At 39.2% G+C, this 144179-nt stretch overlaps 2 protein-coding genes and 1 long non-coding RNA gene across 5 annotated transcripts in view; 1 reads left to right on the forward strand and 2 right to left on the reverse strand.

The window, feature by feature from the left end:
* Positions 1-16155: 16155 nt before the first annotated feature.
* Positions 16156-37056, reverse strand: LOC131245697 (uncharacterized). Its single transcript, XM_058245320.1, has 8 exons — positions 34375-37056; positions 34203-34289; positions 19686-19838; positions 17908-18071; positions 17677-17824; positions 17407-17529; positions 17118-17205; positions 16156-16961 (listed from the first exon to the last, which is right to left on the reverse strand). Exons 1-8 carry the CDS (start codon positions 36964-36966, stop codon positions 16774-16776), a joined length of 3543 nt encoding a protein of 1180 aa, XP_058101303.1. The 5' UTR covers positions 36967-37056; the 3' UTR covers positions 16156-16773.
* Positions 37057-43461: 6405 nt separating this feature from the next.
* Positions 43462-100661, reverse strand: LOC131245699 (myosin-6-like). Its single transcript, XM_058245321.1, has 39 exons — positions 100264-100661; positions 98498-98626; positions 97889-98032; positions 97496-97641; positions 97251-97407; positions 97032-97090; positions 96766-96925; positions 95555-95704; positions 95321-95457; positions 95057-95203; positions 94404-94505; positions 85043-85100; positions 84835-84936; positions 74866-74903; positions 74586-74712; positions 74329-74499; positions 74108-74239; positions 73897-74006; positions 73745-73805; positions 72419-72596; positions 72072-72277; positions 71747-71866; positions 71010-71108; positions 69537-69749; positions 69241-69380; positions 68199-68313; positions 68054-68101; positions 67891-67971; positions 67598-67768; positions 54869-55030; positions 54515-54703; positions 53623-53751; positions 53478-53548; positions 53302-53404; positions 53123-53179; positions 46212-46268; positions 46025-46105; positions 44219-44301; positions 43462-44132 (listed from the first exon to the last, which is right to left on the reverse strand). Exons 1-39 carry the CDS (start codon positions 100264-100266, stop codon positions 44018-44020), a joined length of 4551 nt encoding a protein of 1516 aa, XP_058101304.1. The 5' UTR covers positions 100267-100661; the 3' UTR covers positions 43462-44017.
* A 35901-nt stretch (positions 100662-136562) lies between these two features.
* Positions 136563-144179, forward strand: part of LOC131245701 (uncharacterized) — a 14102-nt gene continuing 6485 nt past the window's right edge. For all 3 annotated transcript variants that reach the window (XR_009170955.1, XR_009170953.1, XR_009170954.1), the window contains exon 1: positions 136563-137029. This is a non-coding gene — a long non-coding RNA (uncharacterized LOC131245701). The remainder of the gene's footprint in view (positions 137030-144179) is intronic.

Here is a 144179-nt window from a genome sequence, read left to right on the forward strand (position 1 = left end):
CTTAAGCTTTGTATCTCTATCTCCATTTGCTCTCAAGCCCTAAAAGGGTAGCCCCGTAGACATGTGAGACTTGCCAACGTGGCCAATCTATGTCAGGTACCATATGGCCTATCGATGTAGCTGGGAGAGTCCCAGGTCCTCCAAGATGCATTAATTATACGAAAGACATGTACAATGCATGGCCTGATTTAGTAAAAGCACTTTTCGTTCGGGAAGCAGTATCCACGCGCGACTTGGCTGCGAAACCCGGAACCAGCGGTGTGGATGAAAACCTGACCGTAGGGCCCATCTCTATGTATTCATTCTATATCCACCGGCCATCTGTTTTACAGATTATTTTAGGATATGGTCTAACAAAATGAAGCAGATAGAAACTTTAGGTGGACCACACCACAGGAAACATGGGTCATTGAAAGCCTACATTTAAAACTTACTACCATCCACTGTAACCTTTATTGAACATCCAACTTGTTGGTAAAGTCACACAGATGAAATGAAAATGAATTATCAGCTTAATTCAAAACTTTGGTAGCCCGCGAAAGGTTTTTAATAGTCAATTAACTACTATAATTACTGTTTTCTGTAGTGTGGTCCACCTGAAATTTACATCTGCTTTATTTTTGAAAAAGTGGCCTAAAATAAGCTGAAAAAACAGATGAAGGGCGCGGATATACAGTGCATAGATCAAGGTGGGCCCTACGATCAGGGTCTCACTCACATTGCTTGTTGCAGCCAAGTCACGCACGTATGCACAACCGGGCCTTCGTTTCGCAATTTCACCGAGTAAAACAGAGCGTATTGCTAGTTGTGACACGTACCACTGATCTTAGTAGTGTGTTGACGTGGCAAAGTTTTGTGTGCCCACTATGATGCATGTGTTATATCCACCCCGTCCATCCATTTTGCGAGATCATTTCAGGGCATGAGCCCAACAATGAGACCGATACAAACCTCAGGTGCACCACACAACAGAAAGCAGTGGGGTCAATGGCACCCACCGTTGAAACCTTTTTAGGGCCCCACCATGATATTTATTTACCACCCAACGTGATTATAAAGTCACGCCGACATGGATGAATGGAAAACACAAATATCATCTTGGTTTAAAACACAAATATCATCTTGATAAGTTTTCAACTGCAAGTGTTCAATCCCCATTGCTTTCTAAGGTTAGGATCTGCCTTATTTTTTTGGCCCGTGCGTAACATGATCTCGCAAAATGAATGAACGGTGTTGGATATAACACATGCACGGGGTGAGGTTCACATAACTTTGCCACGTCAACACATACCTAAGTGGTGTGTGGCAACCACCCAATCCACTTTCAAATCAAAATCTTCTTTTTGGTGGGTCCCACTGCAGGATCATTGAATTCCCCGCATCCAAATATCTTTGCCATCTTATAATTGGCTTGCAAATGGATGAATAAATAAAATATAACTAAACATTCCATATGTAATGGCCCACCAACTGGTTGGCTGGGATTATTATTTCTAGGAAATTTTTGGTCCGTAACTCCAACTAGTGGGCCCTACCTTCTGAAGTCTTGTCAAAGTACAATTACATCTAATGTTCACGATTTAATTTAGGACCGTATGATTAGGAACGTGTGTGGGTGTGTACCTCCTATCTGCCATGTGGCCCAAAATGTGAATGGTTTGGATCATGATAATGAGGGCACAACATGGAAGGTTTGCTGGGCGGGACAGAAACTCTCATTTTCTCTTCTTCCCGCCAAAACTCAATGGTTGTTTACTCTGGGCATTTCGGTCATTTACAAGTAAAGCTATAAATTGGCCGGGCTAACGCGTCGGGTCCTCCGGGCTAGCCCGTCGTTGCCGGCTTATCGATCAGGCACAGACCAAGGTCGGGCATGGATATCTGGTTATGAAAATTTAGCCCGCTTGCTAATCGGGTTAGTTGTCTTGTGGAGTCCCGACCCGAATCCAGCCCCTTAAGATGGGACAGGGTGTTTTCGTAATTTGCTTTCTAGAATTAAAATACCTTTTATTTCTTCTGCAATGCGGGGGCCACCGTCCAATGGCACGCATGTCAGAGATCAAAACCGTTCATTAGTTAGTGTCTGTGTGCCACATGTACAATTTGTGGGTTCCAACCACCATAATCAGCCTAAGTTTCAAATCGAGTTCGTTTTGCTTGTAGCCACTTATATTGAGCATACGTGGCTACCCGCTGGGCCCCACCTGATGCGTTTTCCACTGATACGAGCTTTCTACCTCAATAAAACTAAGCCATTGTCCACTATCATGCTTAAGCAATGATCCTGGCTTCTTTTGATTTTTAGAGTTAAACCAGAGTCATCGAAAATTTTCTTCTCATTGCTCTAAATTCATCTGTAGATAATGATGGTCATGGTCATCATTACATCATGACTGTTCTATAGTGTGTGGCTCAAATTCAGTCATACATGATCCTTTGACCCCAGGCCTCAGGATAGACTTTGAAACCGTGAACTTGAGGGTAGGCCATCTATTCAACCATTTGTTGATTGAGATTAGGTGATTTGAAAAGGGGAGGGTTCATATTTTTATGAGGTTTTTTTTTTTTTTTTTCCTTTTCAATTAAAAGAGCTTTTCACAACAGCATTAACAAAGGTCGTTCATCAGTAATACAATAAAGATAAAAGTCTTAACAGATTAAAGAATAGAAATTGTATTAATAATGTTTATTGAGAAAATACTTACAAACAACTTGATGAGTGGCCGCCCAATAGTGATGAGGTCGGTAACAAAAATAACTATAACTAATACTCCTTGCGGTCTAACGACTGTGGCGTAGATGAATGAATCTAAATAGAATTAGTAATCTATGTTAATTAAGAGTAGCAATGTGCAAATGAGTGGTGGAGAATCAAACAACTAAACAACTATCCTTGCAATCTGACAGCGTGGTGTGAAAGAGGGGGCACTAATACTAACAGAAACTACAGAAAGCTAGGATCCATGCTGAGAGCACGGCACTGATTGAGCAATGAAAGGCTAAACTAATCTATGAGTAAGGGTCCCTAGGGACTGAGATAAGTTGCGTTACGTTGTTAAGTTGTGTTGGGTTGTATTAGTGAGGGCTTGGAGAACTTTGATCTTTCTCTTATTTATAGATAATTTGGGGTGGTTGCTAGAGAATCATCTTTGTAACCACTTTCTCACATCCTTTGATATGTAAATAATCATTTAGGCTATTATGCAATTGTGGCATATCACGTTCAGTCAAGTTAGAGAATGGTTTCTACTGGATGGTAATTTGTTGTTCGCACATCTTCAGGCTACTACGTGAGTTGTAACCTTCCATGCTTTACCATGTGTAGATGGTAGTTATCCTTTTTTCCGCTCAAGTGTGTGGCATTTGCCACTTGAATCGACCAACCTAGCTTTATCTTTATTTTACTCTCATGACTCTTTTTTGTTGAAAGCTTCAGTTGTAAAGGTCTCACCTGTGTTATGTTGTCACGTGTTCAAAGTGGTTATTCATTCTTATCTTCACGTTCATGCAGCACGTGCGACATGACCTTGGTTAATTGGACAACACTTTTATGAACCTCCCATAACCCTCCTACTTTTGGTCATACATATCACTTGACCTATGATGGTTGTGAAAATCTTGAATTTGTCTTATGTTAAGATTTTGCTGTCACGTGGCATCATCTGCATCATTTAATCTGGCATCATCATATTAGGTCTCAACCGATATATAGATAACATGATAGTTTGATCATTGGACCATCTCGGAATGTTAACCCAGTGGGGGGACATGCCGGATCTTAATTCACCTTGGAAGCAAAACGAACTCAATCAAAATATTTTGCGATTTCAACTGTTTTATGGCTTCTTTTTTGCATTTTTATTGGTTTATTTGGTTGAAAAGAAGCATGTAAATCAATATGCTTTTATTTGTATTTTCTTTTTTAATTTTAGGAATTTTACCGCAAAATTCCCTCGAAATTGATGTTTTACCAAATGATGCTCCCCAAGACTGAATTACTGCTATTTGGAGAGAGGAAATTACGAAAATGCCCTCATCTAATTTTTACTTTTAAAAGTAGTGAAAGTTAAGATTTAGGGGGCCACATTGTACATGTGAAACATCCAACCCATCCAATATATGGACCCCACCATTTGGTCACACAAACAAATAATATATCAATCCAATCATGTCATCAAATGGGCTACAATTGAATTTGAATGTTTTCAGTGGTGTGTGTATTGGATTAGCACACTTTAAGGTTGGATCTTCATTCTCAATCCCCACTTAAAGAAAATACAAGAAAGGGTGGTAGTGTAAATTCACCTCTAAAAATGCACTACCTGGTACTATCAATTTGTGGAGGCACAATTTGATAAAATTTCGTTGTGGGAGGAATTTTGCCGTAAAAATCACTTCAATTTTTTGGTAAATAGAGTTTAGTGATGGAGTAATTCAATTAATTCTTCTCCAAAGCTTATAGAATAAGCTTTTATACAATGTGCTGTCCCACCATAATGTGTTCATGACATCTATTCCGTCCATCTTGCCCCCTCCCAGTGAGGACCATCTTATGAATGGATTAGATGGCATATACAAAGTGTAGTCGTCCCACACAAACTAGAAGCTTTTAATGGTGACTTTGCCATGGTGTGACCCACCTTTGTCTTGGATTGACCTGACTTTATGGTATATGGGGTGAACTTGTAGGGGGCCACTTTGTGCATGGAGTGGACGTGGGCCTGTTGGCCTCACACACGACATTACATTGGAGATAAAAGGCAGTAAGCAACTGCGAACCAGCATGTCTATTTAATGATATCTTACTTAATGTTGATAATTATGTCACGTAATTAAGAAAGCAAGTGCCTGAAGACCGAAGGAGTGATCTTCTGGTCACTTTTCATAACATCTTCGTTCATCTTCAACCGCTAATGAGTCATTTTTATAGTTCTGTGGACACTCTTGTGGGCAGGATCACCCCATGCTCTCTTGATGGTATTTCTTAATTGCGCGTAGCTGAGAGTGTTTTGACTTAAGATGGTAGTATTGTTTAAGTTGAAGTCACTAGTACTAGCTGATGAAACTCGAAATTTATGGTTGGTTAGACATCGTAGAATTACTTTCATTTAGGGAATCAAAAACTCCTCTATTAAAATGATTCCTAATGATAGTTTGCAATTGGAAAATTTAAGTATGAACCTTGGTGATAGAATAGGTAGGAGTTAGGTATCCTTACTTGTTTGCACTCACGTGTAATCTTTACTTTATGGAGTTCTTAGAAGTTTTGAAGATTTTTAATTATGGGTTCGGGATTACCGTATTATAGTTGTTGCGGACAAGATCCAGAACTGATTAAAAAACTACTTTTTTAAAAACTCAAATCACTATCAAGGAAATCACGGTGTCTCAACTCCAATAGTGACTTGGAAAGATAATAGTTATAAAGAAAAGAAAAGAAAAATAAGCGAAGTAAAGCAGTAATGAGACTCCCCTATGGTTATGATAGTAGAAACTGTTGGATACGGTGGAGGATTTTGCAAATCCAAAACCGTGTGAAGGGTGCGTGTGCTAGCTGTGCATGCTAGCTGTAAGATTTTTTTTAGCTGTGAGATTTTTCTAAGTTTAGAATATTAGTTGGAGAAGATAAATAGTAGATTTTTCCTTTGGATTTTTTCTTTCTTTAGATGCCCCTAGGATGAATCTAGACAGGGATAAATTAGTAATTTCATAGTATAAGAAAGCCTATAAAGGCAGCAATGTAATTCGTTTCTATTCATAAGAAAATACAGCAGCAGTTCATATCTTTCTCTTTTCAGTCTTTTATTCTACGGTGGCTGCAGCCACACATCGGCAAGTAGTTGGGATACAAACCCAACAGCAATATCACGTAGGGACTTCCTATGAAAGACTATTCATAGGAAATCTTCTTTCACTAGCTTTTTCAAAAAAATCAAATTGCAGCCGTGAGAAAGAGGTTCTGCTGCCTGTTGCACTCCCTGTTTTTTCAAAAAAAATTCTGTTTTCAAAATCAGATCCTAAAGCTGTTTTTCAAAAGCCGTGAGAAGGAGGTTTGCAAATCTGTTTTTAAAAAAATCAGATTTCAAAAAAATCTGTTTTCAAAAATCAGATTGCAGCAGAGCAGAAAAATCTGTTTTAAAAAAAAAAAATCAGATTTCGAAAAATCTGTTTTTCCAAAAATCAGATTGCAGCAAACAATCTGTTTCAAAAAATCAGAGATTGAAAAAAAAAAAATTCAAAAAAATCAGATTTCAGCACAAAAAAAAAAACAAAATCTCTTCTTCTAGTCCATCCTCTTTTTTTTTTTTTTTTTTTATAAAAAGAAATAGAAAAAGATGGCTAGCACAATCTAGCCGCAGGTTCCTAAGTTGTCAAAGGACAACTATGAAAAATGGTGCATCCAAATGAAGGCATTGTTCGGGTCGCAAGAACTATGGGAGATCGTCATCGATGGGTATGAAGAACCCACTATGGAAGAAGAAACCGCCTTCACCAACGAAGAAAAGACTGCGCTCAAAAATCAAAGGAAGAGAGACAATAAGGCTTTGCTTCTCCTCTATCAAGGGTTGGATGAATCCACCTTCGAAAAGATTGCCGAAGCAACATCAAGCAAGCAAGCATGAGATACCCTTAGCACCATCTTCAAGGGTGTAAATCGAGTGAAGCGGGTTCGCCTTCAAACATCAAGAGCTGAGTTCGAAGCGACTCACATGAAGGAATGTGAGAATATTACTAATTATTTTTCGCGTTTGTTTGTAACTATCAATAATTTGAAAAGAAATGGTGAGAAGATTGAAGATGTCCAAGTTATTGAAAAGATACTTCGATCTCTCACAACCAAGTTTAAGTATGTGGTTGTGGCGATTGAAGAATCAAAAGATATTGAGAAACTCTCCATTGAGGAGTTGATGGGATCGTTGTAAGTTTATGAGCAACGAATGCAGAAGAATGTCAGTTCCATGCCGATGGAACAAGCTTTGGAGTCAAGATTGACTCTGAATGATAACAATGGTGGACGTGGAAGTTCACAACGGGGTGGACGTTTTACTAACAATCGCGCAAGAGGCAGAGGGCGCGGATACCAACAAAGTCATGGCCAAAACCAACAGAAGAATACCAATTTCCGTGGAAGAGGAAATGGTAGAGGTAGATCTATGTGTGGACGGGGAAGTACAAAGAACATCCAATGCTATAATTGCAACAAGCTTGGCCACTATGCATCTGATTGCTGGAGCAAGCCGGTAACTCAAGACAAGTTATCCAACTATGCTGAAGCATCAGGCCATGAACAAGAAAGCTCCACACTTCTCCTTGCACAAGAGAAAAGTAGTGATCAGCAGGATGTATGGTATCTCGACACGGGTGCAAGTAATCACATGTGCGGCGACAAGAAACTCTTTGTGGAACTCACAGAAGGAGTTCATGGCGATGTAACGTTTGGAGACTCATCAAAAACGCCAGTGAAAGGTAAAGGCAAAATCAAAATCTTTCAGAAGAATGGTGTTCCAAACTATATCTCTAATGTGTACTACGTGCCCAACATGAAAAGTAATATACTGAATCTCGGACAACTCCTCGAAAAAGGGTATGTCATACACATGGAGAACTCTTCTCTTTCCATAAGAGATATCCATGGACGTTTGATTGTAAAAGTCCAGATGGCGAAGAATCGTATGTTTCCTCTTCATATAAACACAATGCTTGAGAAGTGTTTTTATGGGAAAGCAAAGAATGATTCCTGGACGTGGCATCTTCGCTTTGGTCATCTAAACTTCAGTGGCTTGAAACTTCTGTCCTCATCAAGTATGGTGCATGGCTTGCCTGCCATTGAAGCTCCAGAACATGTGTGTGAGACGTGCACACTTGGGAAACAACAAAGAAACTCCTTTCCGAGTGGAGTATCCCGAAGAGCAAGAGAACCGTTGCAGTTGGTTCACACTGACATCTGTGGACCATTAGAGCCAATCTCTCTTGGAGGTAATAAATACTTTATTACCTTCATTGACGATTTCAGTAGAAAATTGTGGGTGTATGTAATTAAAGAGAAGTCTGCTGCTTTTACTATTTTTAAAAATTTTAAGGCCCTTGTTGAAAAAGAAAGTGGTCTTAAAATCAAAACTCTCCGATCTGACAGAGGTGGGGAGTACACCTCAAATGTTTTTCGAGAATATTGCAGGGAACATGGCATTAAGCAACAACACACTGCAGCATACACGCCACAACAAAATGGAATTGCAGAACGGAAGAACCGCACCATCCTCGACATGACGAGGACCATGCTAAAGGAGAAAAGTCTGCCAAAGAATTTCTGGGCAGAGGCAGTTGCATGTACTGCCTATCTGCTTAATAGGTGTCCGACCAAAAGTGTTAGATTCAAGACACCGCAAGAAGCATGGAGTGGATACAAGCCGAGCGTGGCGCACCTTAAGATCTTTGGGTGTGTCGCCTACGCTCAAGTTCCAGAAGCGAGAAGGAAAAAGCTTGATGATCGTGGCGAGAAATGCATCTTCATCGGTTACAGCGAAGAGTCAAAGGCATACAAGCTCTACAACCCACTAACCAATAAGCTGGTGGTGAGTAGAGATGTGGTATTTTGTGAGGAAGAAGCATGGAAATGGAACGAGGGAAACTCGGCCAAAGAAAAGCAGGTCGAGGTCGAAGAATATGAAGAAGAGAGACCTGAGATTCAAGAGCAGACATCACCCCCTTCGAATCGCCGAAGTCCAGGAGTACGCTCCATCTCTCCTGGAAGTACTTCATCAAATCAGAATTCATCCAGCACATCTTCATCCGATTCTTCTTCACCCTTGGCTCCTATTAAAATGAGAAGCCTCAACGACGTCTATGCAGAAACTGAGGAAGTAAATTTACTCTACCTGTATGCGGACCATAAGCCTCTCACATTCGAGGAGGCTGTGAATGAAGAATATTGGAGAAAGGCTATGGAAGAAGAGATTCATGCCATCGAGAAGAATCGAACATGGGTGTTAACCTCACTCCCCAAAAGCCAGAAGACCATTGGTCTCAAATGGGTGTACAAAATCAAGCGGAATGCCGATGGTAAGATCGAACGATATAAAGCAAGGCTCGTAGCAAAAGGTTACAAACAAAAATATGGCGTAGACTATGAAGAAGTTTTCGCCCCAGTTGCTCGCCTTGACACTGTAAGAATGATAAACTCTCTTGCAGCTCATCACAGTTGGATGATTTACCAAGTGGATGTGAAATCTGCATTCTTAAATGGGGTACTTGAAGAAGAAGTATACGTTGACCAGCCTGAAGGCTTTGTCATGCAAGGGGAGGAACACAAGGTGTATCGACTGAAGAAAGCCCTGTATGGGTTGAAGCAAGCTCCTCGTGCTTGGAATGCACGGATCGACAGTTATCTTCAAGAAAATAGTTTCGTCAAATGTCCATATGAGCATGCCGTCTACACAAAGAAGAATGCCCGTGGTGATATGTTTATCGCTTGTTTATATGTTGATGATCTGCTGTTCACTGGGAGCAGTCAGGCGATGTTTGAAGAATTCAAGCAGGCTATGTTCAAAGAGTTCGAGATGACTGATGGTGGATTGATGTCTTTCTTCTTGGGCATTGAGGTGAAGCAACAAGTCGGCGGCATTCACATATCCTAGAAGAAGTACACAAAGGAACTTCTTGAGAAGTTTCAGATGGTCGACTGTAAAGCCGTAAATACACCTGTTACAACAGGCCTGAAGCTCACGAAAGATGGAGAAGGAAGAAATGTCGACTCAACCCTATTCAAGAGCCTAATCGGAAGTTTAAGGTACCTCACAATCACTAGGCCAGATATAGTCTACAGTGTTGGGCTTCTAAGCCGGTATATGGAAACCCCAAAAGAGTCGCACTGGCTAGCTGCAAAACGAGTACTGAGGTATATCAAAGGGACTATTGAGTTTGGTCTCTTTTATCCGTACAATGATGATGCGATGTTGTATGGATACTTTGATAGTGATTGGGGTGGTGATCAAGATGAAAGAAAAAGCACCACAGACTATGTTTTCTATCTTGGGTCGACAGCATTCACATGAAATTCGAAGAAGCAGAGTGTGGTCGCCCTGTCCACATGTGAAGCAGAGTATGTGGCAGCATCGTCTACCGTCTGTGAGTGAATTTGGTTGAGAAATTTGCTAAAGGAGCTGAAGCATCCACAAGAAGAATCCACAGTCATATATGTGGATAACAAGTCGGCAATCGAACTAGCCAAAAATCCGGTGCAACATGGAAGAAGCAAACACATTGATACCCGATACCATTTTATGAGAGTTCATGTGAAGCAGAAAACCATGAAATTAGAGTATTGTCATACTACGGAACAGGTAGCGGATATTTTCACAAAGACATTGCCGACAGATGCATTCAAACGACTAAGAACGATGCTTGGAATGAAGCCGGTTTTGGTTTGAAGGGGAGTGTTGGATACGGTGGAGGATTTTGCAAATCCAAAACCGTGTGAAGGGTGCGTGTGCTAGCTGTGCATGCTAGCTGTAAGATTTTTTTAGCTGTGAGATTTTTCTAAGTTTAGAATATTAGTTGGAGAAGATAAACAGTAGACTTTTCCTTTGGATTTTTTCTTTCTTTAGATGCCCCTAGGATGAATCTAGACAGGGATAAATTAGTAATTTCATAGTATAAGAAAGCCTATAAAGGCAGCAATGTAATTCGTTTCTATTCATAAGAAAATACAGCAGCGGTTCATATCTTTCTCTTTTCGGTCTTTTATTCTACGGTGGCTGCAGCCACACATCGGCAAGTAGTTGGGATACAAACCCATCAGAAACAATTGTTTACATCAACCACAACTATTAAAATAAAGGCAAATGGACTAAATGACCTTAGGTTTTTTATGTATCAAGATCCGAAAACTCAACAAGGCACAGTGTATTCACCTAAGTATAGAGAAGGGAGGTGCAATATAATAAAAAGCAAAGAAAACTAATGGTTGATTGTCACCCATGTACATGGAGATATGAGATGAGAATTAAGAGTTACAACACTCTTTCTAAAAGAAGATGATTGTGGATTTCAAATACCAACCCTACTCCAACTGACTTGAACTGTTGAGATGTTTTGGATTGATGTTTAGACTAAGCTTGATGGTTAAGGTGGAATGGATGGGGTGGATGGCATGGGCAACCCTCTCTCTCTATCTCTCCCTCCTTGGTAGAGAAACTGTGTTGTGTGAAATGAGAGGAGACGGGGGATATTTATGTTGGAGTATGTGCCCTGAAAAACCAATGTGAGCTTTAATCCATTTACCATGTGGATGGGACATGATTGATCCCAACCGTACATCATGATGACCATGAGACCCTTGTGGACATTTTATATGCCTTAATGTATTTGATGTCACCTTGAACTCATGGATATAAATAGTTGAGGAGTAAGTCCTCTGGTAGTCCTAAGGAACTTAAGACTGGGTGTGACAATCATTGACCAAGGAGAGTAATGATCCATGGATCTCAGCACCCTGTTTTGACTACAACTGTCACACATACGTGGAACACATTTGTGGATATCGTTTCATGAGGATATACAATCATCTTGTGTGAGGGGACTGGCTTGGGTTAAAATGGACAATATCCACCATTGATAGCTAACTTGGTGTCAGTGTATGCCTTATATCCTCACCGTGTACATGAGTATGAGTGACTCATGAATAAAAGATTTAAGTTCGGGCTTTTGGCCACTCACATTGGCAGGTTGATATCAAGTTGATAATTTGGGAGCCAATTAGCTTGGACTATGATTATGATATGAAGACTTCTTAATGCATGAAAAATGATTTGATTCTTAGATATGAGGATGTGTAAGAATCTTGACTTGTTAGCTTTGACTCTTTTTATGAGGTCTATGGTGAGCTCAATAAAGTGGACATAGATACTTTTAAGAGCCGTTGATTCTTGTATGAGCCAATAAGAGATCTACTAGTTTGCATAGGAACGTGTTAATACTTTTGATCTGGATAAATTAGAGATATATCAAGTGATTTTTTCGCTATGCCCAATACTTAAAATGTTTTAAACAAGTTTTCAATTGTTAAAGTTTTGTTTTAACCATTAAAACTATTTTTAAAAAAATCATATTTAATGATTACCTAATGACCCAAATCTGATGGTCCACTTTTCATTGGTATGGTATATGATCATTAGTTGAGAGATTGAATAATGAGAATATGCATGGATAAAGTAGATTTACACACTTTTCTCACGATAGGTTATAAAGAAGCGCATAAGATGACAGAATACCATCCTAGGTACACCTTTAAAACCTTGGAATCCTCTTTTATATAAATCCTATCTCAGAGGAAAGGATAAAAGAAGCCTTGGACATCTTCCCCCTTGGGATGTTTTTTAGAGGAAAATGAAGAGACATTTAGAGAGAATACACATTGAGAGAGAGAGAGAGAGAGAGAGAGAGAGAGAGAGAGAGAGAGAGAGAGAGTGCAAATGGGCCTCACATTGCCAGGGAGATCTTTATCATATTCTCCTTCCTCGATCATCCTTGGGGGTGTGGTTCACTTAGGTGAATGGTGTGCTTTTTCTTTGGCACCTATCAAAGGAAAATGTTAGCTTCATCTAAACTCTACGTTATAGGAATAGATCGAGGAGAGACTTGCTATGTAAAGTCACCATTACATGTAAAATCTAACATTCTCAAATTAGATTTTATGTTCTAGAAATTACATACAAACGTAGAAAATTATATTATGCTAACCATCACTAATAAATCTCATCTATTATAGGTGAGTTAATGGCATTGGTGTAATAAGTGAGAACTTTAAAGGCTGTAAATGTCATGTGAAGATATTTGATTGGCTGAGAGACATGTGGCATCTATTGGTAGGCTTGATAAGTAATAAAACTTATAGTTTCACAACATTCTAATAGCAATTAATAATTCTATCCTTACACCCTTATCCATAGCTGAAGTGGTAAACTGAGTGAAAGATACCTCGTTTCAACACTGAGGTCTTGGTACCTATCCTTAGTGGGGGTGGCTAACAGTGAAGTGTGAACTGACAGTGGGGTGTACTAACAAGCTAACAAAAAATTAAGAAAAAAAGGTGGGGATGCCCATAGGTTCCAATAGGCCAAGCGTCCAATCGATGCCATTGAAGCATCTTCGGCCTTCATCTACTTCTCTTCCCTTGCTCTCCTCACACGGTCACACCATTCCTCCAAGTTCTTTTTCTTCCTCGCCCGCAGCCCTCTTGCGGCCCTCTCCCATTCCATTCTTCTACTCTCACCCCGAATTGGACGGCTGCCATCAGGATCAGGATGAGAGAAGAGAAGACACTTTGGAATGGTACACATGGCACATACCAACTCAAATTAAACTAACAAATTATGGAACTCACTGTTGTTAAGTTACTATCCAAAAATCAGATTGGTTGAACAATCCTGATCTCTGATCTGTGGACACTTGTTTGTTGTTGAAATAAGACCACTGGATATTTCTCACTTTAACTGTCCAATAAATGTCCCTCAATCTGATAGTCAGCTAATCAAATAAGCCTAACTTTTTTGTTCATGGTACATTGAAACTGGAACCCATAATTTGGATTGCTTTTAATTTGAATTACTTATATGCTACTTGCATGCAATTTCTGAGTAATTTCTAAGTGCCTGCGTATCATCCTCACACCCTGTTAAGAGTATCAAAGTTTTCCTCGATGGAAATGGTTGGATGGAATTACTGGATGCTTAATCTAGAGGATTGCTACGTTGCGTCCACAAATACGTGTAGGGGCGTGCGGGTAAGATTAGTACTTGCAGATTAAGAAATGCACAGGCCATTTATTGGACATTTTTAACTGTTCTTCTACTGGTGGCCTGTAAATGAACATATGATTGAAGAGGATCCCCGAATTGCACAGGTCACATTTGAAGTGTGCATGTGGCGCTTTTTCATTATGCCACATCAGGGGAACAAGTGATGGGGACATCATGCACACGTGTACACCCCCCACCCTACGCACATACTCAAGGAGGAAGAAGGCCCCACTATCGATCTAGATCGACGCGGACATCAATGGAGGATCTCTTAGTTAGGGGGATGTGCTATGGAGCATTGGAGTGGACCCGATCAGCAGGTGGATTTCACCATTGGATCTCATGATCGTGACCCACTACCCTAGATGATATAGGATTTTGAGTTTTGGTTTTGATTGCGTAAATTAGTTATTATTTTTGTTACTTCATCTCTAAGTATTAGTGTGCGCACATGGCAGGACTTTTGGGGTTTAGGGTTTTCTTATAAATAGTTAACCCCATATAAGTATTTTTGCATTGAAGTTTATGAATAAAATTATGTATTTTTTTCTTCTTTTCTATACCTTCGAGTTAAAGAAGCTAATTGGGTACGAAACTCTCCCTTCCTCGAAGGGCAAACTACCGTGGTGCGAAACCACAACCATCACAAATCATCCCACCTCCTATTTCCCACTTCCATCATCTTCCACAGCTCACTCATCTTCAGATTCACCCTTTTTTTTTTCATGACCAAGTTCTCCTCCACAGCAGATTTTCAGATTCTGGCTCACCAGAGGGGCTGAAATTTCGGCGAAGCACCACGCACACACCAGGTAGCGGATTGACACGAAATTCGATGTGAGAGTGGGCCTCCCCTGGCCGACCACACCCTAGGTGGCGCTTTCCAGTTCCGTGGGCCCCACACACGTGCGGATAGAGATTCACGCACGTGCGCCTAGGCCAAGTGGCTATCCACATGCGTGGATCATCTCAAGTTCTGGATTTCTTCTATTTCTCTCATCTCTTGCCTTAAATTCTCAACCCTAACTCTAGATAGTCCAAATTCTAAGTATTTTCAACTTTTGCAAACCCTAGATTTTTCCCTAATTGAAACATGGTGAATCTCTTAAATTAGGGAACAATCCTTTGCAAAAGTGGATGAATCTTGTACTCCTTTGGGCATTGTTTGGTTTATAAATTTTACTTGATCCAGCCCTAAATTTGTGTAGGCTTGGACCCACGTAGATTCCTCTTGATTGAATGTTTGATCGCATGTGGGATGTGAAATTTTATAATTGCTTAAAATTGATATGATCTAAAGTTTGAAATCTTGCATGTCATATTTAATTTCATGTTCTGCATCAACAAGTCCCCCTTTAAATAAGGTTATAGGTTATTGTATTGCAAATTGAAATAGGGGTTGAATCGTATCAAAATGGTATTGTAAATAGTAAGTTTTTCTTTATATATATATATATATATATATATATATATATATATATATATATATATATATATATATATATATATATATATGTTAAAAAATTCAAAATTTTAGAGAAAAAAAATTTAAAACTCATCAATCATCCTTTTACCATCAATGTACACCAAGTAATACCATGTCATTATAGTGTTAAAGGATTCTTATCTTTCCTTTATTTTATTTTTTTGTCTTTCAAGAAATTTTCCTTAAAAAATATGCAATGATCATTTAATAATTTATGTTCTTGTTACCTTTCTTGAATGTAGAATCACGTTGGAAAAGCAACATTTGATACTATGAGCAATGAAAAAAGATATTTTGATTTCTAAACATCATTCCACAATACATATAAGTTAAGATGATTGTAATCATCCATAAAAACATTCCAGGTAAGTCGTAGATCAATTTGGTATTTTGACCAGTTTAAGAAGTAAAAAATCATAGAAAAGCTCCATGATTTAATGTTGATGATAATACATATCATTTTAATCTTGTACGCGCACGCGCGCACACAGACACACTTTTTAAAAACAATTCTTAAAGTCCCCACCAATTTAAAAACATAAAATGAAAATTAATTGAATCTTAAAATAAATGAGAACAAGTATAATTTGAATTGTAAAAATCAAAATTGGAATTGTTTTGCTTAAGAATCAACTCAAGTCGTATATCATAAATCTCGAAACTGTAGGATTTTGACAACACTCGATACAGTAATTGGCATCCAGAGAGAACAGGCATGGCTGTGTTGAGCAGATAATGATCTGAAAACATTTGCACAGGGGACCACACCAGTGGACTGCAAATGAATGGTTAATGAAAAAACCGGTCACATTGGCTTTGTTTTGGGGCTAGAAATCAAATGGTTAGTGTTGTGTGATCAATGCCATTTTTGCATTGTGGACAACTGTCCTGAATACATCTAATTCCAAATAAATCCTGGATGGTGTACTGTGATCAAGATAATACACAAAAATGAGAACTGCAAAGGCACATGGAGAGATTAAAGAGGTGATTTTACTGCAGTTGTCTGAAAATAGGAGCCATTCATCAGGTGAGGGCCATGACAAGAATATGCTGTCCCAATAATCAGGCTGGCCCACTCATAAGCACGGAACATGAGAAAAATGGATAGTTAGAAATAATGACCAACAGTTAATAAACAATATTGCTTACCTGGTGAGTGCACTAGCCTGATTTATGGGCAGGGAAGACATATTGATGGTAGCTCCCCACCAGGTGAATGGCCCAATCTTGCATGTATGCGTCACATTGGCTTGTGCACCATGAATCACCTGTTCAATCTTTACATAGATTGGGGAAAAAATGAATTAGATTTATTAACAATCACAAGCAAGAAGAGTACAGATCTTATTCTCCTCTTTAAAGTTAGAACATTCCTCTCCACATCACCAGATGATTGTTGTTGTCGTGTCTCCCAGGAGCTCTATGTTCCCTCCATCATCAAATCCATCTTTGCTTTGATGCTGTGGAATTGCAAGAAAACAATAATCCTCATATGTTTGCTGGATCCTGTCTTTTGGCCAGAAGTTCCATGGACATCACACGCAGCCTGCTAGTTATATCAGAAAATGATGGGCGAGCCTCAGGATCGGGTGACCAACAGTCTTCCATTAGCTTTCTCCACTTGGGATCACAGCGCTTTGGAATTTGCGGCCGAAGATTATTGTTCACAATACCACCTTTCATCAAATCAAGTCGGTAACCAACACCCACACACATAATACTAATAATCAGGAAGTATAAAATGGATTAAATAGTCTTTATTTCTATAACATCAATGCACCATTTCCACATTTTTAATCAGATGTAAATTATGATTAGGCCAGCAAGCTTACCTATGATTGCACCACAATGCATATTGGCATAGGGTTCCTCCCCTGTGAGAATCTCCCAAATCGCAATGCCAAAGGAGAAAACATCAACCTATTGAAAAAACCAAAGAAACTTGTTTTACTGCTAATGGAACTAAGTACATGTTTCGATGCAAATTAAACCGAATCAAGAGCATGGCAAAATTACTTTCATGTTTTGTAGTATTTGTGAGTGAGAACCCAATTGCTGCAATTCAATCAAATAGTGCATCCAAACGCAGCCTAAAACACTTTGGTAGATTAATAGGCTTACCTTCTCAGAAACCCGGCTGCTGCTACCATTCAGTAATTCTGGTGCCATCCACGGTAGGGTCCCACGCACGCCACCCGAAACCATAGTATTGCGTTTAATTCTTGACAATCCGAAATCCCCAACCTGAGAAGGTAAATTCCCAACAAACAGAACCAAGTCATAAATGTAAAAAAAGGGAAAAGACTACCAAATTGAATCAGGAATTGGGTTTTTTTAGCAAGGTCAAGCAGCTATTCATTTCTAGAAAAGACGCTTTACTGTACACCTGACCTTGCATATGGGTCGTTGCGAATCCCTCATATTGACGAGCAAATTTTCGCATTTCAGATCAAAATGAACAATGTTCTTTGAATGTAAGTATTCCATGCCGAACGCTGCATCCATTGCAATTATAAGCCTCTTACGACGATCGAGAGCCCTGCAGAAATCAGACCCTGGTCTTAACAAACAGTTTGTAATTATTAGAAAAACAGAAGGGAGGGAAAGTGGACATAGACTCACTTTTCCTTCCTTACTAGGACATTTTTGAGTGACCCATTCACCATGAATTCGGTTACAGTGGCCAGTGTCCCGCCATCCCCATCCGGGACCACCCCATAAAAGGCTACAACATTCGGATGGTGAAGCTTAGAGAGGATCTGGGCTTCCCTCCAAAAGTCTTTGGTCTGAAAGGATAAAAGAGTAATTACATGCATGTGCAGATGACATGGATATACTCAATGGATGCTTAATATGATTTCCGAGGAATGCCAATATGAAACTTTTATGCAGTACCCTCCAGTGCATGTCACAAATATGCGGTGATCGGAACTAGTTTCTGATGGGTCATCATGCAGATAGGGCATATGCCAAAAATTGAGGGGAGCAACTGTCGCAGCCATCCGATATGCAATATGAATGGTTAGAGTGGTGGTCCACATTGAACCACTAAAACTCATGACTGGACAGGCAGAGCTATCCAATCACTGTGAGTTGGACCTATAGCCCATCCACACGGTAATACACCAGATCAACACTCCTAACCACCAAATGTTTGCCACATGCACTTTGAGGAGGCAACCGCATACAACTCCTGTGCAGTGCATGCTGCATACAAGCATTCTCATGATTTAATCCATTTATAAATGTTAAAGAGGTCATTTAATTCGTACTAAAGTGCAAATTTTAATTTTACCCACCAATCATTGTTTTCACAATGAGGTAATAAGATGCTGATAATAGAATTCAAGCTGGGCGGAAGTAGTAGAGATGTGCCTATGGAGTTTTATGTGGCCGTCGCATTCCAATCAAAGCGAAGCAGAAATTTTATAGAATGGTTATAAGACCTGCCATGATTTATGAGACAGAATGCTGGGAAGTTAAGGAACAACATCCTCATAGGATGGGCGTAGCTGAAATGAGGATGTTGAGATGGATGAGTGACAAGATGAGGAAGGATAGCACTAAACATGAATGCATCTATGGGAACTTAGTAGCACCACCTTATGCAACAGATGAGAGAAAGTAGGCTTAGATGGTATGGCCATGTGCAACAGAGTGAGAACTGTGCCAGTTAGGAGTGAGTGGGTTGAAGTTGAAGGCTCTAAAAGGGCATGGGAAAGGCCCAAAAGATCGTGGGTGGAGCCATGGAGGTACTAAGAAAAGACCTGACTAGTTCAACTGAGTACGGTCCTTGATAGAGTGGAATGACACAACGGGTTTCATGTAGCCGATCCCAATTGGTTGGGATAATAAGGCTTAGATGATGATAACAACGACACAATAATGGCAAATGTGGGGCCAACCTTTCTGCAACCTAAACCATTGATCTGGTCGCCCCATCATGGGATGGGATATTCCCTAATATCTCCCCAATCAGATGACTGTAGCCATCTGATAAATTTTGATTATTACAACCAATGGTCCACATTTAACAGGGGCTTGGTGCACTCTAACAGGATGATTTGATATTTCCGATTTGTCACAGGGCCCGCCACATAAACAGTTTGGATTACAAATAAGTGGGTCCCTCATGCAGTTTATGGGACCTAGTGGTAAATGTCCAAGCTAAAGTCGTGTATATTTCCTCTTTCAGGATAGATTGCAACAAAAAGGCATTTTTCATAGGTAAAGGAATATACTTAAAGGACATTAATATCCACTTATCTAAGATTCGAAGTATCAGAAACTGGTCTTCACCAGTCCTTTTCTTATTCCATAGATATAAAAGAAATATTGTGACGATGGTAAACAACCAAAAGCTACACTAAGTATGACTAATAGAAACCAAAACAACGCACCAGCCGCTCTTGCTCAGATGATCGTCCTGCAAAGCAGCTCTTTTTAATACGCTTAATAGCAACATCTGTTCCCCGCCACTTCCCATGATAAACAGTTCCAAATGTTCCAGATCCCAACTCTCGTAGTTCTTCAAGATCAGCATTCTTTATAATCTGTCCATCAGCATCTGAAAATTCAGCTGGAGATATAAATGGGAGTTTTCTAAAAGATGAATGGATATGAAGGGATGTCTCTCATGAAATATAGCAAAGGAGAGAAGCGGCTACAAATAGAAACTATGTTTTCATATCATTACCATCATGGAACCTGTTGCGTATCGGATTCAGACTTATCAGCCACCTGTTTCACAGTACAGGGGTAAAATGGACCCTAAAAACTGGTGACTGTATCAGGCTGTTTTGGCCTGAGACAGGAGGCCATTATTTTTTGCTTTTTCACTCTTTCTCGAAGTTTCCATATTATTTATTCATTCAAACATAGATGGAGGCTTAGAACTCATTTTCAACTAGATCTAGGCTCATTTTTGGAGGTCAAACACAAGATGTGAGCATGAATCAATGACAAATCAAAGCAGAGATGAACTCATTTGAGAGTCATGTTTATAGTGGCAATATATTAAGGGCATGTTTGATTTTGAGGATTCCATGGGAAAAGAAAATAGTTTCCTTTTGTTAACATATGAGAAATATTGGCTGTACAGCTGTATGGCTCACATCATGGCCCACCTAATGGATATGGATGTGGGCTGTAGAGCTGTACTGCCCACCTAGCACCTTCCCTTGTCTATTCTTTAGTTAAATTAGATTAGAAACTCTTGGTTGGGACTTGATGGGACTTTTTGCTTTCGTTACTTAAAGGTATTTGTCTTTTACACTTGCTTATTATTTATATATTAATATAAATAGGAGGAGAGGGGATGCCCAGCCCTGCAATCCTCTTTTCTTTTCTTTTCAAAACTCTCTCTCTCTCTCTCTCTCTCTCTCTCTCTCTCTCTCTTATTTCTTCTTCTTTCTTTTACTTCTAGTTTAAAAATCTTGATGGTATCAGAGCAATCTTGTTTATTATCTAATCCATCTTTCTCCCATCTACCCTATCCTCATTTACTTTCTTTCTTTTTTTGGCCTCGCATCCCTTTTGTGATGAAATTTTTTAAGAAACCTAGGGTTCCTTTTCTTTTGTTGTGCCGGGTCTTTGTAATGGTCCGTGCGTGAGAAGGGAATGAAGTGTTCATGAGCATTGCCTCTTGTGGAATGTGTGAATGTGTGGGCTGATTGCCTTCATTAAATGGTGTTTGTAATCATCAACCCTCATGATTGGTTGGAACGTGTGGATGTGTAGATTAGTTATTCTCTTCAAGTGTGGTGTCATACCGTGTGAAGCGTACAAGTTAAGGGGGTGTTTATTTTTTAAACCCTTCTGTAAATACTCGTAAATAGAAAATGATTAATTACATTTGTAATTCACGTAGCCTTCCCAATATGACATTGACAAGCACACTTTTTGAACGTAACCCGAGGCAGAAAATGGTAAAAAACTTATGGGGCCCATCATGATGTTCGTGACTTATCCACACCATCCATCCCTTTCACCAACTCATTTTAGGGCATGATAAAAAAAATGAGGCAAATCCAAAGCTCAGGTGGGCCACACCGCAGGAAACGGTGGGAACTGAACACATACTATTGAAAACTTATCGGGGCCCCAAAAGTTTTGGATCAAGCTAATATTTGTGTTTCCCCTTTATCCATGTCTCTATGACCCTATGAGCAAGTTGACAAACAAACATCAATGTGAGCCCTAGGAAGGAAACAACTTTCAACAGTGGACGTCCTTAGGACCACAGTTTCATATAGTGTGGTTCACTAGAGCTTTGAATCTCCCTCATTTTTTGGCTCATGTCCTAAAACGTCCTGGTAAAACAGATGGATAGTGTGGATAAGTCACATACTAATGAGGACATCCACGCACCGTCCGTTCGAGTGTATGTGAACACCGGTGTCCTTATGGTTGGATGACCCGTACATGGGGCCCGCTAGGCTTGGATCTTCATAAGCATATTCCTGAGGAGTATCAAGCCGTTGATCTTCATTGATATATCATTTTGGCCGTTTGATCACGATTGGGACCATCATCACCGTCAGATCGTGATCGTGACCACTTGTGGGGCCCAATCGATGATACATAGGCCATTCGATGGCATAGGTTTGATCTTAGAATTTATTTTATAGTTTGATTTATGTTTTGAAACATTTATAAGAAATGTATTATGTTTTTTTATTAGAATAGGGGTGATACATAGGCCATTTGCTTCCCTTTTGCTCTCACACCAAAACCCCTTTACCCCTTACCCTAAACCCTAATCCTAACCCTAGATTCCTTAATTTCCTATTTTTCCACAGGGATGATACATAGGCCATTTTGCCATGTTTTGTGATTTTGATTAATTAATTTAATTTGCTGAATGATCTCACCTCAATATTTAGCCCCATGCATTGGTCCTGCATCACATACATTATGGTCGGACCCACGATTTAAGTCAGCCCTTTTTGGACTGATTTTCGAGGAGAAAATGCTTGTTGATTTTGTCTCTCTAGCAAACATTGCGTAGAAGTAATAATGATCTATTTGCAAGTATTTACAAGAAATTGAAAAATCAAACACCCCCTAAATGTTTGTTGGTCGCAAAAGGTCAGCCCATGGTCATATAAGTTTGCAGTATATATTGTAGTCTGTTGTCTTAGATGGAAGTGAGAAGTGATTCAAGAATTGCATTCATAAATCCATCTGATTTTTTAGGGGTCTAGATAACCTCTATTAAATTAAATGGAACAAACTATCTCCAGTTGTCTAAGTCCTTTCAAGTATTTTTTGCGACAAAGGGAAAATTGAAATACTTAACCGTGAAGAAACCGGATGCAAGTTCTAATATATATGAACAATGGATCCAGGAGAATGCTCAAATTATGACATGACCGTGGAATACTATGGAGTCATCCATCAGTGCTAATGTTTTGTTTCTGGATACTACAAAGGAAGTGTGGGATGCGTTATGAGTAGTGTTCAAAGTATCGGTATTGCTATGAGTTTCGATGACCGGGGATACATAAGTAATATTGATATCGCTGATAATATTGTCAATAACTAGAAATGGGGAAACATGGGGAAAACAGTGGAATTTTTCAGTGAAACTTCGAGAGATGCTAAAATACACATATTTGCATATTTGGAAATTATAAAATTATAAAAAGGATGCATACATAATAAGCTTCCATTTAATTGGGGCCTAAAAGCGTCTGGTATCGTAAGAAACCAGTTCGACCATCCCATCCATCCAACCTTCAATCTAAACATCCGTCGATATTTCAGAATATTGAAAACACATGATATTTTGCTGAGAAATAGTCAACAATTGAAAAGGAAATAAAAGATTGTGGTCTTGATATCGTCCATGTTGCGACAATAATAATATGGTGATATGATCGATATTATCGTCGACAATTTGAACACCACATGCAACCATGTGCCCATAAAAAAATTGAAATGAAAATTTAAATATATTTTTGGCAATATTATCAAAATATCATTTATACACTGACGATACATGTGATACCTGGAATTTACACAGTCGAAAATATTGGCGATATCGATACATTGGTGATACAAGTGACACCTAGAATTTACATGGTAAAAAATATTGGCAAAACATTGTCAATACTTATAATTTCTAAGACCACCAGTGTTATTGGTATCACTAACAGTGTTATCGGCATCGCCAAGTTGGAGATACAAATAATATCAGGGATACTTCGAACAATGATTACGAGTGATTATTTATCTAACAAAAACAACTTTCATATGGACCAATTGTTTGAAGAGATATTGGGATTTCTACATGGAGATAAATCTCTAGGTGAATATCATTCAAAACTTAAAGGAATGTGGGAGGAAACCAACCTCCCATTACGGATTTGGAAAAACGATGCTAGCAACGTGAAGAGTTTGGGTTTGCTAAATTTTTATCTGGTTTAAAGACTTAGTTCGAGCCAGCTTGTGCATAGATTTTGGGTGGCAAGGATGTGTCATCTGTAAACGAGATATATACACGCCTACAATGTGTATCCCTAGGGTCTACAAGCGAAGTCAATAATAGCTCTACTCTTATATCATTTATTGAACGAGGTAGAGACAATGGCCACAATGGCAGAGCTAATCAAGGCAATTATGGTGAAGTAGGAGGAGGTCGTGGACTTAGGAAGTGTAATCATCATAGGCTTATGAATCATCAGTTGAAAAATGTTGGGATCTTCATGGAAAGCCAACATGGGCTAACCAAGCATCTCACATTGGAGAAATATTGGGTCTTATCCAGCTAAAGTTCCACTTCTGCAACACAACAACCCCGTGCACCTGGAGAGATGGTTACTCTCACTTACGAGTATTCCAAGTTGCTGAACAATATGTAGAATAGACCCATTCATGTTATTGTTACTGCTCCTTCTACTCCTCTGGCTACATTAGCGTCCTTAAGTATGACTTGTTCATTGTTCGGAGCATCCCCGATATTATCTGTATCTTTAGCTTGGCAATACCAATAACACTGGTAGCGATACTGATAACACTAATAGTATAAAAAAATCCAGGTATCGATGATATATCGATAAGTATCGCCAATGTATCGATGCTACCAATGCATTGCCAATATTTTCAATTGTGTAAAATTCTAAGTGTCTCTTGTATCTCCAATGTCTCAATGTCATCAATATTTTCAACTATGTAAATTCCAGTGTCGCTTATATCCCCAGTGTATCGGCTGATGATATTTCGATAATATCACCAATGTATTGCCAATGTATCGATATCGTCAAAATTTTATTTATTAAAAAGAAATTCATTTTAATTTTTTTATGGGTCCATGGTTGTACGATGAAATGCCTGTTTGCATGTGTGTATATGAATGCACGCATGGATGGATGGATGGTTAGATAGTTGAATGGATGGATGTGCGTGTGTGTGTGTGTTTGTGTATGACACATGCATAGATGGATCATGCATGTGTGTTTGTATGTATGTATGTGTAATGACCTAGATAAATTTTGACCCGTCCATCCAGTAACTCACGCATGCAAACCCTACCCAACCATCCATTGAACTACGTACAATCAAGCCGAATCTAACGGTCCATCCATCCATGCATGCACGTACCAAACCAAACCACACACACCATATACCCTTCCATGGCATATGCATGACACACATGCGAAAAGGAGAAGAAATAAATAAATATAAGTATTAAAAAAAGGAAAGAAACATTGGAAGCAATGTGGGAGGTCCAGCAACCCACGCTGTTTTAAATTTCAATTTATCGAGATTACGTTAGAAAGACACAACTAATGTTAGAACTCCACGCACTCCACCAATTTGGACCATTTGAATCTCATTGTACTCACCTTCATCAACTAGCCACTATATCCTCACATCAATCTAAACTGTCCAGAGAGTTCAGTCCCTAACCTATCTCAACATGTGATCCAACCAATCAAAACCATCTAGTGGCGAACCGCACTATCTGGACTATTGAGTTTGAATCTGCCATTTGGACTGCCTATCAAGAAATCTAAACAAGTCATCCTCTGAGCCATCTAAGCATACATCTAAGGAACGGTATTCTAACTACAGATCTTGCTTATGTGCAGAATATTTCAAGAAGGAATAAAGGTAGTAACGTGAGCCTCAGTATGAGATGTGCATACGTGAATGGGCTGGAACTTCTAGTGTTGGCATTGAATCTAGCATTGAAGTAAGGAGTTTTAGAATTTTTATTTTCTTCACACGTGAAGCACGAGCATTGAATTTTACATTAAAATCTCCCTTTGTGGTAAGGAGTCAGGACTCATATTTTTCTTTACATGTGAAGCATGTGAATGAAAATTTTATGGCAGTGGGCAAGTAATATAAATAGGGGTTCAGACATAAGTATAAACTATGAAGTTGAAGCGTAGATCCAAGTATAGTTTGAATGCGGGTCCAACCTTAGATCTGTAGGACATAGAGAGAGAGAGAGAGAGAGAGAGAGAGAGAGAGAGAGAGAGTAGTCAGTGTGTGCATGGTGCAGAGGTGCAAGTCGGACAAGATTCGATTTGTAGACATTGTGCACATCGAGCGTGTACGTTAGGTGCATACTGCATAAGGTTTGGTCCATCACTCCAGATTGAGTAGTTGATCTTACTTGGATTTGAAAATTTTTGGTTTGCTAAATTTTTTATTTGGTTCTTATTTGTTTGAATTATTGAATTAATTTCTAAAATTTTAGAACTAATTAATTTAAGTTAATTTTATCAAATTCATATCAAAATTTGAGTTGGATTCTGAATTTTACGATTAAGTGGATTAAATCAATTTTTATTAAATTTAGATTGAATAAATTTTGAATTTTAAAATTATTTGATCTAAATTAACGAAGTTAGATTCAGATTAATATCTAAACTAAATTCTGAATTTTTAGAATTTAATTGAGTTAAGATAATTATTAAATTCTAATTTGATTTGTAAAATGAATTTTTAAATTAATTGATGTAAATTAATGTAACACGATTTAAGTTATGAAATTTAAAAATAATTAATCAATTTTGATAAATTAGTTTATAATATGATTTTTTTCAATTTTTTTTTGAATTTATTTAATCCCACATTTGAAATTTTGGAATTTATTAGGTTAAAATAGTTCTACTAGATAATAATTATTGATTTAAATAAATTTTAAATTTTAATTCAATGTAATTCCTAAAACCTTGAATTTATTAGTTTAAATTGAATTGGTAAATTTAAATTTAAATCTTACTTAATTTCTGAATGGTAGAAATATAGGTTTAATATCAATTTAAGTTTAGATTGTGATTAAAATAAATTTCTTAATTTTAGAATTTATTAATTAAAACTAATAATAAATATTAAATTATGCCTAGATCAAATGATTATTTCTAAATCCTGAATTAATGGTAATTAATCTTCTCGCTTTTTAATTTTAGAAAGTGGAATATTATTAATTAATATCATTGGAAATTAGGTTATGTAATTTTTGAATCTTTAGATTTTCGTAAAACTATTTTATTCTGATTTAACTTTAGTGGATTAAATTGTGATAATATTAGGATTAGCGAAAACAATGTTAATGCAATACTTCGATGTCTGACTCTTCAATCCATGATAGAAGACGCGTTTAATACTTCTAACTCCAATTAAGGAATATGAGGAAATGGTCCATAGCATGTGCATGTTTACTTTTATTGCGAATTGAAATGTATATACGAGTGCACTACCCTAGGAAGGTCCCTAAAAGTATAAACAAGTATGGCGATTGTGTCCCCTAGGTGAAAGACCCTAAAGCCAATAAATAGGGGCAATCGTGTCCCTTGGGTGAAGGATCCTAAAGCCAGCAAGTAGGGCGATCGTATCCCTTAGGTGAAAAACTCTAAAGCTAGTATCGCAATCGTATCCCTTGGATGAAAGACCCTAAAACCCACTAGATCCTTTGGAGCCTCTTTTGTGTATGATGTATGAGTACAAGTGTGTGCGTGAACGTACATTAGAGGTACAGCTGGAGCAGTAGTCTGATGAGCTAATGTACGAATGGGTCCCTCACTATAAGGTACTAGTGCGTGGACATTAATGCAATGTGACCATCACTTGGGTACGGTGTTGTAAGAGATGATGTATATTTAATTTATTCATGGAAAATATCACATTTACGGCATATTTATGATTCCAGTACTTAAATTCATGTTCTTTTATTCTCCGTATTTAAATTTCATTATCTTCTCTTATTTATAAAATTTTAATATAATATGAACATTTCAAATTTTGGATAAGAAATGATCCTACTGAGCTTGTGTATGCTCACCCTACTTTGAACATTCCCTCAGGTGCAGAACTGGAGTACTTTGAATAAGCAGGTCTCTATTATTAAGGCTTCCTTTGATTTAGTAGATGTAGTTAGAAAGTTTAAAGTTCATGTTGTAATTGAATAATTATTTAAAGAGATATGGTTTTGAGTAGTAGATGTGGAATGATGATTCGTTGAGTTAATTTAAATTGTTGGTAAATTTTCATTTAGCCTATGCATAGATGTCTATGTGTTGAATGGCATGCATGACGTGATGAAAGCAAATATAATAGTTCGCGTTCTTGGGATTCAGGCCTTGAGTAACCCTACTCGGGTACCCGAATTTTAGGGCGTGACAATATGTGCATGTATGGATGGACAATTGGATGCATGGATGGATGCACCATGTTTCCACAATGTTTCCTTGACTCAACAATACATGCTCTAGGCCCCATTAAAGGAAAACTTATTATTTGATTCCGAAATATGCAAATATGTGTCTTTTTTGCTATTATTTGATTCTTAAATATGCATGTGTATTGAATAAACATCATGAATGGAAAAGCGTAGTTCAGTTCCCTTTTCTTTAGTATATTTAGATGTTTGGGGACCGGTCAAAATTTCCAATAAGTCAAGGCAGAAGTATTTTATTACATTTGTTGATGATTTTCGTGAATGACTTGAATTTACTTAATGAAAGATAGATATGAATTATTCACCATCTTTAAAACTTTTCAAATGAAAGTACATAACCAGTTTAACTTAAAAGTGTTTATGTTTCATTCACAAATAATGCCAAGGAATATATGTCCAATCCTTTAGTTAGTATTTTTCTAAAATAAGTACATTGCATCAAACGTAGAGTGCCCAGATCCCACAACAAAATGGTGTTGTAGAACAGAAAAAATCACCACCTACTTAAGGTGATTCATGCTTTATAATTCACATGAATGTTCCCCAAAGCTATTGGAGTGATGCAGTACTCACGGCGTGTTTTTTGATAAATCGAATGCCTTTGACTGTTTTAAGGGTAAATCACCTCATGAAATTGTACTGATAGATACTATATTATTTTCTTTGCTTACCAAAGTTTTTGAATGTATATGTTTTGTTCACCAATTGTAGTTAGGCTATGATAAATTCGATCTTAGAGCCATTAAATGTATTTTCCTTGGGTATTCATGGACATAAAGAGGTTTTTGTTAACACAATCATCCGCTTGAAAGACAATATGTGTGTACAAATGTTATATTTTTTTAGTCCATTACCTTCTTCTGAGATGACAACAAATCTCTTGATATGGAAGTTTTGCTTGTACATGTTGTGGTTGAAGAAGATATAACCCACTCGCCTCTTCCATTCCCACTAATCCTTGACTAGAAGTCTACTCATGACGAAAACAGACAGATAGTGAGACTAATCATGACGTGCTATTAACCATATCTTCTTCCAATCCTAGCGATTTAGTAACTTCTCTAAATAGGTCTGATATTCCTATTGCCTTGAGGAAAGGTATGTGTGTGTGTACCAATCATCCTATCTCCAAATGTCTCATTTCACTGCTTATCTCCAATGTTTCGAAATTTTGAGCTATCATTGTCCTCTCATTCTATTCCTATGTCATATCAAGAAACATTGTTTCATGAGGAGTGGAAGTAGGCAATGAAAGTAAGTTGTGGAAGAGAATATGGCTGCTCTTTATCAAAATAACATTGTCGGTAAATGTGTTGTTGTAGGCGAAGTTTTAAATATCGTTATCGCGTAATGTATCGCACCCTTGGATACGGATACATATCGGTTATCGCATGGGATATATCGGTTGCATCGCGTAATGTATCGTTGTTATTGCGAAACATGGGAATATTGGGAAATTGGTGGAATTTTTCAATGAAACTTCAGGGATTTTTAAAAAAGACATCAATACACACTTAGAAATCAAAAGATTACAAAAAATAATAATAATAATAATAAATTCCACATTAGGGGTTTCCTTTGCATGGGGTCCTAATATATGCGTTTTACAACTGAATTGATGCAAGTATATTCAAAGTCTATTAATATAATTTATAAACATAAGAAGAAATGTATGGAAAGTTGGAAACACAAGCAATTCATTCAAAAGCAAAAGAAGAATCATTAGATCAAGTTACATACATGTTTGATTTTGTGTTTGGATACAAAGATTGTAACTGATTTGTGAAAAATTGAGAAATTTTGATTTTTTCCAATTTTCTGCAACTTGGCCCATCTCCCTAAATATCGAAATCAAAGCTCCAAATACATGATTTTTCATGGAAAACATGAAGAATCATAGATTTGTAACCATTTGACACTGATTTAATGTGATTTACAACAAAAAATTGGATCAAAAATTGAAAATATTCACCAACTCAAATAGATGGGATATATCAACACTACCTGTGCGTTTCATATCGCACATGTGGGATACAAGATATATCATGGGATATATCAGTCAATATCGTCAATATTTAAAACACTGGTTGTAAGTGACTAAATATCATTAAGTTTTACCTTGATGGTACTATTGAACATTTGAAGGCTCACTTAGTTGCCAAGTTGAACTCTAGTCGTGTTATCCTTTCTGTGGTTGTTAATCATGGTTGGCCCCTCTTCAACTGGACATTAAAAATGCATTTCTACATGGTGGTCTCACAGAAGAGGTTTATATGGAGAAATCATCTAGATTCGTTGCTCAGGATGAGTTAGATAAGATTTATAAACTAAGAAAGGAGATCTATGGGTTAAAGCAGTCTCCACGTGCATGAATTGACAAATTAGTAAAGTTGTGAAGAACTAAGTCTTTGTTCGAAGTCATGCTGATCATTCCATCATTCTACAGAAAGGCACCTCAAGTCTTATTGTGTTAGTATTTAGTAATATATGCTGAAGATGTTATTGTTACAGGAAGTAATGATAGAGGGATTGAGGAGCTAAAGACGTATCTTCAGAGGAATTTTCTCACAACAGATCCGGATCACTTTCGATACTTTTTGGTTACAAAAGTTTTGAAATCAAAGGAAGGAATTAATTTGTCTCAATGGAAATATGTTTTGAATTTTCTCATAGAGACAGGTATTCTCGGTACCAAGTTGGTTGATAAACCAATGGATCCAAATTACAAACTTGTTGGTAATCAAGGAGATGTATTTGAAAACCCAAGGAGGTATAAAAGATTGGTTTGGAACTCATATGTTTAACTATCACTCGCCCTAACATATCTTATGTTGTAGTGTGGTGAGCCAATTTATGGGCTCTCCAAGAGTACCTCACATGGATGCAGTTGTTCGGATTTCGCAGTATCTTAAAGGAGCACTAGTTAGGGAATTCCATACATACAGAATAGTCATCTTCTGGTCATCGGGGATTCTGATGTGAACTGATCAGGTTCTTTGACAGAGAGACGGTCTACTATTGAGTGTTGTATGTTTGTGGGAGGAAATTTAGTCATGAGGAAGAATAAGAAGTAAAGTTTGTGACCCAATCAAGCGTTGGAGTAGAGTATAGAGCAATGGCTGACACTACTTGTGAACTGATATGGATCAAGAAACTATTGCAAGATGGGATTTTTGGTGAATCTACATATTTAGTTGTTTTGTGATAATCAAGCAGCATCCCACATTGCAAATTTGATCGAGGTCATAATCTATATAGGATTCCCTAATTTGTTAATAGAGATTCAAACACGAGGAATCAAGGAATTACATATCAATGTACAAAAAGGTTTTAATTATGTGAACCTAGGACTTAACATTACCATCACAACAATTGGCTAATACGATACATATGTTGCAAACCACAGCTGCCGCCCTCAACCCATGCCCTAGGGGTGGGGTTGGGGGTCATGGTATTGGACCTTTTAAAAATATATATATATTAGCAATACTAGATAATTTTATTAAAAGGAAGGCCAGAAGGCAACTACATTGCTAAAAGATTATAAACCACTTTCATCCAACAGAGAGAAAAGACAACCAAAGATAATGAAGAGAAGGAACCCAACGCCACCATCCAAGAACAAGCAAGACATTTGACATGAGATATATTGGCCGAAAAAGGAGCACTTTTGCCATCAAAAGTGTGATTGTTGCTTTTTTCCATATAGCCTAGAGGGTAGTGACAAAACAGAGATTTCACACCATTTTACACTTTGGAACTGGCGGGCCTAACCTCCAGGCCAACACCAATCGCTGAATCAATCACAGCATCAACCAGGCCATATGGAACTGTTGTAAACACCATTGCCATACAACAACTCCAAAGTTGCAATGGATGAAAAAATGGTTGTAGTATTCCGCACACTGAAGGCACATACAACACCCATTAACTAGAACCATATTCCTTCCATAAAGCCGATCGATGGTGACAATACGATCAGGGCCATTGCTGGCCATGGCCCTTGGAGGGGCCTTCAATTTCCAAATTCAACTAGTGGGAGCCTTAGGGAGGCCCTCCTCTACAAGCTTCCTATACATGGACTTGACAGTGAATTGGTAGGATGGAATTTGTATTCTTTTATTTTTTTAGCATTATTGGCAGATACCAACACCAAACCATAAGATCCCCTCTCAAGACATTGACATTCACTTGACCTAGGGAGTGGGCCTCACAAATTTGTCCTCTGGTTTGGAAAAATACCTTCTAAAATTTGGGGTCCACACACTGTCTAGGCACCTGTGAGCTTGACATAATCCCTGACTTCTGCCAATTAGCAGCTAGTACAAGGAGACTACTAAAAGAGAATTTCAGCGAAGAAGCCCCACATCACCAATCCTCCCAAAAACTAGTTGCCTGCCCATTCCCAACATCAAAGGCCAATCCTTGGAGCACCTTCAACTCTGTTGCCATAAGCGCCTCCGCAATAATAACGAAAAGGAAGGGGGAGAGAGATTCACCTTGCTGAGTTGGGATAACATGCATATAATTACTTCATGATATTCTTTATTGTAATCAAATATATTTTACTTATGGATAACCTGTGGTGAATACTGATTCTCATGATGTTCAATTAAAAATATGTAACAATATAAAATCAATTATAATAAAAATTAAAATTGAAAATCAACCAAAAAATTTTCTAAGTCCCATAACCTTTAACACCAATTTAGAGGTGAGAAACTAAAAAAATTAAGCTTTCAGCAGGTTTGCCAACAGAGAGAATTCTTATAAAAAAATGTTTGATAAACCATTGAATACAAGTCAAAAACACAAATAAGTGATAGATTCTTGTGTTTCCATTTTCTTCCTTCTTTCTGATATTTTTCCAAAAAAATTTGGCCAGAATAAAATTAAAAAATTTGCACCCTTACGGCCTGTATTGCATCAGTTTAAGGTCAGGTCCATACACCTCTAAACTGATTCCAAACCTTGGGAACAATGCAACACATTGATTACAAGTATAACGGGGTTTATTTGATCTACAACACCAGTGCTAATATTCTGCTTAGATATCCATCACTATCCAAGTATCAAAAAAAGAAAGAAAAAAAGATGTAAGAAGATGTTCCTGATTACACAGGGATCCCTTGTAAAAGAAACTGAGTTATTCCGGTAGTTTGGAGAAAATCACCAGCTCTAAACGTGAAGCCGAATGCATACAAGGCATCAAGAAGAAAACCATGTCTAGCTAGCGGAGGAGGGGTTATTCAGGATCATATCCAGAAGCTATTATTTGCATTTGCACATTTCTATGGTCTTTGCTTCTGATGCAATAGCCGACTTGTGTCAATTGTTGGATGGGGTAAGGTATTGCATTGCATGGGATCAGAATAATGTTTGGGTGGAGAGTGATTCTAAGGCTCTTATTAACATGTTAAAGGGGAAAACCCTTCATCTTTGGAAGGCTAGGTATTGGATGGAACTAAAGAAGTGTTGTTCGGAGTTATCAGTCTCTTTGGTCTTCTTTTTTTCATGAATGGAACAAAGTTGCTGATGCATTAGCAAATTGGGGCTTTGATTCAGAGAGGAACCATGTTCCAAGAATATCCTTCTCCCTCATGAGGCTGTTTGAGTTCATTTTTTTTTTATTCGACAGGTTTATTTGATATTAGACTTTGATTCTTACATAAAAATTGTTTTGGGGCAAGTTTTCATGTCCCCCCCACTTCCTGGTGTAATTCCTTCTCTTATTTGATGAGGCTTGGCACCGTCCACTTTTGCCAAACCAAAAAAAAAAAAATGCACCCTTGATATTTATCTTCCCAACATTTGATACCAATGGAAAGCACCCCTTTTTTGCTGGTTCAGGAAATCATGGTAGGAGATTAAGTCCATTAGGAAATGTCAAGTGCTCACCATTATTCATTGTGCTAATTAGATAAAGAAAAAAAGAAAAAAGGCTTCTGATGAACACAATTTAGGATTGGCAATAAAATGCCCATCGTTTTCATATGCAGTTGGATTCGCAAGCCATGTAAAGATAACACAGTTCACGTCGGCACAAATTCCTCTAAAAATCTTATACGAAAGGTAATTAATAAATAAATAAAATAAAAACATTGGTAACCAGGACAAACCAGAAAGAAAAAAAAAACTTGGCAACCATACCATATTAAACAAGGCATCTCCATGTTGAAAATATTTATCTAACTATGAATAACATAAGATAATAGTATCTAACCTGCAAACCGTAAATGCCAGCTTCCATTTCAGCCATTGCAGCATCACTGATAGATTCATCTCTCTCTCTATCGTCAGCTTTAGCATCCTAGAAAATGTGATGGTAACTCGAATCTACCAGAAAGAAACTCATACAAGAAAATGCTTTGAATCATATACCAAAATAATATTACCTCAGATTCGGACTCATTAGTAATGCTTTCTGCATCTGTCACATCCATCACATAAGGAACAACTTCTGGGTCAGAGTGGATGCCTGAAGGAATATTATCAGTTACATCTTCGACAATAACCCCCGATTCCAGCTGGATTTGCTCTTCCAAATTAGTTTTGGGCTCCACATTGACAAAAATGGCATTTTCTTCCTTCAATGATTCATGGGTATGCAAGTTCAATCTTGGCTTCGGATCGTCATTTTCAGTAAACAGAGATAAATTTACAGAACTTATGATTGTATGTTCTTGGCTATTGTTCATATTCGGGTCATCTTTTAATGGTTCTGATGAAACATGCCAGTCGTCCTTGGTAGTCCTTTTACTTGGGTCAGGAGGTTCAGATGCGATTTCATCTGTTTGAAAGCCTAGGGAGGGCTCTTTAAGGATATTTGGACGAGTTTCCGAAGTAATGAATGACGATGCGGGAACCTTGCTCTCTGATGTTTCTGATTCTTCAGGGGTTACATAAACACCAAGCATAGAGGTCGGGTGAGAGTCAATCCCAGGCAGTTTGCTCCTATATGGAGGAGTAACAGGATCTCTACCAATATCAGTGTCGTGAGTTTTTCCATCCTGATGCAGGAGAGCATCCATTTTAACCACCTGAATCAACTTTTCACAACCCAATTCAGACTCCACATGATGGTCCCTTGACCTGCACTTGGGCTCACTGGCTTTTTCTTTAGCTCGATGCTCTTCGTACATATAATTGGCATTATTGCAAATAGATTCACTTCGGCATGGAAATTCCGGACGACCTGAACAAATTTTCAAATCCTGCCCCACCTGGAAGCTTGTAGACATTGTGTTTGGTAACTCAATTTGGAATTCCGAATCAGTAAGCTCCCTCTTTTCTTGGTGCTGCACTGGCCCTTCTTGCATGATACTTTGAATCATGGATGAAGGTGATGCCACTGCTGAAAATTCGAAGGGGGGGTTGGTTCGTTGCGAACAGTAATCAGACCTTCCACCATGTTCCTGAAGCGTCAAATCGGAGAGTGTATGTGGCATCCAACTATGAGTACTGTTTGAACCAGTTGACCCAAACAACCAGCTTAGCGAATCTTCCAGCTGACTCTGCAACTTCTTGGAAGGGGACGTCCTTCCTTTAGCAAAAGGTTTTTCACAGAAAGAATTTCCATCATCGTCATAGCAAGCTAAATCTCTGCTGAGCGTGCGGCTGTGGAAATGCATTCCACGGGGTTTAACTGGCCGGTCAGTATCATCGTCGTAGCAAGCTAAATCTCTGCTGAGTGTGCGGCTGTGGAAATGCAATCCATGGGGTTTAACTGGCTGGTCAGCATCGACATCATAGCAAGCTAAATCTCTGCTGAGTGTGCGGCTGTGGAAATGCAATCCATGGGGTTTAACTGGCTGGTCAGCATCAGTCTGTTTGTAAGGATGATGCCTTGCAATTTCCTCATGTGGACAATAGCTAGGATCCATGGCATAAGAGTAATCACGCGGTTGATCCAGGAGGACTGAATAGTTCTCATTACCACCATGGTAAAAGTTATCTTCAACCAACTGCTTCAAAGCATTTCTAGAATCCTTTTGCTGGATAGGAACAGGAGAAAAAGGAGGTGAGTGGATGGGGGACTTGCTAGCATTTTGGGCAGCTATGAAAAACTGGGAAGTGGGATGTGAGAACATTCCTGTCCAATCTTGAATTTTCAATGGATGCAGTCTAGGAGTTTCCCTATGAAAGCCTGGCACATTTTCGATGTTATGCCCTGGTAGGCTTGCTAAGCTGTGCTCACCTGAGCTCTTCCTGGGACTCAGGTCTACTATGCCATTAACAGCAACGACATAATTATATTCGGAATTCCCCTGCAGGCTTCTTGCTTCATAAGAACAGTCGTCGGATTCATTTGAAGTGACAAGGAATATCCGAAGCCTCTGAGACCCATCGATCCTTTCGAGCTCGTTGTATTCCTCCATCATATTCTGAAGATCTTCATCTGATGAGATGGATATGAGGGCATCGAGATCTTCCCCTGGGAGCTGATACTTGATGGTATGCTGTTGGTTGCAAACACCCAATGTCTTCTGCATAAGTTCATGCCAAGAAAGGTTCTTCCTAATGGTGATTATCCGTGTTTCTCCACCCACATATCTAAGCTTCCCATCACAAGGCCTGGGCAAGATTCTTCCACCGAAGCTGCAGAGGAACTTCATCTTTCTGGGTGGGGAACTATCAGATGCTCCCAATCCATGAGGGTGATACCCACCAGAGCAACTGGACAGAAAACCGCCAGAATGAGCTACCAACCCTGGAACAGCTTGGTCATAATTCATTTCACCGGAAGAAGTATTGGGTAAATATTCACCAGTTTCCTTGAGACATTTGCTTGCTTTATCAGAATAACCCCTATCATCAACCCCCATAACATGCCTTCTTCCTATAGGAGAATTCAGGACATCAAAACCAAATTCAAATTCCATTCTCCTAAGCCCAGGAGTCTCACTCCCAGTAGAATCCTCATAGCCCAGGTGTAGGTTCTGATTGAAATTCGACCAACATCTCTGTACATGACCCTCATAATCCATATCAGGCCAGCCCGACACTTTCCTTGAAGCAGCACGACCCGGAAGAAACCTTGGAGAAAATTCCTCACCTGTCTCCACAGAGATGTTAGACATGCCGTCACCTGGAACTGCAGAAATGTAGTCTTGTGAAATCCTCTGGCCTGATGAGCTGGGTATATCGCTAGTCATGCTTCAAAAGAAATCTAGCCTATACCTTGAGTCCTTCATTTCTCTCCATCCCTCAATTATCCAAACGAATTCATGGGCAATTCTCCAAGATGCCAACAGTACTTCCAGATTGAACATAACTTCAATATGGATTCTGCCAACACACACTTCAAACCGCCTAAATTTCCCAAAATTTCAGCTCCAGATTCATATAAACTGATCGACCAACATCTCCAAAAGGCTCAAGTTGCAAGATAGACGTTAATCTGAGTACGATTGCCGAAATGGGTTGTCAAAACTTCCAAATTTCCACCCCTCCCAACCAATCCTTTTAGAAATTTTGTTTGTGATCATCAACAATAAAAGAATGGTATCAATAAATTAGGCTCAAAAACACAAGCACGGATCAGATCAACCGAAATTATACACAAAAGAACCCCGGCAGCAGGATTCTATCACAATCAAGGAAAAACCATGAAACCCAATTCTCAAAAAACCATAACAATTTAAGGGACTCATTGAATTCCCCCAACATTGACCCATTAGGTGAATTCCCAACAGGCGAGCATTGACGACCGAACGAATCCAAATCAAGGTGAGCAGAGAATCGATGCATTGTGGCAATGCAGTATCATACCTCGGAATAAAATCGAATCCAAACCATGTATTCCTCTCTCAATTCAAAAGAGAAAGAGGGAAACCTAGCTAGCATCAAAAGATTGTTATGAAAATAGAGATGGGTGCTTCCAAATCGTATCCAATATAAAGTAGGTTGGTTTTCCCTGCCAAGTAGAGATCCGTTTGGATTGAAATCAAATTACAAACAGAAATAAACGGTCAAATTACGAGAGATAGAGAGTCTCAGGAAAAGTACCTGTCTCATTGGTTTCAATCAGAAAGGGAGATAAGTTGGATTATCTGGGCCGAATCGGAGGGACCCAGAAAAGGCGAGATTTGGATTTTTCATTTTTAGAGAGAGAGAGAGAGAGAGAGAGAGAGAGAGAGAGAGAGAGAGAGTGGAAATCCAATGGCGGGGAGTCGGAGAGAGACATTCCCTTGGAAGGCGGCACTCCCACAGGAGGGGCCTCTTAACTGTAACAGTTTTGTAATTTTCATGCAAAAGGTTTTTGTATGAGAGAGGGTATCAAAGTTCAACCGGTTGTACAACAACTTACGGTACACCCATAAAATAATTTCCAATATTTCATATAAGTCAAAAATCCTATCCGTCCATTAGGTTGGTTTTATAAAATATATTATAATTTTAAATAATCATCCATATCCATTCATGCATTAGACAACATATTTTTTCCGGTTATCAAGAGCTAGATATTTTTTTTATGGTGTGAACCATATGATTAATGATGGGATGGAATTTTCTGATAATTAGTTTTCATTGTGAGAAGAGACTATTGAAAGTTTTGGATTTTTCATAAAATTTATAGGTTTTAAAATATTCTCTTGCTGGACTGTAACTTGTCGTCCAACCGGTTGAATATGAGACCTTCTCTTTATCTTGCTCGGCCGATAGTTTGTACGGTATCATTCGAGCTGTAAGCTTGTCGCATTGGTGCTCGTATTTCCGTCATCCAAACCGTTGATATCGTAGGGCCCACTTTCGATTGATAATCTTATCAACCTCTCAAAAGGAAGAATACTAACCGTTAACAGGTGGCTGAACATATATACATTTAATGAAGAGAATACAGCAACGGTTCTCAATCAAAGAAAAAAAAATGAAAAAGTATAACTAGGATATCTTCGGCGATTGACTATCGATGGTGAGGCCCATTTTATCAACGGTTTGGATCACTGACGTTGGCCCCACATTCACAAACTGAAAAAGCGGGCGGCGTAAAACCGTCGGACCGTTCATTGCACGAGACACTCTATGCAACGCTGCTAGTACACAGCTCTAGGACCGTAAGTTCTGTACAGCTCCTTCCTCAGGTCACGTGTAAATTATTTGTGCTGATCTAGACCGTTGATCTGAAATCATACCATGTAGGTAGGCCATGTACAAAGACAATGGGCACTGCAATATGGAAGCCACACGATTGATTTTCTAGAAAAGGAACGGTTACATCATTCAAAAGTAAAATGTCAAAACACCGAATGCCCAGAACTATCCCATCACTACGTATTTTTCTGTCTATAGCTCATCCACAAGGTGGACCGTCAGATCAACAGCCTCGACCAGCACTTTTTTGCCACGTGTACCGTAAGAGGGAATGCATTATTCCTTCTTGTTTAATATTAGGCTAGCGTGTGGGCTGCACGTATATACCCAATATGGGGGTAAATGTGTCAATTCGCTGATTTTGAAAGGAAATGGGAGACGTAACGCGGGAGACCGAAATCGTGAACAGCATCTGTTTGACACAGCGCGTATAGCATCCAAGCTCCGTGGGACCCATCATGTTATATATATTAAATCCACTCCGTCCATCTGGTGAAAACCATTACTTTAACCGTAAATAAAAATTATTATATGAAAAAGAGCTCAATGCATCTATATAACTTGGAACAATGTAAAATTGCGCCTAAAACCTCTAAATACAAGCGGTGTAGCCCTGATGAGTATTTTATCTAATTGATTTTTCTGTTTTCCTTTCATAATGGTCATTAGAATCTGATGAATTGGTTTGATGAAATATAAAATCTACATTAGTTCTACACATAAACCAACGGTTAGCATCCCATACCCATTTCTCATAGTAATGTGGCCTACTTGAGTGGTGGATAAAGAATATATTTCGTTCCTTTTACTAGAACATAGGATCACACCTGATGGACGGAGTGGATTTTACAAAGACAATAAGTTGAGCTCACATAGCTTTACTGTTTACGCGCTTGCGGATAACAAGTGTTGCAGAGGATTCCGGTCCTGACGCGCGAGGGTACAAGGCAACGAAGCAGATTGCGTCCAGCCCCGTCTGAATGGAAATCGGTCCGGGCAGGGAATTTGTGGAGCCCACTGTGATGTATTGATTTTATCAACGCCGTTCATCCATTCTTTCAAATAATTATAGGATAGGATGCCAAAAATGAGATTGATCCAAGACTCAAGCTGGCCACACCACATAAAGCAGTGGGCCAATGATGTCCACCGCTGAAAGCTTCTTAGTGCCTACATTGATTTTTATTTGTCATCCAACCTTTTCATAAGGTCAATAAAGCCTAGATGAAGGTAAAACACAAATTTCAGCTTGATCGAAAACTTCTGTAGCCCTCAAGAAGTTATCAACGGTAGAAGTTCACTCCCCATGTTGTGATATACTTGATCATTAAATCTATCTCATTTTTTATAAAATAAATTAAAATGATCTGGAAAAATGGATGAACGGAGTGGATAAAACAGATACATCACGTTGAGCCCTTGCCGGGATCGATTCTGACCAGGCCGTACAAGCCGGGGTAGTACGCAATCCGCTTGCACAAAGCGAACGTGCAGCCAAGTGGCATTTGCTAAATTGTAGCGGGCCCCACTCACGAGTCACAAGCCATGATGAAAGAACAGCTGCGAAAATAATGTGAGTGGGCCCTACTGTACGAGGCCAACTGGATCGGGCGCGGATTGGGTACTTCCCCGCCCGTCCTGATATAGGAACAGTCTAGGGCTCTGAGAGCCAGTGTGATGTATGGATTTTATCCACACGGTCCATGCATTTCTCCACGTCATTTTAAGCTCGGAAACAAAAATTAGAAATATTCAATGCTCAAGTGGACCACGAAATGGAGAATAAAGCTTATGGGTGAAAATTTCTTGAGCGCCATAGAAGTTTTAAATCAAGCTGATATTTGTGTTTTACCTTCATCCAGGTCTTTATGACCTTATGAACAGGTTGGATGAAAAATAAACCTCCCGGTGAACCCTATGAAGGTTTCAACGGTAAGTGTCATTAACACCGCTGCTTCGTATGGTGTGGCCCACTTGAACATTGGATATGACTCATTTTTGTGATGCCAGACTAAAATGACATGGAAAAATGCATGAACGGTGTGGATAAAATCCATACATGACAGTGACTCTCGGAGCCCCAGCCTGTTCCTCAATCTGCGTCAAACTGAATCTAGCTGCATTGTGCAGAAGAGTGATGGATAAAGGCTGTCAAGCTCACATGCACTCCAAAAAGATGGGGGTGTCGTAACCTTGTAACAAAGTAACGGCTGTTACAGTACGGAAACATATGAGGAAATTGAAAGATGGAAAATGGAAAAAGTATTATACAATGTAATAGCTATTCTACTGATGTCAGTTGTACGTAACATTAGTTTTACCCAATTATAGTTCTTGCATATGAAAACTTTGATTCTTATAAAAGCATTGGAATGGATTGTCATCAGGAAAAAAGATATTTAAGTAATTTGGATGTCATTTTAAATTTTCAATTCAGGTAAGTTCATCTTTTTTCCTCTCCAAGTGTATAAACCATTACCCGCCCTCTCTCTCTCTCTCTCTCTCTTCCTTTTTCCGTCTTTTTATCATACTCTCTCTCTCCCCTCACATGTGACATACCTACTAGTCTATTTAAATAACTTTAAAATAAGAATAGACCCTAAGATTCTATTATTTTTTGTCATTACAACATGGAAAACCTATATTGGACTGATGCATCAACCATTATGACACCATTATAAAAGTCGTGCAGGCTTGCATGAGTTTTCAGCTATGTGAGTTAAATGAACTGGAGCTCCAAAAGCGATGCTGCACCCCTCTGCGACTAGTTTTAAATTATGCCAGTCATACTATCCTAGCCATTGGACTTCTGCACGAAAATGGCAGTGGTCATTTTTCCTCAATTCTTAAAATCATGGGGCCAGCATGATTTTTAGGCCATAACCGATACCCATTCTTCTACACTTCTGCCAAGTCTACTTGAGAACTAATGTCTAGAAAATGTCCAATTCATTCTGTTTTGGTTTTTGAAGGTATCAGTTCAGAATCCGTTGCAACGCTGTCATTGGCTTCTTACTCTATAGTATTGTAGATTTGCAAAAGCCCATAAAATTTTGAAATTTGAGGGCCAAAAAGTTTCATTTGGCAATGCTATCAGGAATGTGCTAGAATCACTTAAAATGGTATTAGAAGGGCAGCGATTTAAGATGCACAAGTGTTTCGCGAGTGGGGCAAGTGTGGATTGAGATTGGCATAGAGCTTTTGTCACTGATTCCTCTCAGTTCAGCATTTGCAGTAATTTGATTGTGGAGACGAGAGCACTAACAGACGGGTTTCAGTAATATTCATCATATTGTTGTTGAAAGTGCTCACAGATATGGTAAATGACGACCAAATGAAAGATTGGTTCCTTTTTGCATTGGCTGAAGATCTCCTTCGTCCAGTGTTTCGGGAAAGAGTACAATTGCAAATCATCCAGTAAATCATGTAGTCTAAGTTCTTTCTTTCACCAACCATCTATTGTTTCACCTTTCTTTTGCGTCTGAGGGAGTGTTTGAATGCACCATATTTCATGAAATATCATAAAATCTTAACACCCTAAACTATTTTTGGATGATACATTGCTTGTTCAAATGTTTTGGATGGTGTTTTGGAGGCTGTCTTATACAGTTATAACCCTCCTTTGATGCATCGGAATTCCTTTGATCAATAAAGCTCAATCCATTCCCTTTGATTGCTCATCTTTTTGGTATCCACCGCAGAGATGAGAACCCCCAGTACCATAGATACATTACTACCATGCAATCCCATGTCAACATGACTTTCATAATCAATGCCACACAAATGTCCAGTTAAAACAATATGTGAACGTCCCATCTCATCAGATTTTGGCACACTAGACACTTTCCATAGTGGGACCGACGGAATGCATGTTTCCTCAAACCTGCAGGCAGGTCAGGCAAACCCTGGGTATTGTGTCCAAGTGCAAATTTGTAGAGAGGAAATCTTCATCAGCCCCGGATCCCATCAACACAGGAGTAACAAGTATTCCTTTCTTTTCTTTTCTTTTTTTCTCTTTCTTTATTATTTCTTTTTTCCTTTGTAATTGAAGAATCACCATTGGTGCTGGTCCCTGTTTCATGATTAATGGTGCTATGCAATGGACGAGTTATAAAAATTTTGACTGAAGATGGCCCACAGCCCTTGCCTAAACCTGTTGGGTTCAAGCCTATAAGAGACCCACAAGCCAGGCCTCAGCCACATAATGAGGCTCAGCTAATAAGCAAGCCGAGAGCCTACCCAGGCCCTACATCCTACATTCATACGTGGATATCCCAAGGATGTAGGGAAGGTCGCCAAAATGCTCCATCTCACAAGCAGTGATTACGTCTCGTTACCATTACATAAATCAAGCCCAAAGATTCATTTCATACTTGAAGCCGAATACAGAAGCAAAAGAAAACTTGTCATAGATGTAGAGCAATCAAATACAATGCATGGAGTACATGCAACCAAGTGCCATTTACAAACTTCACTCGATTAAATTCTCCAGGAAAAAAATAATAATCCTACAAAATAGATGTAGAGGTGTAAATATCTGTTCCTTGTATCCTAAGGCTTTACAAAGAAAAGGGGAGAAGGATATGGATTCTCCCAAACACACTATAATGGCTGAATGCTTACTTTTACCTACAAAGAATGCCTCCCCACCAGCGGGGATAGACCAAAAAAAAAAATGAAAAATAAAAATAAAATAAAAAAAATAGAAGACAAACCACACTCACTGGCATGGCAAAATCCATCCCTGCCCCTTCACCTTCCCTAGGAGACTTTACACAACAAAATGCAAAGAATAATTTTACAGCAATGGGCTTGAATATAGAAAAACATGAAGCGAAAAATGGAGGTTGGATTTACATGAGGGACAGATTTCCACCTGCCTCAGGGTGGTTGTGGATATTCACTGATAAAAATAAAATAAAAATTTGAATCCCTTCAACAGCCTCACTCAAGTAAAAATTGGAAGGCTGGGTTCTCGAGAAGCTCGGCCGCAGGTTTGACATCCGAGAAATCCTTCTCTTGAATAGTGTTGGATAGTTCATCAACCGAGAACGGTATGCTGCAGTATGGAAAATTGAAAGCTAGATGCTTAGATTATAAATCCTACTTAACTGATTACTGTAGTGGTGGGACTAAATTTCTCACCTGGAGTTGTCATCCAGCAAAAAGGCATCACTAGCAGCATCATTGGAGTCCTCTGTCATCAGTATTCTCATGCTGCTAATGACCTGCAGAGAGAAAGGATCAAGTTTTTAAAAGAAGTATTCTGCAAACAGGTGATATTGTGGAATTTTATGTGTAAATGGAATAACATCGCATGCAATATGGCCAATTTAGCTAAACAAACTTCACAAGTGACAGAGAGATGAGGTAGATAAAAAGTGCTCTAAAAATTATTCTTTTTTGGTTTTTTGGGTCGCCCCCATAAGCAACAGAACTCCCCCACTCCCTCCCATAAGCGACAGAACTCTCCCTCACTCCCTCTCTCTAGATAATAAATCTTATTACACAACTGGATTAGAGCAGGAACCAATTTGTAAACAAGGGCACAGCTGACACAAGATTTAGCAAGAGAATCTGCAATCTCATTGGCCTCTCCCCACATGGGCATACAAAATGTTTAACCCCACAGCAGAATGCAGTCACATAAAATAAAAAATCACTTCAGCTTCCAAGGCTCAGGAAGGTGACCCAGCCCCCCAACAACTTTTTCGAGTCCCGTTCAGCTAGTACCATCACTCAAAATCTTTTGAAACTTACCCTCAACACCTCCCTAAGAGCCTTTTCCTCCACCTCCCCTGCATTTCTCATGCCAGCCAGGCCAGAGGAACACGTAATTCCATAAGCAGAAGTATCAGAGCTGAGCTTTAGGGCATTTGCACTAGGGAACAATCTGATTGAGGACCAATTGAATTCTTTCTTAAGGAGGGCCCACTTGATGACACTACTTTTTATCCATTAAATAATCTTCAAGATAGACATGCTGGAATCATCAAATATTCAATCATTGCTCTCTTTCTGTACCTCCCAATAGACGTCAAACAAAAACATTCTCCATATAAATCTTCCCCTTCTTCTACATGGACCTGAGCCCCAACTTCTAAACACCACCCTAACTTTTACTTTGAACGCCCACGCAACACCACAGAGGGAAAGGCATATACCCCAAATCCCCTTTGCAGTCTTGCAATGGATTAATAGATGGAGTAACTCTTCCTCATTTCTATAAATGAGACACATGTTCTGTATGGTACGCCAAAAAATCCTTGTGCTTAGGAAGCTTGTAAAGCCTAGGAAAATTATCAGCTAGGGAACTTTTCTTTTTGTTCTTCTCTTTCTTTTGTATAGTTTTTGGCCTTCTTGTTTTCTTTCGTTTTCCTTTTCTTTTGGGTTGCTTCTTGCTCCCTTAAATAAAATTCAAGCTTCAAAAAAAAAAAAAAAAAACCTCTTCACCAAACACTTTACAAATGGTGCTCCAACAATCTGACATGTCCCATTTTCACCCCTTTCAAATCCATCACTATTGATAGAATCATGTTTCCTGCACGCCAACCACTCCAAAGCGCATTCTGCTCCTCCCCTAACTTCCACCACCACTTACAAAGCAAACTCCAGTTTCTTTCTTCTCTGATTCTTGCTACCCCAAAAGCACCTTCCAAGATTTTTTAATATTAACCCATTTTATTGGATAATATCTATGCCAATTCAAGCTTTTTTTGCTATTGGTGTCTCCCTTCTGCAAGCACACATGACATTTTCTTAAACAGCTTCCAATAAATCAGTGATACTAATCCAAAACTTGGAGGTTTTTACTAGAAGTATAAAAAGACAGCCATGAGAAAACATGTACGTATATGAGTAGCCTAAAGTGTCACACTAATACAAGCAAGTGATACATATCCAACATGCATTTAGGTGCCAAAGAAAAGCTTTTCAGACATTAGGACTTACATCTGCGTTAACACTTTTAGTGCCATATTTGTCGTCCCAGTAATTTGTGCATATCCTATAAAGCTGCTGGACACTCAGGACCTGCAGGTAGCAAAAATCAGTAATATGCATAGAGTGTGTGTGTGTGTGTGTGGGTGTGTGTGTGTGTGTGTGTGAGAGAGAGAGAGAGAGAGAGAGAGAGACTTACAGGGCAGAGATCATTGGTGATTTCATCATAGGAAATTCTAGACTTCTGGTGTATAACCTGTACATTAATAAATAAATAAATAAATTGCACAACCATCATCAAAGAAAAGAAACCATGATGGACTGCTACTTTCAGATGGCAATAGTTTACTAGTAGCTCACTCCAGTGCCTCTCTTGATAATTTTGACCAACAAGAAAAGAAATCCTTAAAACTTATTTAAGTGCTTCAAATTGACTATTCTAAATTGAGCTCATAACTATAAAAGAAAAAATTGAGTATCTGATATTTTCCTGGATCTTTTTCCACTAAAGTTCAAGGCAGACTTCTTCGTATGGAGAGCATGGGGCAACAATCTACAGGTTATGCTGCCCTACATAAGAGAGACACGGACACTCCATGTTGAAGCTCAAAATATTGCCACAAATCATGAATGCCTATTATTCAAAAAGGTTCGAGCTCGACCACATCTGAGACAAGCACTACCTAACAGTATCAAAAGGCAGGGGCCAGTCGGCAACATTTTTATATACCATATACCAAAAATAAGCAAACAAACAAAGAACGTGGATTATATGCGTTACTGAATTGCACCCAGTTATACTGATGCTTAGAGAGGGCCTTTCTCGTCCCTGCTTCGAACCTGTCGATCGCTAGAAGGGGAAGGAGCTGTGTAACAGAGAACAGCGAGAGCAATTTGAGACTTGAGACTCGAAGGAAGGGGAATGGACTCTAGTGAGCCAAAAAAGATGGCCAAAAAAGGAAAACCGATATTGGATGCTGTGGTAACAGCCAACGGCCTTTGTTGCGAATTTCCAGCGGAGTGGTCCAAGCCCCACTTCCATAGAGTTTTTGGAAGATTTGGAGAGGTGCTTGAAGTACTTATGCCCAGGATGAAAGGGTCCACGATCATCAGAGGTTTCGCCTTCGTCCGCATGGCTAACTCAAGAGAAAATGAAGGCCATATCGGCACTGAACGGAGCTAGCTTCAGAGGCAGGAAACTAGCAGAAAAACAAGCCAGATACAGTCCATAAGAGGTAAATCAGAGAAATCTGCAGAAGGTCAGTGAGAGACAGAGAAGAAAAAGAAACCAAAGCTCCAGAAATGTTTGCAGCAGCAGAAATTTTCAAGGCAGGCATAAAGCAGGAAAAAGGAAACCACTCAGAGACCTGGTGGCAATTGACATTCCAAGCCATGGAATGAAGTTTTCAGAGAGAAAGAAACCAAGAAGAGGATGCCACCTCAAATCGGAATCGGTGGGTCTGGAGAGGAGGCTCATGGCAGATATGAGGCCCTTGTTCACCCTGTGGTGGCAAAAAGCACATTATTACTCATTTCAGCAATGTCTGGTTATTTCGGTCAGGCCGGGAGCATCAGCAAAAGGCATTGACTCATGTATCTTAGATAATTGAGGTGTTGAAAGAATGACACAGTCATCAAGCACCTCAACGAGTCAGGGATGTGGCCGTCTCTGTGCTCTGAAGAAAACATCAAGAAATTCATCATGGCCTGCACACAAATCAGGGATGATGTGGCTAGGGAGATATGTCGGTGGGAGCAGTGATCTGCTTTGGCAGGGAAGAAAGTTGGTTCCAGCTTTGGGAGCTGCCACTCGAACTTTGAATTCGCAAAATCCTAGTGGAGATTAGAACGTGCATCGGGGAAGTGGTTCAAATCGATCCACTCCAAAGGATGTGAGATGTTGAAAGTTGCCCGAATTTGCATCAGGGAAAAGAAACTTGAGCTTTTGCCAGAGAAGATAACCATCAAAGTCGGGAAGCACAGGTTGGTAATCAGAGGGTGGTAAGAGAACAGAGTAACAGCACCGGAGACTCCAATCAGACAGAAAGCCCAAATGGAATCAAGTAGGGGAAGGAGCAAGAAGAGAGGGTCCACATAGGCTTCCACAGAGAGGAAGCTCAGACTTCGCTGGAAAGAATGATGGAAAAAGGTGGAGCACATACTGGGTACTCCCACAGCCCACCAAACACATGCTACACCCCGAGCAAATAACGGACGAGATAGCTGACATGTGCGAGGAGATGAACGATGCTTTTAATCCAACGAAGGGGATTATGACACATTCTCCCGAGGCCCTCCTCTCATGTGCAATTGAACCTCCAGCAAAAGAGGGTTTAGTAAAGGTAGTGCTGGGTTAAGCTGGCCAATTAATTGGGGTCACTTTCGGAGACAGGGAAGAAGACTATGTAGCATTGTTTCAGTTTATTGAGGAAAAGGGTTGCCAACAACTGCAAGAGCTGCAGGATAAGATCGAACAGAAATCTCCAAAAGGTAGGAGGGAGCTGGAAAACATGGTCTTGACCGTTAATTATAAGAGGGCCAATCCTCAGCCACAAGTGCAGAAAAAGGGAAAAGGATCCACAAATTATCTCAATGAAGGTGCACAGCTGGAATGTACGTGGCCTGGGGTTGTCCACAAAAAAGCCTCCAAATCAGTGATCTCTGCAAGAGGTCAAAATCGCAACTAGTTGCTCTTCAGGAAACAAAACTGCAGGACAAACCAAAGGTTACTAGACTCTATCTGGGGAAGTAAAGCAAAGGACTGGGTATCGCTGAACACAGTGGGATCAGCTTGGGGCATAATGGTGATCTGGGACACCAAAATTTGGGCCAGGGACTGTTGGGTTGGGGAATTTTCTGTTTTGCTGCTGCTGACTGCTGAGAGAGAGGACTTCAGGTTTTCGCTGGGTTTTCTCTTCGGTATATGGTCCTAACAACCCGGGCAGGATCTCATATGTGGGCTGAAATGGACTCTTACCAAAATAGGTGGCAACTACCCTGGTGCATAGGCAGATATTTTAACCTGGTTACATACCCTTTAGAAAAATCTAATGGAGGTCGCATAACCGAAGCATGGACTTCTCTTTACATGAATCTTCTCTCTGGAGAAGGTTGGAGCCGACTATGGCTTGACAATTTGCACTTCAACAAAATTTCTCAAGAAGAGGCATATGGGGTTGGAAAAGTCAATGTTGGAGGATCAGCTAAAATTGGCAATAAAGGAGTTAGGTGGCAATAAAACCCCCAGCCCGGATGGCTTTCCATTGCTTCTTTCAAAAATTTTGAGAGGATGTGAAAAAGGATTTGATGAACTTCATAAATGAATTTGTTGAAGGTGGCCACCTAGCTACAGAATTGGGTGCAACTTTCATTGCTCTCATCCCAAAGGAAGGTGCGAAAGCTTAAAAAATTATAGGCCGATCAGTCTCCTTGGAGACCTTTACAATTTTTTTAGGAAAATCCTGGCTTCAAGATTCTGAGCAGCGTTGTCAAAAGTGATCTCCAAATCTCAAGGGCCATTTGTAAAAGGAAGGCACATAGTGAGCATTGCTTTAGCCGCTCATGAATGCTTACGCTCGACATCGAGCGGTAAAGGAATGGGTGACTTGAAAGCTCGACATAGAAAAAGCTTTCGATCATGTGGATTGGGAATTTTTATACTATATGCAGGGGTGTCTAGGACGTAGACAGAAATGGAGAATATGGATCTCTGTGTGTGCAATCAGCTAAGTTCTTGATCTTGGTAAACGGTTTCCCAAAAGGCTACTTTTCGGTCGAGGGGCTTACAACAAGGCGATCCTCTCTCCCCCTACTTTTCTGGTCATGGTGGAGGCCCAAGGTAGGATGGTGGAAAAAAGGCCTTTTGAGCGGTTTAATTGAAGGTTTCAAGGTAGATAAATCTAAATTCCAGATATCACATCTCCAATTCGCCAATGATATGATGTTTTTTGCCATGCATCAGAAGAAGAGGTCGACAATAAAAATTATCACATGTTTTGAAGTAGTCTCCAGTTTAAAGGTGAACGTAGGCAAAGGCAAGCTTCTCGTGGTGGGTCTTTCAAATGAGGAAGCCATTGGCCTTGCTCAAGTTTTCTGCTGTAGGGTAGCATCATTTCCCTCCTCATACCTCAGTCTCCCCTATGTATAGGCAAGACGCCAAAACATTTGTGCGATAAAGTAATAGAAAGAGAAGAAAGGAAACTCTCAAGTTGGAAAGTAGGCATCTCTTCATTGGTGGAAGATTGACGTTAATCAAGGCGGTGATGTCCAATTTGCCGGTCTATTTTATGTCCCTTTTCTGTTGCCCAAAATCGATGTTAGACAAATTGAAAAAAACTTAGAAGGGATTTTCTATGCCAAGGAGCATTTGACAAACATAAATTATGCCTGATGAAATGAGGAGATGTATGCAAACCTCAGGATGGAGGCACCGGCCTAAGGTCCTTGGAAATGAAAAATGGAGCTCTTCTTGGCAGTTTATGGAGGTTTGGATCAGAGGAAAACTCTATGGAAAGATATCACAGGGAGATAAATTTGAATTCCAGATATCACATCTCCAATTCGCCAATGATATGATGCTTTTTTGCCATGCATCAGAAGAAAAGGTCAACAATATGAGAAAATTTGTCACATGTTTTGAAGCAATCTCCGGTTTAAGAAAAGCGAGCTTCTCGTGGTGGGTCTTTCAAATGAGGAAGCCATCGGCCTTGCTCAAGTTTTTGGTTGTAGGGCAGCATCATTTCCCTCTTCATACCTCGGTCTCCCCTGTATGTACAGGCAAGCCGCCAAAACATTTGTGCAATAAAGTAATAGAAAGAGATGAAAGGAAACTCTCAAGTTCGAAAGTAGGCATCTCTTCATGGACGGAAGATTGACATTAGTCAAGGCGGCGATGTCCAATCTGCCAATCTATTTTATGTCCATTTTCCGTTGCCCAAAATTGATGTTAGACAAATTGAAAAAACTTAAAAGGAATTTTCTATGGAAAGGAGCATTCGACAAACATAAATTATGTCAGATGAAATGAGGAGATGTATGCAAACCTCAAGATGAAGGAGGCACCGGCCTAAGGTCCTTGGAAATGAAAAATGGAGCTCTTCTTGGCAAATGGTTATCGAGGTTTGGATCAGAGGGAAATTCTGTGGAAAGATATCACAGGGAGAAAATATGGGCTTCAAATGGGGGGATAGTGGACCCGGGCTTCATCGCCATATAGAGCCTCACTCACATCTATGGAAATTTGTAGTTTGGCTAAAAGGCAAATTCTTGGAAGGGGTGGCTTTCTCATTGAGAAACAGTTAAAGGATATGCTTTTCGGAGGACATTTGGTTGGGTGATAGTCTGTTACAGGAAGCTCTTCGAAGGTTGGCATGAATCTCTTCTTCAGAAGGTATTCTGGTTGCACACTGCTTCTCAAATAGTTATGAGATGATATAATTTGGGCCTCACCATGTTGTAGGAACCTCTCGGATGAAAAAACCGAAGATCTCGCTAATCTCTTATTGTTACTTCGCCAGGCTAAGCCAGTGGTTGGGGTCAATGATGCCATGATTTGGTCCAAAGAGAAGTTTGGCTGATGCTCCACGAAATCCTTATCCAAATTATTCAGTGCACCCCCCCCCAGAAAGCTCGCCTCATCACACCGCACATATTTGGCACTATGGTGCTCCTCCTAAGTTTGTGGTTTTTGCCTAGTTAGTCAGGAATAATAAAGTGCTAACAACCGACAATCTTCCACGAAAGAATTTGCCACTAACAAACATGTGCATCATGTGTATGAAAGGCGAAAAATCAACAGACCATCACTAATCTCTAATTGTTACTTCGCCAGGCTAAGCCAGTGGTTGGGATCAATGATGCCATGATTTGGTCCAAAGAGAAGTTTGGTTGATGCTCCACGAAATCCTTATCCAAATTATTCAGTGCACCCCCCACCCCCCAAAAAGCTCGCCTCATCACACTGCGCATATTTGGCACTATGGTGCTCCTCCTAAGTTTGTGGTTTTTGCCTGGTTAGTCAGGAATAATAAAGTGCTAACAACCAACAATCTTCCACGAAGGAATTTGCCACTAACAAACATGTGCATCATGTGTATGAAAGGTGAAAAATCAACGGACCATCACTTTCTTCTGCACTTCGGCAAAAGAACTGTGAGCCAATTACTTCTCCCTCTTTGGTACGCAGTGGGTAGTTCCTAAGCCAATGGAGAACTTTCTAGCTTGGCAGGGGGTAGGGATAGGCAAAAAAGGTACAGCCATCTGGAGATTTGTTTCTGGCAGGAATCTGGTCACTTTGGGAGGAAACAAACAATCGTTGTTTCAGAAGTCGAAGTAGTCAGGTTTCAGATTGCTTCAATAGGGCAAAACTGCTTGTTCAGTTGGGCTGTTGCTGTAAATATTGTAGATCTTAGCTTTTTCTTTTCCAGTTCTCTGGTCAGCCTTGTAAATTTTCTTTTTCTTTTTTTTTTTCTTTTGCCAGATAAATAAATTATTGCCTTCCAAAAAAAAAAGAAAAAGAAAATTGCATCCAGTTAAAGAACACATGCTAAGAATGCTTATATTCATGCGTAGCTCCTGTCTCCCCATCAGAGACATGCACACGCGCGCGCAGTGTATCATAGCCAGTATAATCACCATCTTCATAGCCCCTTGACCCAGATATTTGGTGCAGCTTTACAAAGTCTGTTTTCCCAATCAGGAAACCACAAGGATAATCATTTCAACCTGATGGGCGATTCATTAAAGATAACCACATTGAGCCTTAAATCATACTCTGATAGATCAATTTTTGGTTCATCTCCATGTGACCAAACCCAATAGTTCACCAATTTGGTTTCGACAATTGATAAACCAAAAGACCATCGATCAGATAGAATGTCATCCAAGCACTAAAAGTTTCCTCTAAGGAAATAATGAGAGCTGAAATCTGCATTCCTTTTAATAAAATTTGTGTTCCAAGTTTTTTTTTTTTTTTAAAAAAAACATTTTCTATGCATATAGATCTCAAGCAAGCAGTTCAAAATTCATCATGCATCAGGAAGTCTGTTATAGTACACAAAGTTAACCTACAGCAAGCACATTGAAATTATTGATGAATAATATTTTACATACCAAGAACCCAACTGATTGCCTTATGTGCTTGAGTTCATCCCAAGATGAACCTGCATACTGCAAAGTGACAAAATTTCAGATACAGAGAGAAGATCTCTCAATAATCCATAGAATAGAACATAAAGAGTACAAAGCCTTCACTAAGAAGCTAGATATAAGAACACATGCAACAGAACTACCTCATCTTTTGCCACTTGGCAACACCATAGCTCTAATTCAGCCAACCCAGCTTTCACATATTCTCCATTGCTGAAGGTACAGCACTCACGGCGTAGTAGAAGACTGCACCAACATCAAATAATCCTCAGTTATCCTTCTAATGAGATTGTTCCACGACACTGAGAAAGTAGTTTACCTGTTAAAGAGTTGTACGTTAATATGCGAGAAAATCTGAGTAAAGATCTTCTGAATGAGCATTGGAGGCACCTGAAACCAACACTAACTGTTAGCCTTTCTGCGCATAATGGAATGACTCACTTAGTTTGAGAATAATTACATACAAAGTTTTCTTGCACTGTTTTAAGAAGAGCGTTGAGGCTGTCAATAATGCCTTGCCAGTGACTGCTTGTGCGATTTCCAAAAGACCTCCCAGATGACTTAAGCATGCTTGCCCTTGATGTTCTTGGAGCCTGAAATTTCAAGAAACATTTAGCCCCTTTAATACATTAGTGTCTTAATGAGGCAAAACTAACAGAATCAGTAAAAGATGAATAGTAATTCTGAATGTCCTTTAACAGAATTTCATCATTTACTTTGAACTTTAAGGCCCAATCCATAAGAAGTTGGGAACAAATGATTCACTTAAGAAAACAAACCCTTTCCTGTTCAAACATATCTTGTGTTTCTAGATATAGCATCTCTTTACAATAATAATCTCAAGAACACCAAATATCCTTTCTTGTGATTGATAAAGAAATTTTTACGCGGGGGGGGGGGGGGGTCCAACAAGGAGACAGGATAGGGAAACACCACCCTTTATGAGCAGATCTGCAATAGAAGCAGCATCACTCAAATCATGATTATCTTGGCAATGCCATAAACAAGAGAAGCATGTTTTCGTTGTTTAAATGGAAGAATGGAGTCGAACTTTCAAGGTTTAGAAGAAAAAAAATACACCAGGCAGTTCCTTGAACCCAAAAGATATTGCTTTTCACTTACAAATTCTCATGCATAACTTCTACAATTGTGAATGCTTCATAATGAAAAATCATCCAAATTAATTTTCTTTTGATGCAAATTAAAAATAAAAAATAAAAATGAAAACACATTCTGGAAAGTAACACAGGTCATTCAACCAACATTCATACCAAAATATATATATATATATATATTGCTTTCAAGAGATATGATCCAATGAAAGTTGAAAGACCAGCAAAGCAACTATCATTTTACCTGAATACAGTGCGGAAGCAATTTCGACAAATGCTTCTTCAAGTTGTCACGAATCATTCCATATATCTTCTCCACATATGCCGTGAGCTGCTGCTTGAAAAGCAAGGCAGGGTACTTCGCCTCAACTTGGCGTACGACATCAAGTCCACCTACTGCAAGGTTTGATGAAGAAGGCGAAGAGCGGAATCCCTGAGAGAAAATGGCATCATGTACAGGGTAGATGATCAATAATGAGAATCAAGTTTCAATAACTTTGCGACCTTAAAGCATGCACAACAGCACTGACACTTCCATGTGAAACAAGCAATCAAACTTCATAACAATTAAGGAGAAGCAAAAGAAAGGGTTCTTTGCCTGAGTCATCCTTCCAAATAATGTTGTTGCAGGGGGAGGTTTCCGACTTGGAGTTGCTACAGCTGCACCTCCTGCTTTTAGACTCTTTTGTAGGAGAAACAACAAAGTAGACATATTTGATAGCCAGTAAGCCAAATGTTCATTGTTCTCACTCTCCTCATTCTGCATAACAGAAAAGGCGACTTTGATTAAAAAGAATAGCCATGTTACAAATCAGTGCACCTCAACACCAAAAATGAAAATATGTACTCAAACCCAAGAAAAGAAATGAACATGGAGCAGTTCAGAGCAGACCAGAAAAATTGAATGCAAAAAGGTTGGGAAGTGTCGGTAAGCTATATAAAACGCCCAACAAAAGTGAAGATCGCAACCAAGGTTGACTCTATACTCCAGAGCAAGATGAGGTTCAAAAATGAATTTGATGTGGAAAAATTAGAAAAGTGGTGTTTGATTTAAATGAGATGGGTTCTCCCTTGCATTTTATGAAGAAAATTGGCAGATCAAGACGAATCATATGAAGATTTTCAGGGAAGTACGCAAAAGGTTTTGCATTCATAAGGCAGCAGATGTAATATTCTCCTCTCATTTCCAGAAAAGAGAATGTTGAGTGTGGTTGAGTTTAAGAACTCTAGGCCACCTAAGCCTTGTGAATGGTGATTTCAAAATTACTGCTGTAGTTATAGCATCAAAAGTTGAAGTTGTGGGGAGAGGCCTGTGGTTATTTCCCATATCAAGCAGCCTTCGTGTAAGGACACACATTCAATGGGATTTCATTAGGTAATGGTTCCTCAATGAAGAAATAAGGGGGGATATCCATACAATCTTCGATTGGCAGTTATTCAATGGTCGATGTAAGAGGATGGGCTTCAATGTAAGTGGAGTATCTCATTTTCCCGATACTCCTTATGGCTCATCAGCAGGTTTTTAAGATTTCCTTTTTTTCTGAGAATTTGACGAGGAGGTGCTCTCTCTTCACTATTTTTCACTCATTGTCCACCGAGTAATGATACGGCAATTTGCTTGGGGCGATTTGCTGCGTTGTTGCAATATGTCACTGGCCAGGTCACCACTAAATCATTATTGGAGAAAAACTCATATGTAAATGTATTGCATTCATATCATGTATGTTATTATAGTCGTATCGGTAACTCAAATTTACATGTATTGCATATTAGATCAGGTTACCTGAGGCCTCAACCCAAACCCAAACCCAACCCAACCTGGTGGTTTGCTTACAGATGATCAGCCCAGGGCCAGTCAACCCAACCTGATCTGACCTAAACTTTGGGTTGGGCCAGCTGAGTTCAGGTTTAGCCCAACCCATGTTGCATCCCTAGCACCAACTGTAAGGTTGATGCTAAGGGTGCAACTCAGGTAGGTCAAGTCAAGGGTCAACCCCTAGCCAAACCCAACCTCAAGAGTCATCAACCCAAGGTCCAATCCAACACTAGACCCGGACCAATGCACTTCAGGTTTGGTCGGGTTTAACACCTGCAACTAGTAAACTAATAGATTAAATCAACCATCATAGTATTCAAAAACGGTTACCTAACCATCAGTGTAATTTTGTTACCATGGCCCACATAACATCATAGTATTCAAAAATGATTACGCTATGGCCATAATGGCCATTGCATAATGGTAACGTTGGTGCTCATTACACAATGCGGGGATGTACCAGCCAATTTGAAGGGGAAAAAAAAAACTGTAACAGACAAGATTGTTCCCAAATATGTCAAGATGATTGTGTGCATGCCCGGCACCCCTCTTAGACACTTGTGATCAGACCCCGCACCCACACATGGGTGCACGTGTGTGAGCCCGAGTGGGCGCGCACACAAACACCATGTATCCTCACACAAAGGCCCTTTCTATGAAGATGTTGGCCAAACAAAGGAGGTACTGACCTCACCTTTCCACGTCACCCACTTTTTAAGCACCACCATCATCACCTTTTTTAATGGGCCTTTGACTTGATTAAGCCCATGGACTACTGAAGGCCAAAGACCACTTTTAATTTCTCCACTAACTCTCTCTTCTTCTTCTTTTTTTGACAGATAACGAGAAATTTTATACATAGAGAAAAACCAGAAAAACGGAAGGGGACTGACCAGCTGAGATAGCCATTCAGAAACACCCTAGAAAAAACAAATTACAACCATTAAGCTTTTCCACAGAAGAAGCCCATTCAACTATAAAGCAAAAAGCCATACTGATTGTATCCTCTATTAACTTCAAAGTGTCATTAAAGCACTTAACACCAAACTGCCAGAATGGACATCTTCCGGAGTTTAGATCTTTGTTTACCACACTTAACACCCTGCCAGGCTTTCCGCAAACTGCAAACCGAATCTGGAAAAACCCATTGAATCTGAAATCGAGACAGAATTTCAGACCAAATGCAACATGTGAACGGACAATGAACGAATAGATGATCCACAGATTCTTCATTAGCCATACAACATAAGCATATATTTGTGATGCACATGCCTTTTTTTCTCAAGTTGTCCACTATGAGGACCATTTTCTTAGCAATCAGCCATCCAAAAGAAGCTATCTTTGGAGGCACTTGGAATTTCCAGACATAGTGAGAAGAATCTTCTTCAACTAAATGAGGATTCCTAGCAATATGCCTATATAAAGATTTGACTGAAAACAGCCCTTCTTTGTCGAGACGCCAAACTAATTTATCTTCAGAAGACTGGTCCGATTTTGATGCAGGACATGAAAATTAAATATGATATGCAACATCTCAAGCCTTAGATTATACTAATTCAGAAACAATCACATAAAATTCTGCATCCCACACAAAAGTTCAAACATTCAAGCAAGGGGAATCTGTGCGGGTCCAGGCCTACACAGGCTAGGGCTGGATCAGTAAAATTATGGACCCAACGATACTCAAAGGAAAGTAAAAATCATCCACACATGCACAGCAATCGGTCCCTAATCCAAGGGATTCACCAATTCCAATTCAGAGAACCTTAGGGTAAGAAAATGGGCAAATAAATTGAAAGTAATGCAATATAGGGCTAGGTTTAAGGAGAATAGGTATGAGAGGAGTAAAATATGCGGAAATTTAAACCTGGAGATAGTCCCCACGCGCGGATAGCCGGTCAGGCCTGTCGCACGTGCACAGGGGTCTAGCCGCACGTGCGAGGGGGTGCCAAACGCGGAAAGCGCCTCCTTGGCTCTGGTCGGCTAGGGGAGGGCTTCAAAACCCCCAAGTTTCGTATCGATCAGATGTGCGGTCTGTGCGTGGTGATCCGCCGAAGTTTCAGCTTTCCTGCAGAGCCAGAATCTGAAATTCTGCTGTAAAGAGGAAAACTTTTGCAATAAAGGACAGATTGAAGCGCGAATGGTGGTAGGAGATGAAAAATAGAGATGGTAAAGGATGGGGGTGAATTGGGATCGATGCGGCTACGCACCACGGTAGTTAGTCATTCGATGAAGGGAGGGCTTTACACCCAATTGGATTTCCACAACTTGAGAACTCAGAGTAAAAAAAACGCAGAATTTTTATTAAGCTTCAATGAGAAAAAAAACCTACAAGGGGTGCCTATTTATAGGAAAACCCTATACCCCACAACTTGCGCCATGTGTGCAACCTATTATTTGGCGATGAAGTAAACAAAAATAAAAACTAATCAAAGAAATCTAAACCGTCCATGATACTCTAAATAACATTAATAAGTAAAACCTAAAATATGAGATTAATCAGTCTAGTGAGCCACGATCACGAGATCCCATGATGGGCTTTACCTAACTATCGGGCCCACTCCAACGAACCAAAACTCCGTCTTCTAGCTAGGAGGCCCTCCCTGGATGTCGTCATCAATCCAGATCGACGGTAGGGCGCTCCTCCTTGCGAACGTGCGTAGGGGAGGCGGGGTGCGTGTGCGTGTGCGCGTGCACGTGATGTCCCCATCAGGTTTGTTACCCCGAATACGATTAAGCAAAGTGATGTATTCTTTGACTTCTTGGTCACAAAGATTTCTTCTACACAACGGATTCCAATCGACTACTCCCCATAGGATCGAGTAACATGAATCCACTGATGTAAACTAGTTTGGAGCGAGACGGAAAATACACAGAAAGGCTGACGCTAGCGTATCATCGCCCACCCAAATGTCTTCCCATAATCAAGAACGATTACCATTTTCGATTGCAATTCCTGATCCTTTAAGGACTGTCGCCTTATTTGATAAAATTACTTTCCAAAGAGCCGAGGCTTTGTATGAGGAAGAATTCTTTGTCCACCACCCCCCTACTGAGCTACCATACTTGCTTTTGATCAGATTGTTCCAAAGAGATCCATTCTTGGTCCCTAGCCTCCAGGTCCATTTGCCTAATAGAGCCATACTTTTGAGATCTTTTACTCCAGCCCCACCTTCTCGAGTATGCTTACAAACTTCCTTCCAACTAACCAAATGGAACTTTATCTTGTCCTCTTTACCATGCCATAGAAAATCCCTTCCAAGTTTCTCGAGCAAAGCCAAAATTGACGCTGGACATCTGAATAGGGACATAAAATATAGAGGGAGGTTTGATAACGCCACCTTGATAAGGGTGAGCCTACCACCCGGAGATAAGTATCTGCATTTCCATCTAGTTAAGTAGAAACTCACTCTTTCAATCATCTTGTCCCATAAAGCTATTGGGGGTTTACCGATACACAAAGGAAGACCCACAAATGTGGTTGGGAAGAGACCCATCGCACATTGAAAGAACGCAACATACTTTTCGATCTGATCTTCCGCCATATTTGCCCCAAACATTTTAGTCTTTGCCATGTTAACTCTCAAACTGGAGACTACTTCAAAACACCTAATTATGGTCTGCATATTGCTGATTTTATCCTGGTCTACTTCAGAAAACAAAAGCGTGTCATCTGCAAACTGAATATGAGAAATCGAATTTGCCATTCCTTTTACTCTGAAACCATTAATAATACCGACCTCTTGGCCTTTACTTAGCATTCTGGAGAAGGCCTCCCCTACTAGTATGAATAGAAACGGGGACAATGGATCTCCCTGACGAAGACCCTGGAACTACGAAAGAAGCCTTTTGGAGAGCCGTTGATTAAAACAGAAAAGAAGGCCAAGCCCACACATTCCCCAATCCATCTTCGCCATCTATCTCGGAATCCCATCCGTGAGAGCTTATACTGAAGAAAGCCGCGATCATATGCCTTTTCAAGATCCAATTTGCATAGGAGACCATGTAATTTAGATTTCTGTCCAGAATCCAAGCTTTCAAAAGCGATAAGAGCACTATCCACTATCTGACGACCCGGGATGAAGGCACTTTGGTTATCAGATATGAGAGATCCAATCACCCCTTTTAGATGAGACGCCAACACCTTAGCTAGAATCTTATAAGGGCCTCCTAAAAGACTGATCGGCCTGAAATCCTTTAGGGATTCAGGCCATTGAACTTTAGGAATCAAAGCAACGAAAGATGCCCCGAGATCCTTTGATAACCTTCCTCTAACATACAATTCGTCCATGAATTCCATCACGTCACCCTTTAAAGTATCCCAAAAAGTTTGAAAAAAAGACCATCAGAAAGCCATATGGGCCAGGGGCTTTGTCCCCTCCCAACGCATCTACGGCTCCTTTCACCTCAAGAATAGAGAACGGGGATTCGATCGCACTAGCATCCACCTCGGAAAGCCAATCCACATGCAAGTGATCTAGTTTGGGTCTCTTCCATCCTTCTCCCTGGAGAAGATTACTAAAGTAGCGTATGGCCTCAGCTGATATGCTATGCTTGTCTTCCAATCAAACCCCATCAACTACTATGCTTCTAATCTTGTTAAATCTCACCCGGGCGCTAGCAATGCAATGAAAAATTTTGGTATTTTTGTCGCCATCTTTCAATACAGTGAAAAGGCGCTATATAATCTTTTGGATGATCACCAAAAGAAACACCTATAGATCTCCCAACGTGGCCCATTGCGTCCCTGATCCATTTTTTCTTTTGAATAGTATCAATCAACTTTGTCCTCTGTTCCGCTTCATTTGCACTCCCCTGATGTCCCATCCCCGTCTCGCCAAAGGATGTGCTCGCTCTGATCTGCAATGGTTCCACCTCCATAACTCCCTACTCCGGGATCTGCGTGGAAGAGATCTGTTATGACCTAATCCGCCATTGGAACTAAAGGAGAAGAGGAGCGAGGTGAGGAGAAAGCGGAGGAAGCTGCAATTTGGAGTTCTAGGGCAAAAATTCAACATCGGAGACATTGGACGCACCCCTATCGGAGGAAGGGATACCATCCATCTGCAGGGGAAGATAACACAAATCCTTCGCACTCGGGCGCAAGCCTAACACGGACGGGGAAATGAACCGTTGGATCCGATGTGCATCGTCGACACTTGGCACGAGAGGAGAGTTGGAATCAGTCAGGATTGGGATAATCTGATGATCGGATGGATTCTCCTCATCAAAAGAACGGGCCGGATCGAAAATAGGTAGGGTCGGAGAGTCCAAAGCAAATGCCTCGATAATAGTCAAGGTGTCCCGTATCCATTACGATACAGCCGTATCGGTCGATACGTAACGGTAACGGCCGACACCTCTCTCTCCCGTCTTTTTCATTTAAAATCGGAAGCGGATTGACTGGTGTACCACACACCAGTATAGCTGTTGTAGGTACGTGTTATGCTAAGACGAGTGCTGACACTCCTCGAGCTCCTAGTTGTACGAACGGTTCAAAGGAGATCAAAGTTACATGGGCTCCACGGTGATGTATTTATTATATCTACACCTTTCATCTATTTTTAAATATCATTTTAGAGCATTACCCAAAAAATGAATCGTATCCAAAGATTGTTTGGACCACACCAAAAATAGCAGCGGAGATGATGATTTTCACCGTTAAACAATTCGTAGGCCCACCATAACATTTACTTTCCATCCAATCTATTCATAAGGTCAAAGACCTGAATGAAGAGGAAAAACAAATTTCATATTGATCCAAAAGCTCTGTGATCCCAAAAAGGGTTTCAATGGTAGACGTTCAATCCCCCACTACTTTTTGCAGTGTGGACCACTTGATAATTAGATCTGTATTATTTTTCGTGTCAAGCCTTAAGACGATCTCGTCAAATGAATGGACGGTTTAGATATAACACATACCTCATGATCAGACCCACAGGACTTACTGATGTCAATACACATAGGTACACCAGGCTTTCAAAGAAATCGGACTCTCTGGAGTTACGCAGCACGCTTTTGTACACGTGCCGCGTGGCCCCACCATAATGTATATATTTGATCCATGGCGTCCATCCATTTTGCCATATCATTTTAGGTCATGATCCAAAAAATTAGTAAGATCCAAATCTCAGGTGGACTACACTATAGGAAACAGTGGTTATAGAATGCTCACCATTAAAAATTTCTTAGGGTCCACTGTAATGTTTATTTTTTATCTAACCTGCTAATTGGGTCACATTAACGTGGATGAAGGGAAAACACACATGTCAGCTTGATTTAAAACTTTTGTAGCCCCCAATAAATTTTTAATGGTGGACGTTTAATTATTGTTGTTTCTTATAGTGTGGTCCACCTGAGCTTTGGATCCGCCTCATTTTTGGGCTCATGCCCTAAAATTATTTGGCAAAATGGATGGACGGTGTGGATATAACACATTCATCACAGGTGGGGCCCAAAAAACTTTGACACTCGTGTGCTACACTTCACAATTTGGGTCTCGCCTAATTCGGGCCCTTAAAAAATTGTACACGAGACATGTATTAGCTTAAAATTTACCAATTAAATTATGGACTGTAAATGCTAACTCACAATGCCAAAATCAAATTGTTTGAATAGTTTTAATTATTAATGTGGACACTTACTTTTTAAAATAGTGCCTTTTGATTTTTTTTCATGATTCACTATCCAATAAATGTCCACCAATCCATAAGTGGGATAATGCCAATAAATTGCATGAATTTGAGGCTGATTTGGGGTATGGATTGGTCCTCCAAGTCAACCCCAAATTGGCAACGCCATCTACCTGAATTTAATTTCATTTTTTGAAAGATTATTGGGAGAAATGACATCAAATTGTTAAGTATATAAATTAGATATTTATAAAATTAAATACATGAATTTTGTAGTCAAATTCAAGTTATCTGGTTCATAAATTCTTCAGACAGTCCGATACAACTTCTCACCAAAGAGTGGACCCTTACACCACCATAAACATGTTCCAATTTATAAATGAATGCATATTTAGAATGCTTAGAATATTCCGGATTTAATCCATATTTTTTCATATTTTTTTAGTTAAAAAAAAATAAAAATAAAAAATTGCACCGTTACGAACCGTTACGCCCCTGTATCGTCGTTACACCCCCGTATCCATATCGATATCGGAGGGCACCATTACACCAACCGATACTAATACAGGATACCTTCATAATAGTAGCTACTAAGCCGACTAAAAGCTTCCGAGCCTCTCGTTCGGATCCTCCAGGGTCTTCGAAGCTGCCAAATGTAGCACCAGGGTTATCGGTCTGACACGATTGTAAGTTCGATGCATAAGGAAATTGATGGCGTCGTTCCATCTCGGTTACCGTGTGCGGTGAGGATTGAAGCCCTTTTGACATGGCACCAGAGAGAATACGTGTTGAACGATCGCAGCAAGGGTTGACGACCTCTCCTCTATCACCAGTAGGCGCTCAACACGTCTCCATGACTACGTTCCATGCTCCTCGGTAGCTTGGAGCTTCTACTCCATCTTCAGAAATCCCTACCAACTCCGCATCTAATGGAGATGCCAGATTCCCCTTCTGCCTCCAGAAATCGCCCCATCTAGGAATGGGAGAATCCTTTTCCTCCCGTTGGACCAAAAGGAGAAGCTCTCTATCTTCCGCCATCCCCTAGATGTGAGGTAGAAGGAGCTCTCCTTTCCTCCGCCTAACTCTGACCCTGATAACACCCATCTCCTCTGCAAGTTTTGTTTTGGAATCAAGTTCGATGAACTGACCTAATCGAGCTACGACTGCTAGGAAGAACTCATCATACCAAAGTTCCAGGGGGACCGCCCAGATCAGCAACCAGACGTCTTCCATCCCAAACAAAGAAAACTCCTCCCATTTCAGAATCTTGATGATCGGCCCATCTTTATGGATTGCTCCCGCCATGATCAGGCAATCTAGGTTAATACCTAAGCCCGATTCGATCTAAAGCTCGTTATAATTGATGGGTTTGATGTTGTAAGTCTCCTACGACAATCTGCAACATTCATCCAACCATTTCCTAATTTGCTCTATCGACGCTCCATCTTTTGCAATCGCCACCCCCGAGTCTTGAAGGGCTCTTTTTGAATGGTTGAAGGAAACAGGGTTAATATGAATCCAGGTATTGTTCCCTTTGGAGGTACCCTCATCACTCTTTTGCCTTTCTTCTTCACCTATATCTGTTTTGCTAGCCTGCGGTTCCAATCGCGTGGCTTTCGATTTGAGTAACACCTTGAAGGAAGCGTATCGCCACTATTTGGAGAACTTTGTTCCCCTCGTGATCGGAACCGTAGCTGATAAGATTCTGCCTTCTGGAGAGACTCCTCTTTCATCACTCATCCTCCTGTTTTGTTCTTCAACTCCGGTTCGAATCTAGATCTTTGAACCAACAGTTTAACGCCACCGAATCCTTCACCGTGCAACATCTGGACCGCCCTACTAAGTTCTTCCTCCGAACTCATCCTAACAAGGGAAAAACCTTTGAGTTTCACTATCACCCTATTCCTAGGCAAAACGACATCCATTACCGCTCTAGCTCGACCAAAGACCCTAGAGAAGTTAATGGAAAGCTAGCCTTCTGGGAATCCCTTAACGAATAGAGTAGGAAACGCAGAGACATCCCTCCCTCTATTTAGATTAACCCTTTCTCTCTTCAACCTCTCTTAACTATTTGCTAGGTCGTTCCTTCCTCTCTCTCCATCCTCTCTTTCCCCTGTTCCGTCATTCCAATCATCTCGTCACAGTACACGCCATTCCGATCATTGTTCCGCCATTCCGATCCCGCCGTTCCGATCACTGTTCCGCCATTCTGTCTCATCAAGCTCGATCTTCGAGAAGAGAAAATTAGAGTATGTGTTGCTATTGGACTGGTTGCACGTTGTATTTCCTTCAGTGGAAGAAAGGGATGTTATGGTGTGGGTGAAAGAGAAGTTTGGTCGGTTTTTAGTATCTCTCTCTTATCTCATCCTTACATCACATTCCACTACAACCTCCACTAACTCTCTCCTCCCTCCACCTCACCATGTATGCATAGAGTTTAAGCATATAGGCTTTGGTTGTGGATGTTTCATGATGTAAATTTGATACTCTTCCTCCTATCTTGCCCTTTGTCTCCCCTTTGGTATAAGGCATTCTATACAAGTACCATCACGACTAGTGTGAATCTCGAGAAAGGAAAATCTCACAGTTTAAGAATATGAATTGGAAAGATTGAGATTGCGAAGGGATCTTCTCTAAGAAAGAAGAGCAAACCATAGGTACGAACTAAGAGAATAGGCAGAGGTATGCAAATAAAAATAGAAAAACAAGTATTGTTGATGGTGACATTCTTTTTGTACTCATGTATTGTTTGCTTTTTATATATTATATTTATTTTATTTTATTTTTTGTGAATAGTATTGTTGATAGTGACATTAGACTGATAAATACACCTCTCCTGCGTAAATGGGTAAGGGATCGTTTGGGAGCTTGTAAATGGAGTAAATAGGAAATGGAAATGAAATCTAAATATTTTATTTGGATGGGAGTAAATGGGAGGAATTGGAATGCATTGGAATTTTTCACTATATTCACAGGAACATATGTGATATCCCAAATCGGCTTTAATATCTCAAATTAGTGTACATATGTGATATTTAACAGAATGATTGTAATAAGCCCATTTAAATATATACTTTAACCAAAAAGGAGAAAATTTTAAGCCTCAGGTGGTCCGCAAACACAAGGATCACAAACAAGCTACTTGTCAATGCCTTTTAACTGGCCATCTAGATGGTCAACCTTTGGACGGTTTGGATCATTCTATTGTTGTGAATTTAGTGATGTTAGCCAATGATTGAATTGTTTCGGAGTATCATTAGCATGCCATGTGTATGGCGGACATGTGCATAGCACCACCTCTGTTTACTCGTGCGACTCTCCAACGGAGCTCAAAAAGGCATTTCACACCATTTACTTCCAAATCTTTTCTCGTAGGGAGGATTTCATTTACATGCCCATTTACTCCCATTTCATTTCATTTACATGCATTTACTTCCATCCAAACACACCTCAAATACCACTTACTTCCATTTACTCCCAATTCCCCCCATTTATCTCCATATACTCACATCCAAACAGCCCCTAAGGCAAATTGGAGAGATACGTACTTGAAGAAAGGTGATGGTAGCTAAAATGAGATATGGGTAATGGTTGGATGTAGAAGCTCTAATCCATTATGATTAATTTGTAAGGCTAAATGAGTGTAGGAAGAGAACTATGGGTAGGGCATAGGGACTAGGGAGAAGAATAGGTTTTATGAGATCCGGGCGGAGGATAAGTTCATTGTTTCCAGGCCTCTATAAGACGCTTCTGAGTAGAGAGACAGATGTTGGAGACTGTTTAGTAACAGTTGGGTGTAGTTTAGGCTGGAATCTAATGACTAGGAGGAACCTTGAGGATGATGCAATAGGTTTAATGAATCGTTTAGGTGGTTACATGCAGTAAGTACCAATAGGAATGGTATTGATCAAAAAGACTGTTGGTGTAACACCATCAAGTTGCATGTTTCAGGTCATTTTCAAGCTCATACATGAGGAGGCACTTCCTCACCTCGTGCCAAGGTATGGGAACCTACTTGAGTTGACCTCTCATTCTGCGGCCTTGATAGATAAGATACTTATCTCTAATAATCTTAGAATAGAGAGATCCATTTGGCAAACGTGTTTTCATGTTTAGGACTCAGTGAATCGTATATTCAAATCTTCATCCATTGTATGATGACAATATGATTTCAGAGCTTCTTCCTGAAGCTTTCTCGAATTAATTGGGTGTCTCCAGCAAGGTTAGAAGAGTTCAATGGGTAGATGGGAGACCCATTCAATGATACCGAACATGTCCTTTGGGGAATAAGTCATTACACAGAGATGAGGTCCCAACACCTTCAAGGCTAACTGAGAGAAATCAAATCCCTCATTGCACATTAGGCTTTGTAAATGGAGGGCCAGTTTTTTTTTTCATATTTCTTTCTTTTTTGTCTGCGCAAGAGGATAGTTACTAAAAATGATGTGCAAAACCTTTGACTAGTAACACTGAGCTCAATTTTGATAGGAACCATGTAGGTATTTTAGAAGTGGAGCGAAGACAAATTTCAGACCTATTGGTTTTGTAGATTCAGATGAAACCAACTAAAAGCTCTAATAGGTCCAAAGAATTTTCACGGTCCTTGCCGATTCACCTCATCATTGAGGGAGGGAATTAATGCATTTCTCAGCAAATTTGAAAGCAATCAGAGACTACTGTGCACAATAAATGACATTTAGGATTATCCAATGCGCTAGGGTTTGAATGAGAGGATAATGCCATAGTCATATACCATAGTAGTAACTGTTTAGATTGTTACATATCAGATGATATTATGCCCTTAGCTGGATTGTTTTCAATTTCTAAGCGACAAATTTGGTCATCGAAAAAACAAGATGCTTAACAAACATCTATTTACCTCAATTGCAGAACCAATCATCTGAATAAGACGATCAAAAACACTTGTCTTTTCAGCTTCAAATGACCTCCAATGAAGAAGACATTTGTATATGGTAAATGCTGCAACTGGCTTTCCTTGGCTGAACCCAATATTTTGACTCACACATTTGATAAGAGCATCAACACTCTCCTGTGACAAAGAAGATCACTCAGGTTAGATGAATTAATTTAGACTCCACTTGGAAATGGAAGCGTGACGGGCAAAGATAAATGACACTGATTAGATGCATTTCAAGGCCAGTATGAATATACATGTTGTCTTTCAATATGGAATCTCCTGAGCTTGTTTTCGGATTCTGGATCATCCTTTTTAGCAGACGTATAATTTAGCTCCTGCACAAATAGGTCATCCTTAAGACCCTACACATAAAAATAATTAGGTAATATAAAAAGTAAATTTAGCACTTGAACATACAGTTTTGGCTTTAAGCTCTTCAGTCTCATGGTGACCATTCTCCATATTCTGCAAGTAAAGAAACATTTCATATATATAAATAAATAAATAAACCCAAGAATAATATATAAAGGAAAAAATTGCATTTTCACAGAAAGCAGCGCACCTTAGGTCTTGGAATTTCTAAATGCTCTGACATGCGTTTTACAGGTGTATTCAACAAGGCCTGCTGCCGGAGAATTTGATCCTCAGATTCCATGTCAGAGAGCTTTTCTTCAAGTCTGAGATTAAAATATAAACAAGTATTTTTCATAAAACAAAGACTACCAATGAAATTAGAATAGTTTTCACAAGTTAATTGAGGCAGGGGTAATGAAAAATCCCAGTAAACTTGTCATGACGAACTAGTAGAATTCATATAAGGGGATGTTTGTTTTCTTATTTACAATTGGAAATAGAAGTAAATAAATAATCATTATTTTCCATGTGAAATACATGGCTGCCGACCATACACAGTGACCTTTGATTTGACTTGACACTAATACCAAGGAAAACATTTAAAATTTTGTGGGGCACACCATGATATGTGTATGATCCAAGCCATCCATTCATTTTAACAACTCGTTTTAGGGCATGAACCCAAAATCGAGGCAAATTCAAAGTGCAAGTGGACCACAACACAAGAAACAGGGGGATTAAGCACCCACCATTAAAAACTTCTTATGGGCCATAGAAGTTTTGCATCAAGCTTGTATTTGTGTTTTCCCTTCATCTGTGTCTGTGTGATCATATGGTCAGGTTGGATCACAGATACACATCAGTGTGGGACCCACGAATGGCTTCACATTTCAATGATGGATGTCAATGATATGCAGTGTGGTCCACTTGAGCTTATAATCTGCCGAATTTTTTTTGGCACAAGCCCTAAAATGATCTGATAAAATAGATAGATGGTGTGGATCGATCACATACTTCATGGTAGGACCCACAAATTTCACTCACTCATTTCCACCCGCTTTTTTCAAAAAGTAAATTCCGAAAATCGATTTGTAATTACCCTCTCTATTTCCCCTCTTCCAAACAATGGGAATAGGTTATAATTACCAATTTACCACCATTTACAGCGGTAAATAGGAAAACAAACAGGCCCTAAATTTGCAGTTTAATCATGGCTTTGCTAACATGAGTAGGTGAGAGACTAGAAGAACCTCTGCATTGTGGTCTTCAACTGAATTATTTTTGACTCTGCCTCCACAGCTTGCTTCAGTCTTTCTTCACTAAGTTTGTGTGTTTCTTCGTATCTTCTTTCAGCTTGGTCAATCTTCTTTTCCAGTGAACTCACCATAGCCTATAATCATCAGCAGGTGAGCATGTGAAAGTAGAAACAAAAAGCTACATTCCCTAAGGGAATTTTGCACAAAGTAGTTTGAAATGCTTTGTTATTCAACAGAAGAGGACAGCATCATCAAGCAGAATTTACATCCTCAACTTCTGCACATCTCACCTTGAGTTTTTCATTTTCAACAGTAAGCTTCTCCATCATTGCAGTATCGATAACTGGGACCTCTTGTATGACAGGAACTTGCTCTGCTGCCTTTTTTGCAGACTCTTGCTCCTTTATCAGCATTGCTTTGGTTTCTTTGAATTGAAGCTCCATCTCATGTAAAGCAGATTGCAGTTTTGCATTTTCCTGAGTTTTGGCTTCCTCAACGTCCGCCTACACAAAGACATGAGAAGCACCAGTTGACACAAAAGACTATACAAAAAATGCAACACGATTCCATACTTGCACGCAGTATTCAATGTATCAGATGTATCAGCCAATATCTATCACAAGTCAGTAATACGTAACCATTCCAAAATATGGAAATTCCCATGTATCAATGAAAATATCACCAATACTTGCTAATATATCCATATTTGAGATATTTCACAAATATCATGAGATGTTTGCAACATTTGGCCGATACATGGTTGATATTTTGACTAAATCAACAAATATCAGTGAAAACAAAATATAATGTTACACACACACATACACACATATATTCCTTAATTAGAAAGGGAAAGAAAAAAAAAACACAGTTTTTTGCCCAAATTTTTCCGGGATTTGCTATGAGCTGTGTTTTAACAATTCCACTTGAATTGCTTCGCATCAAAACACAAATTTGGTGGAGAAACCACAATCGGAGAGGGATTATGGATCATAGTTTTGTCTGAAAGTGGATTGCTTTGCCCCCCTAAGCAATGGAAAACTACTTTGCAGTTCTTTTTCATTTTCCTAAAGTTTCCCTTAAGAGTATGATACATTATGTGATGCGCGCAATATTTGGCAATGTTGCCACGATACTCCTGTATACCACAGGCGCAATACCAATACCCCAGAAACTGCTTGCACAACCTGTCTTGAAACTCCCAAACCACTCATAAACTTGATAACAGGCTGCTCAACTCACCAGTGAGGCCTAAAAGCCAAGAATAGGCCCACCACTAACAAACTCAGTGTGCAACCGGTGCACTTTGTGAGTGCTCATGGTTCCCAAGCTATGATACCATGCATAAGGCTTAACAACATTTTCAAGTCTGACTAGGAATCTTGAGAAAGCTGACAAACCTTCTTTTTCTTCTTCTAAGTCTTTTTTTAAGAAGAAGAATAAGAAGGTCAATGCTAATATGTTGAAAGTTAAACAGCTACCAAGAGAACGGGATATGAAAGCTCTGATTCATGGAAGAAATGTCAAAACCTTTCCATAGAAGTCTTATATTACAATTAAAAACCAATATAGGACAATTTTCTAATCAAATAGCATATCCTTCATGAGCCAATGTGACTGGATTATGATGCTACTATATTGCTGGTACATAGACGTGGACTACAGGTGGCTAATTAGATATACTTATATATTGTCAAATACTCAAAATGCAGTTTACAACCCAAAAAATGATGCAGAGAAATACATAACTTACAAAAACTTACCCTCATGCGTTTTTCCAGCTGGAGCCTCCATGTAAGCTCTTCAACTTGCTTTTCCAACTTATTTTTGGCGGCTTGGAGAGCACCAGTTTCCTTCGCCGCCTAGAGAAATAGACAGAGCAATAAACGATACATCGAATTTTAAATTGATACCAGGCAAACAGAAAACCGAAGGAAACAAAAACAAAAAATAAATAAAAACCTCCAAACAGGATATGAAGTTTATTGTTCTAGAACAGTATCACCAACTGGCAGAAGAAGATACAACCAACATAGGAAGTGGTCAACATTTTTTTCTGGTGGGTAAATTGGACTCGAAACCAAGACCTCAAGGTTGAAGAGATTGAGAGCTTAAAACTAGTAACCTATTTTGTGGAAAAGCTGCTGAGACAGTTTTGAGCCCATGAGCTTGACAAAATTACTCTTCATAAATCATGCACACAAGCACAGTATTCTAGATGAAACTTTAGTTTTGACAAAACTAGTAAGCCTTTTTTTTCTTCTCCAAGACTAAAGTTTCATTTCTTTTTCTTTTTCACAAAACTTTAGGGACTTGTCAGAGTCCATACTGAAAGATTACCAACGGTGGGTTTGTCAAAATTAACAAGGTAAGCAGATGATCTCGAAGCATGTGAAAATTTCTTAGTCTACTGCCCATATGAATAAACAACTTGAAGAGTACAAAAGGACACTGCATCTTCTCCCTTGTAGATTAAAAAAATTAAATTAAATATGTTTACCATCTTCAGATTCCGTAGCTCTCTTCTAGCAACTTTTCCTCTCCAGGCACATTGTGTGGTGATTGCCGCCTTCTTTGTCCTCAGATAATGTAAGCGAGCCAGGTATTGGCGGCAATGACTCTGGAATAAAGAATTAAAAATGTTCATAATCCAGGATGAAAAAGAAATAGAAAGGATTAAAAACCCCAGTCAAACACAATACTAGAATGGTGTTTCCTTTGACATATTTGTCATCACAGCATCATGGAAATATAATAGAAGATTGTTGGATCATGAATACTCTCTTAGATCTATAGTCATGAATTTGAACAAAAAATCATCTTACCTGGATCATAATTGCAGCTCTCGTCTGCCGCCTGAAGTTAAGTTCATTACGAGCAGCCATACCACGCAAACCAGATTGAATAGTAACAGCTGAAGAAAGAATGTTTTTATGGGCTTTCCTCGCAAGATACATTCGCAAATCCTTTTGGATTCTCAGACAGGCAGCTTCTCTTCGCATGCTTTCATAAAGTTGCCGTGTAAGTTGTGCTGAAATGAGCATAATATAAAATTAAATACAGCTCAAAACCGGTATAGAATAAAGAATGCTAATCCTATCCATTGAGGTATATCAAAAATTCCAAACAAAAGACCTCCGCATATTAAGGTACTATTAACAGTATGTAATACCTCTGCATATAGCTTGAATCTGTATTGCTGACCGTCGCAATGAGATATACGTTCTGCGAGCCAAGTACGAACGGACTTTCCTTTGGATGATGGCAGCTGATCTACCTAAAACTTCACTTCTGCGGGCATCCAGTTCTGCCATCTGACCAGCCCTAAGAAACACCTTTGTTTTACCTATCTGCAAGTTTAAACTGGAAAGAGTTAGAACACTTCTCCAGAGCATGTATCAGGAGGTGTAATTGAAGCATATGCAAAGCTAGCACAATATCATCATCATCATCCAAGCCTTATCCAACTAATTGGGGTCGGATACATGAATCTTCTTCTGTCAGATTCATGTTGGAAGTTATGGCAAAAGTTCGATGCCGGCTGTCAACCAGATGCAACCTTCCTCCTTTATCCAGGCTGGGGTCTGGCAATGAGGGCATAAAACTCCCACAGGCACGATGTAATTGATTCTTACATTGGTCGATTACAATCAAGCGCTATCTAATAGTCTAGTACACAGGTTGATTGCAGTCAACAAGTTGATTAAAATCAAGCACATCCGAGTAAAATTCAATAATTGATATATATATATATATACACACACACACACACACACACACACAATGGAAAAAGTTCACTAAAAATTATTAGTCTAAGGAGTTAGCATTTTCTCCTCCTCCTCCTCCTTTTGGAAAGGAAACGATGATTTTATTTAAAGAGTAGGCACGGGATAGTGCAAAAACTACAATCCAACCAAAAAAAGAAAAATTACAATCCTTCAGAACATTTATACAAGTGGTCCAATCCACTAACAAAGGAGCAAATTGTAGAAGGAGCGAACTGAGAAGCAATCCGAACCAGAGGTCCGCATCCCCCCTCACCAGGGAGCAAAGATGGATGCAACCCAGAAGCAAAACAAACTCAGCTTCCTCGTCAGGGAGGTTCCTACAGCACATTACAGACCAAGTCACTAGACCTCCACTGAAACAGAAGCACCTAGCTAACAGAATACTATAATCTGGAGAGAGGCACGCTAGCCTTGGAAATGCATCCTGTAAAGGGGTTTCCCCAATCCACACATCCTCCCATTAAGTGAATCTTCTTAATTGAAAATGGATATTTGATAAATGAAATTTTAATTAATATGGAAGAAAAATAATTGTCGCAATAGGGGCAGATCTTGCAGAATAGTAAGAGAGAGTCCAGACACTCAGCCAACTCATTAACCTGGTGCAAAACATGACTAAAGATAACATCTGAACCAATGGGCAAACAGGATTGTTCAGGAAACAAATTGTGAGTAAGATCTCATCTCATGTCAATTGATCGTATATATACCTGATAGCCCTTGAGATCAACCTTCTCAAGCAACCTCTTGCAAGCAGCAACCTCATCACAGCTACCATAAAATGTTAGTGCATAAATAAGTCAGTACCTTCATCATAAGGAAACAAAATTTTCCTTAAATATTTGAAAAATGCTCAAGCTACCTCCCATCCAAAATATCAGGAGCAAGGATGCCAAAACGGTCTATGAATTCACAGAAAGTTCGTCGAGTAGGATATCCAGCACAGCTTATCCTAATTGCTTCCATGACTCCCTGAAATTCAGCAATAAATCAGTCTTGAACATGAATAACTGCAGTTCAGATTTATTACAAAAAACCATAAATGAATAATTAAGAAGTTTAATGCTTTTTACCCCACACCGGAGCTGCTGTAGAACATTGATATTCTCAAAAATTGCTGGTTTAAGAAGATTATTGGGTTTTACGCAGCGAATGTAGTGTGGCTCAGTGGCACTGAGAGTTTCTAACAGAGCTTGCAGTTGTTGCTGTATAAATAAGAAAGAGTTTCATAACTCAAGGGGCAAAAAGAACCAGTAGACGATGTATATCAAATAGAGAAATAACACTAGCATACCTTGAAACGTGAGCCTATCGATGAAAACTTTGATGATTTGGATGATTCCTCAGTTAGGGGAGGAAACAGACCTGAAACAAAGGAACATTTTGAAGCGCACAAGAGTGATTGATGCTCGGCAACAACATAATCTTTGTTCTTGTCAAGGAACAAGTCTGTCTGATAAGTGACCTGCAAAATGAATTAAATTTTTGCATGAGCATTGCATCCTACGATTCTGATGGGACTGCACACAGTCATGCATAATGGCTACTTACATCACCAGCATAGTGACATATGGTGAAGTCAGTGCGCGACAATTTCGGCTTGCTTAACCGTTTATGATTTTTAAATGTCTGGTACAGCTTTTGAGCGAATGTTTCATGAGTCGATCTTGGAAACATACTACAAAACAAAAGCGTGTCAGCTATCTCAATCATTCAAATATAACAATATAAGTTTTTTTTTTTAGCAAAAAAAAAAAAGAAGAAGAAGAAGAAAAGAAAGAAATCAATAGGGTGAGGTAGTTGAACTATTGATTCATGTCATATCACATACCATGCCTCATCTAGAAGTGCAATGATCCCACCAGGCTTCTGGAAGCCATAAAATAAAATGTTAAAAAGAAAACTCAACGAATCTGGAACCCTAATGAATCATTGGTCAACTCTATGACCAACTAACATATCTAGAAAAATTAATAAAAAACTAAGGACAAATAAAAGGAATGTACGCTTATCTTACAGTTCAGAAAAATGCAAAGAAAAGTAAACAGAACTGAAATATCATGTCGTAACATTCTGGAAAGCTTTTGATTACATGAAAAACACGTTCAAGGGAAAGATGCAGTAAAGCCCACAAAACTTGCTTATGACGAGGAATACCTCACAATATCTGCCACTTGATTTGCATGCTATATTACAAGCTTTCAAATGAACCCAGTGCGTGCTGGAAATAATAATTCGTCATTATTATCTTTTTCGTTTTTATAATTTCACCACAAATTCACTATTCAAACCAAGACATCCTTACAAATATCTACGAGAAATTCAATTTCCGCAGTTTGCTATCAAGAAGAACCAGTGATGTACCAAAGAATGGACAGAGGTGGCATCAAAGAGGTTACATTGGCTAGTGACAGTGTGATACCAAGAATTCATCCTTTGTATGGAAAAGAGGCCTTCATATTTCAGAAGTTTGGGTCCTACTTCCAGCAATATCATGTTTCAATGGATGTATTACTCCCATTCTCTCTCACAGTGGCACTAGAGACGGACTGCCAACTAGCTATCATTAACATTGTTTCAGGTTGGAAAATTAGTAGTTGAATATGAATGTATGGATTATCCTAACACATTCTCCCTGGATTGCTTTCCGTAGCTCGACAACAGCCTAGCGTGTGCTTGGTTTCACTAAAAAAAAAAAAAAAGCATTCTTTATCATAGAGTTTATTTCTCAAACAACAGTATCTTCATCGATTGAGAATATCCTGCATATGCCGACACCATTGGGCTGGGATATGGCTTTGATGACGATGATGATGATTGATGAGCATATGGATATCAGAGAATGTCAGTGTCATTCAAATTCATGTTTCTTAAGAATTAAGTGGAAGGTTAATTAAACTTCATGGAAAATTTTGTTGGCAGTAATCTCATAAAGAATGCACAGGCAACTCTGAGCAATTTTGCAACAGGAGGCTACCAGAAGTTAATTAACAAATATTCTCCTCGAGAAGCATATCAATTAGCAAACCTCATGTCATTTTAATTTATATTGTTTAAGAATTAATTGGAAGGTCAATTACATTAGATAGAAAATTTTTGCAGTAATCTCCCAAGGGATGCACAGGCAGCTCTGAAAATTGTTGCTAATAGAGTCTACCATTTTTATTTTATTTTATTTTATTTTGAAAGGATAGAGACTTCTGAAGGTAATTAAAGAGAAGCATAATAACCAGATCCCAAACTGAGTTGCCACCATGAACAAACCAATTACATTTCCCAAAAAACTACATTCATGCTTAAGGCTACATTTTTGAAAGGATAGAGACTACCAGAAGTTAATTAAAGAGAATTGAATCAACCAGATCCCAAACTGAGTTGCCACCATGAACAAACCAATTACATTTCCAAAAAACTACATTCATGCTTAAGGCTGGCCCACCAGAAAAATAATTCACAATCTTGGGAATTTCTACTCTTAGTAGAATTTCCAATGACCATGAAATAATATTCATGTCAGCGCAAGTAATTTTTTCCAATACAATAAGAAAGATCCCCATTAAGCAATTTTTTTTTTGAATTTTTAACTGTCAGATTGTCAGTGTTGTAGAAGGAAACAAGAAGGATTTGGGGAGAGAAATAGTATTAGAGAACTAGAGTGATCTCTAACCCTTTTTTATTAAGAATAACCCTAATTTACAAAAGTGACTTCTTTGTCTTTCAAAGCACTTCTTTCATCCATTTCTTCTATTTCTATTCCTTTTTGAGATGCAGATGTCTTAGCAGATCCTCGTTGGAAAGTAGCTATGAATGAGGAGATAGCAGCTCTTGACAAGCAAGGAGCCTAGGATCTGGTTGAGTTCCCAAAAGGAAAGAATGTTGTTGGGTGCAAATGGGTATTACACTCTAAGAAGGTATAACACTGATGGTTCCATTGCTCGTATAAAGCTCCTCTTCTAGCAAAGGAGTTTACTCAGCAATTTGGAGCAGACTACCACAACACATTTGCTCCCGTTGCTAGGTTGAATTCATTCGGAGTGAGTTCTTCTTCCAGTGCCAGCTCATTATCACCAGCCTCTTAGCTGTGAAGAATGCATTTCTTCATGGTGATTTGCAGGAAGAAGTGTAAATGTCCTTAACTCCAGGTTTCCATCCTCCAGGATCCAAGGGCAAACTGTGCACACTGAAGAAAACACTGTATGGACTTAAACAAGTCCCTCATGTGTTCGCGCCATTTAGTAAAGCCCTCTCAAATTGGCTTTCACCCCAGTGCTTGTGATTAGTCGGCGTTTGTAAAAAGGACTAGCTCTTCCATGAATACATTTGACAGTCTATGCTGAAGACATCATTATCTCTAGTGACAGTGAAGATTAAATAGCAAAGGTGAAGAGTTTTCTTGCAAGCACCAAACATAAATATAAAATATACTCTCTAACAGCCAGAGTTCATAAGAAAAATAAGTTGCCAAAGTTTGATATCGGCTGAATTTTTGGAAATTCTACTAAGAGAAAAAATTCCAAGATCAAATTGTTGTTTTATACTTCAGAGATGATCATGAGCCAAAAGCAGCCTAAACCCACAAATTCATTGCTTGAAGATCTATCATCAATAAATATGACACAATGTTATACCCACAAGGGACAAGGAAATGTCTCAAGAGGTTAAAGAAGAACATCTCATACAGGGAATATCAAAATGGGGAACGCAAGTTGGCAAGAAATGCATGAGCAGCTTCATGATTGTCATGATTCATGCATTAGGAGCTATTTAACAAAGGGAAAGGATCTACTACAGTTCATCGAATCATCAGCTCGCAATGCGACTAGTTGCTTTGGACACACAGGATTTTTCTTTTTTCCTTTTCCTTTTTTTTTTTTTTTGAAAGATGATAATATTATCCAAAAGGAAAAATACAAAAGGAAAACAACAAAGAAGGGAGCAACAGGGAGAAGGGGGGAAAAAAATCAAAGAACAGAACAGGAACAGAAAACCAAAAGAACTGAAAAAAAAAAAAAAAAAAAGAACACCTAGGCTAAAAGGCCAAAGGAAGGAAAGAAATACAAGAGGGCGAAGCTCAAACCCAACCCAAACCCAGAATCCCTAACCCGGGGCCCAATCTCTAATTGACTGACAGATGGTACATAACACCCCTCTAACCAATCCCTTCACATTGTTGAAGCACCCAGTTATTCCGCTTTAAGCAAATGGCCCAGAAGACTGCAAGAAGACAAAGCCTCCCGGAGTTTGGGACAGTCCATTTGTCAACCCAGACTGTCCAATCATTCCAGCAGGCCCTTGCAAGTGATGATGAAAGAATCACAGTAACGGGGACAATCCTGACCATCCAATCAATAGGATGCAAGACACGGATGTTCAAGATCAAGCAGATAAATCAGATCTAAACATTAACTTGAAAAATCTATTTTAATGAGCTCCAACGGTACAACTTGGATCGCTTATCATTCTAAAGGAATACTTATGTTAGATGAGATTAGCCAACCAATTCATTCATGTAAAAGAATGATATTTACAATAATAATAATAATTTAAAAATAAAAAATAATAATAATAATTTTAATAAAAAAAAATCAGCATCCAAAGGGGGTCATCTGATTGGTGAGATTTTTGCATTGTGGACTGAAATAGTGGTAGGAAGTGATGGATAGTCCAATCAAGATGGTTGGATTCGCACATGTAAAAAAAAAAAAAAAAAACTAGGTGTAACGTAAGCCTCTGGTAAAACAAGTTGTAGCAGATACTTTGCGTTTAACGAATAGCCCTTAATCCACCGAAACTTACCCTTCTTTTAATACACAATTTGTCACCAACCATCAAATAGAACCATTAAAACAACATATTTAATATTTTCAAATACTAGTTTCTGGATTTCCGATCTAACATTATGCTGGAATGAATAAAGGAAGCTCTTGGAATAGTAGACTGCATCATCTGGCATAGCAAAATAAAATTGCCGTCTACAAACTAAAAGATGTTACAGCTTACAACTGTTCAAATCTGCCACAGGAGTCGGCAAAATGAGGAACGCTACCAAGAGCCATTATGTGATCTCACTCATGATTGTAGTACAGGAGCCAGGGAAGATTGATGTCAGAAGTCTAAGGAATATAGGCCTAGCCAGTTATGGCAGATGACTATGGCATGGTTCTGTTATCCTAGAGGTTACAGGCTCCCTTTGGAATACATGGTTCCAGCAGTGGTGGAAGGATGGAAGCCCTCAAATTGGGTTTGAATGGTTTATTTTTCGGTCCACTCATTGGGGAGGAAGATGCTTAACGAGATACGGGTGACGCAGATGAAAGGCCTACGGGTATTCTGTAACGGTAATGGTGGCTGTAATGGCCACCACTGTTACCTTTACGATACGGGCTGTAATGGCTGTTACGGCCCCCATAACAGCCTTTACGGTCTCTTTTTTAAATTGAAAAAAAAAAAAAAACTGAAAAGCATGTTTCGGCCTCGTAATGGATTGTAATGGCAGTGTTATCAAAATCGTACGATTTACGATATGAATCATAATGTTCATATCGTATCGTATGGGTGTATCGTACACCCAAATCACAAATCCTAAATAATCATACAATAATCGTATCAAATTGTATGAATCATATGATAATCACAGATTACATAAATGGACCCCAAAATTACTTTAAAATTCAATTTTTTTTATTTTTTATTCAATTTTTCTTCTCTCTTTGTACCCTTTTTGCTCATAAAACATGAAAAAGGCCTCCCCTATTAAATATATCCTCAACTTTTTTCTTTAGAGAGAGGGGGGCAAGAGGAGATTTGGGGATTTTGATTTTCAAAAACCCAAAACAAAGAAAACAATATACTATTCACAATGGAATTGAATGTCATTTTTTCTACGATGATTCTACACTTTAAAAGGTACAAAAGAACAAAATTATTAAGGAACTCTTGTATATTTTTTAAGGTAAATTTTTCGAAAGACAACAAAAGAAAACAAAGGAAAAAGACAAGGATCCTTTAATATTAGGCTATGTATACCATATGCATTTTCTCAATTGATAATATCATGACATGTATTACTTTATTTGTGCAAGTTGAAGGGAAATGGATGATAACGAATTTTTAATCTTTTTTGATTTACTTATATTTTTTCATTTGTTTTTTATATGAATATTCTAAAATCAAAAAAATAAAAAATAAAAAATACGATTTGCAATTCGATACGAGATTCAACCCCTTCTACGATTTGCGATACAATAACGATTTTGACAATATTGTGTTACGGCCTTTAAAGGGGGCATAATGAGCCATTATGGGAGTTGTAATTGCCATTATGGGTCATTTTTTTTCCCATAACAATCATTACAGCTGTTACGACCTCATAACGTGTAACAGTTGTCACCGTTACCTTTACGTAATGGCCTTCACGGCCCAGTAATGGCCGTTACGGCACACCATGGGCCTACCCAACACTCCAAAGAGGTGACTCAAAAACCTTTTCCGTTGCTGATTTCTCCTCTTTCCTTGATATTCCTTGAACACAATGAGAACCAAACTGATTGTGGAAGGTCTAGCCATGAGGATAAAGAGCAGAACGCCTTTGGCTTTGGTACTTTGTCTCACACACTGCTTTTGGGAACTGCCCAGCCTCTTGTATCTGCTCCATACACTATCATTTAAGCATCATCCCAACTAACTGGCGTTGGCCTCAACTCTATATATTAGAGAACTTAATTCCAGTTCAGATGATATTAAATTTTTTTAAAAAAAAAAAGGTGGGTAGCGTGGTCTGTGGATGTTCAGCAAGAACTTTGGTGACGTGAACAGTTGGAAGAAGAATGGACCATTCAAAAAAATGGGAAGGCACTTTGGAAATGCTTCTGATATGGTGCTTTGGAGAAGGAAGGAAATGAATAGCCATATTTCCAATGATACCATGATATCCAAGTTGAAGTTGCAAGAAAAAACCAAAGGTAATATTGAAATGTAGACACTCAATACTCCGGCTTTCCATGGGTTGGCTTTTCTGGCAGGTAGCTAGTACCCTGCTGCCAGAGGTGTTCGAGAGCTGAATATTTATGGCATCTCAGCTAGATCGTCCAGTCCCTCTGGCATGGCAGGTGGATTCTTAAAGACAACAAAGGTCTTGTCCACGAATCCACGTGGAGTTTTCAAGCCTGATTCCCGGCCAGTGCACACATAGGCACTTTCTTTAACAGAGGCATTCTGCATTTTCAGTCATAATTCTCTGGGGAGATTATAGTTGAAGTTAAATCCAGTGTTCGAAATATCGGTATCGCACAATGTATCGCACCCTTGGGATACAGATACGTATCGGTTATCGCATGGGATATATCGTTTGTATCGCATAGTTTATCGCACTTTTTGGGAAACATGGGGAAACATTGGGAAAATGGTTGAATTTTTTAATGAAACTTTGGGGATTGTTAAAAAGGCCCTTAATACACACTTTTAAATCATAACATCTCAAAAAAAAAGATGCACATAATAAATTTCCTTTGTATAGGGTCCTAAGTTATGCGATGTTTAACTAAACTAACGCAACTATATTTAAATTGAAAAGCATAATATTTATAAATATATCATTTCCTTGCATGACACCTATGTACAATGGCTTTCACCTCTTGTAGGTTGCGTGTGGTAGGCGGATTAGCTACTGACAGGCTGAGACGTAGCTAGCCCCTACAAAAGTGACGTGACCAAGTTTTGTGGAACCCGCCATGATATATTTGTTGTATCCGCATCGTTCATTCATTTGAAGATATCACTTTAGGGCAGGAGCCAAAGAATGAGTCAAATCCAAGGCTCAAATGGACCCCACCATAGAACACAGTGGAGAGAGTGACGCCCACCATTAAAATTTTATAAGGCCCAGAAAACAGTGGATCTGACTCATTCTTTGTCTCATGCCTTAAAATGATATACCTAAATGTATGGACAATGTAGATACAATACATACATCATGGTGGGCCCCACAGAACTTGGTTCGTCACTTCGGTAGGCAGTCTAGCTACGCAACCCGTCAGTCTCGTGCGCGGGGAGACGGATTGGCTACTCCCCCTGACACCGGGCTCATGGCTGATGGTCGGTGCTTTGTGGGCCTCACCATAATGTATTTGTTTCATCCATTCCGTTGATCCATTTCTACGGATCATTTTAGGAGTTGATACAAGAAATCATAGGGATGTAAATCAAAGGTGGACACACCAGAGGAAAACAATAATGATTGGATATCCACCTTTAAAATCCTCCTAAGGCCCACTGTATTGTTTATTTGACATCCAATCTGTTGATTGGGTCCTAAAGACCCAAATGAAGGGAAAAAATAAATATCAGGTTGTTCCAAAGCTTTTATAGCTCCCACAACATTTTTAATGGTCAATGTTCATTCACCACTGTTTCCTGTAATGTGGTCCACTTGAGTTGTGGATATGGTTCAATTTAGGGCTCAACGCCTGAAATGATCAACAAAAATGGATGGACGACGTGGATAAACCACGTGTAATCACGGTGGGCCAACAGAGTTTACTCAGTAAGATAAGAGCGTACTGAGTACGCATTTGAACGTGAATACCCGTCAATGACGGAGGCACGAGACGTCACCAAGTTATGTGGGTCCCACCATGATGTATTTTTTCTATCTACACCATCCATACATTTGAAGATATCATTTTATAGCATGAGCCAAAAAATGGGTCAGATCCAGAGCTCGAGTGGACCCCACCATAGAAATCAGTGGAGAAAGGTTTCAACGGTGGAAAGCATTTACCCCATCGGCGGGGAAGCGGATTGCGTACTAAGTAACTTAGTATGCTAAGCGTGCTGAGTAAACTCTGTGGGATCCACCGTGATTTATCTATTTGATCCACACCATCCATCCATTTTAAAAGTTAATTTCAGTTCGATATATCAAAAAAAAAAATTATATCCAAAGATCAAGTAGACCACACCACAGGAAATAGTGTGAAATGAGTGACTACCATTGAAAATTTCTAGGGGCCACCGAAGTTTTGGATAAAGCTGATATTTTTTATTTCACTTCATCCAAGTCTTTTTTATCTTATGAACATGGTGGATGAGAAATAAATATCACTTTGGGCACTAGAAAGATTTCAACGGTCGAAATCACTATTCAACACTGTTTCCAATGGTATGGTTCACTTGGGCTTTGTATATGCTTTAATTTTAGGCTCAACGTATAAAATTATGTAAAAAAACTTATGGACGGATTGGATAAACAGCATACATTCAAGTTGGACCCAACTGAGTTTACTTAGTAAGATAAAAGCATACTGAGTAACTAGTACGCAATCCTATTTCCATCCGCCGAATCGGATTGCGCACTGTGTACTGAGTAAACTCTGTGGGGCCCACTGTCATTCATGCATTTTATCAAATCCGGCCATCCATTTTATCATATAATTTCATGGCTTTTTAAAGAAAAATTAATCATATCCATAGCTCAAGTGGACCACACCACCTGAAAAAGTTTGAATTGAAGACTACCGTTGAAAAGTTCTTGGGGGCCCGCAGAAGTTTTAGATCAAGATGATATTTGTTTTTTCCATTCATACATGTCTTTATGATATTATGAACAGTTTGGATGACAAATAAACATCATTGGGGCCTTATAAATATTTCAACGGTGGAAATCAATACTTCCATTGTTTCCTTTGGTATGGTCTACTAGAGATTTTGATATACTTTATTTTTAGGGTCAACCCCTAAAATGATCTGGAAAAACTTATGGACGGCGTGGATGAACTATATACCAAACAATGGGCCCTACAGAGTTTACTCAGTACGATAAGAGCGTAGTGAGTAAGTCGGTACGCAAACCGATTTCCCCATCCGCCCCTCTTTTCACTTTCCCTCTTCATTTTAGGGTTCGTCCTCTCAAATCTCTCCATCCGCGCAGTCCGACCCAGTTCCTCCCCTCAAATCTCGTTCCGAAAGGTCGATCCGGCCTGATTCCTCCCCGGAATCTCCGAGAAAGAGGGAAGATGAAGAAAATAGGAAGAAAATCGCACTTACTTGTCGAATGGCCCACCTCCGATCACCACTACAGCCAGGTACTCTCCGATTTCTTTTTCTTTTTTTTCTAATTCAATTTTTTTTTTGATTTTCCATTGCTCGAAGCCGATATCGTCGATATATCGTGCGATATCGACGATAATATCGGCCGATATCTAGATTTGGGATTTTTTGGTATCTTCCGGAGGTTATCGCGAGTATATCGTCTCGCAGTGGTGCGATACCGATAATATCGGCCGATATATCGGCCGATAGTATCGATATTTGAAACACTAGTTAAATCTCACATTGCCATAGATTGCACAATAAAAATGTGGGAGAACATAGCTGTGGGATTTCAGCCTTGTGTTTAATGAAAGTAGACACCTCACCTCTACACCAGACATTTTGTTTACTCATGTAAGTAAAAAGGCAAATTTGCCTAGCTATTGCAGTGGCTAAAAAGGGCGTAGTCATGAGGCTCTTTGTATAGGGAATCCATTCCCCCTTCTTTAGCTTAATAGATTTATTGTTTTATCTTCTAAACAATATATACAATGGATTTGTTCAATCAGAGATATTCACCATAAAATCAAGAATACCATAAATACGACTGTCACCAACATGAATCCTGGAAAGGTAAAAGAAATCAACAAGCAAAAGCTAATCCTTTTCATGCCTACATCAATTAGCTATCATTTTTAAACGAAATAATCAAGGATAACTTGTGGACTCAAATACAAGCAATTACACAAGCAAAGAAGACGACAATACTAACCTTTTCGATGAGATCTAGAACATCCTGATTATCAATAAATTCGATATAACTCCAATCAATTTCTTCTTTTGTATATTCCTCTTGTTCCATTTTAAAAACATGCTGTTCCCAAAACAATAATGTCAGTTATGATTAAAGAAGCAGACATCTTGGAGAAATTATGCTAAGCATGTCAAAGAAGAACGAGAGAAGGAGTTATGGAACAAACCTGATTGAAATGTTGCTGGAGTTTCTCATTTGTCAAATTGATGCAAAATTGCTCAAAGCTGAACAAAACCAGCCAATTATTTATTAAAATCTAAAAATAAGTATCTCTCATATTTTCATTCAGAAGTCAGAGGTCACTACCCAAGTAATGTCAAGTTGTCAACCCATCCAGTTCAGCATACTAATAAATTTTACCCCCTTCTTCTTCAGAAAAAAAAAAAAAAAAAACAGAAAAGAAAAGGGAAAACTATTGCTGCTAAATTCACTAAATTACCCCATCTTCACCAAACTAGGCGTCTAGTAAATTTGAAGCTCATTCATCACAAATCAGTTGACTGGTTGTTTCAATTTGGGGGTACAAAATTTACAAAATCGCATCTCTTAGATTCACCATTAGGCCTTGAGAAGATCCATAACCTCCACCATCTCAAGTGGAACTCCCTAGAGCTTCCACATGCACACTCTTTAGCAGTACGAATATCCCCATCATTAACATGGTGGGTTCAAAACATGGTATGCTCCAAATGAAGTTCCTTGAGACTAGCGGGATTGAGTGATAAGTGATGATTTCCCAAAATCAGGGAGTTTGGCTTGGGTGGGAACATGGAAGTGTCATGCTAACAAAGCACATGAAATTTGCAAAATGCTGATGAAAGCCAAAACAGTGTAGGAGCAGACTGCTCCACATTCAACCACACCACAGTGACCCCCGAAGCGCTACGGACAGGATGAAATTAGGCAGCCCATTGCTGGCTCTGAATAACCATCCCAACAATAAGCTTAATTCTTCCATAACATAATGGGGTGGGGTTGCACAAAGAAGCTCACTGATGGGCTGACTTCTATGCTTTGATTCATGTTTAAGTTGAACTATCTTTGATTATAGTTTAATATTAAGGAATGCTTTTAGTTTTTAATGGTTTGTTGTGACTTAAATTACAATGGATCTGCGATAGCTTTGAGCATGTTCTTAGCATTATAGGGTTTGTGAATTTGGGAACCCTGTTATCCATCATCGTCTCCTGGGCATGGTTGGATAACGGAATCCTTCCTAACATTCATACATCCCTTAGATTGGATGTGGATTGGCTAAATTCTGTTGTTTGCTTTGTCTCATGGGCATGGTTTTGTGATGGAATCAATTCTAATTCTCATACATATCTGTTATTGAAAACTGGATCAAAGGAAGTTCAGATTTGGTTTTTAATGTGATATCTTCCAACTGGATGAAGATGGGACTCAAAGTCCAGTTGAGTTCATGAATCAAGCGTAGATCTCCCTAATCTCTACAAGTAGATCCTCTAAATCCCTAGTTTCCCACCTTTGAATTTTCTAAATTTTAGTTTACTATTTCACCATTATTCCCTCATATTCGCTTGATTTAGATTTCATCTTCTTCTAGTTCTAGTTCTAGTTACTTTCAAGTTATGTACAAGATCCAGTCCCTGTGGATTCGACCTCGGTCTTATCGAGATTATTACTACATCACAAACCTATACTTGGGGTGTGAACAAGTTTTTGGTGCTGTTGCCGGGGACTAACGGTTGCATTTTTCTGAAATTAACTGGTTTTAGAATTAGGTTAAGATTAGGATTTTCTATTTTTAGGATTAGGGTTTTATTTTCTATTTTTAGAATTTTTTTTATTTATTCTAGGATTTCTTTTAATTTTAGAAACTAACTCATCTTTCTAATTTTTTTAGAACTTTCTGACTTTAGGATTTCTATTTTTAGAAACTAATTTATTTTTCTTGTGCAGGACCTTAACATAGAACTCCAATCTGGTAACTTCCTTCTAACTTTTCCTCTACTTATTTTCCATATTGCTGTAAGATTTTTCTTTTATTTTCTTTTTCTTTTAAGATTAGATTCAGAGTTAAGGTTTCACCATCAAAGAGTGGGTACGTCAATATGCTAAGATGGATAAGAGATATTGGGGAGGAACGTATAATGATTATGATACAATTCAACCTATATCTCAAGATTTTTCTCAAACCATCATCAAGAACCGACTGGAATATTATGTTCCATCAGTTAATAAGTCCTTACATGATCATAATTATGGGAATGAGGACTATTATCAACCATCATATTCTCCCACATATGATCTGTATGACTATAATCAGTGGAAATATCAATGTTGGGAAGATCAACCAGCAATACACCCTAGTGAACATTTTCTTGGGTCTTCTACCTTTGAAACTCAATCAGAAACGATCCAAGAGGAGACACTTCAGGGTGACATATATGATTTTTTGGGCCTTAGAAAAACAATTGTAGCACTCGCATTGTGCATTGATAAGACATTGAAGGTTCGTTCGTCCCAGCTACAACTCAATCTAGAAACACAATGGGAGGAAAGTGATCCTAACTCGCTTGTGGAATAAACTAAAATTACGAATGAGGAGTTGGAGTCCATTAATGAGCATATGGTTCAATTTCCCAATGAGTCGATCTCAATGACGGTCCAAAGGAATGGTCAAGAGACGTGGGTGTCTTTCAAATATAATGATAGTGACACACTGCACTCACATGACACACGGGATTTCAATGATGAGGTAGAGGTTAGTTTATTCGAACCTCAACCGAATTTAGGAATAGAATGTGAGGAAAGCGATCCCATCCCAAGTGTGCACTGCACGGAATTAGACGATGATGCGTATTAGGATGATGATCATGAATGTTCAGCCCAAATTCCCCTGGAATCAATCTCAAGTATGGTCCAGGTCAGTGATCAAGAAGTACACGAAGTGATCAGTCATAAGGATCTACTCCACTCATCTGAAATGCCTGATTTAAATGTTGAGGATGAACTCCTTACAACCAACTCTTCTAACTCTTGTGAGACATGTTTGGATCACTCCCCTGAATTGAATGATGATATGATTCGGGAGAGGGACGAGTTGCTCAATACAACTCTAGAATTTGAAACCACCCAGTTGAGGTCATCATCTGAACTGTACACGTCTGACGAATCAATGCCTCGACTGAGTAGTTTCAATGAACAGAGTGTTCACGTCAATGCTTCCCTTGTTGATTTTCAATCTGTCTGTGCAGGGCAAGAGCAAGAGAGCATGTGTCCATCCATTTTCAGAAACGATAGAATTCTTGGGCAGATCATCACGAGCTTCAATATGGAAAATAAGTCACTCTCGGCCGAATTTCCCAACTCTTTGGATGATTGTTTGGCACACTTTGCAGATTCAAACGATCTCATGATAAAAGACATAGTGAATGCCTTGCAAGTCAATATCTCGGTAGTTGTCACGAACCGAGAAAACCCTTATTCTGAAGCCCCTCCTTCCCCAGATGCCCCTCCTTCCCCAGATCTTGAATGTTTACTATTAAAGAAGGAGGAGCTGAGAATTGAACCAGAGTCTGAAACTTTAAACTGTGTTGAGACTACATCACTTTCTGAAAATTTTTCTGAATTCTCTTTACTTGTAGTCTCTGATTCAACATGGGATAATAACTTTGACACTTTTTCTGTCACAGGTGAATCATATATACTTTGGATACCTCAAGCGATTGAACGACAAATTTTTACTGAGGTACATAAGTTTCCCTAGACATTCATGGTTCAGGACATCCAAGCCTATTGCAAAAAGGGCTTTTGGATGATCTGTTGAGAAACCTACTAAGAAATTTATCACGATACTAGCCAGAAGAGGAACCTTACGGCATGACTGAGTAGCTTTTCCCCTGCTTTCATAGGACTAGGATAGTTTGCTTGATGTCGTTCTAGGATAGTCGGCTTTATGCCGTTAAGTTAGTTTGCTTTCTAAGTTGTTTTAGGATAAGTTGCTTTCGTTGGTTTCGCTCTTGTGCTGACTCGCTCTCACGCTGATACCTCTTTGGAAAGGCCGTTCAATTTCCTCGTCAGGTACTATCTTTCCATCACTTCTCTTTTACTTTCGTTGTCCCATGTGCATTGCATGCTCATATCTTTTATATTGAGGACAATGTAGATTTTAGGTTGGGGGTAGGAGATCAGGTTACCTAATCAATGTTTTTTTCAGTCTTAAGCAAAAATTGTGAAAATTTTTAACATTTTTCTGGACATTCTTGTGAATTCGAAGTGATTTTGAAGGATAGTCGTGATTTGAGAAGTATACGATACGGAGTGTTGGGGATTTACATCTCTTGGATTTAGTTATCTTATAGATTTCACAGTTGAGTTCGAATTATCAATCCATGATTAGAAGTTGTAAACATTGATTGAATCATGATTTCAAATGTCACATCTCGCTTACACATTGAGGTTTCAATTCGATATTGAAGGATTAACTTGGTAAACACTAAGCATGAAAGGAACCATCCTGAGAAATTTTTATAAAGAAGAATTGAAAGGGTTGGGCGAATGATCTTCACCATAGGTTTGCTCCCTATAGGTGAAGGTTCGATTCCCCAAGGTTGACATTCGGAAAGGGTTGGGCAAATGGCCTTCACCATAGGTTTGCTCCCTATAGGTGAGGATTTGATTCCCCTCCTTGGCGTTATTTTTAATGAAAAAATCAAAAGTTAGTAAAATGAAAGGATGATCTGTGGGGCAAGTTTTGGATTAGGTTTTGGTTGTCCTGAATACCCTTTTTGATTATCAATGTTATCATGAAATTGACAATTGGATCTCTAAATGATGATAAACCAAGATTACACTATACACCCATGGAACTCAATGTTTAGAATTTTTTTCTAATTGATGGATTAATACTTTGAACTTGATTATGAAGTTTACCATGCACTTGAGTCCAAGAGAAAGTAATGCCCAACATTCATGAATCTTAGAATTCTAGTATCTGGATTGTTTTTCAAAAATTACTCGAGGTTATAGAAATTGTCCTGTAATTCTCAACTTATTTTTCGCATACTTTGCTCGGGACTAGCAAAATGCTGGTTGGGGGTTGTGTTAAGGGTCAAATATTGCATATCAGACCCCAGTTATTACCTGATTTTACGAACATGATACCATTTAATGCCTTATTTTAATCGTGTTTATGCTGCAAGGTGAATTTAGGAGCCTGGACTGAAAAAGGGAACTAAAAGCATGGATTTAATGCTCAGACATCACCAAGGCAAGGGACGGACCCCAGGGGACCAAGATCGAGGAATTCACACACCAAATATCCAAGAAGATCAAGTGATTGGGTTTAAACGGGCCTGAAAGTCGTCTAGAATGCAAGATCACAGGGTTCCCACCATCCGTTTGGCTCGAAACTTTATATCTGGCCTGAGGACCATAAATTAACCGTACACATCAAAATTCAACCCTTGGATTAGTGTATAAGTGACCCGATGGGCAAGATCAGACAATATCCATTAAAAGAGCATCTTAGTCATCCTTGAGAGATTAGGGCCCAAACTTGACCGATGAAAAGAGCATGAAAAATGAGGAATATCTGTTCAATTTCAAGGAAATCGGATGGTGCATTCAAACATAACGCACTTTGGAAGACGATGGCTAGAATGATGGCAAATCTGTAATTTAAGAAACTCCATATGCATGCACGTAAGTGAGAAGAGAGGTTTGCTTCAACGGTGGGTATTGCCTCATCACAGGTGGATGGTGTGGCCCACCTAGAGCTCAGATCTACTTCATACTTTGACCCATGGGCTTACAAGATACTAGGAAGATGATGAGCGGAGTAGATTTCCGAGAATGTCATCAGAAGTAGGCCCCACCTATTTTTTGAACAAAACATATGAACAGTGCCCTTCTCGCCCAAAACGCCCAGCGGACGCACCCAAGCCAATTGGGTTTTGATAGTGGGCCCCACCATCATTCCATTGGATGAACTGGACCGTCCATTGTGTTCAGAGGGGGGCATAACCCTCACCTAGGTGTCCCTTTGGCCCCTTGCAAACGTACACATGTGGATCGCCAGAAAATGCAAGATGGACGGTGAGTTAATTTGATACAGTAGACCGCACCAAAACCCAATAAAAACCACTCCTTCCCCACTGGTTTTTCGCTAGGAATCCAATGAACGGGTCGGATTTCTCTTATAACAATGATAATGGGTCCCACTGACGCCGAAAAATCAAGAATTCGCACCCATTACGTACGCAGCTGGCTGCGTAACTTGTGTGTAAATTCCACCGACCGACCTTCCTAATATTATAAAATGAGAGAAGAGACGGTCAGAATCCACTTGTTCACACCCCAAGTATAGGGTTGTGATGTAGTAATAATCCTTCATTGAATGAATCCACTTGTTCACACCCCAAGTTTTCAGATTATCCTTCATTGATCAGATCTTAGAAAGGTTAGTTCGTCATTCCTATTACCGTTTCCTTGACGGGTATTCGGGCTACAATCAGATAGAGATCGCCCTGAAGATCAGGAAAAGACTACGTTTACATGTCCCTACAGCACCTTTGCTTACCGAAGGATGCCATTCGGACCATGTAATGCTCCTGCCACCTTTCAGTAATAATAAGCGTCGTTCCTAATATGCAATATTTGACCTTCCTAAAAAACTTGTTCACACCCCAAGTATAGGATTGTGATGTAGTAATAATCTCGATAAGACCGAGGTCGAATCCACAGGGACTGAACCATGTACGTAACCTGAAAGTAACCAGAACTAGAACTAGAAGAAGATGAAATCTAAATCAAGCAAATATGAGAGAATAATGGTGAAATAGTAAACTAAAACTTAGAAAATTCAAAGGTGAGAAACTAGGGATTCAGAGGAACCACTCGTAGAGATCAGGGAGATCTACGCTTGATTCATGAACTCAACAATGGACACAATGAACAATCCAGATCATCCAATGGAATGATGGGTGGGGCCCACTATCAAAACCCAATCGGCTTAGGTGCATCCGCTGAGCGTTTTGCGCGAGAAGGGCACTGTTCATATGTTTTGTTCAAAAAATAGGTGGGGCCCACTTCTAATGACATTCTCGGAGATCTACTCTGTTCATCATCTTCTTAGTAACTTGTAAGCCCATGGGTTAAAGTATGAAGTAGATCTAAGCTCTAGGTGGGCCACACCATCCACCTGTGATGAGGCAATACCCACCGTTGAAGCAAACCTCTCTTCTCACTTACGTGCATGCATATGGAGTTCCTTAAATTACAGATTTGTCATCATTCTTGCCATCGTCTTCCGAAGTGCATTATGTTTAAATACACCATCCGATTTCTTTGAAATTGAGCAGGTATTCCTCATTTTTCGTGCTCTTTTCATCGGTCAAGTTTATACCCTAATCTCTCAAGGATGACTAAGATGTTCTTTTAATGGTTATTGTCTGATCTTGCCCATCAGATCACTTATACACTAATCCAAGGGCTAAATTTTGACGTGTACGGTTAATTTATGGTCCTCAGACCAGATATAAAGTTTCGAGCCGAACGGATGGTGGGAACCCTGTGATCTTGCATTCTAGACGACTTTCAGGCTCGTTTGAACCCAATCACTTGATCTTCTCGGATCTTTGGCGTGTGAATTCATCGATCTTCGTCCCCTGGGGTCCGTCCCTTGCCTTGGTGACATTTGAGCGTTAAATTCATGCTTTTAGTACCCTTTTTCAGTTCAGGCTCCTAAATTCACCTTGCAAAAATAGGGCGTTAAACGGTATCACGTTCCTAAAATCAGGTAATAACTGGGTCTGATATGCAATATTTGACCCTTAACACTCACCACATGGATACAACACTTCATCAACTACTTTCATTTAGCACCTAAGCCACCAAGAGCCAAAGGAGAAAAATAGACACTATTATGAGCATATAGAGCCTACTTAGTTGTATCTCCAACCTTCTCCTGAAATAACATCCAGTCGGCTAATGAACTACCATGGGCAGAGAGTCTTACCCCAACTAGAGCATAAGGCACTAGGCACACTCAAGGTGGAAGGGCCTCCAGAATGCCTGAGGCATTAGAGGATGCCTAGGCACATGACCAAGAACTAGAGGAGATTTTAAAAAATAATAATAATAATAATAATAATAATAATAATAATATTTATTTATTTATTTTGTTTTGTTTTTGTTGGTCTATTGCGTAATTGTATTATATACAATATACATAGATACATGTTAATTTCTTTATAGTCCTATCTTCAGAACTAGTTTTAATTTCAATGAAATATATTTAAAGGAGCTTCAAGTTACTGCATATAGGCACCAGCCCCTGAAACCCACATCCCTCAACTATAATTCCATGTATGAAATGAATCATGCAAATAAAATAGCTTTATTACAAGGTTATAAACATAAGAAACATAATCAACTAATCATGCAAAATAAACCATTCAAATTATCCAAATCATGATTTATAATTCAAGAAAGTCCAAATCCATCTCAACAACTCTTCCAAAAAATTTTTTTATTTTTTATTTTTTTTTTAAGGATACTCTTTCAAGAATGTTTGCCAAAGAAAAAGTAAAAACAAATCAAAAGGCTCTTGCAGATTCAGCAGTGTCAAAATTTTATTTTTGAAACTATAGATAACTGAGATGATTATCTTTGATATCGTGCATGTCACCGATAGAAGCACAAATCACCATAAAGAAACCAATTTAGTGATCCTAAAACACTAGCAGATGAAAGTACGTAGGAGAATATATGAGGACAATCATCTTTCTATTAACCTTAGCTTTACATCCAAAATATACAGACAACAAATGTTTAATAAGGTTTAATGACCCCCAATTAATTCCCACTTTTAAAATAACCAAAAACCCCTTTATTTAAGGAGAACCTAGGGGCACCTTATGTATCTCTTTCTACTGTTTTGCAGAATCAAATCTGATTAGAAATCGAGTCGGGTCAGTTCATGTATCCAATCAAGTACCAATCGCATAGCCAATTATATGTTTTTTATGGTTTTATCCTGTATTTAATTAAATGTATTTCTTTAAACCATACAAGAGGCATGTTTTAAGTTGGGACCCAGTTCAAAATTCAATTCAAGATCCAAACCTCCTACCAAATTTATGCTCAAAATTAGACCTGACAGGACCCACTAAGATGCCAATATCCAGTCCAGTACCTCATATATTACTATTAGTACCAGTATCCAAACCAGATAGGACCCAAACCTAACTCCCTTAATTGAGTACGGATAAAGGTCCACAAGTGTCCAACCTGTTAAAAGCCCTATAAACAAATGTAGCACAAACACAACTAGTGGCAATACAATCATACAAAAGTAGGCGCCTTTGCTCACTGCATCAAACATGAGAAGTCCATTGGATCAACTGATTAACAGCAGCATAACCGAAAATGTCACATCATGTCCCTTTATCATGAGGCAAAAGTACTGTGCCACACAAACATGCAGGACTCCCATGCAGTTTGTGGCAAGGACTTGACCTCTTGAATGATGAATACAAAAAGGCATACCGGTTAAGCACCTGTTTGTCTTGAAACTCTCAAATCCATAAATGTCCAGCACTCCAATTAAGAACTTTGAATCAGAATCTTGACCAATCGAACTATTGATCTTATTCACCAGCCTGTGACAGAAGTAGATTGATCAGCAAAATGGAAGACACCATACACTTTGTTTGAAATCCTATTTGGACTGAAGATGCATGCTAAGCCCACACACATGTACAAGGGATACCATCCACAGCGCATGTGCCAGCATGGCAGACAGGTGCAGTATCCAAGCTGCTCGCAGGGTTTGTCCAACCTTGAAGATGTTTATCTCCCGAAAATACACCTGGTCCACTCCAGGTGGGCCACAAAGTTAGCAACAGGTGGACCTACCTATTCTTGAGAGAGGCATCTACATACTGGGACCCCCGTGATGGTTGGATTAGAACCAGTAGATATGTGCCATGCCGGCACACCTGCGGCATGTACACGAGTTATCTTGTACAGTGCAGGTGTAGCAGAGTTCTGGACTGAAACATTTAACAAATAAATGGTCATTATGCCACATATATCTCCCAAGAGAGCTCTCATAATAGACTTTCCACAATTATCAAGAAAAAGAAAAAAGAAAAAAGAATTTAAAAAGAAGTCTAGAAACAGTTCATCAAAAGATAAAATCATATATTACCAGTCAAATAACCGTGAATACACAATTTTCGCCAAAGCATCTCTACTGAGAGCTGCAGATTCAGGATCAAGACTCTTTGTTATGGTCTCGTCACGAGTTACAATCACACGTTTGCATAAGGAGTCCTCCAGAGCCTTTGCATCACACCTGAAGAAAAAGCACAGATAAAGAATTTGCATCTACTTCCCTCACAAATAACATGCACGCCATCCTTTAAACTTGTAGAAGTAGAGAACTTGACGAATCATAAAAGTGAGGTTTTACATGAAAAGTTCAGAAGCAGTTTTTAGATGGAACCAGGACTTGTCATCTTTGGGCTCTGACGAATCTATTTCCTTCCCTTTCGAAAATTCAATGTTGCCTAAATGAAGGATAGCAGCCACAACTCGGAATATAGCCTCCTGCAAAAAAAAAAAAAAAAAAATATTTGAAGTCAGTAGTTGCCCTCGTAATCTGCAGAAATGATCCTCCATCATAGAAACACTGAGAAACGAGCACCTGCTCCTCATAGCTGATTCCCACAACATCCATTGCCGTCCTAGTTGCCAGGTATTCTTTAGAATCATCTACTCCATCCAACTCATAGCAGTTTGATTGATTTAGATAATGAAACGTTCTCGTGTTTCCCAACTTATATCTCTCAACATCCTGGGAGCAGAAAATGAATAAATTAATAAAATTAAGAAAAATATTGGTCATTATTTAAGCTTCAAAGAAACTGCTTCATCATGGAAAGCTTAGCTCTAAACCATTTTAATTAGAGGGAATTCAATCAGATAGATACATGGACATGGAAGTATGACATCCAAGCACAGTGACTGCAACCACAGATCCAAGAATATCTTGGTGTAAACCACTTATAAAGAATTTTTCTATTGAGCATATACAAATGTTGTCTTTACACAAGTGGCAAGTGCAAGAGTTGCCATGTCATTTGCAGACCATGCTATATATATATATATATATATATATATATATATATATATATATATATATATATATATATATATATATATATATATATATATTCCATGACATGTGGTTCAATGTGGCAATAGCACACTGTGCATTCCAGGGAAAAATTTACACACACACACACACACACACACACATATATATATATTCCATGACATGTGGTTCAATGTGGCAATAGCACACTGTGCATTCCAGGGAAATATTTACATACATATATTCCATGACATGTGGTTCAATGTGGCAATAGCACACCGTGCATTCCAGGGAAAAATTTCTCTGCGCTAGCAGCATGTGCCATGGCATCCAGCTCAACGGTAGAACTTCCAGGCCACCATGCATGCCTTAACAACACCATCTTCTCAGCTTGAACAAGTGCCAAGCATTGCTTGCTAATGCTAATTAAATGCCAGTCAAAGTAGTAGTGCTCCACATGAATGGCAGCTTTCTGTGCTAATAAATAGTTTTTTAGGGGAGCAAGACTGTCCACGCACAGAACGTGCACTTTTTCTTACTTTTTTTCCTTATCTTTTTGCCATATGCCATACAGCACGTGCAGAATGACCCATCTTTCTCCAGTTGTCATCTAGATTAACAGGACTGAAATAAATTTTTTTCTAGCTCCAATAGAAGCATGCAAATGTCCCAATCTCCATTGATCTTCTAATTAAAGTGCACATTGAACCCCTATTTCCTCCACGAAGAATTTGGTAAAGAGCAATTCAGGGACAATATACCTCCCGCGGTGCAGAACAAAGCATGTAGAAACAGTGGTAATTTCTCTCAGGATCAGATACTTGACAAACACGGGATCTTTCCAGCAAGTAAGTTCTGATTGCAGCTCCTGATATTCTCCCCCTCTGGTCAAACTGAATCTCCACAAACTTGCCGAAACGACTGCACATTGTACAGAATGCAATTGAGATGGAAATTAGGGAAGTTAAATAGATCATATGACAGAACAAGATGTAATTCAGGATTTTGTGAATAATAGAAGCCCCACCTCGAATTATTGTTCCTTACAGTCTTTGCATTACCAAATGCTTCAAGAACAGGATTGGACTGCAAATCGATAATAAGACAATTTCATTGGAAGCAAAAAAGATTTGTAGTAGAAACAAATATCCTAACAGAAGCAAGACACTCTCGCGTTCAAACACTACTTTCTCAGAAACAAAAATAAAAATAAAAGTTGAAAAATAAAAAAAGATGACTCTCTCACCTCTAAAACTTTCTGCTCCACACTCCGCCCCTCAGCTGCAGCTCTCCCACCCATGTAAGCAAGATAACGCATAAGCATTTTTGTGCTTTCCGTTTTACCTGCTCCACTTTCTCCACTTACAAGAATTGATTGGCTTACCCCTTCATTCATCATTAATCTGCACTCAAAGATTATTTTTTTCCTTGTCAAACAAATGAGAAAGCCCCTTAGTACATATATTACACAAAAGGAATGGTGGACAGTACCTGTACGCAGCATCAGCCACAGCAAAAGGATGAGGACTTAGCTCACCAAAGGAAGCCCCTTTATATTGTTCCATCATGTGGCTGTCATATAGATGAGGTAATCTTCTAAAAGGGTTCACAGCAATCAATATATTTCCAGTGTATGTCTGAAGGCACAATTAGACCTATTAGCAACATCAAACTCAAAAGTGTTTGCTAACAAACGAATTAATAGAGCAGGTCCATGGGTGCATGCCATGTCCATAAACATGTACAAGAACAATAAATATGAATATACCCAATCAAGGTTTATGTCCACCCGTTAGTAACTCTATACACATTTAGAAATGAAGCATAGAATGCAGGGCGGAAGTCAAAGATCTTGACCCAAATTATGCACCATTGCATACTTACATAAATCTCATTCATGTCATATCTAGCTCTTAAGTTCTGCAAAACCCCTGGTTCATGCAAATAAGCCAGCTTTGTCATGTCATCCACGCCACAAGGGGGAGCTTCAGGATCTTTTGGATAGACATTGGAAACATTAGCTTTGACCTGCAATTCAAATAAGAAACACAAACTCCATAAACCTAAGGAAAAGTGCCATCATCCTTGAAAGTGTAGGAAAGAAAAAGTTAAGAACTTGTGAAGAAACAATCGTCAAATAAACAGGTAACGTTTCATGAAGAAGCAATCATTAATTAAGAATTGAAAAGCTTTGATGGAAAAAATATGTTATCAACATATGAGTCCGAAGAGAAACATGAAATCCAGATGGCATAACAGGTAGGCCATCTGGCTCGTGATGTGCATCAAACCATATAGCGAATTGTTATTGCAGATTAAAAGCAGGCCAGCGAGAAAGAAGATAGAGTGTTCAGGTTCATTAGACCTTGAAAAAAAAAAATTGGTTACATGAATTTAGATGTCCTTGGATTTTTATTTTATTTTATTTTTTTATGAGAATTTGGATGTACTGCAGCTACCCCATACCCCAAAAAAAAAAAAAAAAACGCATACCGTCCTCCCATCGGTACAGCTGATCTTAATTTCTTCACCATTGATATCCAAGACTTCCCCATCTATCCAAGCAACATCAGTATCCACCAGCCAAACAAGCGATCCTACTGCTATGTTGACTGGCGCAGCCTGCAGTGTCAACAGCATCAACAACAATTCATGAATCATTGTGTCATTTCTCTAATAATCTGGACAGTAAAAATACCCTGCATGCATGTGCACCAACAGAACAATTGAAATCGTGAACTAGCAACATTTGCTTAAAATGTAAATAAAGCAACATACAGAGCAAACCTGAAACCAAATTTCTAATCATCGGATGTATCTTACATTAATCAGGATTGAAATATCAGTACCAAATACAGGACTGTGCCGACCACTGACCGTAACCTACAGGTAGAGAACCTTACTATAGCTATTAGCTATATCACAATTGAATCCCAATTATCATCATCAATGGTCATGATTCACCAGTTGATGACAAATTTAGGGTTCACGTGCCCATCCAGCTGAATTCACTGCATAATCTCAGTATATGCACCACTATTACAGTAGCGATGCCAGACTTCAACTCCTTGCGACTTCTGGATGCAAATTCCACCAGAAAGTGAATTAATTTCAGAATTGGATCCATGTTGGGCTGTGTGACCATATAAGATCCCTTCATGAGAGTTTGGTGAGCATTTCTAAACTGGGCCAAAACTATGTACAAAATTCAAGTCAAATGAAACCTCCCACCAGCAGATGACTGTGAATGCCATTTGCTATTTGGAGCCTCGACAGGTATTTTAGCACATTGGTGTAAGCATATTTTGGTCATTTACACCAACTCGCTTAAACATCCGCTTGCCACGCGGCTCACATTACACCTCACCAAAAAGGCAATACCATGAGACAACTTCAGATTGCAACAATTTTGGAGTGTTATAACATCCCAAAGTGCCAAAAGCATCATGTTTAAAGTAACTAGCAACGGCTAATATGTATGAGAGAATTGATTACATAGGATCACAATGCACAACTAAAATTAACTAATAACCGAAATATTTTATAATATCTTACTAGGATCTCAAATGGGTTTTACTCTATAACAATATTGAAGCTACTGATATCTCAATTCGGATAGTGCATGAAGCACGATGAATGGAAAAGATGAAGTGGAAATGCAAGAAAAAATCGCCAGCAAATCAGACAATTTACATCCTTTGTCACATGTGAACATTTTGACAGATGTAATCAGAGTGCCAGTTTCAGCATTCAAGTCAGTCCAGAAGGAAAAAAAGCAGTTTAGTTCTCTAAATAGCCATATCCACGAACAAAAACAAAAACAAAAAAAAAAAAAAAAGTACTCGGGAACGTTATCGGGTGCATTTGGATGTAACCAAAATTGCGGGCAGGGCAGATATTTAGGCAGAACGGATGGTTGTCCATTCTTATGTGCATTTGGGGTGGAGTGTAAAAACAGGAACCGCGTTAAAAGACACCTCTGCCTTCTCAGACCCAAACTGATATCGGGAACATCCAAAAGCTGCCTACTAAACCTACATAGATCAACGAATAGTGATTTGCATTTTGTTGGAATGAGAAAAACAAATCAAGAAGCAAAAGAATTGCATCTGCACCGATCAAATGCATCATTTTAGAGACAGAAATCAGAACATGAACCAATCGAATCAGCTTATCAACTAACTAAACCCTACAAAACAGAAGGACAATTCAACAGAGAAATCCAAAAAGGCAAGTGACATCGAATTCAAAATGCATACCATATCGGAGCTCGATCTGATCAGAAATTTCAGCCGCTTCTCGATCTGCCGCCCTCGATCAACTTCTCCGCCTCAAAGATCCAATCCAATACCCGTAAAAATAACAAAAATAGAAAAAAAAAATGAAATGAAATAAAGAATTCCGGCGACAAGAACGCCGGATCTTTGCCCTGGGAAGAAGAAAGAAAAACAGAAAGAAGAATGAAAAATGAGAATTTTCTGATCTTCTCTCTTTCAGCGTAAAATCAAGCTAGTGATTTTTCCCCTCTCTTTCGTTTTGTAATGGATCTTGAAGCGTCTGATCGCATGGGAAGCGTTGCAGGCTCTCTCCAAACAGCTCCGATCGCTCGAAACCGGCCCCCCCTTTGTGTGGTGGAAGAAAAGCCCTGCAACTGCAACCTTTTCTTCCCAGCTTCGCTTTGATACGGAGTAATTAATTACTGCCAATATGAAATTCCGAAAATGCCCTCTTCAATTCGTGCGAATTACGGTTTATGCCACTGTATTTGTAAACAGAGAATCACGGGGGTTCTTACCGTGAATCGAGTCGTATGAATCCAACCGACCGCGCCGCGGACCCGATGCCTCCGCACGAATGTTCTACGACGAGTGTTGTACAAACCCCGTACAACAAAAAGATATATGCGTGCCACCGATGTGATTTTGTCATATCCACTCCGTTCATCATTTTCATCGGATCGTATTAGGACGTGGACCCGAAAATAAATTCGATCCAAAACTCAAGTGGACCTTGTCACAAGGAACAGTGGAGATGGGGACACCCAATCATGGGGCCCACTGTGATGTTTATACTCAAAAAACAACGTTCACAAGGTGAGTCCCACCATGATGAAGGGACAAAAACAAATATCAACCTGATCCAATTCTTCAGCACACCTGACAAGGTTTATGTGTTGGACATCACTGTCCATTTTTTTAACATTGGTGTGGCCCACTAGAGTATTTTATCATACTCATTTTTGTTTAAGAATATTAAAATGATCTGGATCAAATGATGATCGGAGTAGATTTCACATATAAATCATAGTAATCCCTATGAATCGTTTTGTTGCACGGGCTCTCGACAACAGCCGTTGTATGAAGTTCATTTCAGTACTAAACTTCTGAGCACGACTTGCAGCGACCAGGAACCAGCCGTAAGGGTACGACCCTGACCGTAGGGCCCACCTCGATGTGTGAATTTATATCCACGCCGTCTGTCTGTTTTGAGAGCTTATTTTAGATCATTTCTCGAAAATAAAGCAGGTACAAAATTCTTGTGGGCCACACGACAAGAAACAGTGGTCGTTGATCGCCCACCATCAAAAAAATCCTAGGATCCACCGTAATGTTTTTTGACCATCCAACCTGTTGATAAGGTCAAAAATACCTGTATTAAAGGGAAAAAAAAACAAAGATGATATTGATCCAACACTTTTGTAGCCCACCGAAAGGTTTTTAATGGTTAATATCTATCGTTTCCTGTAGTGTGGTCCATCTGAAATTTTTATATAATTCATTTTTGGGAACGTACCCTAAAATAAGCTGGAAAAACAGATGAAAGGCGGTGATATGCATTGAATACATCGAGGTGAAACCTATGGTCAGGGTCACATCCACATGGCAGGTTTCGGGGTCGCAGTCAAGTCGCGCTGTCGACGGGTCTTGTTCTTTGAAATTACTGCTCCGCTCACGTTGTTTGGTTCCGGTGTAACTTTATAATGCTCTGACGGACTATGATGGATCATACTCACGCGCAGAAGTATAACGTACAGATTTGTTGGCCCCACAAGAGCCCCTACGTTTTTTTATCACGTTGTCAGACAGGTCAATCATGCGTGGAATGGATGGTCTATAAACAGCTTGTGTGATAGGGAGGATCCAGTGCTGCCCACACTCTCCGAGTAAGCTCTCGCCCAGTCAATATTCATGGGGTGCTTGGGTGCTGTTGTCTGTGAGATCAACCTAACTCAACAAGTCGTGCTCAACCAACGTTGGAAATGGTATTGATGGTTTGAACAAATACTACCATAAATAAATAAATAAATGTTAAATGTGTGAGCTTACTTTTAGCTACTGTTACTAATGAACTAAAAGTAAAAGGCTTTTTAGTCTCGGTTGCCAAAAATTAAAGTGTCATTTTGCTGCTGAAATTTTAACTTTTGAACTTGTGTACTTACTAGTGCTAAAAAATTCATTTGGCAATTTGTTTTTAAAAAATCATAAGATCTAAAAATAAGTATTTTTTCTTACCGAAACACGCTTGGTAAAAACAAACCACATTTGTTTGAACATGCTTGACACTATTATTTCAATATCTAATTTTTGGAGAATATAAGACAAAATATATTATTGCCTTGCCACCAAATATGACTCACTTGTTCCTCATTCACATGCATCTTTCAAACATAACCCTTTAATTAATAGACCATGAATTATACTCTTATTGGTAGAATAATCATAACTTTTCGATGATGTTAAGCACCGGGTACAATGATGCCTTGAAGTGATCTAGAAATTCGGATGGACATAGTGGATATAGAATACACACGTCGAGCACCACGGTAAGGGTCGCACCATCACAAGTGATGTCGAGGTCTCACTTAATATGCTTTTGTGGTGCAACTTGACATGTGGAACTTGTTGATTAATGTCTTAAATATGTAAATCAGCATGTTTGTCGATGACAGTTCGATGCCATTGAGCAGACTTCAATGTCATCAAAGTCTTGCTCGATGTCATTGGAAAAATCTGAAATTTTTTATGTTATTTGTTTGACAATTTGGGTGTCATGTTCGATGCCATCGAAAGCTGTTTGATGACATCGTAAAAATTTTAATTTTTCATGTTTAGTCGTTGTAACGTTTCGATGTTAGTATGATCCCATCGAAGACTGTTCGATGACATCAAATGATGTTCAATGCCATTGAAGTCCCATCGAACTATTGTGTATAACTTACATAGAGTTTGTGTATCTGTGAGATTTGTTTTTATTTTAAGGCTTTCTAATCCGTTCATAGGGTTTCAATGGCTTATAAGGGGAGATTTAAAGCTTGTTCAAATCAAGTATTCTCTCTATTTCTATACAATTTATGCTTTCATAGTGATATTTATCGCTTGGTGTTGTGGTTTTTTTCTTGAAATGGTTTTTCTAAGTTAAATTTGGAGTGTTTATGATTGGACTTAGTTGTTACAATTGAAGTACTTTGCTTGATTCATTCATGTGTGCTCATGCGGTCCCCTAACAGAACTTCCATGAGACCCACATGACATATATATTAGATCCACACCATACATCGACTTTTCCATACCATTTGATGGAATTATACAAAAAAAAAAAAAAAAAAAAGAGAGGAGGAAAATCCAAGGCTTAAATGGGCAACATTAGAAACATCATGAATAAGACACCCACTATTGAAAACTTATTGGGACCACAAAAGGCTTTGATCAATATTTATGTTTTCCCTTCACCTGAAGAGCTTAGATGGCAAATAAACCTCACCGTAGACCTTGAGAAGGCTTCAATGGTATTCTTTCAATCCCTGCTGCTTCTATGGTGCGGTCCACCTGAGCTTTGGATGTGCCTCATTTTTAGGCTCATGCTCTATAATGATATGTAAAAATTGATGGATGGTGTGAATCTAAAACATAAATCATTGTGGGGTCTAAAGAAGTTACATATATTAAAAGTCATGTTGTGTAGCGCACAAATGATTTTGGGAGAGAGAAATCCAGTGTCTTGTTAGTTTCAGTCATTGGTCATAATGTGGACTAAGGAGAAGTCATGCCATTATATCTTAAGTGTAAGCTCATCATTTTTTAAAGTTGACAGGGATATTTTGATCAACATTCAACAAAAATTTTTAAGGGAGATGACTCACTACATTCCAAGTAAGTTTCAAGCAAGCTACAGTGGTTTAAAAAAATCCTTAAAATTAAAATGATTTTTTCGTTTAAGGGCTAAATTTCTTTTGCTTACCAAATGGTATGAATTAGCAAAATCACCAAAAATTAACATTTTTTAATGATAAATATTGAAATTAAGTTTCACCAAATGCACCTTAAGACTAAAACCTTTAATTGCATGATTTCGGGCGTATTTGTTTGGATAATCGATGCTAAAGGTTTTAGTCCTAGTTTTTAACTTTTTTAACTACATTTCTAAGCCAAGGCCAAAGGCACGTTTTCTTATAAGGAGAAAAGAACCATCTAACTAAAGTGATTTTTAGTTTAAGCCAACAAAAATGACTGGTCTAGATCTCAGGTACCTGTCGCACATGTGAGGATTTGAGCACTTCGTGGTTAAGATGTTAGTAATCTAGACCGAACACTCCAATTGAGCCTTTACTCACATACTTCACTCAACTACTTAGACGAGTTTATCAACATGTCAGGAATTGAAATCCTGTATTTTAAAACAAGGTGATGTCTAATTCCAAAGGCCCTGTTTGGGCGCGTGAAATACAGTAGCTTAATCGGTATTAGGAGGGATGGGATTCGCTAATCCCTAATGTGACGGCTCCAGAGCTATTTGGATGGCGGACGTCTCTCCACGTCTTAAGAGGGACTGGCGCGTGCAGTAGAGTCGGTGGGATTGTGAAATCCTTGGGATGGGAGAGCTAATGTACGCCTCTCTTTGCTACAATGAAGAGATGGGAGGGGAATGATACATGTGGCAACATGGCACACGTATCCAGTTCTAGGACATGCTCCTCGTGTATTTACAGTGGGCCAGCGGCTTTACCCGAAATGTTGATTGCTCCCTAGTTGCTTGGAAACACGGGACATGCGTGAGAGATCTAAGCCGCTCATCATGTAGTCCTGTCTGTGCGCAATGATCATCAAGTGGGCCACAGTTATACACGAAATCACAATTTCTATGAATAGATCATTCATCCCAATGCAGATACCATGCAATCAATGGCTCGGATATCCACATTGGGTGAAGATGGAGGATGTGATGACACTATGTGAAATCCACTTCAATCTAACGGGCAATCCAAACAAACCCATATGGGATAACCCATGAGATGATTGCAATCCCATGAAACCCAAACATGTCATTTGCTGCGCATGGGATACACATGTACACGCAATGCAATCGACCATCCACTGCAACTCATAAATGCAGTGGTAGCCATGATTCCATCCCTTCTATTCCACCTTATTGCACGCGCCCAAACAGGGCCTAAGGACACTTTGGATACCACCAAGTTACTTTTTATTCTTGCAATAATAGCAATAGATAAGTAACTTATTTAAGATAAATAAGTTTAGTTTATGATTAATTATAAGTAATTTTTCTTATTTAAAATTATTGAATCACTTCAATTAATTTTTTTAGTTTTTTTATCTTCCATAAGTTACTTAAGAAAGGCATCAACTGAAAAATATATTATTTAAAAAATATACTTACCCACTTAATAAGTAAAAACTAAGATAAGTTACCCACTAAGAGTCATTGGTTTCAATTCATATTTGTATTTCAAAACTACTAAAACGAGTTTTTTTATACATATGAATAGATGCTAAGTTGCAAAATTCAAAATTTCCAATTTTCTCTAACTATTATAATCATCCTCTTTACTTTCTAAGGTCTCAACCTACATTTATATTATTAAATATTTCACTTATATTCTCGGTGTGGTAATTAGCTTCAAAGAAAAAGAAAACAATACATCTACATCTCAAGTCGGCCATGACACAATAAATGAATGGAATGAGATGTCAACTATAACATCGCTGGGGGCCACCACGTGTCTTTCAGCAAATCCATTAATTATATACAACTCATAAAATAAAGTGCGGATATAATCAACCAGCTCCAAAACTTATAAGAAATTAGTGGTTTATGAGCAAATTTACATTATTCTCGTTGTTGTGGCTCATTCGAATTTTCTATAAGGTTAATTTATGTACGGTTCAAATGAGGAACCCCACTTTTTGGAAGGAGTGGATTTACACGTGCAACATGGTCAGTATTATAGAGCATGATTGCTTACAATTAGACTGATCAAATGACAGCTTTTAGTTTATTATTATTATTATCTTATTGATTATTTTTTTCTCAGCCATTGATTCGAATGCCACCAAATCAAAGACCAGGATCATCCAATCAATGCCAGTTTTATGTCGTCGCCCCCGTACAAACGGTTGTCACGATTCAGACGTTGCAGAATAAAATGTTTACCCGCTTGTACAATGTACTAGCAATTCAAATGGTCTAGATTGATAGATCCATCGCACGTGCATGAATCATGACCGCTAAAAACAGTTGGAGAAAACACTCAGGCATGATGGAGTGACTGCGCGCTATTCATGGCGGCAGAAGTGGCAGAAAACAGCAGACGTAGCCGTTGGATGCCATACACACCACAGTCGGGCCCCACACGGACAGAGGTCGGTGTCAACAGGGAAAGGGGTCTTTTCGCATCCATGCCGGTAATATTGCATGGTTTTGGGGACAGTTATTATACGGGGAGTTATTTGATACTCTGGCTGTGAATGGTCCTCATTCACATTCACTTAGAAAATGGTACACTGACTAAATTAAGGAAATTTACTCCGATGCATGGACACTTGTCTGTTGAAATTGGACCGTTGGAATTTGTCATTATTAATCGTCTAACAAATGTCCACTGATCAGATAGTCAGATAATTAAATAAGCTTAATTTCTGCATCGTAATTCATTTAAAGTGGTACGTACAGTTTTAATGGCTTAGTTTCAATTGCTTATTTGACACGTGTATAATTTTTAAGTTATTTCTGAGTGCATGTGTATCATCCATCACCGTTTGTCAGAGTATCAAAGTATCGTATGCCCAATCTGATGCAATAAAGCGGACGCGGATAGGATCGGAGGCCCACCGTCATGTACTTATCTTATATCCACGCCGTCCATCCGTTTTGCCAGCTCAATTTAGAGCAGGAGCCCAAAAAATGCAGCGGATCCAAATCTCAGATAGAACACATCATAGGAAACAGCGGTGATTGACCATTAAAAACTTCTTGTGGGCCACGAAAATTTGCATGAGGCTGATATTTGTGTAGCCCCTTCATCCAGGTCTTTGTGGCCGTATCAACGGGTTGGATTGCAAATAAACGTTCCGATGGCCCCAAGAAGTTTTTAATGGTGGGCGTTGAATAGCATTGTTTCTTGTGGTGTGGGCCACTTGAAATTTTTATCTGCTGCATTTTTTGGGCTAGTTCCGTACATGAGCTATCGAAATGGATGGATGGCGTGGATACAAGGCAAACACATCACGGTGGGCTCCACAGTCAGGGATCCCCGAAGCCGCTTCCCAATAAAGCCCATCTGCGTCTCGTGCGAGTAGCGAAAAGAAATCCTTAATCCACACACGTGCCAACCTATCATGAATCTTAAATCCAATTCGTCCATGTACTTGTGGTCTGCTCATCAGGTGGGCCGCGCCATACGTGGAGATGAATGGTTGAAGAAATTGATTAACGGTCCACCCTCAATGGATCACCATACCATCTGACACGTATAAGAATACTGTATTTCATTGCATTTCATTTACTAGCATCCAAAAACAAGTCATTTACACTTGAAATGGAGTTAAACGGTAATTGTCATTTACATCCATTTACAGGATCTCAAACGAGTCGATGGGGTAAACAGTCTATCTATTACACACGTGCCACATTCGCACGTATGTATAAACTAATGGCTACATTCGCCAGCCACGTGTAACGACAGCACAGCAATAAATATGTGCGCGACTTGGCTGCGACCATGGAGCCAGCCATATGAGTGGGACCTGACCGTAGGTTCTACCTGGACGTATTGATTGTATACCTACACTGTCCTTATTTTTTTTATAGAGTATTTTAAGCCATTTAAAAACATTGAAAAAGATAAAAATTTTACGTGGACCACACCACAGGAAACAGTGGTCATTGAAGGCTCGCCATAAAAAACTTCCTAGGGTGCACTGTAATGTTTATTTACCATCCAACCTTTTGAAAAGGTCACAAAGATCCGTATGAAAGCAAAAAACAAATATAATCTTGATCCAAAACTGTTGTGGTCCACAAAAGGGTTTTAATGGTTAATAACTACTTTTTCCTATAGTGTAGTTCATCTGAAATTTTTATCTACTTCATTTTTTTTACTAAGGGTTAAAAACATCTGAAAAAACCGATGGACGGCATGGATATAAAAATTCATACAGAGATGGGGGCCATTCGGTCAGGGTTCCACCCACATCGCCGTCCTAGGTCGCAGCTAAGTCGCGCTCAATAAATATCGTGGGTTCGACCCGAAAATCGATGGACGGCGAAAGGTTGAAACGCTTACACGGACCCGAAATATAAAACCACGTGCAGGGGCAGTTACGTAATTTTTAGCGAATGCAGCTCGCGCATGGGCAATTGAGTAAAACACAGGCCCAGACAAGAAAGAAAATAAAGAATCGCGTGAGCACCGCTCCCGCATCAACGGCTCACGGAAACTCCGCCAACTACTCAACGAATCCACGCCGTCCATAGATTTAGACAGAGAGAATTAATGGTCGTGCTTGCCATTAAAATCGGGCGGCGTAGATATTCGGATCCAGCAGAATACATCCTGTGGACCCCACCAAATGTTAAAATTTTTGCCAGTTTCGGCTGTCGGAGATTTCTTAAGACTTAAGAGCACGTCTTGCGCGTCGTTGCCACCTAGTTTTGACGCGTCCAAGGACGTGTCGTCAGCGTCAGGAGGTGTCAAGAAAGGAAACGACAATCAACGGCTTGGAGTAGCCACGTCAATTGCGGTGCATCGGTGGCCGTTGGATCCTGGCGGGAATCTGGGATGTGGGTTTTGGAATCCCACCGCTTTAACGGACCGTGTCATGTAGGGTCTAGGGTTTCCTTCATATCCGCAGCTGATAGCGTTGACGTGAGGGAGAAAAAGAGCGATTAATCAAACAATCAGATGCAGTGGCTGTATCACTAGTTCTGATACAGCTTTCTCTGTCACTCCAAAAGGTCACATGCGTGGTAAATCCAATCCGTGAAAAATGTGGGCTACACAATTATGATATCCTGAAATGAAAATCATTCTGATTAACTCATTGAGTTAACTACACCACAACACTGGGTCATACTACTGTCTGTCCATTGATTTTGATACTGTGCCCTTCTCGATGAATGAATCGTCCTGATTTTCATTCTGTGTAATTTTCCTAATGTGACCCAGATTTTTCACGGATTGGATATTCTACTCATGTGATATGTTAGCGGAAACAAATGCCTGTTTCGGAACTTCTGATACGGCAGCTGTATCTGATCATTTTCTTTCTATAACCCTTTCGAAAAAAAAGAAAAAGAGAAGGAAAAAGCGTAAATTGGATTAACCCTTTTGCTTTGATTGAGATTTGAGTGGGGTATGCTTTTGATGTTGAATTTAGAAAAAAGAAAAAAAAAGAAAAAAAAGTGTTATTTGGGTTTCTGCAAATGAATGAAGTTACAACGATCAAAACCGTCTAATTAATGTCCCACAACAGATGGACCACATCACTAAATTCGAATTAAATAGACAGTTTAAACTTTCCTCAGTTTGCATGGGCCGTTGAATTTGGGTAGTTAATCATTTTCATTCTAACCATCCATTTTATGATCACCGATCAGACCGGTAGGATCGCCCATGGAAACGGATCGGTTAGTGGTCGGTGCTCTGTGGGCCCACTATGATGTATGTGTTTCACCCATGCCATCCCCCCATTCTTCCGGATCATTTTATGGTATGATCCCCAAAACGAGGTTGATCCAAATCTCAAGTAGACTGCACAGTATTGATTGAACTCTCACCGTTAAAAACTTCTTGAAGGCCACAAAAGTTTTGGATCAAGCTATTATATATTTTTTCCCTTCATCCAAGTTGGTATGACTTGATCAACAGGTTAGATGTCAAACAACTATTACAGTGAGCCTTAGGAAGTTTTTAATGGTGGAAATTCAATCACAACTGTTTTCCCATGGTGTGGTCCAACTGATATTTAGATCTGCCTCATTTCTAAAATCAAGCCCTAAAATTATCTTTCAAAATGGATGGACGGCGTGGATAAAACACATACATCATGGTGTCACTAGCCAAACCGCGTCCATCGCCCATGTGGTTTTTGGGTGGGACAGATCTACAGTGGGTCCCATGATTTGGACGGTTTGGGTTGATTTATTTTTGTGCCACGTGGATGACTCAACCACCAACGATTGCTCAATTGAAAACAATCGATGCCTTTTGCATATTGTATGTATGGGCAAGTGCTGTTTTTTTAATGTAGTTTCTCATTTGTGAGATTTTTAATGTATCAGCCGTCCACGGTGGGGCCATCGTATCAACGGTTTTGAGCCAATGAACCACAAGCCCGATCTATAAAGCCGGAAATGCAGAGTAAGATTTGCGTACCGTTGTAGACATATGGAAGATTCAAAATAACAATAATCTACATCTACACAGGCAGAAAAGCTATGCTTTTCAAATCTCTGATCTCATGCACCTCGAGAAATTCTCTTAATTTTTTATGTGGGGCCTTGCCAAGCGTAGAGGCGCGTGCAATGAAGCTCATGTACATTCCACACACGTGCTAGCATGAAACGATGGTCCCAAGATCCTATCCATCCATCAGAAGAGTGATACTGTATCGATGATCTAGGCCAAGAATCAGGTTGATCTGCAGGTCAGGTAGGCTGCAGTTTGCAGGGGGGGAAAAACTACGGCTCTGAATAACCCACCCATTGGTTTTCAATATTGGGCCCACGAGATAATTGGACCAGATTTTATTTACTAGAAACATGGAAAGGATTGGACGAACATATGTATGAATTAAATTTCTTACCTATGTGCCTCGTTAGTGCGCACACACCCACACTCACATCGTAGTGGGATTTCACCGCCTATAAGTACAGCCCCAAACGTCCTGTTGAAATTCTTGGGAGTTTCACCTGTGGCACAATTTATTGCACAGTAACTTAGGCTTGTGATGTTCACCACTGTCTATTGGACGCACATAAGTAATCTAACTTGAGATATTCCAATCCATGCACAACAAGCTTTGGGCTCTCCGCATAGAAAGCTCTGGACTTCTACTTGTAATATGAACATTGATGAATCAATTTATACAGTTTACCTGATTTATGAGGTTGGGTTATGCTAGGATCTCGGAGATCGGGTCAAAATGATCTTCTGGTAGATTGAATTGATCGATGGAAAACCAAATGTTTTTCTTTGATTTGTGAGTTATTTAGGTTATATTGATACAATGAACTATTCAAATTAACTATACGTTAAATGTATTTATTCATGTGGACTGCACAATGAGAAGTAGGGGTGCACATTGAACCGATAGAACTGTGGAACTGTACCGAAATCGACTAAACAGTCTAATTTGGTTCAGTTATAAAGTGCATCAATTCCGGTTCAAAAAATTAAAGAACCGTTTAGTTCGATTTAATTTTCAGTTTTGGGGTATGTAGAACTGAACCGAATCGAACCATGGAACCAAATCTAAATTTTATATATATATATATATATATATATTTTAAAACCTAAGTCCCTAACCATACATAACCCTACTACGTGCAACTGCTCTCTCTTTGTCACCGGTCCTCGCTCTCTGTCGTCAATCCTCTCTCTCTCTCTCTCTCGTAGGTCCCCTCTGTCACCACCACCGGTCCTCTCTCTCTCTCGACTCTCGCTACTCCTATCTTGTCGCTGCCGGTCCTCTCTCTCTTGTTGCTCCTCTATCTCTCGCTGGTCATCTCTCTCTCTCTCTCTCTCAGGTTCTCCCTCTCTCTTGCCATTCACCACCTGCAAAACCGTGGAACCGATCCGATTTTAACAGTTCAGTTCTAGGGTGCTAACGATCGGGTTTGGGTTCCAAATATCCTAGACTTGTTAGGAATTGTTTGGTTCTAGTTTCACCCCAGAATCGGACCGAACCGACCCGTGTGCACCCCTAATGGGAAGGTACAAATCTTTGCGCAAGTGCTCTTACAACTTGACATAAAGATTTGTAATAGATTATCTTGATGTGTGTAATTATATATGTACCAAACATTTTAATTATAGACTTAAATATGATAGGATCCTAAATTTCAAATCAATTGGACCATTAGATGGGCCACATCTAGAGGTGTACATAAGTCGAGCTGGGCACGGCTTGAGTCGGCTTGGCCACTTGCTGACCCCAGCTCAAACTCGGCTCGGATCGGTCCTTGAGCTTGACTGGCCAGCTCAGCTCGATTCAATCAGTAGCTCGGGCCAGTTCAAGCCAAGTTTGCCTGTGCAACATTTTCACAAACACATGTACTGCACCTTCAAAATCTCATTGTATGTAAAACAACAGTAGTGGTTTTACAAGTATTTTATCAAACACCTTCCAAGCAGCATAAAAATCAAGAAAAAAAAAAAGGGTATTTGATTCATATACATACCTTCCTTGCCACCAGTCATACTTCGTTGAGTATTTCATCAAACACTTGGTGAGCAACATCATTATCGAGCGTTGGAGAACGACGAGAAATAGATGAGAGGAGAGTGGTACTGGTCGCTGGTCGCCGTTCGAGTGCTGAAGAGAGTCGAGTTCGAGTTGAGGTTAGAGTTTTTAGGGTTGGGTGAACAGCCTAGACGAGAGGGCGATATGGGGTTAAGGTTTATATATATAAAAAAGCTTATTTTGAGTGTCTGATTTTATGTTTATTTTTTAATATACTTACTCAAAAATCAATCCGAGCCAAACCGAGTCGAGTTCGAGCTCAATATCTAGTCAAGTCGAGCTAGGTCCAAGTCGGACTCAACTCAAAAAGTTTTGAGCTCAATAAAACTGGCTCGACTCTGCTCGAACATAGTTTCGATCCGAGTCGAGCTTTTCCAAGTTGATCCAAGCGAGCTAACGAGCTAACTCGACTCGTGTACACCTCTAGCCACATCTATATGAGGTATTCCTAAACAATGAATCATGTAATGATTTATTGTATCGGATCATTGAACGGGTGAAATCTAATCTGATTTAGACCGTTTATTCAAATTTTATGATTAGACGATGCTGACATCTAAGAGTTCTATATTGATCTGACCATCTGGTGGGCTGCATCGATTGGACGACGTTGATCATTAAAGCTGTGTAGTTTTAATAAAATAAATTATGAATGGTTTGGATCAAATTGATCACCGGCCATCTCTGGCAATTGATTAATAAACGACTGGTGATTTATTGGGACCATTAATCATGCCTAATTAGACTTTAAATCGTTAAACTAGGAAGATCCCCAAATTTCTGATTAAATCTATCCAAACTAATTACTTTTGATTTCCTTCAATTCGACCTTCGATTGAGAGTCGATTCGATAGAATGTGTCGAAAATAGTCCAGAGTCGAAATTGTTCTAATTTTTTATTTTATCGATTCAATCGATATGTTATCGATTTGATAGACAGATCATCTATTGGAGTTGATTTGATTGATAGTTCTGTCAATTCAATTGGCAAACACTTTGAGAAATCTGTTTAATTTCGAACTTTAATATTTAGATTAGTAAACTTATAAGACATGTAATTTCACTTACATGGACCATTTATGAGTTGTCAAAAGGTAGTCAACCACTTTGATGTGATCAAGTGGGTCTCACATTGACTTATGATGGTTTAAAACCCTGAGTAAAGGTTGGGTCCGAAAGAATATAATTCCACAACATGTGATTCTTTTAAGAACCCCGCAGTGGGAACTTGATCAATCAAAGGTGGGCCCTACCATGAGAATTACTATAATCATTCAATGATTTCATGTGTATGATTATTAGGAAACTCTATTTTGATATGATATAATTACTTCACTGAATCATCTCTACTAGATATAGGTAAATGATCCGAACATGTTTCCTCTCCATTTGAATTAAAATAATTTGGTTTATTAATATATTTATATGCTTCCTCTGATGTTGCCGTTATGTTCTCTTACTTGATTTGATTGGACGTATGATGTGATTATTGTATTAATATAGAAGTAAGGATGATTATATTAATGGTTTGATTCATTGTGTTAATGTAATTCATGATATGCTTCATTGTATTGATACAACTTATAACTTGATTTACTATATGGATGTAACTTATAAATTATCTGATGTATTGATGTTATCGGATAGTATGAAAATTGAGTTGATTCTAATACGAGAATCATAATAACCTGTATAATCCATGGTTCACAATTGTGTTGTTATAATTGTACATCCATCTCTTGCATGCATAACATGTGCCTGAGTTCTTGAAGGATCTCCCTTGATGGTATACTTGATAGAATTATTATCCGATGCCCACTATACTAGTGGAAGCCTACTTAAGGAATAGATGCGGGCTTTGTCTCTGCCTACAAAGTGGTAAAAGCTTGCTAGTGGGTAGATATGGGTTGATAGGTTTCTAACTCAAGCAAGTGGACAATTTTCTTACTTGATGCATTCATGCATTTTTATGACATTCATGGATGTTTGATTTTAAATATATAAACTATGGTTATTTGTGATTGGAACTTAGGTTCTACGTTAATAATATCAGTGGTATGTCCTTGCCTAAATGTATTGAATGAATTATGTGCATTTGGTGTACAAGTCGCGATGCAAATCTCGAGTCTAAGATGTGTGCTCAATACCTGAAATTCAGATTGTGACAATCTTACTGATCGACTGTTACTTTATGGGTCATTGATTTGAATTTCTATGATTTTTCATTCTATAAGATTTTTTAAGTAAGTTCTTTTATGGATGTATTTCATTGGAACAATGGCTTGAATCACTAAATATGACCTACCTCCAATTGATATAGTCCTATATTATGCTATCGTAAATTTACAATACATCAATGGTGGAATAAACCTCCATTACGGATGGAGTACATCTTTGAAAGTCAACTTAATCAAGCAATCCTACCCATCCAATCAATGACTAGATGAATAAAAGTAAAGCCCTTGATAAAGGAAGGGGAATGTTGGATGATGTAAGGAGGAGCATGAAATAATAATAAAATCAACATCTTCCTCAATAGCAAAGGCCTTGAATACACAAGGAAAAAAGAAAAAAATTAAATATTTTTATCGAATAATGATTTAAGATGGCTCAATTAAATCACTATTATAAAAGACTCAAAATTGTAATTTAAAATTATTCAAAAAAGCAAAAAATCTCTTTAAAAACTAAACTTGTTAAAAATAAAAATGTAAAATAAGCCTTACAGAAACATTTTTGATATTATTACAAGCAACTTCGAAAAAAGGCAAAAATCCTAAAATTACAATAATAGAGAGATACGATGAAAACAAATATGATAAAAAAGTAGTAAATTTTTTTTTCTTTCAAAATTTCTGATTTTAACCTTCAAAATGGATGTCCATCATTTACTATGCAGGTCGGTTGAACCCATAACTATCATTTTATAAAGACTGATAGATTTTGAATCGGGTACAATTTTGACATATTACTTATGCTTTCATTTGAGGTTTTTTTTTTTTTTTTTGTCCAGCCATACTAAGAATGCATATGTGACACATCCTACATCGGCATAATAGAATTCATATAGCCGACAACAATTAATTGAGATCAGATAGATGATGACGATGATAATAATGAATGATAAAAATAAAGTAGTGAATGGTCTAACTTATATAGGTGAATTCAGATGATTTCTGTCATCTTCTTAAAATAGTTATTGGGTTAGGCTGTATATACAATCAGGTCAGTGATTTGAATAATTGTACAAATATGCCATGTATACAGTTGAATAATGACTTAGGGATGAACATGATGAGGTCGATCACCATCTTCCTCAAGGAAAACTTTTCTGAATCCACGGAGCTTCTCTGAACTCCTCTAAGAGAAAGATTCCTCGAATCCACCAGGAGAAATAAGAAAAAATAAATAAATTCTAATAAATTTGAAAATACAATGATTAATAATAAAATAAATTCAGAACCTTTTAAATAGTGATAACAAACCTAGGAAGAAGTTTCATAATCAAACTCCAACTTAAAACTCCACAAAATCCATGACTTACTATAAATAGTGAACTTACTATTTGTAGATGGTCATGATTCCTACTAAACTTTATGGTTTTCGGCCAAAAATTATAAGTATCATATTTGGCCTAACCACATTATTCTTCTAAATTTTCTAAGCCATTTTCATGTTGGACACAACTTGTATAGTTGAAAGGCTCAAGAGTTATGATCAAACTAAAACTTACCATAAATAGTTAAACAAAATTAAAAAGGACTTTCGACCATCGATCTGATGGAATCTCGCAAATTCAGTGTGGGCAACCTGTTGGGGATTTGTGCTGCGGAATCACTGAGATGCGGATCTAGGATAGCAATTTAAGAGCACCAAGCAATCACAAGAGAACACAAATATTTAACATGGAAAACCCTTGCGGGAAAGAACCACGGCACAAAGCGTCAGATCTTCACTATGAAAATAGAAATTACAAAGAGAGAGGACTTACCCGATTCGAACAACCTCGAATCTCACCCTTGCTACACCCTTTAGAAACCTTAAAACCATTTTAGGAACCCTTGTAACCCCTTTAGAAAGCCTTAGTATTACTTAGAAAGACCCTAGGGACCCCTATTTATAGTTTAGGAAACTCCACTTACGCACATCTCTGAAATCGTCTTAAATTTACGCAGTTCGTGCAGAATCCGTGCACAATCTGCGTAACCTTAGACTGGTCGAAGACCTCGAGGTTTTCAGAAACACCATTGCTGGACTTCGAGTTGAGCAGCACGGTGAAATAAGATTTAAGACATCTGTTTTACAATAATCTCCACCATGTCTTCAATCTTTAACCGTGTAACTTCTTGACTTCTTCTCTTATCTCTGCATCATATCATAGCTTATTGTGCACACTCCGTCCTTTTTTTTCGCCATCGCCAAGCCCAGAGAAGCTACACAAAATTTAAACTTCTTCATAGGAACGATCTAGGTGATCATGTCTGCCGGATTTAAATCCACATGCCCAACCACATTTGCTCCTGTCTTCCCAAAAGTAAAAACGCGGTCTTCTCACCATCTCACTGTCATCCAATATTGCTTGCTGAGGTATTTGCTCACAACATCGATAGCTTGTGAAATAACCAGTTTAATACAGACCATGACATGCACTGCCAACCGCATTCGAATAAGGCTCATAAGACATATCCTGCTTTTCCTCATCTGTTTTGGGACATGTCCTGAGGAAAACTTGAGGAGAGACACGTAGGGAACGTTCTCTGGCTTTGCCTGGTCCATTACATCCTTGATCAATACCTACACAAGGTATTTTACCTGTGATTACCAAAACCTGTTCTTCTTTCAGTCTCAATACCGAGAACCATCTTTGCCGCCCCCTAATCCTTTATCCTAAATGTCCCACTTAACTGAGTCTTCAGTACGTTGATTTTAGACATGTCATAATTGACGATCTACATATCATCAGCATACAATTCCTGACTCACCATGAAGGAATCAAACCATTGCCTAGGCGACAAGTCGTACCACGACCTCCTGCAAACTTTTTCTCAGTCCCTTTAAACTTCGAACCGCTTTGGTTGCTTCATATAGATATGCTCTTCCAATTTCCCTTGCAGAAGTGCAGACTCCACATCCATCCTTTACAGCTCAAGATCGCATTGGTCAACCAGTGCCAATCACGAATCTAATAGACACTTGCTATACCGTCGACACGAATATCTATGAGAAGCCGATCCATTATTTCTGAGCATAACCTTTTTCTACTAACATCGCTCTGTATCTATGTTGTATTATCTTGAAGATCCACCTGCATTTAATCACTTTTCGGCCCATTGGAAGCTTCACCAGCTCCCATGTGTCGGTCTGGTATAACAAGTTCATCATATCGTCCATGGTCATCTTCCACTTCTAAGCACCAGACACACCAAGAGCCATCTGAATAGAAGATTGATCCCCCTCATCTATAACGAGAGCATATGCAATATTGGAGTCATCCATATACCTCGCCAATATCCTGCGATTATGCCGTGTGATTTTTCTCATAGGTGGTTACTCCACTTGCTCTGTATCTCTGTCTGCGCGTCTTAGCCTTCATGCCCTGCCTGCTCATGTGGCCATTCCTAACATGCCACACACGTGTAGAGGTGAAATCCACTACAACCACTGCAGCTCTACCTTTTAAATTGCTCCTGATCAACCTGTAAATGTTACCAAGTCGTTGCGCTTTCATTATTACTCGTGCCCCCTTAGATACTTTAAGAGCACCATCAATACTTGTGAACTTGTAGCCCATTGCCTCAAGTACACGAAGAAAAATTAAATTCTTCTTTATGTTAGGAACGTGCCTCACATCAGTCAGGGTACGCTCTGTCCCATCAAACATCTTAATGCGCACCGTACCAACAGCTACAACATTACAAACATTATCATTGCTCATAAATACCTGTCCACCATCGCACTCTCTGTAGCTGGCGAACCAACTCCGATGAGGAGTCACGTGAAAATATGCTCCTGTGTCTAGAATTCACTCGTCCTTACAATCATCGTAAAAGTGTCTGATCGTAGACACAGATAAAACATCACTATCACATCCACTCGATCCATCTGACGTGGCAGCATTGGCCTCCCTATATGAAGCCTCAGAATCTTTTCTCTTAGATTTAGGATTTATACAATCCTTCTTCATATGTCATCCCATCCTACAATTCCAACACTTTTAACCTACCTTTGCATTTACCCATGGACCTAGATCTAGAACTTGAAGAACCTGTACCTTGTTCAGAATTCCTACCTTTTGTAAACAATGCAGTAGAAAATATCTCTATGTCGATGTTAAGCTTTCTCATATCATTCCCTTGAAGGGCTGAGATAACGGTGTCGACACTCAGGGTTTTATTCGTGGTGCACATCATGTCCTTGAATGACTCATAGACGCCGGAAGAAAATTAAACAACATATATGCTTGTTCCTCATCTTTTATTACTTCCCCTATTTCTAGTAATTTGCAAACCAATTTATTGAAGTTGCTGATGTGAGCCTCCAGATCTCCACCCTCTGCCATCTTGAAGTTATACCATTGTCGCTTCAAGTATAGGTGATTTTCAGAGATTTTTTTCGCATAGACATCCTCTAATTTTGCCCATAACTTAGCCGCAGTTTTCTCCCTTATAACATTGTAGAGAACCTCATCTGTGAGACATAAACGGATCGATGATAAAGCCTTCTTATCAAGAGTATTCCAATCATCATCAGTCATAGTAGACTTCCGCTCCTGAAGAGTACTATATTCACATTGCTTGATTAAGGAACTGATCATCTTGATCTTCTATAACTCAAAATTATTTTTCCCTAAGTACTTCTCAATCTCACACCTAGTGCTTCCCATTGATGCTAATCCCTCAGATTCAAATCTGTGCCTCAACGATTTCTCTGATACCACTTGTTGGGAATTTGTACTGCGGAATCACACATATATGAATCTAGGATAGCAATCTAAGAGCACCAAGCAATCACAAGAGAACACAAAGATTTAACGCGAAAAATCCTTGGGGGAAAAAACCACGGCACAAAGCGACAGATCTTCACTATGAAAATAGAAATTACAAAGAGAGAGGACTTACCCGATTCAACCTCGAATCTTACCTTTGCTACACCCATTAGAAACCCTAAAACCCTTTTAGGAACCCTTGTAACCCCTTTAGAAAGCCTTAACATTACTTAGAAAGACCCTAGGCACCCCTATTTATAGTTTAGGAAACTTCACGTACACACCTCTGAAATTGTCTCAAATTTACGCAGTCCGCGTAGAATCTGCGCACAATCCGCATAACCCTTGACTGGTCGAACCTGGGCTTTCGACTGGTTAAGCCTGTCCCTCGACTGGTCGAAGACCTCAGGATTTTCAGAAACGCCATTGCTGGACTTCGAGTCGAGCGAGCTTCGACCAGTCGAAAGGACTTTCGACTAGTCAAGCCAGTCCCTTGACTGGTTGAGAGCGCGGTGAAACAAGATTTAAGACATCTGTTTTACAACACAACCTGGTAAGTGGGTTGGGTGCAAGGTATTTCATATCGGTAATGGTGGCCATAACGGTCACCATCATTACCGATAAGGGTATCGGCCATAATAGCCGATACGGGTGTGTAACGACCGTTACGACCCTTGTAATAGTTAAATTTATTTTACTCGAAAAAATATGAAAAAATATATAGATTTGATTTTTTGTTTTGAACATGTTTATGGTAGTGAAACGGTCCACTCTTTGGTAGGAGTGTTGTATCAGGCTATCTAGTGAATTCTTTAATATGATTATGTCTCTAATGTTTACACATCACAATCAAGCATTAGAACTACAAATCAGAAAAAGGCATAAATACTGCTTTTTTAAATTTTGAAAAAAAAGGCTCACGGAGATTCTATTCGCTCAAATCGCTTCAATCCACAGTTTTAATCTTAAAAACTATGGTAAGAGTGGTCGAAATCTATTGTGAAATGATATAAGAGAGTTTTTAGAATGAGAAAAGTGAAACAGAGGAGAAAAATGAATTTAAATAGAAAAAAAGTGATCACTGTAACGGTCGTCATGCCTTGTAACGGCCTTTACAACCATCGTAATGACTGACACAGTCTCAAAAAACTAATTGCCCATTTTCACCCTCATATTGTGTAACGGTCATGGCCATTACTTATACGTATCGGCCTTTACAGGTGTATCGTAATGGATACGGAACACCTTCGTTGGGTGGCTAATAACTTCTCCTGTCCCAAAATCATATATGATATGCTCGAATAACTCATTCCATTTTGTGAGATAGGCTTAATTTAGGATTAGTCTGATCACTTCCGCCAATGATGGGGCCTTGTCTAGTCCATATTGGACATGAAAGTGTCCGCGACCTGCTCTACATCTCTACATCAAAGAGTTACCTCCATCTTAAAATTTTAGAATGGAACATAAGCTGTCATGGAAATTTGGCGCTCCATCCATCTATAGCAGTGGCAAGGAATTAATAAGTCTAAAATTTTGAATCTATTGAGCCTTTGACTTGGTAGGGCTATCTTTCAATCAGGACTGTCCATCTAGATGGAAATTGGTCCAAGATGTGCATAGATAGGATGAACTTATCCTCTTAATCCGTGGCGTTCAAATATATAGTGGAAGAGAAAAACAGATAATGGTAAAAAAAAAATAAGTTTTCAAAAGTAACTATAATGTAATGCCTATGGTCTTCTGATAAGTATGATTTTTGAAACATTGTTCATCTTGTGATGAGGCCCACTAGTTGGACGGCTCCGATTGATGGATAACCGAGCAACTTGTAATGTAGAGATGGCTCTACGATTTGGAGTTCTTCAGGCTCAAGTGGATCATCTCCCCACAAATAAACCTAGAGGTTCTTGACATTGGAAGAAAAGGAAAGAGAGAAAAAAGAGACAGGAGAAGGTCCACTTCCTAAAAAGATCTCACTTTCTAGCTTATGCACATGATGATAGCAACTGGCAATACAGAGCTTTTGGAGGGCGCACGGAAGCTTTTTGATTTGAATTTTGAAATCAACTGAGCGAGAGAGAGAGGGGGAGAGAGAGAGAGAGAGAGAGGCCATGATCACACAACTAATCACTTGGAAAGTAAGGAATGCTACTCCCAAAGTTCTAAAAAAAGGATGCCAGCCTATATTATTCATAGAGCTCTCCTTCCAATCGAATAATCTGAACTGTCTATTAAGTCCAAAACACATTGCATTAGATACCATGTAAAGATCTCACTGATTGGATGATCCAATACATCCTTGATTTGACCTTATTTCGTACACCCATTCATTTCCCAGCCATGGATGAAATGGCTACAATCACCTATAAAAAAAAATTCTGTAGAATGATGAGCAATCCATGATGGGACAATTAGGGATGTCACACACAAAATATGGTGGGCCCCAATTGAATAAGGGTCTTAGGGTCCTTGGCTTCTTTTTTTTTTTTTTTTGACATTTTTTTTTCTCCCAATTGAATGTGAACCATCCATTCCCGCGATAATAATCTATTTGTTGGACCACCTGCTCAAGGGTTAGGCTTTTTTCATTTACCATCTGGGAGAATTTTGGTGAGTATGCTATCTACAGTAATATAAATGATTTGGGTCACTAAACCATGGGGCACACATCGATGTGTCCGCTGTGCAAACATTTCGTCCTGACTGCAGTATACTTCTCTATTATTTATCTGTCCACCTGATAAGGTAGCCAGTGATTTTTGTTTTTTCCAGCATAAGTTGGGTAGCTTAGTTTCTTGCACCTGATTCATTGCAGTATGACTGGAGAAAAACTAACTGCAGGATAGTACACCTCTATTCCTTGTTTTCAGTACTTTCTCAGCCTCAATCATTCCAAACCTCTTCTGAAATGTCTGAGATTGAAAGGAAACATGATCAAGAAATGCCCAATTCCATTTTAGGTGGAATGTCACTATCAGTTGGTACCCCCATTTTATTCATCTCAAACTGCCATGGCAGTGTCCAACTACACTACCACTACAGAAGCAATGTGGAGTAGGTAACTGGCAAGTCTTCTTCTTCCTCATCTTCCTCTTCTCCTCTTTTTACTTGGATTGTGTTTTAACACTCCCTGCTCTCTTGCTCTGTCATTCCAAGCCTCTATGTCTATATAATGAGAGTTGCACTCAAGCCGCCAAAAAAAAAGGTATATTCACAATGTAAACAGATGGGGTTGTTTAAGAATGAGTGTATAAATTGATTTTCTTTCTAAGTGGTTTAAGTAGATTGATATTGCTTGAATTTACTGTGTCACTGTATGAATGTATCATAGACCACATTCCCAATGGGAAATCTTCCAACATGTTCGGATCTTCGTGTCTCTGCAACACTTAACACATTCTAATATCATGTGCTTGTATTGGAATATGGAATGTATGCCCAATCCAAAGTATACTTTATATTATGTCCTTGGCTTTAATCAACCTATTTAATAGATTATTACATAATGACTATTGGAGTTTTGTACTCTTTGTATCTGTTCCAAGCTTAAATAAAGAAGGATTGCGTCGTCATAAAACTTTTGCCACAACTTTTATCATGAATCATAATAACATGATATGCCAAACTCATGGTACGGTGAGTTATGACCCTTGATAGAGTGGAATGGTAAAACATGATCTATGTAGCTAACCCCAATTAGTTGGGATAAGACTTAGATGATAATGATGATCCATGACATGGGATGAATTTATACCAACTTCTTACAATAACATGATGCATGCTAATACTACAACATTGGCTGCAATTAAAATCTGGTGCATTGCACATGAAAGGGACTAAGTAGGGTTGTAAGTTTCCAAATCTATTATAGTCATTGTTTTAAGACTTGAACGAGTCACATCCAACAACTCTGAGTCAACTCGACTCTATAGGGACCAATCCAATTTGATACCACAAGTCACCTATATGATTCAATCCTAACTCGAATGAGTTGGGCTGATTCATCCCCTGATTCAGGTGAGTCCCGACTCGACTTTAAAAGATAAAAATAAAAATAAAATTATGCTCACTTACATGCCCACTCACATCATATGGGCATTTGATCCCTGGTCTCGGTGTTGAAACTCTCATGAGTCCCAACTCGAATTGAGGCCAAACAAGTCCGTCAGAGCAAAAATAAAATAAAATACTTACACACACTCACACACCCGCTCACACCATATGAGCACTTGATCCCTGGTGTCAATGTTGAAACTCTCATGAGTCCCGACTCGACTTGAGGCCAAACAAGTTCGATAGAGCAAAAAAATAATAATAATAACTTACACACACCCACACCCTACACACTCACACACCCACTCACACCATATGGGCACTTGATCCCTGGTCTCAGTGTTGAAACTTTCATGAGTTCCGACTTGACTTGAGGCCAAACAAGTCTGTCAGAGCCAAAAAAAAAAAAACTAACACACACTCACACCTTACACACTCACACACCTACTCATACCATATGGGCACTTGATCCCTGATCTTAGTGTTGAAACTCTCATGAGTCCTGACTCGGCTTGAGGCCAAACAACTCCATCAGAGCGGGACTTGACTTGAGACCAAACAAGTCTTTCAAAGCGGCCCGGTCTTTTAACCATGATTGTAATGTGAGAAAGCATTTTGGAAATAAATGGTATGAGTACATTTTGCAGGAGCATTTCACAATAAATGATAATAAATGTTTCACCAGCTCATCAATCTAATGAGGTAGGTGGTAATTACCAAGTTCTCTCTAAGAAACAAGATGGCAAACTGTAAGGTGGGGTATACATACTTGAAACGGTTTGTAATGCAAGTCCTTGTGATTTTGGAAATAAATGCAATATTGTCTGTAGCTCCTGAGAGAAGTGTCAAGGGCATTTTGGTCATTTAGAAGGGACCATTTGGTGCATCGGATATAAGCTCCTTGGAAAAGTCTGGTTCGGTAGAGTTCTCTCCATGGAAGATTGAGTACCTAGATTGAACTGACATTGAAGTTTGGTTGATGACTCTTGGATTATGTGGAACTTAAATCTGGTGTTGGGACGCCATTGACCCTGGATGTAGATTATATGTTGACTCCAACAAAATGGTAGTGGACATAGTGGAATTTGATTGGATCATCTGTCGCTGTTAGAAATAGTGCTAGAAAAGCTATAGGTCCCACCATGATATATGCTTTTATCCACATGGTCTATCCATTTTTTCAGCTCATTTTAATACATGAGCCTTAAAACGATGCGGATCCAAATGTCAGGTGGATCACACCACAGGGATAACTGGTGATTGAATGACTACCATTACAAATTTCTTGGGGGTTGCAAAATTTTTAGATCAAGCTGATATTTGTGTTGTCTCTTCATCCATGTCTGTGTGACCTAATCAATAGGTTGGATAGCAAATAAACATTACACCAAGCCTTAGGAAAAGTTTAATAGTAGATGTTGAATCACCACTTTGTCCTGTGGTGTGGTCTATCTAAGATTTGGGTCTACCTTATTTTTTGGCCATCTCCTAAAAATGAGCTATCAAAATAGATAGCTGGAGTGGATAAAACATAAACTTCGTCGTGTAGCTCATGGAGCTTTTCCAGCACCCTCCTGCGTGGTGATGGGCCACCATGCAATGAGTCCATTGACCTTGAACTTATGGGTTGTTTAGATGTATGGAAAAAAACGTAGACTTCCATGGAAATCGTCTATTGCATTTTAGACGACGCTTTGGCGGTGGATCCCTATTTTTGGAGGATTCGACTTTATTTTAAAATGGAGAAGCCCATCTCTTGGCAAAAGGATGGAATATATAGGTTTTCACGTATGAATTCTTCCACTTCTCCATCTCGCATCTAAGGCTCCTTTCTGCCTCCATCTTTTTTCAAAATTTTTTTAGTGCCCAAGTGGGCCCATTTCTCTCATTACATGTGATACCAACGAAAAATGGTGGCTAGAAAATGTTTTTTTTTTTTTTTTTTAAATAATTTTATTTATACAGATGATTGGACTTTTTCTTAATACAGTTAAGATGGGCCACCTTCTAAGCTGTTGATAGGATGGTTAGGATCATCCGATCAAAGAGAATTTTTTGAGTGGGACGGGCAATAAAGGCAAGGTGATTTATGATTGGCAGTCAAAATAGTGATTAAACCTTTTATTATATCATAATTGATATGAATCATCCATTTTCCCAACCATTGTTCGGATAGTTTAGATTATCTAATTGATTTATTTATTTATTTTTTCAGAGGGATGGGAAATTGAAGGTGGGCCACATATAGTGGTGGCCCATATCAACAATTACACCTTTTATAGTAAAATGGTCCATTCATTTTATAAGTGGTTGATAGGATTATTATGTTGTTTTTGAAGTCTTAAATTATTCGGAAACAAGGTGAGATTTGTTTGTTATTCTGATTGTGATTCTTCCAAAGGTTATATATTTGGGTATAATTGAGATTGTGAGGTAATTCCAAAGTTCAAGGTTATAGCTTGGGTTATTTTAAGGTTGTTTGAATTTGGGTAATCTCTCAACAATTTTTTGCTTTCATAATGTTATATGTCACTTTGTGTCATATATATATATTTTTTTCTGAAAAGATTTTTCCACATTAAAATTTGTGCTTGATTGTCTCTATGCGCTTCCACGGTACCCCAGCATGTTACACATATCTGATCAAAGTAATTTTTGAGAGGAAAGGCAATCAAAGGTGGCCCCCATATGGTGGACGGTCCACATAAGTGATGAAATGTTTTCTAGTATAATCTGTATGAATCATTGATCCGATGAATACGAATATTCCAATTGAAGCGGTTCTTGAGAAGGATGGGCAATCAAAGGTGAGGCCCATTGAAGGATCATATATATGAGCGATGAAACCTTTTTAGTATAATTGAAATGGATCATTCATTCCCTTTGTCATTGATCAAATTATTAGGATAATCTCACCAAGGGATGCAACAATGAAAGGTGAGCCCCATATGATAGATAGTCCACACAAATGATAATACCTTTTATAAGCCATTGATCAAATGGTTAGGATCATTAATTTCCTCTATGCAATGAGTAACCAAGGTGGGTCCCACATGATGTATAATCAATGGAGGGCCACTAAAGATCAAACCCAACTCACTAGATGGCCTAAATCTTGTATGTGAACCAAAACTCATGTTTGAACAAAACAAATCCAGCCTGATGAATTCCAGGATTATGTCATCTAAACACAAAACTCAACTTCAGTGGAACACTTTTGTCAACCAAACAACTCCGACTGTTTTCTTGAAGTCGACATCCGCGTATGACCACATCGACTTAGCGGCATCCAAACCATACCTCATCCAACACGTCTAGACGTTGCGCTGATGTGTTGGGTCCTGTGGGGCCCATCGTGATGTGTGCGTTTTATATCCATGATCTCCATCCGTTATTTCAGCTCATTTAAGGATATGAATCCAAAAATTAAGAAGATCCTAAACTCAAGTGGACCACACTACAGGAAACAGTGGGGAAGTGACACCCACCGTTGAAATCTTTCTAGGGCCCACCGTAATGTTTATTTGTCATCCAACCTGTTGATAAGGTCACTCACACGTGGATGAAGGGAAAACATCAATATCAGTTTGATCCAAAACTTTTGTGGCCCCAAGAAGTTTTTAATGGTGAGTGTTCAATCACCACTTTTTTCTCGTGGTATGGTCCACTTGAGTTTCAGATCTACTTCATTTTTGGGTTCATGCACTAAAATGAGGGGGAAAAACGGATGGACGGTGTGGATATAAAACACACACATCACGTTGGGCCCCACAGCGCCCAACACATCGAAAACCCACAGCTGCGTTGTCACCACGTGATCCACGTCCGATGACGTGGCACATGCTTGCAAGATTTGGGACACACATTGGATGGTGCTTGATGTGAACATGCTGTAGATAAATGGCTATCTGACCGTTGCTTGAATGTTCTTTCATTTTTAAAAATTAGAATGATGGTAGTGATCATCCATATACCAATGACTAGGAAAATGAACGTTCCATATTGATCTAGACCCCAAATCATGTGGGGCTCACCTCTATCCAATTAAAAAAAAATGGCTTTGCTTGGATGATTCTACCCATCCGATCAAGTGCGATGAAAATGGAAATTCTTTATTTATTGCACCACACATGGTTTGATCATGGATGTGGACCGTCCATCACGCTGGCCCACCACTAATTGCTTGTTCCTCTCGTAAACCGCTTTGATTGAACAATTCTAATTTCTAACCATGCCATCGATGACTTCGAATAACGTATCCCACTGCAATACCTGAGATCCAAACCATCCATCAGGTGGCCCTATACCATGTCGATTCCCTTGTAAAAATTAGGCTTTTCTTACTTCCATCATCTTTTCCGATTGTAGAAACAAATGGACGGATATAAAAACTTGGCCAAGGTTTTATAGAACCGTCCATCTGTTTCCAACATTGTGGCCCATGATGAGTAAAAGTCCATTTTTTTACGAAACATCCACACAGTGGGGATGCACCGGATGGATGGCTTGGATCTCGTACCTGTCTGCCACGTTGCCACGTGGCTACGTGGCAGCCCGTACATGTACAGGATCGTTGTAAAACGCGTGGTATCAGAGAGTCCTCTCTGGAAAGCATATGCTGAGTAGCTAATCAATCCAAATACAGTTCTTTACTTGTGGTTTACACCTAATGCGAAGAGAGAACTTTGATACTCTGGCGGGGTGTGATATATGATACGCAGGCACTTAGAAATTGCACAAATGGCATGCAAATAAGTTAATCCAAACTGTTTAAATTATGGGTCTCAGCTAAAAATGAAAAAGGTCCAAAGGTGCTGATTCCATAGGTGTCTAGGAATCAGAGGTTAGGATCGTTCAACCAATCGGACTTGGGGATACCATCCTAGCATTGGTTGGATCGACGATTCAGTCGGTTTAACTTGAGTTATCGCATTCCATGTGTACGATTTATGAGAGCCTGTGTATCAAGCATCATAGGCCACCTGAGTATCATATAACTTCCGTAATTCTTAGAACTAACGCATCATATGAGAGCTCATTCAACGTTGGTTGGAGAAGGACGCGGTCACCGAGGTCGGTGGTTCGCTGACCGTGGGCCGACCGAGATTTGTCTCATATCCACGCCGTAAATCCTTCCCAAAAATGCATTATATCCGAATCTTAGTGGACCACACCTCAGAAAGCAGTGGTGATTGACCGTTAATAACTTCTTGGGGGCATAAAAGTTTTGGATTAAGGTTATATGCTTTTGGTCCTTTCATCGTGTCTTTGTGACCTTTTCAACAGGTTTTAATGGTGTGAATTTAATCACAACTGTTTCCTGTGGTGTGGTCCACCTGAGATTTAGATCTGCTATTTTTTTTGGGCTCATGCCCTACAATGATATGGGGAAACGGATAAACGGCGTGGATATAAGACAAATACATCAAGGTGGGCCCGCAGTCAGCGATCCACCGAGGTTGGTCCACCGAAGCCGCGTCCAGTGGAGAAGGATAAAACACAAAAAGCAGAAGTTCAATTGAAGATGCATTTTGAAGTCCTGATGCATCACAAGTGGGGCTTATAATTCAATCATCCAGACCGTTGATCTTATGACCTGTGCTGTAGATGGTAGGTTCCTCAAAACCTCCCTTTGATAAGCGGCCTACAAATAGACGGTTGATGAAACATAATCCAACAGTCCAGGAAAAAAAAAGGCAAAAGATTTCACGACTGGGATCTTGTATTTATAATCTCTTTAAGTCATTCCCCATCGTTTGTTGATCACAAGTTCAACGGTCTGGATCAATGATAAATGGGCCGCACTTGGAGGAAATGGGCATGAGTATGCTTGTTACCTTTGATGGATAGGAGACTATCATTCCTATCAAATAAAAAAGTAGTGGTAGAGCATCACTGCTAACAAGCCGAAAACATGTGAGCGGAGTCGTTTTCAACCGTAGATAAAAGTAAGAATATGAAAGCCTGTCTCCATCGTTGATTGGGTACCTAACGTGGACATGATGGAGAGCCTCCCCCAAGGAAACCCAAAAGCCTAAAACTACCAATGTCTGTTAAAGGAGTAGATGATGGGGACCTACGGCTTGCCATGGGTCGGGCTTCACCTGTGGGGCCAGGGCCTGGGGCTCTAAACTTCACCGCTAACACGAGCCAGCTAGCTGGTGTCAAAGCTCTATGGGCCCACCATGATGTATGTGTATTATCCACGCCGTCCATCCATTTTTCCAGATCATTTTAGAAATAAGACCAAAAATGAGGTAGATCCAAATCTTAGGTGGACCACACCACAGGAAACAGTGGGGATTGAATGCTTACTGTTGAAAACTTTTTAGGGGTCGCAGAAATTTAGGATTAAGCTGAAATTTCTATTTTCCCTTCATCAACTAGTTGGACGGAAAATAAATATTATAGTGCGCCTTAGGAAGTTTTTAATGGTGGATGTTCAATCAATACTGTTTTCCTATGGTGTGGTCCACCTGTGGTTTGAATCTTCCTAGTTTTTGGGTTCATGATCTAAAATAAGATGGAAAAATGGATGGATGGAGTGGATAAAAGACATGCATCATGGTGGGGCCAACAGAGCTTTGAAACCAATTATTCACTAGCCAAACCGCCTCCAAACTTGGCCGGAAGGCCAGGCAAGGGTCTGGCCAGATCTAAAGATCGAGTGGGCGACTATCATTACAAAAGAAATGGACAGTTTAAAGATGATTGTGGTTCTAATTCACCTTTGATCATTTAAATCTTTTCCTTACCAGACCGACCGTGGCCCGCTGGCTCCTATAGTCATGCTGCGGCCTATGTTGCAAACAGCTTAAAGTTAGTGCCGGGACCTGACTTGGGCTGCACCTAAAGGCCCACTACTATCAGTTTTGAAGACCAGTTTCTAACTAGACAATAAGGGGCTTGAGTTCATAAAATACTCATTTTGATCTTAAAAAGACATGCTAGACAACCCTACCCAGATTTCATTAATGCAAATGAGCAAGGTACTTGGCTAATGGTCTGGGCCTGCTTGGATTAGGTTCTTAGCAATCCAGAACACAGCCGGGCCCAGGTTTTTGGTTCATGGTTCAGGGCCTTCATTCAGGGATGATCAGGGCCATTGAGTGCGAACCATTGGCGTATCCATTCTCAAGTTAACTAACACAGGGAAGTTTTAGTCGTGGATGAACCCTCGAAGAAGATTAGGAGATGAACGGCTAAGATCCGTTGAAAGTAGGGTCCACTTTCACCATTGATGCACCGAAGAGAAGCTCGTTTCTTTCCAATTCCCGGCGCATCCTATGAATCATGTAGACCTCATCATTTTGGCCTACAGGATTTGTTTGGGCTTTCTTTCATGAGCTCACCAAAATGTGGAGATGGCTCGGGTTTAGTCAAATCAGGGTCCAGTTTATCATTTCTATCAATCAAAACCCTTTTCTCTATTCAGTCCGTCCCTAAATCTGAAGTGGACTGATCATTTTGGGTCAGCCAGCTCTAATCTAGACATCCTAAGTCCTGACCATCCAACCATCTAGTGGGCCTGATAAGGATGTACCCCCAAGCAAATTGAGAGCTTGCTTGCAGAATACAATTCAATGGTTAAGATTCGTCCATCGCTGCAACATGGATCGTCGATCAGAAAGGTCCATTGTATGGAAATACCAAATCACTGGACCATTGTGCCATGGATAGTGATTATGGCTATGGCTGGGATACAATCCAGAGCTTCTGGCTGCTTGGGCTTGGGCTTGATGGATTTGGTGGGCCTTATCTCTGAAAATTTTGGTTTTCGGTAAGCCTCGCCCTCTCTACTGAAATGGTTGTTTCTTGCGGAAACGGATTGGCTAGTGACCCGGCCACAAGCCAATTGCCAGTGGTCGGTGCTCTGTGGGTCCACCATGATTTATGTGTTTCATCCATGCCGTCCATCCATTCTTAGAGATCATTTTATGTATGAGCCCAAAAATGAAGTTGATCTAAATCTCAAGTGGACCACACAGTGTTGATTGAACGCCCACTATTAAAAACTTCCTGGGGTTACAAAAGTTTTGGATCAAGATGGTATATATTTTCCCTTCATCCAAGTCTGTATGACCTAATCAACAGGTTACATGTCGAATAACCATTACAGTGGGCCGTATGAGGTTTTTAGTGGTGGACATTCAATTGCTACTGTTTTCCCATGGTGTGGTTCACCTGAGATTTATATCTACCTAATTTTTGGGATCAAGCCCTAAAATTATATTTCAAAATGGATGGACAGCAAAGATAAAACAAATACGCCGTTGTGGAGTCCACAGAGAACCTACCACTAGCCGCCTATCTGGTGGCAGCGTCACTAGCAAAACTGCGTCCGCAAATTTCCTGCTACTGCTAACGGGGTGTTTGGAGCATGGGATTACATGGGTTTAAGTGGGATGGAATTACTGTAATCATTACATTGTGTAAGGGACTGTCTCATCTTGCTAATATGGGTTGGTGCTCTGTGAGCCTTACCATGATGTATGTGTTTCATCCATGCCGTCCACCCATTCTTCCATGTCATTTTATGATATAAGCCCAAAGATAAGTTTGATCCAAATCTCAAGTGGACCGCACAGTTAGCTCTATAAGGTTTTTAGTGGTGTAATTCAATCAATACTGTTTTCCCATAGTGTGGTCCACCTTAGATTTATATCCACCTCAATTTTGGATAAAGCTCAAAAATTATATTTCAAAATAGATGGACGGCATGGATAAAACACATATATCATGGTGGGGTCCACATAGCACCAACTAGTGGCTACATGAATTCCAGAGTATGGTGGTAGAAACTCTTGCCCCAGTTGATTCCAAGAAGGGCTTTAACCCATGCCTTACATGATTCCCAAACACACTTTGTAATGATCCGTGGGACCTTGAAACCTACTTCTCAAATCCCACTTAAACCCATGCCCCAAACACCCCCAAAAGCCTTTCGCAGGAAGTTGCTCCGCTGGAAACCTAAGTGGGGCCCACCTTGATGTTTGTGAGAAATTCATCCCATCCATACGGTTTTTAAGATTATTTTAGGACATTGGGCCAAAAATGAACTGGAACCTATACTCAAGTGGGCCGAAAATGTGAGGATTGAACATGCATAGTTGAAGTATTCATGGGGTCAAAGATGTTTTGAATCAGGCTAATATTTATGTTTTCAGTTAATATCAGTAGGAATGACGTTATGAATGGTATGGATGACATGTAAACATCACTGTCGAGCCCAGAGAGGATTCAACGGTAGGAATTTCTCCGGCTCATTTTTGGCTTAAATTCCTTAAATGAGTTCATAAAACAGATGGACGGGTAGATTTCTCACAAATATCACGGTGGGCCCCACCTATGTTTCCAGCGGATGAATTTCCTGCGAAAGGCTTTTGCAGTTGCAGGGAATCCGCGTCCGTTTCTTGCGGATAGAGAATGCAAGGTATTTGCTACTCTTGCAGACTATGATTGATACGCTGAAAATCACAAATTGTAACTTGGTACACACTAACGCAAAGTAAACTGTCCAAATTGTTGTAAACACAAAAGATAGGTCGTATTTCCAATTTCCAAATTCCAATATCGGATTTTTGAACAGCAGCTGCTGAGCCATGGATGTTTGTCTGCTGAATTTGGACTGTTCAAATTTTTTGTTGCAACCGTCCAATAAATGTTCACCAATCGACTAATTAAGTAATAAAATCAGTGAGTGCTACTTTGGTTTATAATCCATCTAATGTGGGGTTCATCATTTGGGTGGTCTACCTTTATTGCGAGTGTTCAATTTCTTAGGGAACGGATTAGGTGCAGTAAGGGATGTGGGGTCCACTTGATGAATGTATTCTATATGTATCCACACCGTCCAAACATTTTTCTCTATCATTTTAGGTCATGAGTAAAAAAATGAAACAAATCCAATTCTCAGATGCACCGCCATACAGTGGTGATTGGTCATTAATGGGCCACAAAAGTTTTAGATGAAGCTGATGTTTGTATTTCAAATAAATACTACGTTGGGCCCCAGGAAGTTTTTAATGATAGGGCGTTAAATCACCACCACTATTTCCTATGGTATGGTCCACCTGAGAATTGGATCTGTTTCATTTTTAGGCTCATTCCCTAAAATGATATGGAAAAACGGATGGACAGTGTGAATATAGAATACATACATCAAGGTGAGCCCTATAGTAAGGGCTGCACCAGATCCGTCCCATTTAATAACGCCTGCTTATCAACCATCACACTCTGCCAGAGTATCAGAGTTTTTCATTAGAGACCACCAAATCCGATGGGGGGCCTCTCCGTTAAATACGCGCGAAAACGGTGTGATTTTAACTACGGAAATCCACCGGCCTTCGAAATGGCCTAGGGGCCTGGTTGTTAACGGTGAATTTTTACCCTTAAAGGTGGAATTGGAAAAATGTTCAGGGTTCCGTTAATGCGTGTTAACGGAGGTGGTTTTTTACTGAATTCTTTTTATGATAGGAGTCCGGCTCAGTGAATTTTTCATTAATCAAAAATTTTTACTTCCATAACTATCCCTTTTCAAAGTTGTTATACCAATTTCTTTCAATAATTTGTGTCATACAAAATCAACTTTTAATTATAAAACTTCTTTATGCCCCATCATGATATATGTATTCCATCTATTCCATTCATTCATTTTGAACTTGTTACCAAAAATGAGAGGAATATAAATCTCAGGTGAGCCATACCATGGCAAAACAATAGTGATTTGATATCCACCATTAAAATTCTCCTAAAGCCCAATGTAGTGTTTATCTGACAACCAATATGTGAATTAGGTCATATAGATCTAAATGAATGGAAAAAACAAAGATTAGCTTGATCCAAAACTTTTATAGCCCCTAAAAAATTTTTAATAGTCAAAGTTCATTCAACCCTGTTTTTCTATAATGTGGTCCACTTGAGATTGGGATATACCTCATTTTTGGTCTCATGCCATAAAATGATCTAGAAACATAGACGGATGACATGGATGAAACACATACCTCATGGTGGGGCCCATGTAGCACCGACCATCTGCATAGGCCGGTGGCAGGGGAGTAGCCAATCCTTTTGCGCTTGGATACTTGCAGGTTGATCAGCGAGACTCGTTTATGAGTGTCACCAAGTTATGTGGGCCCATCATTGTGTATTTTTATATCCACACGGTTCATCCATTTGAAAATATAATTTTAGTTAAAAATCAAAAGAGTGAGTCAAATCCAAAGGTCAATGGTCCTTGCTACGAAAACAGTGAGGAGAGTGACGCCCACCATTCAAAACTTAAATAGGCCACAAATTTTTTTAATCAAGCTGGTATTTGTTTTTTCCCTTCTTTCATGTCTGTGTTAACTCGTGAACAGGTTGGATTTCAAATAAAACTCAGGAAGGTTTCAACGGTAGGCATCAATCCTGCCACTGATTTTTGTAGCGAGGTCAACTATATATTTGGATCTGCCTCATTCTTTTAAGTCATGCTCTAAAATTAAATCTCTATATAGATGGACGGTGTAGATAAAACACATACATCTTAGTGGGCCCACATTAGCAAATCTCGCTATTCAACCTGCCGGTAGCTAATCCACGTGCGGATTGGTTGGTGTACCTCACACCTATATAGCTGCAGACGCGGATTTGCGTACTAACCCTGTCCGTCCCTAGCTCTGAACGGGCAGTTATGTGGGCAGGCCCACTGTGATGTATCTGTGCATTCAAGCCCTTAATCTCCTTTCTTAAATCATTTTAAGCTCCATGAGCATGGTAGATCCAACGCTCGAGTGGACCACACCAAATAATAAGCTTGGTTGCATTAAAATGCACAAAGCATTAGAAGTCAGCTATATTAAATACAAGAGTCATTTGTGGTGTGGTTCATTTGAGCGTTGGATCTATGTCATTTTTGTTTTGATGCCTTAAAATAACTTGAGAAAAGGGATAAATGGCTTGGATGTATAGATACATTATAGTGGGCCCACCCACAGATCTGCCCGTTTGGAGAGGGTGGGGTGCAGAGAGGGGCAGGGGTAGCACGCAATCCGCATCCCATGACTGCTGTATTGAAGTCAGGCAAGTTCTCTGGTCCCATCACGAGGTATGTGTTATAACCAAACTACCCATCCATTTGGCAAGCTCGTACTAATGCTTTAGATGAAAATTAAGTTGCAATAAGCAATGGGGGATTGAACGTTGATGTTGAAACCCTTTTAAGGGTCACAGAAGTTTTGGATCAATAAAATTTGACCTTATGAAAATATTAGACGGAGAATAAACTTAAATAGATCAGGGAAGTTCTGAATCATTTTTACTTCATCCAATTGGAAATGACCTTATAAATATTTTAGATAGTATATAAATATAAAGTGGGCCTTGCTTGAAGGTTTTGTTGCTACGGGTGTTCAATCCTATACAACACATAGCGACAATCTTTCCACTAGAGGAATTGAGGGCTCATGATGATATTTTAGTTATTTATTAAGTATTTTAATTTTTTAAATTAAATATAATAATTTTAATTTTATTTAATAAAAAATAATTTTTTATAATAAAAATATTTCCAAAGGAGAGATAGGGGCAAATGTATCAAATTAACATATTTAAGATGTTTGTTGATAAATAATTTATTTCACGTTCAATACTTAATTTTTAGACTTGGCTATAATTATCAAACAAGTTTTTTTTACTTCAAATTTTAGATTCTAAGCTTTAGATTTCAGATTCAGGCTTCTCTAGTTTCAGATTTCAGATTTAATAAACGGGCCTAAGTCGCCACTCAAGATCATCAGCATGTCTCTCCATCGGGTCCCACGATCCGATAATCGGAACCGTCCACGTTCTGTATGCTACCCAACATGGGCTAGGCTACTAAGGGGGGTCTGGATGAGTGGGCCCGCAGTATCTACAGGATCTACGGACCTGAAGATGGACGGTTTACGTCCAATGATCCGGCTAACTACTACTACGTGAACAGAGAAGATCTGATGACCTGCCACTCTATTCAACCCTTGCTACCAACTCCTCCATCTTCTGCAGCTCTTTGATGGACCACCAATCTCTCAGAACCGTCCATCAATCAAATACTCCAATCCTCTTTCTTTCTTTGATGAAGACCCTCTGCTCGCGACTGAGCTCCTCGTGGCCCACTCATTTTGCGGACCCAGCGGATTCCTGCCTCATCTTCGAATCGATCCACCGTTAGAACGTCTTCTTCCGGAACTCCCTGATCAGCCGGTACGCCAAAAATAGCATTTTCAGATAGCCCTTTTCTCAGATTAATCAGTCGTTCGTCGTCGGATTTCCTGATAATTACGCATCTGCCACTGTTTCTAGAATCTGTAACTTACTCGGGGAGTTGAATACAGGCAGAATGATTCAGCATAGGTTTTGTTCGGATATGATTTTCATGAATTCTTTTATGGCAAATTACTGGAAATTTGAGGATCTGTAAAACGCCTATATCTTGTTCGATAAAATGTGTAACAATCCTGTTATGTTACTGTTGATACTAGAAAGGGGCTATTGTAGATAGAATCAAGGACTGATATCTCATTAGAGGGAGAATTCAAACCATAAAGATGCTTACATGGGATATTTATCTCCATAGGACTGTTATCCCTATCTTAGTAACAACCCTTAACAATCCATAACAACCCAAGATTTCCCTAATCTCCTAAGCATCCTTTAGTAACCACCCAGATCTTACCTTGTTTAAAAGGCTCAATTCAAATTCAAAAGAAAACCAACTCTTCAAATTCAAAAGAAATCTAACTATTCAAATTCAAAAGAAATCTAACTATTCAAATTCAAAGGAAACTAACTCAAATTTAAAAGAAAATTAACTCTTCCTATCCACATGTGGGATTGTAATAAAATGCTTCACAGGAATGCTGCTTCCTAGAATGGTCAGTGAGAGAGAGGGAGGTCTGTGAGAGGGAAGGTTAGTTCCTGTGATGGTCCATGAGAGGGAGGGAGGGAGTGATATAATTTTCTTTTAAGAATGGATCGGATTCATACTCGGCTTCAGGTCTTTTGTGTGGGGGTTGTCTGATCAACATGTACTCCAGGAGAAAATGTTATTACGAGTCCACAGGTTTTTGATTGGGTGTATATGAATGTTGTTGCTTTGACTGCCATGGTCATTTTGGCTCAGATGGAGGTTCTGAATAAGCTCAGATGTTTTATTCCCTTTACAAACAATGGATTTGACAGATGGAATAGTGCCGAATATAGTCTCTCCTATGAGTGTTCTCCATTCCCGACCATACGATACCAAGGGAATGCTAATTCAGACTTTTTGTATGCTAGAAACAAGATGCCTATGTATGCTCATTTTGAAGGAGCTGATTATCAAGATGATAGAAGATCCATCATTAGGTCTTGTTTGTTTCCAAGAACTACCTTGGGCTAGTTTGTAAAGAGTGAAAATGCATATTTGGTGCTATTGCTGGGGTTTTCTATGTAAATACACCAAAGGTTTCGTGAAAGTATGGAAATAGCATCCCCTTTTAAATCTATATTTTTTCTACAGTTCCGACACCTTTTGAATTTTTCTTTGGATGAAAATGCCCTACATTGAGCCTTGTGCTTAAAAAGGCCCTTGTACCTTTTTTTTTTTTCAATGCTTGGACCTTTTTTTTAAATTTTTATCATTACTCTCCGGTTGACTCTGCTTTTACTATTGGACTCTGGCAATTATTTGTGCTTTCCGATTATTCTCCGGCAATCTTTTGTGCTTTCATACTCTCCACGACAAAAACTCCCACTTTAGAATATGGGTTCTAAGCTTGTTTGAAAGAAAATAAGAGGAAATGAGATAATTTTTTTAAAAAAAAAAAAAAAAATTTTAAATTTACTTTCAGAAGATGGGTTCTTCTTTCTTTAAAAAACTGTTTGCGAGCTGAACTTTTGGCCTACTTTCAGAAGATCATATGGTATCCAAATGGGATAATTCCAGTCCCTTTTGAAAGCTCGTCAAATTATCTTTCCAATGAGCCCAAGATCACCTCGATCTGACCTTTAACGAGGGAGTTATAATTGTTTTCATGGGATCACACGATGATAGAAACAGAGGCGAATGTCATTATGAACTTTGGGCCCAATTTTGAAAGGTTAAACGATGTCTAAATGAGATGATTCTAGTTCCATTTAAAAGCTCATCGTATAATCTTTCCAACAAGCCCAAGATCGCCCTAATCTAACCAATAACGAGGGAGTTATCACCTTTTTGTGGGAACGTGTGATGTTGGAAACTGGTCTGAATGATTCATAAACACCATCACGGACTTTCGGCCCACTTTTGAACAGTTAGATGGTGCCCAAATGAGATGATTCCAGTCCCATTTGAAAGGTCATCGAATTATCTTTCCAATGAGCCCAAGATCATCCCAATTTGACTTGTAACGAGGGAGTTATAACTATTTTCGTACGATGTTTGAATGTGAATGTGTACCGAGTGCAAACATGAGTGTACTTGCATTTGCTTTCGGTTCTAGCTTTGCGCGATCCCATGAAAACGGTTATAACTCCTTTGTTATGGGTCAGATCGGGGCAATCTTGGGCTCATTGGAAAAATAATTTGATGAACTTTTAATTGGAATTGGAATCATCTCAATTGGACACCATTTGACATTTCATGAACCGTTCGGTCTCGTTTCCAACATCGGGTGATCTCACGATAATGGTCATAACTGCCTTATTACAAGTTGGATTGGGGAGAACTTGGGCTTATTGGAAAGATAATTCGATGAGGCTTCAAATGGGACTGGAATCATGTCATTCAGACACCATTCGACTTTTCAAAACTAGGCCCAAAGTCCATGTTCTCGAACAATTCGCTTTTGCTCTTGGATTTGGGCCTAGTTCTGAAAGGTCAAATGATGTTCAGATGAGACGATTCTAGCCTCATTTGAAATCTCGTCGAATTATCTTTCCAATAAGTCTAAGATTGCTCTGATCTGACCTATAATGAGGGAGTTATGATCATTTACGTGGGATCGTGCGATGCTGGAATTGAGTGAGAGTGCAAGTGTGTACTGCAAGCGAATGCAACAATGTACCAAAAGAGAATGTGACGGTATACTGAAATGGAATGATATGATGTACCGAAAACGAACGCGACTGTGTATCTTAAGTGAATGTGATAGTGTACCGAAAGCAAACGTGACTGTTTGTGTTCACATTCGCGTTCGCATTTCTAGCATCACATGATCCGACCGAAAGGGTCACAACTCTCCTGTTATTGGTGGGACTAGTGCGATCTTGGTCTCATTGGAAAGATAATTTGACGTGATTTCAAATGGGATTGGAATCATCTCATTTAGACACCGTTTGACCTTTCAAAATTAGGCTCAAATTCGAAAGTGAACGTGAACAGTTTGCGAGCATGGACTTTGGACTGAATTTTAAAAGGTTAAACCGTGTCCAAATAAGGTGATTCCATTCCCATTTGAAAGTTTGTCAAATTATCATAGCCTGATCTGATCTATAATGAGGGAGTTATGACCGTTTTCATGGGATTGCGTGATATTGGAAATGTGATTGAACAATTTGCGAACACCATCATGTACTTTGGGTCTACTTTTGAAAGGTTAACAGTCCCTTTTGAAATGTCATCGAATTATCTTTCTAACGAGCTCAAGATCGCCCCGATTTGGCCTGTAACGAGGGAGCTATGACCATTTTCGTGAGATTGCACAAGTTTGGAATTGAAAGTGAATGCAAGTACACTCACGCGTGTACCGTACAGTCATGTTGGCGTTCGCATTTATTTCCATCATCGGGTGATGGCACTCCCTCATTACAGGTCAGATTGGGGTAATCTTGGGGTCGTTGGAAAGATAATTCGATGACCTTTCATATGGGAATGAAATCATCTCATTTGAACATCATCTGATTGTTCAAAAGTAGGCCCAATGTCCGTATGACATTCATGAACCGTTTAGACCCATTTTTAGCATCACGCAATCCCATGAAAATGCTAATAACTCTCTCGTTACTGGTCAAATTGGGACGATCTTGGGCTCGTTGGAAAGATGACTCGACGAGCTTTCAAAATGAACTAGAATCATCTCATTTGGACACCGTTCGGCCTTTCAAAACTGGGCCCAAAGTCCATGATGGCACTCGCTTTCTTTTCCAGCATTGTGTGATCCCACGAAAATAGTCATAACTCTCTTATTACAGGTTGGATTGGGGGTGATCTTGGGTTCATGAGCTTTGAAATGAGATTGGAATGATCTCATTTGGACATTGTTTGACCTTTCAAAACTAGGCCCAAAGTTCAGCATGCGAACAATTTTTTAAAGAATGAAGAAGAACCCATCTTCTAAAAGCGAAAATTTTGAAATATTTTTTTTCTTCATTTCATTTCCTCTTATTTTCTTCCCAAACAAGTTTAGAACCCATTTTTCTGAGGTGAGGGTTTCTGTCGGAGAGAGTAGTTGGAAAGCACGAAAGATTGCCAGACAGTAGTCGGAAAGCACGGAAGATTGCCGGAGTGCAGTGGTTAAAGAAGAGTTAGTTGTAGATTACTTGGAAAGCATGAAAGACCATTGGAGTGCAGTGGTAAAAGAAGAGTTAGCTGGAGAGTATTGGTAAAAGAAGGTCCAAGCACAGACAAAAAAGCTACAGGGGCCTTTTAAAACGCAAGGCTCGATGCTGCGCATTTTTGTCCAAAGAAAATTCAAAAAGGTGTTAGAGGTGTAGAAAAATAAAGATTTAAAAAGGGATGCTAGTTTCGTACTTTCACAAAACCTTGGGTGAATTTACATAGAAAACTCTTTATACAGTGCCAACTTGTACTTTTAAATAGACTTTTGTTTGGAAAGAGAGGAAACTTCACTCAAGCCTGATCCACGGAGAAAGTCCATCAAACCAGCTCAAAATGGCAAGTGAGCTTAATGCCACTTGCAGCAAAATTGAGGCCATTTTGGTCAATAGCCATTTTGCTTGGCGCAAATATAGAAACTAATGTGCACCCTTTACTTCCTGAAGCAATTAAAAACAGAATGTACTAGATTCAGGGCATAAGTATTGGGATATAGGCCTGAGGCAGATACTGCAGTTGAAATCATGTGGTTGGAATATATATTGGAGGATGTGCATGTTGATTACCAGAAATGCAATGCCATGTCACAACTGAAGTCCGATGCACACGTTAGAAAATCCAATATTTCAAGTAGAATTAAAAACATAAAATTGATTATCATGTCATCAGAGATGAAGTGCTCACCATAGAAATAGGCAAGATCATGATATCGAAAAAGACTGGTTGCTGATGTTATGATGAAGGGACTGAGTTGTGTGTATCATATGTACATCCCCAGCAAGCTTTCACTGCATAAGTGAGCAATGGTGAGAATAACCATATGAGAGGTGCTTTTGTAATTTTTCCTTTTATATATAAAAGGTTATTATTCTTTTTCAGTGATTCTGATCTTTGAGGGTATTTCTGCAATAGATACCCTAAAATTCATGTGTGCTCGTGCACACGTATCCAGTGATGAATTAGAAAGTTAGGTTCCCTTTTTTAGATATTCTCCCAACCATCTGAAGTGATAATTGAACTGTACATCACATTTTTGAACCTTTCTCTTTGCAAAATTCCCTGTTGCATACTACAGATCAAAATATAGTAAATGGTGCCAATTGGACTGCAGTAGCATTCTCATGGTTGCTCAGAGGCGTCCCCTAACTACTGCTCAACCTTTAAATCACACCGCGATCATTAGAGAAAAAAAAGAGACTGCTGTCAGACATACATTTATAACATATAAGATCTGAGGGCAGATCATCTTTAGCCAACTATGTACTTTTATTTTTTCGTCATTGTATTGTTAAAAAAAGTGGAGAGAGGACTGGATGAGTCCCTGGGGTCGTTTGGATGTGAAGAAAATTTCACTTAAGGAAACGGTTCATTAAGGAGTTTTTGTTTATCATGTTTTGGCATTATTATTGTCTTTACATGGATTGATGAAATTATGTTTTTGGTAGTGGGGAAGATATGCTAGAAACCTCCTCATGGGCATTCTCATGAAAGAGAGATTGAAGCAGTAAATTGCATCACCTGTGCCTCTATGGCAAACATGTGTGAGATCTGAGGCATCATTAGCCTGGGCCTATTGCGCTATGGCCTTGGCCCAAAGAATATTGGTGGCCCAGAAAATTAGCCCACTGACTTGGATGACTATCTCACCGTGGATGCACCATTGTGGGTGGGGGGTTTGAGGAGGTGGTGTGGAAAGTGTTGTGGCAACCAAGACTTAATCTAAACGACACCTCTGTTTCCCTGATTCTCTTTACACTCTACTTTCCAGAAGGAAGTGGTATTACAGGCAAATCTTAGATCTTGAGCAACAAGAACCTTATTTTGCAGAATTCCGGTGTACATACCCTTAGGGCCCGTTTGGCCGGGTGGATTGGAAGGGATTGAATGGTATTAGGGTGGATGGCATGGATTTCAAGGTAATGATGGTGTTGTCAGTGGATTGTCTTAAGATCCATGGGATTGCTATATCGGGTCTGTTTGGCACGCCCGGCCAATCCTGGGATTAAACCTTCCCATCCCTTCCAATCCCTCAAACCAAACACGTCCTGGGCAAATTTGAATGCATTATGGTGGATTGGATGGGATTTAAAAGTAATGATGGTGTTGTCAGTGGATTGTCTTAAGATCCATGGGATTGCTATATCCCAGGATCAGATCACCCAGTCTGTTTGGCACGCTCAGCCAATCCTGGGATTTAACTTTCAATCCCTTCCAATACCATCCAATCCCTTCCAATTCTCCTGGCCAAATGGGCCCTTAATTCCTTTGTCTCCTGTAGTAGACTATTTCTAGTTTTAACAACATTGATAAGGCTAATGGCCAAATTAATCTTTACCCTGTCACTGAAGTACACTTGAAATTGAGAAGCAGAACTTGGATTTCCTAGAAACTTGTGCTTCCATATTTTAAGCTACCTATTTGAATGCTTGTACAATTTCGGTGCAAAAGAGGCAATCATCATCTCATTTGGGGCGGCCTTCATCACATTTTAACATTGTGTCAGAACTTTAAATGTTTCATTTTCTGTTTAAGGTTCATAAATGTTGCTATCTATTTATCACTGAGGACTTGCCTACTTCGATTGAATGAATCAACCTCTGAAGATCCCATGACAAATCCTGGCAAGAAGTAGAGGTTCCCATCTAGAAGTGAAAAATCTGAGTTTGTGGTTATGCACACTCAACAATGGAAGTGTGTTTTTGCTCAACAAATCTGTGATGTTAAGATTACTTAGAAGGGCTTTGAAATCTCTGAAAAACAATTAAGGTCATTTAGAAAGCCCAATGAAACTATAACCAGTTGCAAAGCTCCTTGACAATCACGACTCCTTTGTGC

This window comes from Magnolia sinica, chromosome 5, assembly GCF_029962835.1.
Source record: "Magnolia sinica isolate HGM2019 chromosome 5, MsV1, whole genome shotgun sequence".
In the NCBI taxonomy this organism is placed as follows: Eukaryota; Viridiplantae; Streptophyta; class Magnoliopsida; order Magnoliales; family Magnoliaceae; genus Magnolia; species Magnolia sinica.

Bases quoted from the DNA above. Each gene is read 5' to 3' on its own strand.
- LOC131245699 (XM_058245321.1), bottom strand. The intron at 67,769-67,890 runs GTATATTCATAC...TCTTTGTCACAG, and splicing joins TCCATATTGAAAGACAACAT to GAGAGTGTTGATGCTCTTAT. The intron at 44,133-44,218 runs GTGAGAAATTTA...TCCATACTGCAG, and splicing joins TTGCTGGATGACAACTCCAG to CATACCGTTCTCGGTTGATG.
- LOC131245697 (XM_058245320.1), bottom strand. From the start codon at position 36,966: ATGGATTATGAGGGTCATGTACAGAGATGTTGGTCGAATTTCAATCAG. The intron at 19,839-34,202 runs GTTAGATACTAT...GCTGATGGACAG, and splicing joins CTGGCATTTACGGTTTGCAG to ATTATAAAGAATGCTGATCT. The intron at 16,962-17,117 runs GTAAGCTTGCTG...ATTTGATGAAAG, and splicing joins GCATTGTGGTGCAATCATAG to GTGGTATTGTGAACAATAAT.